The sequence below is a fragment of the Achroia grisella genome, unplaced genomic scaffold (genome assembly GCF_030625045.1).
Source record: "Achroia grisella isolate CSIRO2021 unplaced genomic scaffold, CSIRO_AGI_Agris_v1 utg729, whole genome shotgun sequence".
Lineage (NCBI taxonomy): Eukaryota > Metazoa > Arthropoda > Insecta > Lepidoptera > Pyralidae > Achroia > Achroia grisella.
Window position 1 is genome coordinate 947,453 of NW_026713004.1, and position 144,179 is coordinate 1,091,631.

Consider the following 144,179-nt stretch of genomic DNA (forward strand, 5'->3'; position numbering starts at 1 on the left):
TAAATAAAAATCGATATTAAAAATATAGGAGTTCATGCTAGAAGGGTGAAAATTTAGGGTTTTAAAAAAATGTCAAAAAATAAAAAAAAACACAAAAATAAAAGGCTGTACAATCCTTATCACTTTCTTTTTTCACTAAGGGTATGAAAAATAGTAGCCGATTCTCAGACCAACCTACTGAATATGCATATAAAATTTCATAAAAATCGGTCAAGACGTTTCGGAGGAGTATGGTAACTAACATTGTGACACGACAATTTAATATACAAGATTAAGCAAAATAAAATATTAATAATAATAACCGCCAACCCACATCACACCCACAGCATCATTTTAAACTGAACAACTGTTTAAATGTTAGTCATTTAAATACTTACATTTTTTTATATATGAAAACAGCCAAATTTTATAGTTAATTTTATATAGTGCAAAAATGTAACCTGCGACCATTGAAATTAAGGTAGTGACATAAACCGCGAGACTACCAAGGCCAGGTACTACCAGGTAAATATATAGTCCTTTGAGTTTTTTTAAGGGATGATAATAGAATGATGCATCCGCCTGGGCTAAAGTTATACGCTGGGTGGGTACCAGTGGAGGATGAGAAGATGAACATGATATCAGATTAATTAGACCATCGTGGAAATTTCACCAGGAATTTATCACGAAGGTTTCCAGGAGAAACGGCGTGGTGGTCAACTGACTACTTTAGCAATTGGGTTGGTCCACATTACTAACCCTTTCCCCGTAAGTCCTTTGTATTAGTTTTCAAAACAAATATTTACCAAATTTTTAAGACATTTATTATAACGTTTGCAAACTGCGATATACCAGTTACCACGACCGAAGTTCTTTGGAAATTGTTGTAGTGAAAGATAGCTTTGAAAAATAACTGGAGACCTCTGTTACACGGCCGCGGTGGTGTGTAACATTTTAAAGAAAGCAATTTTAACTCTGTTTATAAACATGAAAAGAAACTGCGATCTACATTAAAATTTACAATATTTTTCTAAGGCCTATGGTATATGTAGAATATTAAAGGTAAATTTATAGTTTTTCCTTAATTATAAAATAGTTAGTGCAAAACGTTCTATGTTTTATTTAATGCAAAAAAATCTTGCCATCGCGTTGTAGAATTTAAACATAAATGAGGCAGCGACATCTAGTTTTACTTTGCGGAACTATATTCTATAATTAAATATTGGCTTAAACAACCAATAAAATTAAACGTTACTGAAGTTGATATCAGTTTTTGTATTTACAATGACAACTAAGCAGTACTACGGTTATTACTTTATCATTTACCATGACAGAACTTGGTATAACAGGTACTAGATGTTGATTAATATTTATACTAACCCTTAGTTTATCTTATAAATATTAGGATTATTGATTATTATTATCTATACATCTATACATATAAATAAAATTGAAGACTGTTTGTTATATTGGAATAACCTTTTTTTACTACATATAAATACGGCACATACACCAAAATAACATTTTTTACAGTTTTTGTCTGTCTGTCTGTCTTTTGTTCCGGCTAATCTCTGAAATGGCTGGACCAATTTTGACGGGACTTTTATTAGTTCACTCAGCAGGTAGTTGATGTAATTAGGTACATTAGCTACGTCATGATGTGAACTGTATATGTGATGTAATAAGGAGTAACTTAAGCTACTTTTATTTTTGAAAAATAAAATAAAATTCCACGCGTACGAAGTCGCGGGAACAGCTAGCTAGCTACAATATAATAATACATGATTCTTTATCTAGGTGTGCATGACGAAGGCAATAGCGTTTTTGAAAAGTAAGAATATTGATTAAGAATATTACAGTTAAAACATTGTATTAAAGCTTGACAAGTTTGTATTAGTATTTATTTAAACTTGATTATTTTGGTAGAAAACACATATTAATAATAACACAATGCAATTTACAAAGTCCAAAAACTATACAAAGTCAGCCAAAAATCGTATGAACTGCCGACTGATGAGGTAAAGAACTAACTCGCTACACCACTGATTACGTGTAAATATATTCTACTTTCACTACTTAGCAACGGTAGGCAACAGAAATAAACTAAAAAAAATAAAGTTAACTACATCTATATTCAGTAGAATGGCTTACTCTGAAAATAAAGTGAGGCATTTTGTTTCGTACGAAAATCCACAAGGGGACACTTCGTCACGAGCAGGTGTCATGATAAACGTAGGCGTGCCTTTATACAATACTACCTAATATATTCGGCCCTAAAAGAATTAACGAATGTGGATACTAATAAAGTAAATTTAACGGCCTCACTGGTATAGAGGTTAACACACCGCCTTACTTGTGAAGGTCGCGGGTTCGATTCTTCGCGCGGTACAAACATTTGTATTCATAAGTATGATTGTTTGTATCGATCTGGGTCTTTTCTATGTATAATATGTATGTATTTATGAAAAAAAAACTATGTATTTGTATCACTTATGAAGAACCCATAACACAAGCTTTAACTTGGGTCTAGATTGCGCTGTGTGAATTGTCCTGAGATTATTATTAATATTAAATGATTTAGAGTTTTATGTGTGTTTTAATTTAAGTAATCCCCCCCCCCCCCCCCTCCCCCCAGGCCAATATTTATTTAACTGTTTGACACATTTTAGTAAGGCTGCTATTTTAACGTGTGTGAAAGTACTACACATATGTTCACTAAAATTTTAAAATAAACGGATTCATATATCATTACACATATATATATAGACTCGCTAACATGCCGTAAAAAGTAAACTTTATAGTCATGAAATTTTATTTATATCACGTCAATGCAGAAAATACCAAGGTAAAAGTACATATGGCGGACTTAACGCTTATAACCATTTTCTTCCAGTCAGCTACAGATATCAAATTTCCATCTTTATTTAGTTATTTGTCTTTAGAAGAATTTGTAAACGGCGTTAGTATGTCCTTCTTTTATTAAAACTAACATATCTCCTAAAGTGTTCGTTGAAATCAAATAAGGTAAAGGACAATTTCGTACAAATTTAAATACTTATAATAAATAACGTATTTATTTCGATAAGGACTAAAATTATGTTTATAAAAATACCAAAATAATACTTTATTTTAGAAGAAATTTGATTACCGTAACAAAGGTTATAGTGAGTAAACCTTAAAAGACAGACATATGTTATCGCAGACTTTTTTTAGAATATTTAAAGGAGATTGATTTCGTCATTCATATTTTTACGTAACTCTAACCGCTTACACAGCGCAGCACGTCGCGCAGCGGACGCATTGAAAATGATTATATTTGTGCCGTGAGAGGAAACGAACCCGCGACCATCGGATGTAAGGAGGTATGTTATGTAGACCGCTAGACCATCGAGTAAATTTATGTCCTTATAACTAATAATTGTACACAATTTCATCAAAATTAATATAGGTATACTTAAAACATGCAATTCTGTCAAATTTCATTACGTTGTTAATTAAGATAAACATTATGTTTTTATAAGGTTATTTCATATGACCTCACTACAGAAGAGGCGACAAAATGAGTTCCAGTCATAATTCCACGGGGACAGTAACGGTCACGTAACCTCCGGACACACGCTACCTTTTCAAGCATTATCGTTTAATGTACCTCATATTTTTAAACGAAATATTAAAAAAAAAAGCATTTTTGTCTAAAATTCTCTTTGCCTAGTGGTTATCTAAACACATTTACACACTAAACTGGTACACTTTGTGTGACAATTTATTTTTATTAACTCTCCGTTGAAATGAACGTCGATAACAACCAAAAATTTGTTGGAAGGCATGGCGATTTAAATATATCCAGCGATGTATGGACATATAACTTGTTAGATTCACTACTATGTCGACAGTTTATACTACATTTTTGACATATGACTACTACCATATAGTGTTAGTCCCAGTTTATTGGGATAACAGTCGTTATATTATATTATTCTTTATTATTGGATTGTCATGTATTATTACTTTATACTTATATGTATTATGTAGGGATATATTATTAGGGATGTAAATTTAACTAAGTTCCAATTGTACCTTACTTTCTAGGCTTTTTATTTGTAGGATGCAGTTTAGACAATAAATTTATAGATTAACAGGCATGACAACATAACCTCTGTAATGGCAACAAATGAGTACCACCACGGGTGTCACATAAAGTAGCTGTTCATATATATTAGTAACGTTTACGACTTACCATCAGGTGGGCAGTCAGCTTCTTTACTATTCCAATTTCATAATAAAAGATAACGCAGGAATGCCACAGAAAAGTAAAAATGATTTATTCCTCAGATTTCTTTATTCAGAGTAATATTCATATACCTATTATAATTAAACAATACACATATCATCGTGTTACATATAAATCATCTTATATATAAAATTCTCGTGTAACACTCCTCCGAAACGGCTTGACCGTTTCTCATGTAGCTGGTAATTAATTTTTACTTCGTATTAGAATGTAGCGCGCATGGAAATAGCGCATCTACTTAAATAATTTACTATAGCTTCCTACGACGTTACAAGGTTTAAATAACAACCACAATTGGTAGTGAAGATTGTTAAACTTTTGTATCCATACATCCGGATCCGTAATAATAACAGCTACAGCAATAAATAAATTATAATCTTATATATAAAATTCTCGTGTCACTGTTTTCGTTCCCATACTCCTCCGAAACGGCTTGACCGATTCCCATGAAATTTTGTGAGCGTATTGAGTAGGTCTGAGAATCGGCCAATATCTATTTTTCATCTCCCTAAATGTTAGGGGTAGTCCACCCCAAAATTTTTATTTTTTATTTTAAGGCAAAACAACGTTTGCCGGGACAGCTAGTATGTATATATATTTATTTACTTTTGTTCTTTCCAACGTGTAAAAATGTAAACTCTTAAATTTTCACCATTTACTCTCAATGTACTAATGGAGATACCCTAATAAATTGACCGACAAAGGGTATTGGGGAAAGCTCCAATACTCTTTGTCTTAATGTGCGCATCGCCATATATTCCAATAGTTCACCCTCTTAAATCACAGAGGACAAAAAATCCTCGTTACGTATAAGTAAGGGATCCATGACCTTTCATTCATCACCTTAATACCTTTATTATAAAAATGAATGACACAAGCTCTAAGAATATATTGTAACTGGAAATAAATATCGTCAAATATAAGTTCTCGTCCAAGTGATTGCTAATCTCGTATGTAAATAAGGCTTAAAAAATCAACGTGTAAAATAACAGAATATTTTACGCGCTGTCAAAAATATATGATCAAAAACTTTAAAAATAAATTCAAATTCAAATTAGAAAATAATTTATTCATGTAGGACACTTTAGCCGTTTATGAACGTCTAACACTTTATACTATAATTATTTTCCTACCGTCCAGTTCAGACAGATTCTATTGAGAAGAACTGGCTGGACTGAATATAAAAACTCATCAAGAAGTTCGCTACATTATGTTAATGTAAATGTTTCATCAAAGTCTGTTTAGTATTATAGTTTTTGCTATACTTCCGTACCATCCATCATCCATCCAAACATCAGTAGGATGCATTTGTGTTCATATATTTATTGTTTCTATCAACTACAAGATATTGTAACTACCCAATATATTATAACCATATGTCTATAAAAATATGTCTATAAATGTTAGAAATAGTTGATAATCATATTATTGGAATAAACTTCAATTTCAATAATAGTAATAATAATAATAATATCCCAGGACAATTCACACAACGCCATCTAGTCCCAAGCTAAGCAGAGCTTGTGTTATGGGTACTAGACAACTGATATAAATACATGGATACATGTTTTTTTTGTAAATAAATACATATTATACATAGAAAACACCCAGACCGATACCAACAATCATACTCATGAATACAAATGTTTGTACCGTGCGAGGAATCGAACCCACGACCATCGAATAGTAAAGCGGTGTGCTAAACCACTAGACCACCGAGGCTGTCAATAATCGTAATCTCCGCGAAATATTGTAAAATAATGAATGCCGACTAAAGACTGAAATGCTTCTACAAGCCTTCTTTATTCATTTTAAATTCTTATTAACATAAAGACTGACAACAGAGTAATTAAATCACAAAGAACAATAACAATCACAGGGCAAATTGTTTTTATAATAGAAAATATTATAAGCTCAAAAGGGCGAAATGACTCATCTTTAGGATAATAAGAACAAAATAAGAAAGATTAATTGACGTGAAATTAAAACAGTTGGTCTTTTATCTAAAACCGTTTTTAATGTCAACGAGAATCGCGAGTCCCCAACAAATTATCTGAATTATGTCCCGTTTGAAATATAAAGAGTCATTTGTCTGTATAAAAGAAGTTTTAAAGTGATTTCTGAAGAGCATAATTATTCATATTTTTTTGGAAAATTGTATAATTACTTTTTGGTAAGTATAAGCTTTAATATTAACATTATTGTTCTCGACAGATTGTCATTGACATCATGTAGATATTGTTGTAATTCTATTATATAATGAGAAACTAATATTAATTTATTGGATTAAAAAATCTAAAAGTAATAATATTGACATTAGTTCTTATCTTAGCTTTAACAATTGTTAAATTGCAGTAAATATGTTGACATGTTGATTATATTTTTTAAGACTTGTGACAGTAGTTCCCGTCACTCAACTCGAGTGTAAACGTTGGGCTTCCTTTCTTATGTAGGCAATACAATGCATACGTAAGAATTTACGTATTGCCTTGAAGAGCAGTGAAAGTACAAAATAAGAGGTATGCCTTCTTACTCACTCCCGAAGCGGCATGCATTGATACATGAGTCTGTATATCACGGGTGTCACATAATAACGTGATCTCTGTAGTATTGATGTATATAGACATCGGTTACCACTTACAATCAGGTGATACGTCTAGCAAGAACATTATTTAAATCTAATCCTGATTGCTGCTTAATACTCTAATCTGAGTACTCAACATTTTGTTACTATAATTATTACATAAGTTGTTTTCCTAAGAAAGGCCATGTTTGTTTTAAGAATATTAAACGGCGTACCGTCATCTCTTTAATAATTGGCTTTAAAAGGAGCATGACCAAGGAGCAAAAAAATTACCAACAACATCTCTAAAATATGCTTAAGGGACTCGATATACAATCAATTCAACATAATATTTACCACAACAAAATTTCTACCACAAATACCGAGGATATCATTTGCAATTTAACGTTATTAGTCTCACATAACACTTGGATTAATCTTAAGCTGGATCAAAGCGAATAACACCTTTGGGATATAGGAATAAAACAAAACCCAAAGGAATTTGCCTGCTTTGTATGCCCTCGACATTTGAGAGATGGCACAGGCGATACGTCTACGAAAGGGTGGTCCCTATCGGTAGATTACCATAAACGGTGTTTACAACAACGTTCTCAACGTAATGTTGGATCGAGGAGTTGAAATCTCTGCTAGGGATACCATACCGTGAGGTCCCGACGTGATCCGATTTACATAATAGGACCGGTTCGGCCTTCTCCTATGTAAATGTGGAGTTTTTCGTTCAGGAATGGTATTAACTGCAAAGGCTATATGGATGATTGATATGAAACGGATCTGTTTTGAGATGATTTATGAGTTATCCACGGAGGCAAGTGTATAATGGTTGTCGTTTCAAGAACTGCCCAATATAGAGATGGATGGAGGGAATGCCTTTATTATTTATTAGATTATTATGACGTATATTCGGGTCAATGAATAATAGATGTTCATGCACTAAAAAAAAACTATCAGGACAGCAAGCGTAATCAAACTGAAACTCGTAAACATTTAACTTTTAGTTACAGTACTAACTTTTAGAACGTTCTAAATGTTCTACCATTTTTGTTAGTTGACAGACTAAACTGTAATTATGTTTAAATTTTAATATACCTTTTTTGAATAAAAATGATTTTTTTTTTTACTTCATAATTAATGAAATACATTAATTATGAAGTAAAAAAAAAAAACTTGCAATAAAAAACAGATATGTTATGCGCCGCACCTACTATAAGTTAACAATAATATGTCAATAATGTAATAATATACCTTTCCGCGACCTATAAGTTGACACAGTTTTATCAAAATGGGATCAACAAAATAAATAAATATTTATTACTGTATTAAAAACTTTTCACATATATGTATGTATTTCCATTGTTATATTATAGATTTGCAATAAAGATCCATTATATTTTAGGATTACATTTAATGTAACAGAAATGGCGAATAACCTGCCGTCGATGGTAACTGGTAATCGCCGTTGATACACCATAAATGAACAACCCTACAGCATCACATCATCATAGGTACCACTCATGTTTCAGAGGCTATTCAATAGAAAAACATCTTACAAAGCAAGGTGTTAGAAACAGATGCTAATATATTTTACGAAGCAGATGTACCCTGCAGAGGTTTTTTTTACAAGGTAAGCCTTGGTATATTCTTACATTTTGTATCACAAGGTAATGCTCATGCTTTCGTTTATGTACTATGAACACGACGCTTCCACTGACCTATTAATGAAGCTTTACCTATACTGTTAACTCTAACAGCGATTTCTGCTTTGCATCCATTCCGTTGCAGCTAAAACAGAAGCCGCTTTATATTGGAGAAAAGGCTTATACAAAATGGCAGAAGGCCAACTTATGCCTGAAAAATGCGATTCTATCGAAAGACACTTCAGGCAGTTCCAATTTGATCTGTTGTGTTAATGCTTTTGACATTGCTTTAATATATACTTCGTACCGTATCCGTTGAAGAGTGAATAGAGAGATTTGAGTTCCATTGTATACATAAGTAGAATAAAACTTCGTATATGGCTAATTTGAAGAACTAAATTAGGATGATGACGAGCACTTTTCATAAGTTTTTAATTAATTTAGGTACCAACGTTATGATCGAGCACAAAGAGATGTAGGTATGTATCAAACAAGTTTTAATATTTGTGTATTTCCTATTATTTATTCGTCTAAGGCTAAATAAAAACATGCGATTATCACTTCAAAAAATTCAATATGTTAGCTTGATCGTAATTTGTTTTTTTATACTGCGTAGGTGGTAAACAAGTATACGGGCCATTTGATGGTAAACGGTTACCGTAGCCTATGGACACCTGAAACACTAGGAGTGTTACGTGCATGTTGCCGACCCTAAAAGCTACACATTATACAATATTATCATAGCATATACCTACTCATAAACTAGAAAAGCAGTCTATAATTATAGTGTAATTTTTACGTATAATTGTTATTAATAAATTGATAGATAAAACAAAAATATCCTATAAAAATTTTCGAAGGTAATTTCTGAAAATAAAATAAATATTAAATTTATTACAATAACAGCGTACATTTACAAAGTGGGTCGTAGTTTATAGACATTATTTTGCCAAGCATTAATTAGTAGATTGTTTGTTATAATAATTTTATATTATTACAAAACAAATTTAATTATTTTATAGACTTTGTACTTCAACTATCGACTAAAATAATTTGTTACTGGCTATTAATATAAAAACTATTCAAATTATTGTTATAAATTATTAGGTTCTACCTAAATATGTGAAGTTATCCTATTTTCTTTTCATTGTTATCATAAAGGAGAGAAGATAATTCATTTATTATTTTTCTTATTGAGTTTGAATTCTATAGTATTACAGCATAGAATTTCAAAATATAATAAATATTACAATTATTATATATCAATATTACAAAAATTCCTTCAAAACAATTATTAGTTAATTTTTATAGCCATGACCATATATTTATTTATTTAAAACTTTATTGATTTATTGTACAACAATATTTAAAACTATTATACGCGGCTAGTAGTTGTAAGATGAGATGACATACTGTAAAATATGTATAGTTGTTTTTATTACACAATTCTAGTTGTTTTTTTTTTTAATTATGAACGCTTATTAAATTATTTATATAACGTCGATCTAAACTTTATCAACGTTAAATAAATAATTTAAAATTTACAAAGGTATGGTTTAAATATCATTATGTTCAGTATAATGTTACGGGAAGCAGTATCCACTCAAAGTAAATAAATCGTCCGGTGAATTAATCTTTGGTTTGCGAACTTATTGCCAGGGGTAGTTTGTGGTTGTTGCAAAATAGAATATTACAAACACGTAAACAGGATAAGTTACCGTTAAATACCCTTTCCACTTTGATAAAACAGCTTCATTTCTAACGTAGAATGTCTTTAAAATTAAATTATTGTGATTGCTGTATGTAAGTTCATTAAATTGTACGATTTTTAAATACATTGTGTTATAGGAGTAATTATTTATTGTAAAAATTATATATCTTTATTCGAAAAAGTCATCAGTAATAGACGGTTTAGTGAATATATGAACCTAAACTAATCTTATTAATATTATAAACACGACAGTTTGTGAGTGTGGGTGGTTGTTTGTTATTCGGTCACGCAAAAACTACTGGACGGATTTTGATGACACTTTACATAACATTGTTTACATAATATCAGAATAACATATAGGCTATAAATTTCATGCGAGTGAAAACGCGGGCACAGCTAGTATAAAATAAATATACATTTTGTTCTACAAAAACTGATGATTGACAATAGGCATAGTAAACAAGAATTGAGAAATACGTGTATATTTGTGTAAAATGTCAGTTTTTGATTTCTTTTGAAATCTAAGTTTTTGATATAATGTAACCGATTTGATTTAACAATAGAAAGCTAATCGAAAAATAGCAGAGTTACCACATCATTCTGATCAAAAGCTATAGAGGTAGTTATAGATGTATGAGATTAAAATATCGGATTTTAATTAAATCACCTTTAAAATAGTTTAAAGCCTGACCTGAGTCATTTTAATTCTAAAGATGCGATATTACCTTATTTACATTGAGTAAATTTTTTAACTTATTTGAAGGGTTAATAGGGAGGTTCTAACAGTTTTTTTATAGTTCATATTTCACGAATCAATTCTTCACTTACTGTATATTAAATATTCACCATTATTGAATTCCTGTTTATTATAAATACTATGATTATTAACCGTGATAATTATGACGAACGATAACTCGAAGGTCTATGGGGGTTGTAATTAATCATGATGGTTTATCGACAGATTTTGGTATGGTTTCTATGACGGTAATCAAAATACAGTTAGTTGAATGACAGGGGTTGTATCTATGTTGACAAATTGATAAATTTTGTGTATATTGTTTTAGTATGAGAAATTAGAATTCGATAGTTTCAGGTTCAACGCGAGCGCAATATAAATTTATAGTCATGACCTTATTTTTTACAGATATCTTTATATTTATCTATTACACATGCCTACCACTTATTTCTCATTAGATAACATACTATAATATATGTCTAGTTGTTTCTTTATATAATAGTAACTAATAAGATTAAATAAAAAATACCATCAATGTTAGATAAATTCATCCCAGACATTAACAACCCACTAATGTGAAAGACAAAAAAGAATTTTCAGTGTGTGCACGTCAGTCAAATTTAGAATATTCCCTTTATTTAAAGTCTACAAATCAACCATAACGATCAAATCCTATCAAAAGATAACCTTAGATGAATATCACAGCAAAAACTCTGAAAGAACCAAAAAATAGAGCTGCGAGGAAACCGCAATATACGACAAAGCATCGACAATTTGTAGCGAGGGATGTCGTCAAAGCTTAAAAGAAAAATAAAACAAATGCCAGCGATTTTTAATCAAAACTTAAACAATACCAAAAGTATACTTGCCTGAAACTGGTTCTGAGCCGACACTTTCGCAAGTAGGCTACGGATTACAAGTGTGGCCAAAATATTGTTCTCTAAATATTTCTAATTTACTTTCAATTTAATCTATTTAATTTAAATTTTTTACATTATTTTGCATAATTAATTTAATTTGAAAAGACCTAAATAAAATAGCAATATCATACGTTACAATATATAGATGAATTACTAAATAGATCCCGATGAGTGATGTTAACTTCACTGAACTACAATAATTTTTTGAAATACGATTAATAATGATTTAGTTATGAAGGTACATCTACTGCTAATCTTATTATTCCTTTTGTATACACAGAGTTTCTTTGTAATTATAATTGTAAATAAAAAATGTATTTAAGAAAGTCACAGATTAAAATATAGAAATATTTAATAGTATTAAAATTTAGCTTTAATTTTATTAATGGTTGTATAATAATTATGCTAAATCAGTGTGTAGTTATTTAGTAATATATTATACTTTTATACTAATTTTATAAATAAAAGATTTTATGGGCACAAGTGTATCAATGACATAAGAAACAACAAGATGCATTCTCCATTTGAACAAGGATTTAACTAAAAGTCCTTATTTGTATGAAACAAAAGCTGTATGAAATTTGCAAATATTACAAATATTATATTCATTATTCTTTAAAAAATATATTTTTGAAATAGGCTACTAATGAAAAGAAAAACAAACCGAAGAATGATAGTAGGCTGGCCTGTAAACAAAAGTTCTTATTTGTATGAAGCCAAACACCATGTGAAATATCAAATATAATAAATATTATGTTCACTACACTTTAAACACAGTATTTAAAAAAAAGTCTACTAACAAAAAAAATGCTAACTAAATTAGTCTGAAGAACGATGATAGGCTCGCCTGCAACTTCAGATTTAAAGTATATATTACTAGCTACTCGACCTGGCTTCGCACGGGTGTACATGTTTTATATCTATAAACCTTCCTCTTGACTCACTTTATCTACTAAAACAAACCGCTTCAGAATCCGTTACGTAGTTTCAAAGATTTAAGCATATATGGGGACGGACAGACAGCGACAACGACTTTATTTTATTAGTATAAAATAAAGTCCATTTTTGCTGAGTATATAAGAGTATAGTTGTAATGATATACTCAGCAAAAATGGAGAGGCATATCACGTTGTCAGTTTAGGCTTTTAGTAATAAATACAATTTAATTCAAATAAATTTACTAATGAAGACAAGTAAAATATACAACGAACTGTAAACTCAAATATTTAATACTTGAAGTTACATTATATAGTAACTTGAAATATTTAATCAAATAAGTGCGCGTGCGGTGCTACAATGCGCCACCAAATGAAATTGGCCAACCTCACGGCTGGCAATAGTCCTGTTCGATAACACACGAACAATATCTCAAGTTGACAATGCTTCTGATAAATCCATCTGGAATAACAGTAACAAAAGTATAATATTAAATTATTTTTATCTATTTTACAAAAAGCTATACTAGATCCACTGATACACTTTAAAAGTGGTTTTATATTGTCAATGGAACAATACGCAAACAAATGTACACGTGCCTTAACCACAGGCTCTAATATTATTTGCTATCTGTTCACTGAACGGGTCTGCAGTTCGCCTGCATGAGTTATAAAAGAAATAAATAAGATAGAAAGCATACTGCGCCAGCCCAAATAATGGGATAAGGATGTCTGAATATAATATTATTATCCTCATACCATCTGTATAGAACTTCGCAAACAGACCGCAACAGAAACCGCGAGGGCTGTGTACAGACAAAACATTACGTTTTAATAAAGCATCTTTCATATATAATATAATTAACTGTATCCCTCGGTTTCATCTGCATTAAAAGTAACGTGTGTTGGTCTGGGATACGATTTATCTGTATATTACATTATATGTAAAAACATCTAAAGAGCCAAGCAACAAAATAAATGTATAACTTTTCATATCAATATTAACATTATAAATGCAATTGTATATTTGTCTGTTTGTTAAACCTCTGAACGCATCCTAATGAAAGACTTTAGAGAGATTATAAGGCTGTGTTATATTTAAAAAAGTGTGTAAAAACTATGCTGGGTTGATGAAATGATGAAGAAATTAAGACAGAAGAAAGCTCAAATATCTTTACAAACGTACAGACTATCACATTTACACTATTCGTAGTATCATAAGTCTGTATGACTGTATTAGGTTACAACATAATAATGTACTACAATTAAGTAAATTGTAATTAAAATATAAATTAAATTTCCCGTAACTTTATACCAAATACCCCGTTTTGAAGCGCGCCAGTGGTGCTTATATGAAAAGTTTTGATTACAGAAACACCAGTTACCGAAACGAACAACTGGACCGATGTTTTGTCCTGTAATATACGGCGAGAACTCCGATATTATATTGCTGGCTGGCGTTTATTGAAAAGCCGAACTTTGCTTGCACAGATTATGTTATTGGTAAATATGTACTCACATTTTAATTATTTCTTCCGTGACCTCTTGCACGTGTACATTCCTGAACGTTATCTATTGATGATTGTTAAATAAATAAAAAATCTCTACGCTATGAATATTTTGTTAAATAAATTAGTAGGTAGTCTATTGAAAAATTACGATAAAATTAATAATTTCATCTCTTGATGGGTATTTTTATCAATTTCCTTTACCGTGTACCTTTATATTTAATAGCATGTACTATTAAAAAATAACCTGATTTTTTTAGCAATGTTTTTATGTTAAAATCGTTCAAGAAATTAGTATATTTATAGGAATAAGGATTAAATATTATATATCTTAATTTTATTAGCATTTATTAATATTAAAACTGCTAATTAGAAGAATTAGACAAGAAGATGTTTACACAAGAAGACAGATTTTGTGTACTAATCACGAATTTGTTATGATTATAAATTTTTAGAATAAAGACTTTGTTATACTTTGTAAAATGTTTCATTTTATACAAATATAGTATATAATTTTATTCCTTATTTGAAACAGGTTTGGTAATTACACGTATGAAATTAGCATCTTTTCAAAATGGCAATTATATTATAAGTACATATTTTTTTATAAGCCCAATAAAATATTAATCCATTAAAGGTAAAATCTATTGCTTTGCAACAAGGACCAATATTGTTAAAAAACGTTCAGCCGATCTCACCGCCTACTGTAAGAGGTAGACGTTAAAAAAATTGGCTACTTTGCATTCCATACCATCACCGGGCTACTTTTACACCGCAATACATCTAGATTAATGCTCAGTCCCAACATTTTCCGCCTTCTAATATATCTCTTTGGAAGTTAACAAAATTTATTCAAGCTTAAAGGACCAACGTTTTTGTCTGCAGCTTGTTTGTAAGCTTAGAGAAGATCAGACCGCTGACATGTAACAAGAGAATGATAAGCTATAAATTGGAAATAATAAATTATTTGAATTTTCTCTGAGAACACAGTAAAGTTCCACCCTTCACGTTATCTACCCACGCAACGCTTTTGTTGTCTATACAAATAAATAAAATTGAAGTGTCTGTTTGTAGTTTCTAATTAACAGCTTTTCACTAAACGCTTTGTAAGTATTTACGGTACTTACGTCAATAAATTAATTTAATAGTTTTTATCTGTCTGTATGTTTGTTCTTGCTAATCTCTAAAACAGCTTGGCCGATTTTAATAAGACTTTCACGGACGGATAGCTAATGTTATAAGGAGTAACTTAGGCCATCACATTTTAGAAAATTTATTTACTTTAAACAAAATTAAAGTTTAATTATAATTGAATATAAAGAGTGTGTGACTTCAAAATATAGTACATATCACGTTAATTTTTAAAAAATAACATGTTAGAAATATTTTTTTAAAATAGATAATTGTAAGAATTGTTTAACAATTAAATAACTTTTCGCTAAATAAATAAAACACAAAAGAAAATATATTAACTGCTAATATAAAACAATTCAATAACATTCGATAGCTATAAATTGATGTGACTTTCACGTCTATATGTACCAAGCTATTTACAAATTTTTTTGTGAAAATGTATAAAGAATACTATTTTTTAGTTGTAAAAATTAAATCGTTCTCCGAACGCATACAGTTACTTTTAAACTTTCGAGTTTAGTGTATACGTTTCTGCCTGCTCGTGACCACGGCTTGTGCAATCTAGTTAAAACTACTGGTAAATACTTTATTTTCTATTAAATTATTCGTGTTAAAACCCCACAAACTGTATTCATTATGGTTGCTTCAACATGTTCTGTGATATTTACCTATTTCAGATTTGCAAATATTCTTTAAGTTTGTATATGGCTTCGGTGGTCTAATGGTGTAGCATTCCGCTTTACTATCCGATGGTCGGGGGTTCAATTCCTCGCACATTATAAACATTTGTATTCATGAGTATGATTGTTTGAATCGGTCTCGGTGTTTTCTATATATTACGAAAAAAAATCTATGTATTTGTATCAGTTATCTAGTGCCAATAATACAAGCTATATATATATATAATAAATCGCTAGACCACCGAAACTGTCGGTCTAAATGTAAAAACGTTTTACTATCGCGATTGTTACTTGATTATAAAACGAATAGTTGCAAACAAGGCTCTATTGCTAAATAAAAATACCTTCATAATTACATTAATCCTTTCCTGTGACACATACCTGTATCTATTTACTATTCAACACAATACATCACGTGACAGGTTTTTAGACGGGTATTTTAAAGTAAGGTAAGGTAAGCCAAGCCTACAAGTTGCTTGGGTTATTTAAATTAATAATACTAACTTCGCGCACCCCAAGAAGACTCGTGTTTATTTAACAAAGTTAGCAACAGATTTCGTTTAAAACGGGCTATTAAAGAGGTGGACTTTAAAATTTAATTCTCTTGACATTTGCCGTGAAATAATATTATTAGAAATGATCATTTTGTCGCTTTTTGTAAAATTACAATTGCTATGAATGAACGACAGTAGTATGAAATTGTAAGAACAGATACATTGACTGTTCATGTAATTAAATCATATTTAATTTATACTAAGATAATATTATGGAACAGAAATAGTAAACAAGGGAACGGTCAACCTGATGGTAAGTGATAAGTTAATATGTTTGTCATATAAATTATAAAAAAAAATACTAATTACACTGCCTTACCTTAACATTCATCCGAAACAGCTAACAAAGTAAGTTGGTTGGCGACTACGATTGAAGCAAGTGAAACAGAAGTACTTACACAAACAACTTTATACAAAGTATATGTAATTATTTTATCACCATTTGTCGTTTCTAACCTTATTAGATATATAAAATATGTCGAATTCAGGTGGCTATTCCAATTAAGGAGAACTGGAAAGACATTCGACTGCCATACAGATATATAAACATATATATGTATTTTTTTTCATACTATGCAAAGTGAATAAGAATTGACATTAATAATTTAAAAAAAATGATAAGGAAAATAAATTGTCAATCCAAGGTTTAATTTTTTTTATCATCTAATGCAATATTGGATGAAAATTGCGCTATTTCTTAATAATTATTATTTATTTATTTATGTAACTACAATGCGCAAAATACTAAGGTAAAAGTACATATAGCGGACTTAACGCCTTACGGCATTTTTTACCAGTCAACTACAGGTTGTGCAGAGAAAAACTGTAGGCGGTGCAAATATAGTCAACAAGAAAAACAATGTCATAAAAAGTATATATTTTAATATATACTTTTTATGACATTGTTTTTCTAAGTAGTAGTAGTTTTCTAATAAGTAAGTACATTTAAACACAGGCATATACATACACAAATACATTACGATAATGTAACTGCATACAATTTGTATACATCTTGTATGTTAATGAAGATGTCTACCAATCTGTTAGGGGACTCTGAATGGAATATCTCTAGATAACTTATGCAAAGGTTTGAATATTATTTCTTGCAAGTTGGAAATTTTCAAAGCATCTTGAGCGATTACAGTGAGAACAGCGAGGTTGGCTTTAGCTAGATGCTATATCAAAAGTTGGTCTTCGTATTAAATTTCCTCTTGAGTTTATTTTTATACCCAGTAACTTAAAATATGAGCTGACGCAGTCAATAATAGACGACGTTTGTAATTAATTATTTTTTTATATAGCATAGATGGTAAACAACCATGTGGCTTGTCTGGTGGTAAAGCATTACCGCCGTCCATGTGATCCAGTACTATGTGTTATAATGGATACAATAATAAGGTCGATCTGGGTCATTTATTTATATGAAATACTACCGTAATATAATATTTTTATAGTCTAAAATTAAAGTAACCTATACCTTGTCAAATATAAACAAACATCCGTATGACCATCTTGCATTGGAGGCTTTTATAATCTCAATAGTTTGAAACCGTTTTATTCTAGTACAGATACATACTGGTTCTGGTTTCCTTTACTGCCTTTCATGGAACAAATTCCATGAATGGCAGTAAAGGAAACCAAAACGATTGTTAAAAGAAACATCGAAATTGTTCAGATTTGATGAAGTTATTGCTTAGCATGAACATAGGAAATGGAGACGAAATATAATTGACATTTGTTAATTAATTGGATAGAAAGAAGTGAAGCATATTTATGGTAGATATACACAAACTCGTAACAGTGTTCAGTGGACACGACATACTACTTAGAATGTTTGTAAATGAAATCAAATAAAATTACACATCTGGTGGACACTAGAACACTTTATATTTCTAACTGATTCTTCGGTAGTGGAAAACTATCACCGGAGAGTCAATCGATGTATAGCTGAATATCGATAACAAACTAAATTGATCTAAGAAACGACTATATGGCGAGCATATATACGTTGGATTCGAATATTCCGAGTGAAATGTGGGCATGACCGTTTAGCTCGATGTTAACATGATTTGCCTCTGGATGTCCCACTGGAAAAATAGTCGTAAAGAATTTTAGTATAAACACAGATAACATAATATTACATACAGATACCCCATCCCATACAAGAAAATGGTTCTTTCCTAACTCGGGCTATTCTTCGGGCTATTTTATTTCGCCACCGTAGCCGCTAGATGTCGCTAGATCTGAAGCAGTTCGGATTACTAGTGGGTGCTTAGTAACAAAGCATGAAAATAGATGGCAGTCAATTCAGCTACATGACATCTGTTTTGCAAAGATATGTATATAATAGATATGTAGGTTACTGTATCGTGTACCTCATTAGGGACGATTCAAGATTCAATGTAAATGTGTAGGTATAATATCGTTAGCCGACACTCTGCAGATATGGCTTATGTGCCAATGTATATACCTATTATGTTATGGTTTATTTTACATTCCATGCCTATTTTTTTGATATGTTGTAACGCGTCTGCGCTATACGTATAGCCTGATTTTGATACGTTTATACTCGTACGTATCAAAATCGGGCTATACGTTTTTTTATTTCAATCGTTATATGTATGAGACTGATTTTAGCTACAATTAATTTACTGATATATACCTCATGTATTCTACGATGTACCCCTCTTTTACCTAATGAGAATTCCGCTATATCTTATATTGTTGGATCGTCATAAAAATAATTAAAATAAGTTGTAAGACTATTGCGCTGCGTGCGGTATTCAACGACCAACTGCCGCCGGCCTCCCGTTGCCCAACCGCTACCGGGGTATCCGTTGCTTAGCAACGAGCCAACAGCGCGAGGCTACCGGCGGGTGCGCCGCTATATATATATATCTACTTAGAGGTAGTGTATTACAATATATAAATTTTGTATCACAGTGTTAGTTGCCATATTTCTCCCATGATGAAAATTGATATGTATACTTGCCAGGTCTGAGGTAGGGTTGTTATCTATTTTTTATACCCCTAAGTCATAGGGGTGGCCTACCCCGAAAAAATATTTTTTTGTATTATGGACAATTTTTTTTTTATTTATAATGTTACATTGAAAATATATACACGCCTAAATTTTCACCCGTCTTTCACCAACCCCTATTTTTAATAGCGATATTCTTAAAAATATTATAAATGCTAAAGTAACTCAGTCTGTCTATTTGTCTCGCTTTCACGCCAAACATTCTGAATTACTCGTATATCTTTCAATATCTTTAGCGGTATAAACCAGGTTATGTACTACTACTAGTATTGTTAGTGAGGGATAAAGTTGATGAACAAAAGTAAAACAATATTCGTATTAAAAATATATTCATCTAATATTTTTGGCATTATTTTTAAGTTTCTTCCAAATACAAGGGGTCTGACATGGGGTGTTATGTACCTACATTAAAAGATACTTTTTGAAATGTATGAAATGTATGTACCTACTTTAAAAGATAATTTTTGACATGTATGAAATGTATGAAAGAAATGTATGTACCTACATTAAAATATAATTTTTGAAATGTATGAAATGTATGAAAGAAATGTATGTACCTACATTAAAAGATAATTTTTGACATGTATGAAATGTATGAAAGAAATGTATGTACCTACATTAAAAGATAATTTTTGACATGTATGAAATGTATGAAAGAAATGTATGTACCTACATTAAAATATAATTTTTGAAATGTATGAAAGTAATGTATGTACCTACATTAGAAGATAATTTTTGACATTTATGAAATGTATGTCCCTACTTTAAAATATAATTTTTGAAATGTATGAGATGTATGAAAAAAATGTATGTACCTACATAAAAAGTTCATTTTTGAAATGTATGAAATGTATGAAAGAAATGTATGTACCTACATTAAAAGATAATTTTTGACATGTATGAAATGTATGAAAGAAATGTATGTACCTACATTAAAAGATAATTTTTGACATGTATGAAATGTATGAAAGAAATGTATGTACCTACATTAAAATATAATTTTTGAAATGTATGAAAGTAATGTATGTACCTACATTAAAATATAATTTTTGAATTGTTGCATACATTTACATTAATAATAATTTCTGTATTAAGTAAATAAATAAATAAATAAATAAATAACAATACACGTTAAACATCATACCACAGAGTCATACGCAAGTTAAAAACAAACTGCTATGATATTAATGAGAAAGGAAAATCAACTTTATGGTATTCAAATTAGGATCGATTTCTCTCTTTTTTTTAAATACTAATTTAATCTTACCAGTTGCCAGTATTCGAAGACAACTACGATTCGTACTCGATATTTTAAATTATTATGTAATCGATTTTTCAGTACAAATGTAAATAACCAACGACACTAATAATGTACTACTATATTCCGTTCTTTGAAACGGAACACTGCTATAATACAAAATAATGAAAATTTACTGTTCACAACGACTCATTAAAAGCATCATCGAATAATGCGTAATAAAATCCTGTTATCGATTATTAAAAAAAATCGATAATACATGTATTTATTTATAATATGACAACACTTCATACATAAGTATTATTGGAAATATTATTACTTGCTTGTTCGGCTATTTTTAATTTACTTAAAAAATTTTTATATGTTTAATTTACAATAATAATATATTAAGTGCTTATTATTGGAAAATATAAAAAAGACATTTAATTAGGCCGATACAAATGACGACAATGCCATCTATGAAAGCATTTTGAAAACATTGAGCCCCATATTAGCACTGATTAAAGTGTAATTAAGTACTGGAAAATAACAAAATGAGTAAATATATGAAAATTACTTTTCTAAACGCATTATTTCATTTTAACATGTATATATAACTTTTTAAAAATTGATTAAACATTTTTGAAAACACAGTTTTGTTTTTTAAAACGTTTGCAAAACTATGAAGAATTCCATCGATACCAATCACGCCATCTATATGCAACTTTTAGCAATAATAATGGCTACTTCCTCATTGAGTGCCACTGGTATAAACAAACAAAGAATTCATTCAATATTTCAGTAGACAAGTAAAACAGACGGCCCAGTTATTATCTTCCCACCTTTAAAATCACGCTACTCAGCAATCAATAACGAATTTATCATTTAATGTCAAAACTATACAAAATATATGTTTAAAATGTTTGTAAGCGGCCGAAACTATTTATAACACTAATGTTTATAGCGTGAATGTCTAAAGATTATTGGATATTTGTTACTGTATCATAGGGATCAAAATTTTACCTTTAGTACAGTTTTCAACGTCGTAGGATACTATTTAATTGGAATTGCAGAAAAGCTGATGACTGACAGTAAACCGTTGCTAATATACATAAATAATCATGATAGATTCCCGTCCTGAGCTAAAATTTCAGGGAACTAATATATTTAACGTGGATTTCGTACCCTATAATTTGACTGACATTACACTGCCTGTAACCGAAACATAACTAAGCAAGGTGCTAGATAGATGAAATATCTGATATATATATTTCCAAGTAGACAATTGTGTATTAAATTGTTATTAAGTTAAATTTTGCATGCTAGTTTCTGGTGAAAAGTGTGATACATAAATTATATTTTTTTCAAATCTTGTAAACCACTTTTCAGGCAAAATAAAGATATTTGTATTTATATTCGTATTTAAAACTTTGTACAAACGCATAAGCAATGTTGCAGATTTAAGTAATGACAAAGTAAATTCTAACAATATTTATGCCACTTTTATCTGCCGATCACGTTTCTTGCAACACTATTACTATGAAAGAGAATACCTAGATTTACAAAGTCTAGTACATAAATTTTCTAACTATAGATTGTAATAATTGAAACATTGCGCATAAATCCTGAATTCCAATTTATTTAATTCACATGATCATCATGTACATATATCATGATCGTATGAAATAAATAACTTACAGAGCAAATATAATTTTCCTTAATTATACTCTATGTATAATAAATTAAGGAAAATTATATTTAGAATTGTATTCTATTCTAATCGTGTTTTGCGAAGATAATAACAACTTGGGAGCTGCCAAAAAATATCTCGAAATAAAAAAAAACAGTTCACTGAACCTCTCATTGCTGGCAATAGAATCCGACGCCCAAACAACCCAACGTAATCACTAAAACAATATCTGGGGAAAAATGATTACGCGCGCACAGCGCGCCCGCGTTAGTTCGACAATATGTGAAAATAAAATCCCGCATATTACGAGTATAAGGGATCCAATAACCGCCCATGGGGATGGGAACATCTGGGTAAAAAGAAATTGATTATATCCAACACTTTCGCTATAAACGTCTTAAAACGATTTTAACGTAAAAAGTCACTTAAGTTAAGTCGGCTTACCGAGATATCTCGTTTCGATATCACATTACCTCTTTCCATTGTCTTTCCCCGTTAGCGCTGTATCTTATTTTTTTTATTTCATAAAGCTGATGCTCAATTTGCTCTTTCAATCTCTGATTGAAGTATTATTCCACTTCAGAATAATTACATTAGCGTAGACATACAAATGTATATTACATTGCAACACTACTAAGGCCACACTCCTTAGAAGTAACATATTTCTAGACACACTTAATAAAATTGAGGTAAGCTTTGTAAGGAGTCGTCTGCGAGGGTACATCAGACTCACCCATTTCAGGAGTTTACCTTATATGCTGTGTTTCAGATGAAAGGTAAGGTTTTGTTGTAAGGTTTGAAAATAAGGTAGTGATATTAAAGAATATGGCGGCATGACATCTTAGTCCTCCAAAATTAATCACGGGCGACGCATGATTATGTGATGTCCGTGTTGCTATTCATACAATTTAGATTAGATAAAAGCTAAGAATAACCTGACATTAACGCAGCTGGAGTCGAGTCACAACGCGAGTTTTAAGGCGTTTGTGTCCTGGGTCCACATGCTATTGTTGCCCACCTTGAAGGAGGACTACCGGCCGAAGAGTGTGGTGTATCGGCGCTACCGTGGCAGATTTCGTCGTCAGTGCCGTGACCACACAGACTATATCAATATATTAGTTTTATAATATTAATTAATTAAACCGACGATCTGGTCAAGATCGCGGGAAGGCATTGGATGCGAGCAGCGCAGGACCGATCGTCGTGGAGATCTTTGGGCCTCCCAGGCCTATGTCCAGCAGTGGACGTCTTCCGGGCTGCGATGATGATGATGATGATGATGTATGTTAGTCTATAAGGTATTTAAAATATGGGCCTAGGTGCCTGAAATAATTAAATAAAAATATACATAGACGTCGGATTTCACTTGCCATTGTAACTACTTAAAAAAATCATTTATTATTTAATATCAACACGAATGAGCACGTATTCAACAGAACAGTGTTGTATAATATAAAATCCTACAAATGACACTTCCTTAATGCAGTTTTCAACGTGGCGTGATAAAAAGAACCGCGCTCTATCTCCGGGCCCCTGTAATATTAACACCCCAAAACGAGCACAGCGTAAGTAAAATTTTCAGACAAACACATAATGGCGACTTTGTGTGGAAAAAACCTTACAATCCAGATTATGTCGCTATATTTCCGACGGCTTGTTCTGCGTTTTCCTCAACGGTGTACATACTTATACATAAGTTCTAACAGAATGCTTGTAATAATCTGAAATTCAGTGATAGCGCTTATTTACGAAGAATAAACACCCAAGAATAGAGGAAATTTTGTAAAAAGTATATATATAAAATGATAATAATAATAACCCTGGACAATTAACACAACGCCATCTAGTCCAACAGTAAGCAGAGCTTGTGTTGTGGGTACTAGACAACTGATATAAATACTTAGATTTTTTAAAGTATATTTATATCTATATAAAATATATATAGAAAACATCCAGACCGAAACAAACGATCATACTCATGAATACAAATATTGGCACCGTACGAGGAATTGTACCAGCGACTATCGGAAGAAAAGCGGGGAGCTTAACCTCTAGACCACCAAGATCGTCAATGTAATAAGTAAAATATACCTCTCTCAGATGATTCTTGCGCCGATAAGTCGCATTGCAATGCGATTTATTGACTTGACTAATAAGCAACTTAGAATTATAAAATGTAAGTTAAAGTAAAATTTCACTATTGAATAAATATCAACATCTAAATCTTTAAAAACCATTTACTAATTCTTTACATGTAAATTTGCCTGACCTACAATTGAATGTAGGTTATTGTAACAAATGAAGTTCAAAACTTTCCGGACAGAGCAGGTGGTTGCTACAAATTTAACTAGATCCTAAAGATCATCAAAGTGTATTGTTTTCTTTAATATAAATTTTGGTTAACCATAATGGAATTCTCAGCAACGCGGGAGTATTAGGGCTTCACGTGATAACTTGATCTAGTAATGTTCATGCCTATAGATGACTTACTATTACGTTGATTTCAGTTTCATTTAGTTTAATTGAGATTCTAATTACATAAAAAATAAATAGGCATATATCTTATTATAATTTTGTATAAAAACTATAAAGTATACAAGTCAATATAAATTACTAGCTGTGCCCGCGACTTCAACTGTGTAAAATAACGATAATTTCATATAACCTTTCATCTCTATTTTCAACCACTTACAACCCTTTTTTCGCATTAAAAAGTAGCCTATGTCCTTTCTAAGACCTAGACTATCTGTCTACCAAATGTCATTTAAATCGGTTCAGTAGTTTTGGCGTGAAAGCGAGACAGACAGTCAGACAGAGTTTCACATTTATAATGTCATATACTGGCCACCAGTCGCTAGTTCGAATATTTATAATATGAAATATTTCTATTTGACATATGTCCATAATTTTCTATTCTAATAAATTAACTTATGTAAATACACGTATTTTATAAATTGGCGACGATGTCAACTATCGATATAAAAAAATTGAAGAAAACACGAGCCTCGCTACGGGGTTTACTTACAAAATTAGAAAATTATATAACCACTAACGAAACAATCCCTCAAGAAGAAATTCAGTCAAGACTTCAATCGCTTCAAGAAACATTACGAAAACTACAAGAAATTCAACATGATATCGAAACAGAATCACCAGAAGAACAACTTAATGAAGAAATAGAGAACAGATACGACTTTGAAGAGAAATGTACATTTTTAAAGACCAAACTTTTGATACTACAAAACAGAAATCACGTACCCACCGCAGCACCACAGCTATCCCCATCACCTTCGAGCACCAATTCACGTCTAGACAGAAATCCCAAAATGAATTTCCAACCATTTCAAGAAAAAGAAACTTTTAAAAATTTTACGAAAAGATTAACAGTATATTTTTTATTAAACAACATAGAAGACCCTAAAATGAAAGTATATATATTACTATCTGCCTTATCTCCTGAACTTCACGAAAAGTTACACGACCTATGCTCGCCTGAAGATCCGATTAACATGAACTTTATAGAACTTACTCGTATACTAGATGACCACATAGATCCAAAACCGAGTGTATGGGCATTACAACATAAATTTATTACCCGGGTACAAAAACAGGATGAAACAGTAGCAATGTACGCCTCCGAATTAAAGAAATTGTCCAATAACTGTGAATTTAAATGTCAAAGCTGCCATAAACCAACTTTAGAAAGCTTCATATCATTACAATTTATCCGAGGATTGAAGGACAGTGATATAAGAATAAGAATACTACAAGAGCGAGAAACACCACCTTTTACAAGATTGGTACAAATGGCTACATCCATGGAAATGGGAAAATCGGAAAACATACGAATGTCTACAGACGCACACCGATATTCTGACAGCCTCAATAGAATTACAAATATAACAAATAAAAACAATTTCCCTAATACACCACCATCTCAAATACAAAATCGAAGACTACCAATAACAATAAAAGAATTGAAAGGAAAATGCTACCGATGTGGAAAAAATGACCACCAGTCTAAAGAATGTGGTGCCTTAAAATCCGTTTGCATGAAGTGCAATAAAACAGGTCATTTAGCGCGTGTTTGCTTACAAAGAAATACAAATATGAATAAATTAGATGACACTACAAGTAATACGAGTGATGAAAACATGGGAGACATCAATCTCATGAAAAGTGAAATATCAGAAAAATACATGATCCAAATAAAAATTGAGAACAGACCAATCAGTATGGAGTTTGACACTGGAGCAACATTGTCATCAATATCCCTGAAACAATACAAGAAATTGAATATCGGAAACCGAATATTCAAAACTGATATGAAATTAAGAACATACACTGGAGAAATTATTAAACCCTCAGGAGTCACCTACGTCAAATATACATACAAAGATCAGACCTTTAATGGAAAACTATATATAATCAACCAAGATGTTGACGCAATTTTTGGGAGAAGCTGGATGAAAGAACTTACAATAAAATTATCAGATATCAATATAATACGAAATTCAGAACCATCTACGAATCTTGATCAATTATTAGAAGAATATACGAACACTGTATTTAGAACCGACTTAGGAAAAATACCAAATTACCAAGCTCATTTGAACCTCAAGGAAAACATACAACCTATATTTATTAAACCTCGTCGTATACCGTATGCTTTAAAGGAAAAAGTTGATGAAGAGATAGAGCGACTATGTTCAGAAGGAATCATTACTAAAGTGGACCATGCGGAATGGGGTACTCCAATCGTACCAATCGTAAAACCTAACGGCACTATCCGTTTGTGCGCAGACTACAAGGTAACCCTTAACAAATGTATCAAGGATGAACAATACCCAATCCCCATAATAGAAGACATATTCATAGAAATGAATGGAGGGAAATATTTCTGCACCTTAGATATCAAACAAGCCTATCTAAATTTAGAAATGGATGACGAAAGCGCACTTTTACAAACGTTAAGTACACACAAAGGCACTTATAAAGTGAATCGATTGATGTTCGGTGTTAAGGTAGCACCTAGCCTATGGCAAAAATTTATGGATCAATTACTTCAGGGACTAGATGGAGTCAAATGCTTCTTTGATGACATTATTATTCAAGGAACCTCAGAAGATCAACTCCTATCACGTCTGAAACAAGTTCTTCAGAAACTCAAAGAGAGTAACCTGCGCGTCAACAGAGAAAAATGTAACTTTTTTAAGCGAAGTATTAATTACCTAGGACATATAATAGATGAAGATGGACTACATAAAAATAAAGACAAAGTGAAAGCGATTATGAAAACAGAGAGACCGAAAAATGTAAATGAATTAAGAACCTTTCTAGGTATGGCAAAATATTATAACAAATTTATACCAAACTTGGCCTCAATAACAAATCCTCTAAATGAATTACTAAAGAAAGAAAAAGAATTTCAATGGTCCTCAAAATGTGAAACAAGCTTTAATAAAATTAAACAGGAGATATTGAGTGAAAGAGTTCTCATTCATTTCGATCCCAAAAAGCCATTGATAATAGCCACTGACGCATCTCCAACAGGATTAGGCGTTGTTCTATCTCATAAACTAAAGGATGGATCTGAAAGGCCAATCGCATTTGCTTCTAGATCACTTTCAACCAGCGAAAAGAAATATAGTCAAATCGATAAAGAAGCTACAGCCATCTTCTGGGGCATAAAGAAATTTTTTCACTACTGCTACGGTCGGAAATTCACACTGATAACCGACCACAAGCCTCTTACCTCAATCTTTCACCCACACCAAACACTACCAGCCTTAAGCACAATGAGACTATTCCATTACGCACATTTTCTATCAGGATTTGATTATGATGTAGAATACAGACCGGCATCAAAACATTCAAATGCTGATTATTTATCAAGATTTCCAGTGGAATATGTAAAAGAAAATTCTAAAGATCAACACTACACATTCCAACAACAACAAATCAATACGCTTGATGTCCGACCAGAACTTATAGCTAAAGAAACAAAGACAGATGAGGAACTTAAAATATTGTTGGAAGCACTAAAAACAGGTCACTCAGTACGCCAACACGGCTATAACGATAACGAACTTACACTTCAAGATAATTGCATTTTGAAAGGAACCCGAGTCGTAATACCGCACAGTCTACGTAGCCGTGTTCTCGACGAACTACACGCAGGACATGTTGGTATTCTTAAAATGAAATTATTAGCACGCAGTTACATATATTGGAAAAATATAAACACAGATATTGAAAACAAGGTAAAATCTTGCAGAGCATGTCGATTACAACAGAATGAACCACCGAAAGCACCGCTACACCATTGGGTGTAGCGGTGCTTTCGGTGGTACAACCTACAGAACCCTGGCAACGACTGCATATCGACTTTGCCGGACCTGTACATGGTTACCAACTTTTTGTTGTCGTAGATGCCTTCACAAAGTGGGTTGAAATCTACCCTACTAAAATTACTACAAGTTCGTGGTGTATTGCTAAACTGAAAGAACTGTTCACTACATATGGAATACCACATACATTAGCATCAGATAATGGACGACAATTTATATCTCAAGAATTTGAATATTACCTTTCGAACTGTGGTATAAAACACTCGAAATCAGCTCCCTACCATCCAGCGACTAACGGCCAAGCAGAGCGCTATATACAAACAATAAAAAGGGCGCTACGCGCAATGGAGGGGGAGAGGGGTGACCTTAACGATAAACTTCTGATCATTAAGACACGACTCAGACGTACACCAACCTCGAACGGTCGGACACCATATCAGCTTCTGTTCAATCGAGACGTCAGAACCAAGCTCCATGTTATGTTCCGCACCACACCAGCACTAGCAGTAGCTGAATCGAATAACAGACCACCTGTTAAACAAATATATACAAAAGGTGACCGGGTCCAAGCTAGAAACTACTCTGTACGCGGGCCAAAATGGGAATTTGGCAACATATTGAATAGACTGGGACGATTGCACTACGAAGTACAGACCGACCAGGGAGCTGTGTGGCGCAGGCACGTGGAGCAGCTACTACCGGCCCCAGGAATCCAGAAATAGAATAGAATACTGCAGAATAGCGGCGGAGGACTGTCATATACTGGCCACCAGTCGCTAGTTCGAATATTTATAATATGAAATATTTCTATTTGACATATGTCCATAATTTTCTATTCTAATAAATTAACTTATGTAAATACACGTATTTTATATATAATATTAGTAAGTATAAGAAAACGATATAGCGTCATCAACTTTTATTTCGTAACAGTTTTGATACTGGATATAACCATTTTAAAGGAAATTATGCTACGGTATAAATTGGTAAGATTTTTCTAGTTGTAAAGAAGTTTTTGAACAACAATTGTGGTATTATATTACTTTGAAAATGTGCCAAGCTAGGTATCACGTTGCTTCGAGTTTGAATTGTGTTGACTTCTTTTGAACAATATATATTGTTTTTGCTTATAAACTTTATCTTATGTTGCGAGTGACACTTGTATGTTTGTCTGTTTGTTGTACTTTGAAAACTTTATTTAACCCGTTACATAAATAGAAAAAATAAAAAAGACAAAATGTGTCTGCCTGAAAGAAACCTACCTGCTTACTTTGCAATACATAGTTACAGATGCATGCAGTTTTATCTTCTCACAATCTATTAAAAAAATATTAAAACAAAAAAACTCATTTTTTAATAAAAAAGGGTTTTCAGTAGCCAGCCTGCCTGATGGTAAGCGACTAACACTGCATTCAACGCTTTTATTATCAGAGATAATTATTTTCATTTATGCATTACCAACCATTTAGATAAGATTTAATTTAATGTTGTCACAAACTGTATCAAGAAGCTGTTGAATTGACTTTGTTTTACTGTTGGCGTCTGTGTCTAAGATGCTTTCCATATATGTTTACATAAATGCGACGGTTACCCTTACTACTTGATGGACTGACAGCTATTTATTTGCACTACCAGTTACTATAAAAAATAGACACAAATTACATTATACGATACTTTTGTATTAATCATACAAAAGTATCGTTATTTGAGATGTTTTGAAAATGATATAGATTACTTTTAACAAAATTTTAGATAAAAATTCGAAAATCTAACGTAAAATGATAATAATTTCATAAAACAAATTAGCTTATCACAAATTACAATAGAAATGATACGTCCAAAGTGTAATCACTAAATTGGGCTAAACCAGGATAAGTCGGCCTTATCCTTACAAATTGACGATTTTAATTAGGCTCTTGAAAGAATAGGGTGCCCATTCGCAGGCAACGTAATCTCTTTAACGGCTGTTAAAAAGATTAATAGAAAGGACGAGTAGGTCATTGGATTGTATTTAGGAGTCTCTTAGGTTACAGATCCCCCTTTATTTGTAAGGTTCGAGTGTTAAGAGTCATATAAGATTGGGTTGTGCTATTGCGAGTAATTAGTTTTTATTTTTCCATTGTAGTATCACATATAGCCATTGGCATCATAGTCAATGGACAGAGGCACTGATTGCGCTCCGAACAGTGAGAACTGAGTTGCACAGTTTCATATACAACAAAAAAGTAAATTCTATCTCTATTCAGAAAATCTACAGATGTTTGGTGTCACAATGGAATTATAAGAATTGCCATAGTATCATGTTTATGCTATGTCAAGTATTTTTAGCCAAGTTTGTCAAGTTTTTTCCGCTTGTCTGTATTTCAGTTGTATTAAAAAATTAAATAGACGTAACGTAGAATATGTATCACTCCATTAACCGATGGACTTAAATTCTTCAAATACGTTACGACAATGCACTAAAAGGAGATCAAATATGAATGCCAAAATGTATATATGATCACCATAATTCTTCAATTTCATTAAAATTCTTTTTTTTTATAGATTTAATGTATGTAATGTTATGATTAATTAAAAAAAAAATATATTAATATTCTGTACTTTCCCTCATTCTCTATATAAAAGGAAATGTGTGCGAAATTTAATACTCCATCGACCGACGGAGCAATTTTCGTAAAAAGGGGTACAAAGTTTTTGCTTCTCGTATTCAGTACACACATATACATACGCAATATCTTTGCTACTATTTTCTGATACTGATCTTGCAACAGATATATTGCACATTGCAAAATGAAATAAAAGCAAAAATATAGCTATCTCAATGACATTAAGATTAAACATGGAATTAACGTTTGATATATCGCAGATAGAAACGCTCAGAATTGATCGACGACTCGACCAGTCAATGGTGGGAGATAAATAGCCAGGGCCAGCATTGAATGCGTAACAAATGGTCCTAACGCCTCGTCTTCTCCGACGTGGGACAAACGCTTTGTGCGTTCGACCTGCATCATTTGGTACAATGCCTTCGAATATCGAGCTTCCTTGTACGCCATTATTTATCGCAATTTTTTTTCCTTTCAATTAATTTACTCCGGATTCCTTATGAACAGGTAGTTCTTCATCATAATTTTTCTAATCATAACTGTGCAGTGTTTGATGACGTTGCACATACCAAGGCGAAGTAAATGTTATATCTATGTATATATATACACACTGTTTATAACAGAAAATAGTTGGATTTGCTGTATTAGAGAAATTATAGAGCATTGGATATAACCTGTAGAATTTGCTAGTACTCCGCGTAGATTTTGCAGAAGTGAAATAAAATTGCGGAGACTGTATTTACTGCATCCACGTCTATTGTATGAAATTGAAAGATAGACTAATAGATCTTATGTGATATTTTAAAAGAAACATTGCCAGAAATGATTAAAATATTAAAACTTTATATTATTACACTAGCTCGTGACTTCGTCCGCGTGGAATTTAACAAAAAAGTAATTATAGATTTTTTCTAAAACAAAAGTAACCTAAGTTACTCCTTATTACATTAGCTACATGTCAATAAAAGTCCCGTCAAAATCGGTCTAGCCATTTCAGAGATTAGCCGGAACAAACAGACAGACAGACAAAAATTGTAAAAAATGTTATTTTGGTGTAATAATTTATTACCGTATTTATATTCATATGCATGTAGTAAAAAACTGTTATTTAAATATTATAAACAGACACTCCAATTTTATTTATATGTATAGATTAGAGAAAAATTATTTCCAGTTGAAGCAATTCAATACGTTAAAGCTAGATCTTAAGCAGATTAAATGGTTTCTCAGCAGTAATCTAGTCTTGAATAAATAATAGATTTATTTGTATATTCTGAAAATGACAACTAAGTAAAAAAATACGCTTTAGAATGATCACTAACAATAATACCTAAAGGAAAACGATTATAGTAGCTTACAGACTACCCGCAATATCTGTTAACTCTTCATGAATAAATTCCTACATTCTGCAGTCTCTTAGGAAAACTTTGTAAAGAGCTCATACAGTTTAGTGACTATCTACGAGAGGAAGCTTCTTTGAAATTTATTTATATCCGATCTCATGATATCTAGGATATAGGTAACTCTATCTTTTCAATAACTTTTTTAATTTAGGTAAAAGACCTTCCAAAAAATTATATCTATATAGTGAGGCAGAGATGAATGTATCTCTGAGTGTGAAGTTAAAAATACTTATTAATTAGTTTATATCGCTTTCCAGATTGAGCTAGTCCTCAAGGTATTAGACCTACAATAAGAATCACTGGCAGTTTTTACATATTCTTTTATCCATATTCAAAATATGATGTTCCTTATATACTTTTTGTTTTGTAACACTTCTGTCACTGCACTCTGCTATAATAAACGTCTATACAAGCACCTCTCTATTTTCATTCATTTTTACTCAAGGTTATCTCTTTTTAGACTAGACTGTTACTAGATCAATCTGAAAAGTGGTTCAAACGAAAGCAACAGTAAAGTTAGGAACAGCCCTCAGTGGTTTAAACGAAAGCACTACATATGTACATGTAGTGCTCTGTGATATCATACCGTAAAACGGAATCTTCGTGTTAGTAATATTCGTGAACGTTTTCAAAGGTATTGGGATGTATGTTTGTAACTCAATCAAGCTTAACCGGGTGAACGGATTCGAATGAAATTTCGTACACAAACGTGAACGACAAACTGGAATGGCACATGGAATACTATTTATTACATCTGCGAGTTACAGTTGTTCTAATATAACATTTTGTCATGGTGTGGACTGGAAATTAGAACACCTGATAGATTATGTTGGCGACTGCCTCGAACTCTTTTGATCATTTTATTATTTTTGTTTTAGAAATAAATAACTGTAGAGTTCATACATGTTCTTTTTATATCTCATGTTATTTGATACATTTCACGTATTGGATTTACTATAGTTCGCAGCTGCATATTAATGTATTTTACTATCAAAATCTACGCGGTTTCATCATTTATACACATACAGTCCACCGATCCGTCACAAATGTTACATTTATGTTTTCTGTTTCGTATTATTTAATTCGAATGAGACTGGTGATAAGAAATGTGACTAATGGGCGGAAGTTAGTTTATTTATTAATGTAACTTTAATGCAGACTGTACAAAAAGTATCGGTACGTTTGACGGAACTAACACCATGCGGCATTTTCTACCTATCCACCATAGGTAGCGCAGAGAAATTTTGCTATTTTTTTTTAATAGAATTAAAGTCGTTTATTCTGACTTGTAAGTACGAGTAACAATAGATAATTTGAAGTCAGCTTTAACGTTGGATCTCGTAAGGTGCTCACCACGCTTACAGATAAACCGAAGCGTGTAGTGAGCCAATAATATAACATAAAAAATAACAAACAACACTCAAGAAACTTATTAATATTGTCATGAAATATATCGATCTCTAGCCGCTCCGGAACCAGGCTATTGAGCAGTGAGATAGCTTGATAAGTAGGAGCAAACTGGGCAGTGCATGTGCGAACATGTGGTGCCGACAGTAATCGACACGTGCGTAGTCGCAGGTACCGCCGTGGGGCATATAAGGAACAACGCCTCAGGGTTGTCGGATTATCTATTCTCCCATTCAGCAGCATATAATGATGCACCATCAGATTGCAGTTTCAGACAGTTGTATACACATTGTATATATGTAGATACGGAGACACTGTATGCGTCTCCATATCTTCATATATACATCCACAACTCTAAAATGTTTGACCTTGAGAATAAAACAAATTTATTAAATTTCAATATTTTATTGAATCACATGTAATAAAAAATGATTTTTGCCTTGTTAATAATTATCTCAATTATTTATTACTTTAATAACTCCGTGCATCGTAAAGATTAAATTCATAAATAGTAATGAGCAATTGATTTAGACTCCATGCAAACAGATCGTGTACTTTCCTCTCATTCATAGAACAATCCGTGTCAAATACAATTTGCTTAGTAAATAAGCTTTTTTACATACAATCAGTATCAATCGCATATTTACAATCTTTTAAACATAATTATAATTAAGCAAGTATCTCAATACAATAAAAAAAATATAATATATCGCGATCGTACTAAACATTAAAACAAATACAGCGTACGGTTTCATATTAATCAAATAAAAAACTTGTATACACAAAAGAAAAATTTCAATGTTTATAAATTTTAAGCTAATCTATTTAATATAGAACGCGTCGTTATTTATTTTATGTAAATAAAAATAAATAACAGTAATTAAATTTATCTATTTAATTTATAAATTATTAACAATTAATAATAACTGTATAATAATATAATAAATTTCATTTTTACATTTACAATAATTATTTGTACAGGAATTATTATTCTATCGATTGTGCGATGAGATTAAAAAAAATATATTATATAAATAATAATTTAATGAATGTTAAAAACAATTTATTTATACAGTTCCTTTTTAACTTTACACTAATAGATACTCTATTCACTTAGCTTAGAGCCTGTTTTACTTATTCCCTTATTCTCTTAAAGAGTACCTACCTAGTCTTATAATATAGTTATTTGATAATTTCTAAGGAATATTTTATTTACAATTTCATCATTTATCAGTCATTGTCCTTGCACCCGTCTATATATTACGCAACTGAACGTAATAAATCAAAATTTTCGAATTAATAAATTAGAACGAGAGTTTTTATTCGCTAAACGATATTGTTATTTTAAGTCTCTAATCTGCCACGTAATATACAGATAGGCAAAATTTCTCGCTTAATTGCTTCATAAATACCTAATGGACTAAATTTTAAATGAAATAATTGTATACATTTTGCAAAAGTGAGTATCATTAATAAATAATTATTTATTAATAATTCACATATAGATTTGAAATAAATTTTAACACAAGATTATTAAATTTATGTACTTATAAATATTTATATGAATGATAGAGATTTAACTGAATTAAATCAAATGAAATAAAAATAATTCGTTTAATACGCAAAATTAATATATCTAAGTATTTAATTTTTATGGCAAAAAAGAATATTAGCAACAACTCATTTCATTTTCAAAAATTCCAACCGCAATTAACTAAGACAAGACAAATATTAGAGGTAATTTATTTTCTAAAAATAAAAATAATTTCTTTATTTTACACACAACTCTCTTGATGAGCCGCTAGCAATGGCGTTCTTGTAGTTACTACTTCGCGATGTGATCTCATCGTACCATTTACCACACTGCGACCCGAATCACTCTGAAATCAATATTAACATGAATACCTTAAAAATAATCATCAGGGACTGTAAAATGGGAAGCTTAGTCTCACCTAGCAGCTTGGTTTGAATGCTGTTTCTTTTGTAGGGTGCGCTTAGGGATGAGGGAGGGAGGAGAGGGATGACAATTTATCCTCTGGAATCAAGGTACAACTTATGTATTGCCAAAATATAAGTGGTAACGCGGGTATCATATGATAACAAGATCTCCTTAATAATGATGCTGTACTAATGCTGATGAATGCTGTTCGTACATATAGGCGACGGTTGCCACTTATCATTAGATAGGCAGTCAGTTTATGTACCATTCTAATTGCAAAAAAAATTATTTGTATATCTTAAGATTGATTTATCTTTCATAAAACAATCGGTAACTCTTTATTACTTAAGATAAGAAAACTAAATTAAATAATTCAAAACAATAAACTCCATGATATCTATAATTTTTATTAAAGTCAGATATTTTTTCCACTAAATAGGTTATGTGTTTCTTTCTCACATTGGTAGTATAAATAGAACTCTTATGATATAAATTGTAATATTTGCAACAATGATCTAAAGAAGCGATTATCCTTTCAATCAAATATATAGACAGCTCAAAGGTAACATTTATTATTATTTTACAGCCTCGGTGTTATAGTGGTTTAATACACCGCTTTACTATCCGATAGTCGTAAGTTCGATTCCTCGCACGGTACAAACATTTGTATTCATGAGTATGATTGTTTGTTTTGGTCTGGGTGTTTTCTATGTATAATATGTATTTATTAAAAAATGTATATCCATGTATTTATATCAGTTGTTTAGGACCCATAACACAAGCTCTGCTGAGCATGGGACTAGATGGCGCTGTGAGAATTGTCCAGAAATATTATTAGTATTTACCTAAATTTTAATAAAGAAATTTAATATAAGATACTAGGGAAACACTTTCTATATTATTTTTGTTCCACAGTGTCTTAAGATAATATTATACCTACTTAACTATTTAATATAATTTGGAGTAAAAACTTCTATAATATTAATAAACCTTTAATAATTTAGGTAAATAAATCTTTTATAATAATCGAATATAATTTAAGTAGCCATTAAAATAATAAATAGAAGCTATTGATTCATAATAAATATTAAACGCCTACTCCATGAACAGAAATAGATATTAAAATATGATTGAAATAACTCAAGCATTCAAATGCTATATCAATAATTGTGACTTAGAGAAGATGGAATCTGAATATTATTAAACATACCAATATTTACTTTATACCTGATGCTAAATATAGATAATATATTTCAGTATAAGAAGAAAAGTAATAATTTATCCTTCTGTTAATATTACTATCTACCCCGCACTCGATTTAGCTGTACGTATTATTTATCTGTTAAAATATAACTCATCATATAATACATATATAACATATGATCTTTCCGGAAGAAATTTTCTAAATAGTGATGAAAACCATATGAAGATCCTTTTATAATGTGGAAGGAAGAAATTCGAGTCAGAAATATTTTTTTTTAAATCGCAATGTACTATTGCCCCATAAAGGTCACTATTAAACTCAGCTAGCCCACATTAATTTCGAGGATATTAGAATCAACCGTGGCAGAAGTGACCCTACCTACGGCTTAACATTAATTAGGTTTTGTACGTAATAGTATTTGCGTCAGGGGTGACGCGGTTTGTTAGTAACAAGGCTAGCATTACTGGCGATGTACCCTGATAGGTAACTTTTACGCGGACCTTTTAGATATCATAGTATATCGTGAATTGGCAACAATGGGGTACATGATCTAACTTCACCCTCAATATTATTTTAGTCTCTACTGAGTTGCTTGAATACTAACGTTGTTAATTTCTGGCAAATTAGTTTAGAACTAGGTAACCTCATGTCACTGGGGGGGAAGGGGATTGTTAGTAATGTGGATTGATAACCCCATTGCTAGCAATGTATCATGTCAGGTCGACCTCCACGCGGTTCCCCCTGGAAACCATCGTGATAAATTCCTGGTGAATTTGTCACGATGGGCTAACTGACCTGATCTCATGCTCATCTTATCATCCTCCACTGGTGCCCTGCCAGCGTAAACCGTTAGCGCAGGCAGGTGCACCATTACATTATCATTCACAAAAAAAAAACCTCATGTCACTCTTATTGTTTCTTCTTCTTTACTGTACAAATAATACAATAATATATATATGTTTACTTAATTTTATTTTGTTTTCGATTGTACAATTAGTAATTCGTATTTTTATTTATTTTTATTCATTAGGTTTGACTTCATTTTTTTTTCACCAATTACCTACCTAAGGTAAGGTAAAATAACAAATTATACAATCTAAAGTAAAAGTAATAATATTATATATAAAAAATAATGCATTATGTGGTGAACCAGTAAGCAAGCAATAATACAATATTATCATCCTTACATCTTATCATCCTTAGGATAACTACTATCTTCATTTTCTTTCTACTTCTTTATCTTTTTATTTTAATTTCATCCTTCATTTCGTGTACCCGAAACAATGTAGCAGACATTTTTATTTTACCAGTATTATACAAATCTAGTTTAACTAATTTAAATAAAATAAAAGCTTTTAAAAATGTTCGATTGGCGTACTAAAATGAAAAAGTTTTGTACATAAAAATTACAAAATAATTTTCCAGTTCGATACTACAAAGGGAGCCGACTATCTAGGCGGTAAGCATTATTCATAGTTAAAAATAAACACTGCTATTCATAAAAATATCACTGTACATCCAGTGCTTTTATTTATGTTACGAATATTTTCATGTAGTATTGTTTAAATTAGTTTTATTTGAAATGGACAATAGTGTAACTATAAATATATTGGTAAAATTAAGCTTCTACAACTTCATCTTATATGATTAAGGAAAATGAGTTGGAAATGCACGAAGTATATTAACTTATATGTTATTAAAAATAAAACAAATGGAATGGGTGCAAATGACTGGTCTTTAAAACAGATTTGTAAAAAAGATGTCAATTGAGGTTCAACCAGGATAGGGTTATTTTTTTTTATTAGTGTTAATTGATCAATAATACCATAAAAAAGTTAAATTGATTAATAAATATTATATATATTCTCGAATTTGTAGGATTTATGTAAATGAACTCGACAACTATCTAAAATATATAATAAATTGTGATCTGTATGACTGTATAGAAATAAAAGAAAGTCGGTAACAGTGCTCGCTATTTCCTAACAATTGAAACATGAATGAGGTTCTATATTAAGTTGTATTTTTTATAGCTTTTTTAAATGAAACGACTATAAACATTCCCTTTTTGCATGTAAGCTGGTACTTTTCTTGTATAGATTTGACCAAGACGTAACTAGTAGTTTACAAGTTATTGTACGGCCTCAGTGGTCTAGCGGTTTAGCACACCGCCTTACTTCCGATGGTCGCAGGTTCAATTCCTCGCAAAACACAAAAATTTGTATTCATGAGTATGATCGTTTGTATCGGTCTGAGTGTTTTCTATGTATTTACGAAAAAAAATTATAATAATAATAATCTATAATAATCATAATTTTTCATAGCTTGTATACTATATTATTGTAACATATGTTAAATTACATTCATGCAATTCATGCAACATCTTGGTCGGTTGTCTAAAAGCTGTATGCTAAATGTTAGTTTGCCAACCTGGGAGTCAGTGTATTGAGCGTGTGGCGAAGTGGGCGTGCTCGGCGATTGCGTCCGGGGTAAGCTGTGCGCGCTGTTCGAATCTTTAGTTACATTCATGCAATAGCTTGATTATCTACAAGCTTGAAAGCTAGTATTAAATATTAGATTGCCAACCTGGGAGTCAGTGTATTGAGCGTGTGGCGAAGTGGGCGTGCTCGGCGATTGCGTGCGGGGTAAGCTGTGCGCGCTGTTCGAATCTTTAGTTACATTCATGCAATAGCTTGATTATCTACAAGCTTGAAAGCTAGTATTAAATATTAGATTGCCAACCTGGGAGTCAGTGTATTGAGCGTGTGGCGAAGTGGGCGTGCTCGGCGATTGCGTGCGGGGTAAGCTGTGCGCGCTGTTCGAATCTTTAGTTACATTCATGCAATAGCTTGGTTATCTACAGACTTGAAAGCTAGTATTAAATGTTAGTTTGCCAACCTGGGAGTCAGTGTATTGAGCGTGTGGCGAAGTGGGCGTGCTCGGCGATTGCGTGCGGGGTAAGCTGTGCGCGCTGTTCGAATCTTTAGTTACATTCATGCAATAGCTTGTTTATCTACAGACTTGAAAGCTAGTATTAAATGTTAGTTTGCCAACCTGGGAGTCAGTGTATTGAGCGTGTGGCGAAGTGGGCGTGCTCGGCGATTGCGTGCGGGGTAAGCTGTGCGCGCTGTTTGAATTCTTAGGCGCAGCGGCCACTGCTGCGTATAGCGGCGGCTCAGGTTGACAGTCCAAGATGCCTGAGCATTAAAAATATCTGAGTATGCAATAATAGAATATCACTACTATTATATTATTCGACTGTTGGTGCACTTGAGTTCTATATTTAAGATTTTATATTCCTAAATTTAATGATGATGATGAAATGATGATGATTCCTAAATTTATAAAATTATTATGTTAATTTTTTTTAAATAAAAGTAGCCCGTCATAATCGGTTCAGCCATTTCAGAGATTAGCCGGAAAAAACAGATAGACAGACAGACAGACAAAAATTGTAAAAAATGTTTTTTTGGTGTATTCATATGCATGTAGTAAAAACGGTTATTTCAATATTACAAACAGACACTTCAATTTCATTTATATATAGATGTATAGATTATTTCATATATATGTTAATCTATAAGGTACTTTTAAAATGGGTCATGTAGCGTGAATTAAATAAATAAATATAAGAAAAGTGCATATAATAATTGTTGCTTTAGTAATATAGCGGCGGCTCAGGTTAACAATACAAGATACCTAAGCAATGAAAATATTACGCCTATGGGACCACTTTGTCGACCTTCCGTTTATTAAAAAGTTAATGTGTGGAGGACGAGGGATATTATTTTCGATACTTCAGGGCCTCATAATTATATATCATGGCCGAGGCAAACACTCAAAAATTTAATTAATATTTTTCATTAATTAATTCAAAGACCGTAGTGGCTTAGTGGTTTCCTACTCCGAATTACACTCAAGAGGTCGTTAGTTCAATACTGGCTTAGATAAAAGAAAAACTTTGTGCTTTTTTATATATTTCTGATTGACTCTCTGGTAAAGGAAACATCGATATTAAATAACTGAGTGATGGTGGCAGGTTCGCTCCCTGTTGGATTCAAATATACAGAAAGAAATGTATGTATTTGTATGTAATGTAAGTATGTATTTATGTATTTGTTCCAAACTTTATTATATTAAAAATTTTCATTATGAATTAATATTGACATGATGATTTTTTAAGTCATGGGAGTTGTATTATTTTTACAATATTGGCAAATACCAAATACCAAAATCTTCTGTATTATATATATATATATATATATATATAATGCCGATATTTATCTGGAAAAGTAATTATTTTAAATGATGAAAGAATTTTTCAAATCCGTGCAGTACTTTCTTCGAAATAATTTCACAAAATTTACAAAAAAGGTTTTATATATTCGTAAATATATATTATACATAGAAAATACCCAGACCGATACTAACTATCACACTTGCGAATCGAATCGGCGACCATCTGAAATATCTAATCCGCTAGACCACCGAGGCCATCAAATAACAACCCAAAATTTTCACCGTTCTATCACCAACCCCTATTTTTTAATAGCGATTTTAACTCATATGGCATCGCAACGTATACGGGGTCGGCTAATAGTTAGTTCTAATGTATAAACTGTTTTACCTCCGACAAACCACATATTTGCAGTTATTAGTTATCACTTATGCTTCTGAGTACACATACTTTCGCATGCGTTCTCCCGTGTCCTGACCGCAATCATATTAATTAGCTTAAGTACTATATGATCACGGTTAGAAGGTTAACATGTTTCATACTCGACTAATTCCTTTGAAGCCTGATTTAACTTAGTCGTATTGTAACAAAATGAATTTTATTCAGTTCAAATATGTGTTTAATCATTTTATATTATGTTTAAAATAGAATATGAAGTTCAGAGATTTACTGTCACTCGATTGTCTGTGCAAACCTTAAGAGAGAACTTATGTGAACTTAATTATTTACTTTAAGTACTTTTAACATAAATAAAAGTATAGAAACAGATAGTCAACTGTTTCTATACTAATTTATATTCCCATATTATTTTATACACAAACACTATATCAGATTGGAGTAGTCAGAGACAATATCAACTAGCGGATTAGTTTGTTAGTTGATAAGTTGTTTCTTAGTCACCAAGATTTGAAGTAACGACCTTTCGGCGTAAACCACTGATCATGACTAACTATAATTATTTCCCTATTTTATATAATAATAATTATGGATAAAGTAACTAATAAAGACCTTTTCAATTCAAAATTAAGAGCTATAGTTGGTAAGTAGTATTATTTACATCAATTATTACTTAGTCTGACGTCATTCTTGTAGATATTTTCCATGAAGTACAACATAATTTCCATCATAATGATTACGTTACAATGGAATAATACCGAGAAAGGCAACAAGTAAAACAACAAAATCAATTCAAACTCAATTATAATAACGCCAAGTTCTAAATATGATTAATGAAGACTTAAATTCAGAGACGCTGAAACAGCCAAGCAATTTACATAGAAATTAGACAACTAACAAACTGAGAATGAATAAGTGATTGCATAAAAAGGTTGCAACCAAGAAACTTTGTTAACTGCAAGCCGTGGCCTGTTACTACACTAAACTAATTATTCGGCGCTCGCAACGAAGCAGTATTGATCTACACAAACAAATAAATAAATACGAGAAAATAAATAGAGGCAACAAACTTGACCCGCTAATCCTTACGGCTTGAGCTGAAAATTATACAAGCGTAGCTCCAACTTACTGGCTCTGTTTAATGAAATTTGCATACTCAACTCAACAAGTTTGGTTTTTAGAATTTAACACTAAAATTGTAAATGTAATTATTATTTTTATTATTACCTACCACCCCGTGACTTTCTTTCCTGTTAATGACCTTCAAACACGTAATCGTTTTCTCTACAGTTCGTCCATTTACGCGACGAATTTATTTTTCATTTTTAATTGCTTCTAATTTAGCATGCGTAGATTAATATAAGTAATATAACATTTCCAATTAATTTTATAGTAGTTTATTATTTTTATTTTTATAAAGTTTGGATGGATTGTGTAAAAGGTGATATGTATAAAAGGACAGTAAGCTCAGATGTGATGGCTGATAGAGAATAGGGGAAAAATATTACATACTGCTCCTACCTCAAATAATGGAATAAATGCAAGGCAATATAATAAAGAAAGATTTTTAAACATCAACAAAACTTAAAATAATTATAGAATACAAAATTAATGTTAGACATAGACATCTACATAAGTATACAATGTAAATAAAAGTAAAAACAGTCTATTAAAAAAAGAAATTCAGTTGAGTTTCTTGCCAGTTCTTCTCAATTGATTCTGTATAGTGATGGTAGGAAAAAATATAATACAAAAAATTTAATGTTCATAAACGACTCAAATGTCCCACATAAATAAATTGTTTTTTATTTTGATTTTGACTACAGGTACTAGTTTAATACAAAATATAGTTTAATACAATTTTTTTATGTTCAAGTCAAAATCAAAATAAATAACAATTTATTATATAAAAAACTGATTATAACAATATAATCAGTATTTTATAGTACCTATAGTAACTATAATAAATGAAAACGTACTTTTAAAAGTTTGTAAAATTTTAGTAGATAATAATATTGTCGGATGTGCCGATCCCAAATAACAAGGACTAAAAACCGATGATAGTAAAATTGATTACATTTGTGGCAAGTTATGAAATGATTGATCGTGATATAATCTTAAAATGGCTATAGAAACATGAAACCGATTAAATAAACTTAGATCAATTAAGTTATTACTTTAATAATGAACAATTAAATTGATTTAGCCCACAATTTATTAATAGCCTTTATACTGAAAATAGATTTACATGTACAGTACTACAAACCATCTAGACAGTCATTGATAATAAGAAATGGAAATACAAGAACAGTGAAAATGAACTTTATTATTATTAAGTTCCAAAGTTAATTTTCATATAAAAATGTAACGATTAAAAATTTGCTTTGCATTTGTAATATCAGAAAGCCATCCACCCTATTCGAAAAATGAACTCGGGATAAGAAATGTGAGTGATTCTACTAGGGTATACACTATATGTCTATATTTTCATACAGGGCAAGTCGCGAGCTTGATATCAGTGTTAATATTTTATATAAATTCTGTCTTGAGTTAGGTGTATAATATTTCAATTTTCTCTATCAGGAAGTTCTTGTATCTACGTATCCACCTACTTCAACGTATAGGAGTTGAATTATTAATAACCTTAAAACACGTGTATGAGGAAACATCCTATTGGAGTATCTATAGGTTGCTTTTAGTCCAAGTAATACTGTATTCATTTTATCATCATCATCTCAGCCATTATCTCTTTTCTTTTTAAGTATGAGCTTGAAGTGCCCATTTATAAACTCGAAAAGTCGTTCCAACCTAACATCTGATCGACGTTAAAAACTTTGTTTAATCTTTTATAAATAACGGAATACCCATAGCTAGTAATACCATATTAGATCTTCCTGTGGTCTAACTATAAGTTTCTTTTTAGGATGATGACGATTTTCTTTCTTAGTACGATATGCTAAGTAATCTGATTTTGTTCTAATCCTATTGTCTTCCAAATATGTTACATCTGCAAATATCGTTAGCGCAGGATCTTTTCTGTGCACCATTTAGTTATCGTCCCTAAAAAAACTGTCTAGTAATAGGAAAAGACGACTAGAAAGTAGTAGTAATATATTACATTTAATTGAAATAATATTCTAGGTAATAGAAGGCATTCGAGTTGCATACAATATAATATCTCAGATATCAGAATAATCAGAAATTTATACTAAGCAAACATGAATGAACTAGTAACTCTGCTAGTACTCTCAAGATTTCCCAAATTAAACATTTTAAAACACGACACTTTCAACAATCCTAGGCGGAACAAAACGTAAGTGCTTAAGCACTCTGGTTTCCGTTTACGAGCAACCCTAAAACGCTCGAGTAAAAGGATAGTTCTGCCTAATAAGTGAAGTTTTAAAGTAAAACGAGCCAAGTCTCCGCACGTAACAAAACAAGGGTAATTCGAGTTTTAAGTTGCCGCATTTCTGTCTGGCGACATCTGTGACACAGTTCGCTCCTCGTATGATATGACGTCGGCTTTCAGCTGGATATTCACGAGATATTTGGTTAGAAAAATATGTTTTTAATATACAGTTCTAGTGGTGAATACAGTGTTTGCAGTTGATGTACAATATACTGTATAAAGTTATAAAAAGAGTATATATAGAAAAGTAGTTTTTTTTTAATACAACAGATGGACATAACATGGACAACAATCTAATGTATTAAAAATTACCAACCATACAATTAACTATGACAAAAATATTGGAATAAAACTATGAAAATATAATATTTATAATTTTCTGAAATAGTTGAGCGATTTCAGAAAATTTTAAATATTATATTTTCTCACATATATGAGTCAGAGTCAGACTTGGATACAGAAATCTTAAATTTAACTCAATAAATATAAAAATGTTTTTTTAATATGGTACATACAATGTATGTGTTATAGAGAAATAATTAATAAAAGTGTGTTAAATTATTATGGTAGATTGAAATAATTCTATATCAAAGTTCAACAGTTCAAACACATGGAAATTTTACCATGAATTTCAGCTCTTGTTACTTTTAATTGAAAAACAATATTAATATTGTGTACCTAACCTAGTAATGTCTCGACCATTACTTCTAGAGTAACATGTCACTTTCTACCCATCAAAATTTTATTTACTTAAGTAAGTCCAAATGGCTGATGGAACGATAATACTCGAGTATAAATTAAATAGTATTTACCTTTACTTAAGGGTATTAGGTCAGGGTTCCTCTCGTCCGGTCCGTGAGGCGAGCTTCGTTTCGGCAAAGTTGTTTTTTGGTTCTTGCTCGATGGCATTGTTACTGTGAAATTTAATTACATGTAATTACAGACGAAAAGGACTTGGGTCGGACGGTTTAATGAGTTAAGTCTGGAATTTCGTTCCATGAGCTTCAAGTGGAAGTTACTCGCAAATTAATATACCTACGAGGATTTAAAAATTTAATTGTATATAGATGGTTTGCTAATTCCTGCGCTAAGTTAAGATTTCACCAGTTTTTATTTATTAGTATATTTTGATTCAGGAGCTATCAATTGATATACTAAGTTAATCAAAATTTGTTTCAATTTTGTTTAGATGCTTATTACTCATTCCAGCAAAAATTAATCTACGTATATAAATATACGGTAATCGTTTATCATGAGATGGACCTTAGGCTTGTTTGCCTCCATTGTAGTATAAAATATTAATGCAATTTGGTATATATGTATTTTTTTTCCTGACTTCACTTAAGTGGTGCTGTGGGATACAGATAGTATCATAATACTAGCTTCAGTGGAAAGATTGAGATAAGCTATAGCTAAGAAACAACATGAGACGTCAACTTTGAAACAAAATTAAGGAATTAAAATCAGCCTCACTGTTTAGAAGCTATGATGGCACTGCCAGATACATAAATAGATATAAATAGATATTATCCTTATAACATTTTTCATTAAAAAGACATCCATATTAAACTAATATTGAAATAGTCTAGTTTATAAATTACTTATACTAAAGCTTCAAAGTCACTACATGATACAAACACCTCGAACTTGTAATACTCTTTGTTTTTGTACAAAACTGAAAGGAGTGTAAGTACTTACCTTCATAATCTCTCGATCTATGCCTTATTCTCGTAGCAATAAGGGCGAGACATAAAATGATGGCCACCGTCAAAGCGGCACCTAAAACACCACCTATCGCCCAATTCACCTCCCAGGCTTCTTGAGCTTCTGTGTACAATATAACAATAATTTAATATATTTTAGGAGACACTTTGAAAATTGATGAATTAATTATGTATTCAAGACGGGAACGCGTTGGTGTCGAATTTTCATGGACAGAGAACTTTTAAATGGAGCGTTCTATACATTAACCTATTCATGAAATAAGATTGGATATTTTCAATGAAAGAGTTTAGCAACCCGTAGTTGTTCTTTATTAAAATATGCATCTATTTTTAATATACAAAATAAGATAATTTTTTTAAATGTATAGTGAGAAAATTAATAGTGATTACTAAGTTAATATATTTGTGAGAGAATCTTGCACTAGTGGTTTACTATCACGATTTAGATCACAAAGTTGAGTTCTAATTTATCAAACATCAAATATCTGACTTTATAGTCATCCTGACATAGTCCATTGGTATACAGTTATCGCAGACGAGTGTACCATTCCATTATAACACATACAAAAATTGACTCGAGCAATGGAAATACGAATAACAATCAACATTAATACGAGAAAAGGTAGTTCTACCACATCAGATTCAAAGATACACTGTTAACATTTGCGGATTGCTAGAAATGGGCAATATTTTCCCCAGTGCTGACAATATTCTATATCTACTCAAATATATCAAGGTGCCAATTTGCCATGATGCGGGTAGTGCCAACTGACCTGAATTCATCATCTTATTGTCATTCATTCGTGCCCAAGTAGTGTCCTTTGATTACCTCATTCGGGATTCTGAAATAATAATGGACATTAATGACTTAATAGTCATTAATTTCCATTATTATTTCAGAAATCCTTGATCAATAATGATTATTTAGTAATATACAACTTTTAAAAAGTGATGCCAAGAACTGATACCAACTCACAGAGTGTCTTTAATCGAAGTTTCTAACTGATCGAGTTTTACAGCAATGTTCGAAGTTTAAGTTAAATGTGCAAGAGCATCCATTTCTCTCTTTATTTTCTAAGATATTTCCAACTTTCCTTTTAATTTTATATTTAAGTATACCATTACCATATTTATTTATATATATGATGTTGATGATCCATTATAATAGGATTTGTTTATTACCTCTAGTCCTTAAACATACTATAATTACAAATGAATTGAAATGTATTGAAATAGTTATTGAATATGATATTTAATAATAGTTATATCATGGGAGCCTTTCTACAGAGTTTTCTACGTAGGCATCTATTGCTTACCTATTTCAGCTACTAAGCAACATGTTTTGTAAATTGTGATCAGGTAAAGTACGTGATGTCGAATTACAGGAATCTTAGTCATCCGGAATGGCAACATGAAGAGTACCACGAGCATCATATAATGACGTGATGTATTTTTATGTTATATTTAAATCTCATATGTTCATGTATCGAAGTCACACTAGACCTCCACAAATCAAATCTACCAAAATCTCTCGGAATAATTTGATTAATTATCAGTTTTTTCATCCTCAGAGAGTCAGTTAATAATATGAATTTAGATGTAGTTATATATTATAATTTAGATGATACAAACGTCAGCTAGATGTGAACTCACGACCTGTCTGTCTAAGTCGGCGTAGTAATATATTGGGCTACAACGTTCTCTATTTTCGTAGATTGTCGTTATTTATAATTGATAATCAAAATATTCATTAATATCCTTACAGGAATTCATTTTTTTCATACACACATTCCGTCCAAAATATTATACTAGCTGACTCATGTAACTTCATCTGCTTCACATTTCCCCTACCTTTGCTACATTTTTCAATACAGGTTCGCTCCTATTGAGCTTAGCGTGATGTTAGCTTATAGCCTTCCCCGATAAATGGGCTATCCACCAGTAAAAGAATTTTCAAAATTGGTTCAGTAGGTCCAAAGATTAATTACCCCCTACTACCTCACAGCTTTACCTCTTTATAATATAGTATAGGTACAAAAAAAAATATTTCTAATTTATTAATCGAATTATTTAATATTAAATTAAAAAGACACAACTTCATATACATACGTATTACTACATATGTATTATATGTAGTTCTGTAATTCCGTTGTACTACATGTAGTTAGGGCGTTTCTAATCGAACTTAGCCTGACTAAATTGTCTTCAAAGACATGTTAAAAGTTTTCCGTGCGATATATTAAATTCTCGGGGGAAATACTTTTGCTATTCGTTCTCTCTGAACTCTTCGAAGTTTTTGGTTTTATGGGGTATGTTAAGACTGTTTTGTTCTGTTTATATTTATTAAGGTATCCCTTTGAAAGTTAAGAGTAACAATTGAACATATGTGCCATTATTTAACCTTTCATTATTATAAAAATCAACACCTACATATTTTTTTCTTTACTGCATTATTATTATTATTAAACTTTACAAAAAGATGAGAAAACATTTAACCAGTCTAATTCCGTGTACTATGAAAGCCCGTAATACCAAAAGTGACACGTGCACATTTCCGACCCTAAAGAATTCCTTTTACGCCCTTTTTAAAGTGCCTTATGCTGTAGTCTCTAAGGAGAACCTCGGTAAGTAGTTCATTCCATAACCTATGAAAATACTCGTAACCACTTAGACCCAGAGTAAATATAAATACTTTTTATTGATAAATTATCTATAATTAAATTTAAATCTTGAACATTCAAATAATTTGACTTTTGATCAAAATTACAATTCTCAATATTTATATGCAAGTTATTGTTTATTCGGGCTTCAGAACAGTTATTATAATGAGCTTCAAAATCAATAGTCTACCAGTGTTAATGTTACTGCATGTCGACGTACGACGACGTACTGCATACTGCATGTTGACGACCTCGGTGGTCTAGCAGTCTAGCACACCGCTTTACGTCCGATGGTCGCGGGTTCGATTCCTCGCACGGCACAAACATTTGTATTCATGAGTATGATTGTTTGTATCGGTCTGGGTATTTTCTATATATAATATGTATGTATTTACGAAAAAAAAATTATCTATGTATTTGTATCAGTTGTCTAGTACCCATAACACAAGCTTTAGCTAGCTTAACTTGGGTCTAGATGGCGCTGTGTGAATTGTCCTGGGATTATATGTTATATGTTTATATGCCATATATTCTTCTTTAAAGATCTCTATGGAAGTCATATTAGGCCTCGGGTTACATTGTTGGTTGTAATAATGTCTTCTAACTTTGTTATTAACTAACTCCAAATGGGTTCAGACGAAAAAGGACACGTAAAGATGATGTTAGTCATGTGATTTAGTAACATTATATTTAAATATTGTCTACAGAAGTTAAAATAGTTACATTTGAGTTGAACATACTTAATTTTAGATACTCAAATCCTGATCATAAAGATCTAAATAACATCAAATCCAAAACATGATGATAACCAAATATTAGGAAAAAAGAAAGTAGTACTGAATTCGATATTAAAAATGTATATTCACCGTTTAGGAAAATACCTCATTCTTATGTTTAAACGTTTTATGCGAGTTGTAAGAAGAATTATGAGTATAACGTCATATTTCTTTGTTTGTACAGAATTTTTCCTCGTTTATGAATAAATGAAATGGGTCCTACTATTTCTTTATTATCCATATGGATGGACTAGCGACTAAAATACAGAAATATTCCTTAAAGATGGAAGGGGAATGGTAACCACATCAATGGTAATACTGTTGCATAAGAATGGATTTTCACTACTATGTTTCATATATCTAAAATAATGGATATTAGGTATATGACACTAAAGAAATGTTAAGTTACGAATCACAATCATGTTGAAACTAATTTGCGAAAAAAAGTAATTAATTAAACTTGCCTGTTCTAGGTGATAATCTTGGTGCAGTTTCCACTGTAAATGTTATATGCTCTGATCTTCCTCTAGCATTGGCAGCGTATATGACCAATTTCAATTGTCTCTTTGCTCCAAGTCTTCGAAGGTTCCATGTTGCCACAGCATTGCTGGCATTTACGACTAAACCTTCATTTGCCCATACCTCTGCTATGTAAACAGAATGGAGGCCACCTTCATAACCTAAAAGTAAATTACTTATTAAATAAATACGAAATAATGCGTATTACATATGCAGTACACTTATATCGAAAACTGCCGGAGAGCAGAACTTGCACTCGCCGAAAAATGAACGAGGATGCAATATCCCATTTCGATATAGTAGTTGGACAGTTTTAATTGGAATATTGTTAATTTCGTATCAAATCTGTAAAGCGCTGAACGATATTGCATAATTAAAGAACATTTTGATGGGCAACACCAATTAAGTAATCTGAAAAAAAAGTTGGTACAAATTGACTATCATATTTTAGTAAAATATTCATTAGTTTATGCTGAAAAATACTAACGGGCAAACTAGTTGTACTAATAACTAAAATAATAAAATATTTGTGAATGTAACTAAAATATTATTGTTCAACTGACTTGTACTTGACCGGATCATTGGTCCACCGTCAACTAAATAACTTGATTTAGTTGATTTTTTTTTGTAGTATACACAGACTAGAATATTATATTTCTTTATTACTGTAATTGAATATAAAAATTAAAGTATAATATTTAAAACATGCAATTTGCAATGTCGTGGACCATGTAAAAAATATTATCATGATGGCGTTTACTTTAATTTCCTTAATAGCTTTCACTTTATTTTTTTTGCGGAGAAGAAAAACCGTTGAAATAGGATAAAGTTAATTGTTATCCAGACTTGTTTACAGTTAATTAAATGAACTAAACGGTTTTTAGGGAATAGCGCTTTAGATTTTTAGATTAGACACCAGCGTTAAAATATCGATTAATTTTACTCTATCTGCGAGATTAATCCATTCATTAGGTTATAACCCTTTAGCAATTAAAGTTCTAGTGGATTTATAGATTAGTGGGTATTTTAAGAGATCGCACTCCAGGGGCGAGGGTCAAAGCGGTTGATTAGTGATTTGATGATATTAATAATTTTATTTCAGAATAGACGCTCGTTGAACTTTATACCAGCTACGAAATATTTTATTATCATGAAAACACTCTGTTAAAAGTAATCTATAGGTATGATATCCATACTGGATAGGATTGATCTTTTAATTATTACTAATAATTAAATATCAATTATATTTTGTATCTGTAGTATCTAGTTTGTATTTATTACATATAATGAACAAAACAGAAACAAAATACTCGAACCGGTCAACCCGTTTTTTAATTTTTACAAGACTAACAAACAGCGATTGATTTGCAGGTCTTGTGGTGTTCTACAATGATTTTTTTCTTAAACCTTATAGTTTACTTATATCACTTTCCTACTAATTATGTGATGTTTGGTGCTATGTTATGTGTTTGAACAAAATCATGTATTATCTTTAAATCGAGCAGAGAGGGAACTATATATTAAACTTTTAAAATGAACAAATCTGATGTGGGCATTATTCAGGTACATATATACATGCACCTTCTTAGATTGCGCTTTGTTTGTATGGCCTAATACAAACAATTTGATAAATAGATCCCTCTCAGTCAGTAATTATTGTTGAGTATTTTTAGTTTAGTTAGTTTATTTAAGACTTGTTATAATTAGTAGTTTTGATATAATGGGGTTGACATGTTTGGTAACAAAAACCCCAAAATCAATTTAGATAATAAAAAAATATTATCTTTTATACAAATATATAAAAAAGTGAAATACATAAGTAACTCTTCTTTCTTTATAGAAAAAACATGATACAAGTACATAAAATTGAAATAGAAAGGTACATAAAATATCCTTTCTATTTGAATTTAATATTTAACGTTTAATTTCTTTTATAATAGTTTTTATTAACAGAGATGAGCCAACAATTATACAATCATTATATAATATATTTTTTTTAATATATAGAATCTTATTTAATAAGCTCAATCATATATATCAAGATTCGTTTTATAATAAATACCGTAATAACTAGTAAAACAGACAGTAGAAATATAGCGATAGTTTCACTACCGTTGCAGTATTTCTTTATTAATATTCGCAACGCCAAACCATATTGAAACAATAAGAAAAGAAGTTCATTCGGTCTCTGCTGAAAGCAAAGTCTACTTTCGAACTCAAAGCAAAAGTTAATCACAAATAATACAAGAAATTGGAATCTCAGATAAGTGACTCTTCCCTATAGAAAAGTGTGAAGCAACAAACAGTTAAAGTAATGAAAAAAACGAAAGGAGAAATTCAGAGCGCCTCTAATAAAAGAGGAAGTCTAAAATAGCCATTTTCGTGATTTGTAATAGTGCCTTGAATCGATTTATATTTGTAATTAGTTAAGGGAATGGCTGGAGGACAACTCGGAAAGCGAAAAAGGCACATTTTATCTGCTTGTCTTTACTTGACCAACAAAAAAAGAAAGAATTAGTTTTTTTGTTTGTCATATATTTATCATAGTCATTAATAATAATAATCTCAGGTCAATTCACACATTGCCATCTACACTCTAGTTAGGCTAGCGTGTTACATTGTCCATATCATTAAAACGTTATATTCACAATGATATTTTTTTTTATAATACGAAGGTGGCAAACTAGCGTACGGCCTATCTGACCGTAAACGATTACCATAGTCTTTATTAGTATACCATATATCAACATATACCTATAAATGACATTGAAGAGTCTGTTTGTAATTACAAATTAACAGCTTCTTACTAAATGTATAATTTAAAAAAATCAGTTTGTTTGTTCTTGCTAATCATAGAAATGGCTTGACCGATTTTGACGGGACTTTCACTCGCAGATATATGTTATAAGGAGCTACTATTATTTTACAAGATACAATTTCTTAATTATATGTAACATATATTAAACAAAATTGTATAATGAAATATAACTGTTCTAAGAACTATTAATAATAGTGAAATCAGAAAAGAAGATATATTTTATATTCAACATTTCGCATTAAAATTTTGAATAAATAATTGAAAAGATATCGAGTTATCAATTGATGCTATTGTTATCATACCATTGTAGTTGCCTCACAATAATGAAATATTCTAGCAAAAAATACGAATTGTATTCAAATCACTTCATTTTTTTATGTTCATTATAAATTCGAATTGATGGTTAAAGAGGGCAATAGCTAGAAGTTATTTGCAGTGCTTCAGAATAAAAAAATAAGACTTATTTTTCGTATTTTTTTTTCATTATTGAAATTATATAATTGAAATAAATCTTCCGTAACTCAGAATACTCAGAATGTGGGAATAATATGTTTTAAATAAGAATTAAGGGGCTTAATGCTTATTTAAAACATATTATTCCCAGTACCTATAAATAGAAATCTTTGAATACCTCGGCTAGTTCTATATTATAACACTATATATATAACCCTTCCTCTGGAATAACTCTTATTTATTTCTAAATACTGCATTAAAATGCGTTACGTAATTTAATAAGCGAATAGACAGCGGTGACGACTCTGTTTTGTACTAAGTACATCAAGAAACTTAAGACATAAAATTTGTTCACAGGGCCTGGTATTGTCAACGACATTGGTAATATTTTTTGTTATTGCCTTGAACCGTCGAAACGAAATGGATGATGTTTGAACATTTAAATTATGCCTTCGCTTTTAGCTCTTATTTCAACAGAATAAGGTTACTTTTCACTTACCAGCAAGACAAATAAGATCCAACGAGTCGTCAGTAAGATTGTACACCGTACAATTTGATGGTGGATCTGGTCTCGTAGCTGGTAGCAGTGTGTATATACAGGGTGATGTTTGTTGTCCTGCTAAATTGGTAGCTCGACATGATAGAGTACCATAATCGACGTCCGAAACTGGAGTGTAAGACAGCACGGACCGTCCCTCGTAGGCTTCTATAGTGAAACGTAGCTGAAAATATATTATGATTAAAGTTTCTTTTCTAATTGATTCTAATAATGAATATTGCTTACTTTTCTAATATACGTTTTATTGTACTACAAAGCAAAGATGGAGAAACTGTCATCAACATATACACATTAATGTGGAAAATATATTATTATATAGTGACTGAACTAGACGGCTAATACGTCTCAAGCATTGTCAAAGCACTGCTTGGACTTGCTGCTTGGCGGCAGAAATATGAGTAGGTAATGCAGACGTTTGTACATTTTTACTTCCTTAAACTTATGATTAAACTACCGTAAACGTAAACTTATAACATATGTATATACATATATTATATTTATTTTCATACTAATATCAAGATTGTGAGACATTATCGAAATATTGAAAAAAATCTAAATAATAAATTAACTATAATTATTATAAAGACTAGTGTACTGTAATAAAGTATGAAGATATTAAAGCGAGAAATGCCTTGGCATTATTAAACATCTGGTAAGTGATAACTCATAAATTACAAATTACTTACATGTCTTTTAACATTACCATGAGATGTAATACAAATTTTAATAAAACTTATTCATTACACAAAAAACAGCGTGACAATGTATAAATAAAATTCAGTTCTAATTATAGCACTTACTGGATCAACTTTGATGGAACCAGCTGAGTTATTAAGGGTCCATTCAAATGTATCTGGAGGAGGGAAAGCGTCAACTTCACAAACCACACTTGACGGCTCTTGAAGTGCGGCGCCGATCATTCGTATTTCTCTTTTCCGACATATCGGCTTATCTGTGGACAATTTTCTTTACTATTAGAATTATTTATTAAGAAAATATTTTAAATTACGTATTAGCAACTTTAATAAATTGAATTATAATTTTTGACGACCTCGGTGGTCTAGCACACCGCTTTACGACCGATAGTCGCGGGTTCGCACGGCACAAATATTTGTATTCATGAGTATGATTGTTTGTATCGGTCTGGGTGTTTTCTATGTATAATATGTATGTATTTACAAAAAAATCTATGTATATGTATCAGTTATCTAGTACCCATAACACAAGCTTTAGCTAGCTTAACTTGGATCTAGATGTCGCTGTGTGAATTGACCTGAGATTATTATTATATTAATAATTTTGTTATTATAGATATCTGGATATCTATGAGAGATTTTATAAGTTGTTTACTAAAAAAGAGGTTTTTTTTATTTATTAATTATAGAACATCAATACATTGATGTTCTATAATTTGTTCAATAAGTTAATAATACATAAATATAAACTTATTCTTTGGCTTTACAGGTTGTAGTAAATCTATAAAACATTATCTGTTGCTTTTTTTTAACACTTTTGACAAGTCTCTGTAAAAACGAATAAATATAAAATGAAGATATAAAATAGGTCACAAATAAAATTTTCTCACGACAACGATGCATATTAATAAAATAAAAAAACCTACACCGAAGAAGTTATAAATAATATTTGTAACTCATATAACATTCTTTCCCCAATGAATTCGGTATCAACTATATTCATCCATGGTGTACAATGAATAATAAATTTCCGTATTTTTACAATCTTTTCCTGCGAACTTCCCGAAAAGTTCTTTATGCCACTTTATCTAACATCTATTTTTGTACAGCCAAATAATATAAATACATTCGATGTATTTGAGTTTTTATACCAACATCCTATTGAAAAGTAGGTTGTAAATACAGCATATCGGAAATAACTTTCAATTAAAGTTAACTGAGTATATATCTATATTATTCACTCTTCATGTATTAATCGTTCTAGACTGAAATTGATAGTTTTGAAAATGCCTAAGCTACGAGTATATAAAACATGATAATGGATTGAGCTGTTAAAGCGTGTATGAAAAAAATAAATAAACTTTCTCATTTAAAAAAATAAGTTAAAAAACTATTATATTATAGTACTCGTTTTCTTTACACCATAAGAGAATAGTAACGTAAAGTTTATGTACTTACAAACTACTTGCATATGCAACGGTGGTGATTTCCCATCGCCCTCAACATTGGAAGCTGTGCATGAGTATTTCCCTGCTTGATGCCTGGACACGTTTCTTAGTGCAAGATTAGTGTTGCCTGTTAGAATGACCCCGCCTGCTGGATTGTGTTGCAATAAGATACCCTGGTGAAAAACAATAACATAAGAAATCTATACATATAAATAAAATTGAAGTGTCTGTTTGTAATATTGAAATAACAGTTTTTTTACTACATGCATATGAATATAAACAATGGTACATATACCAAAATAATATTTTTTACAATTTTTGTCTGTCTGTCTGTCTGTTTGTTTGTTCCTGCTAATCTCTTAAATCGCTGGACCAATTTTGATGGGACTTTATTTGGCAGGTAGTCGATGTAATAAGGAGTTACTTAGGCTACTTTTATTTTAGACAAATATAGTTAAATTCCACACGGACGAAGTCGCGGGTCCAGCTGGTATTATATATAACAGGGATAAAAGACGGAAAATGTCAAATACTGATAAAGGCTAAATGGCCAAAGAACAATGAAGGTTAAATTCGCTAATGGTGTGATTTCGATTTATAAAGAGTTTTAAAGTGTTCTTGGTTTATCCGCGATCAGTATGTCTACTATAATCGGATTGGTTGGCAAATGACAATGAGAGTATGTAGTCCTTGAGTGCAAGACTTCTTATTTAATGACGCCCTCCGGTACACATTCAGGAATTAAGAACTGGAGTTTTGCTTATCCAAATCCAGTAGATACGTTCTTTACAGGCGTTTTGGGAGGTTGTCAGTAACCTCTGAGCTAGTTCATTGGGGTGGACACTCAGCCGAGTCTTGTATTTTGAGCATGTGGGTAAATTCGAAAAGTAAGGTATTTCCGCGTTGGTTATAAATCATGGTAGCCTAAGAAAGTGTATATATTTATTTTTTTAATAAAGAAGGTGCATTTATTTTTATTCAATGACTCGCAAAACTGCAGAGCAGTTGGCAAGTGCAGATATATGCAAAATGTAGGCATATGATCGAGATGTAAATAAGAACTTTAGTTAGGTTCTTCTATATATATCTTGAAAATCTTATGTCGTATTATGTATTGTCTATTTTTATGAACATGTAATTGTGTTTTATTAGTAACAAACAAATAAACAATATACATATCTATATAGTCATAGTGATAGGTCGTAATTCATGAAAACTAAGTTATAGAATATCTCAATTATTAATTTGAACTGCCAAAAACTATTGAAGTTTGTTCAACTTTTTGATTAAAATTATTTTCTCAGATTAATAGAAAGTGATAAAAGTTTCCAATATTTATAATGCATTTGTAGAAGTTTTTAGGTTTGATAAAAATATATATCAACATGTAATTAAATGTCATGATATCATATATTTTATAAACATGACTAGTGAAATAAATATGGATTTGTTGAAGAAAGAAAAACACAATTCTACTAGCAATCTATACAATATCGATATATTAAATTCCCAATAAAGGTTATTGAGAATGATCTGTTACTTTTATATATTTGTTTGAGTATTTATATAAGTAAAAGTTAAAACAATAACATGAAAATATTTGTTTGCTGGAGTAATATTGCTATCTTTATGTTGTTATGTTGAAATAAAAAATGGGTATTGTAGGATTTGTACACTGAATTTAATAGTGACGTCACGGAATGTTCGAGAAGAAGTAAAAAGAGTAAAACAAAACAATATCGATGTTCCATGTGTGACGTTCCAAATTTGAATTTTATAATTTTATTTTTAAAGGTTTATTATATGGCTATTTGCTATCGCAAACAATCTTTGTTATTTGCAATAGTGTTACACAAGCGTTATTGAACTCTGCATTAACAATACGTATAGAAAACATACGATAAACCTTTCACATATTCAACTTCACATATTTTAATTCATCCGTCAAAAGCCGGTCGTATTGAAAATATTGCGGAGCGCTTTGAATGCACACGTACCATTGACATTCTAGTTTTATGGTTTCATACAGGAAAGTTTATGGATTAATAAAAAGCTCATAAAAAGCATCGAACCACAATTAAGAATTCATCACATTTAGATCATCGAATTCATATATAAGTTATGACTTCAACTTTAATGATGTCTTTCATTTTAAAATATATAACAATAATATGCATTGTTAGTATAAAAATGTAAATAACTCTGAATAATTAATACAACGCCATCTAGTTCCATGGCAAGCAGAAAGCTTGTGTTATGGGCACTAGATAACTGACATAAATACTTAGATTTCTTTTTGTAGATATGTACATTATATACATAGAAAACACCCAGACCGATACAAACAATCATACTCATGAATACAAATATTGCACTGTGCAAGGAATCGAACAAGCATCCATCGGAAGTAAAGCGGTAAACCGCTGCAGATCCAAGGCCGTCAAATATTATTACTTTTTTAAACGTTTAAATAAATTAAAATTTTACTTTAAGCAAAGCTTACCGGTATAGCAAAGAAATAATGTGCTAATGATGTATAATAAAAAAATATTGGTAAAGGTTCTTTATTTTTTGGATTATCTTTGAAAAGTGTAAGGTCGACTTCGTATAAAAAGTTTTTAATTTTAAAATTAAGCAGCACGTCTCTTGAGAGTTAATAAATAAGTGCCTACTCAAGTTATCGTTACACTTAAAAATGTAAATGATATTGAAATAAATTTTTAATTTTATAGGTCATTGTTGGAAACTGTTTTATATATTTTATTTATTGTCTATGTTTTTATATGGGGTGGTAATGAATATACAAATAAATTAGACCCTTAACAATAATAAGTTTAAAAGCAAGATTACATAAATTGATAATAGAAAATTGTATACAATATAGCATAGAGCTGTATATGGCGAGTGACTGATGACGTGAGAATATATTATAGGCTAGCTGTTCCCGCGACTTCGTCCGCGTGGAATTTAACTTTATTTTCTAAAATAAAATACTATAATAACAGTTTTTTACTACATGCATATCAGTATAAATACGGGACATACACCAAGATAACATTTTTTACCATTTTTGTCTGTCTGCCTGTTTGTTCGCCTAATCTCTGAAATGGCGGGACCGATTTTGATGGTACTTTTTCTGCAGGTGACTGATGTAATAAGGAGTAACCTAGTCTAGGTTTTTTTTTACTTATATTTTAGAAATATAAAGTTAAATTCCACGCGGATGAAGTCGCGGGAATAGCTAGTCTATAAATATAAATATTAATAACTAATGTAAATGTACATTTCTACAAGACACTAGAATACTCACATTGTGTTCCCATATGACTTTATAAGCGGGAGGATTTGCATCTACATCGCATCCAAAATATACGTCATCACCTTCTTCTATGTCGTTTGGGTTCATTTTAGCACCTAAATGTATAGTTGCCACTGGTACATCTGTCGAAATAAATCTAATATTAAAATACACACTTTTTCGTAAACTATTTGTATAAAATCAAAAAGGGAAGATAAATTAAAATTTAAAACCGAAATATAGGGAGCGTACTTATATAGTGATTTTTATTTTAATAGATCACGTTGTTCAATTTTATTGTTAATCTGTGTTTATTAAAAAAACTTTGCCAATTATAAGGATTTATAACTTCTACTTAAAATGTATAGTAATTGCAACCTTATTATACGTATATATATGAATACTATTACATTTCTCGAGACTATAATATTTAGAAAATATAAATATAATAGTAAAAGATAGTAGACACATAAACTAGAATGCTAGAGAAAATTCAACGAACATTCGAAATAAAGTTATTCGTTTCCAATAGATTTTATTGGTATCAACCAATACGTACAGGTAAAACTCAGTAAAAGCATCTCGCAACAACTTGCTACTATAAGATAATACCTATATCATATATTGTTTTAAAATACATGCTTACATAAAACACGTGCTTGCTTTTTATGGCATGGAATTTAAAACAATATACTGTATATATTTACCTAATACTGCCGTAATTTAATTTAACACTGACTGACATTGTTTAGAAGAATTTTAATAACTTCTGTGGTATATTAGTCGAAATTTATCATAAATAAAGTATATATCTTCACTCATGATTAGATTTTCGGCAGTTTGTAATCACACAAAATATTTAACATGCCCCATTCCAACCTTTGAGAATATAGACTTGGAAACATAATTTGTAGTCACTTTAGTATCATTTTTAACGTTAAAAAAACCAGTCGTTTGCATACAAACTACTTGAAGACAACTAAATAGGTGAAACAGAGTCAACCATGCAAACGAATTTAATTTAATCGTAAATATTTAGTGCAGCAAAGACCTCTTTTACAATCCCAGAGCAGAGTACAATAAACGGTTAAACTCGCTCAAATTTAGAAATAAAAAATTAATATTTAAAAAATTGAAAACTTACAGTAAATGTTTAGTGGTAGTTTACTTTCTATAGTGGATTGGTTGAATTTAGAATGTTCGGCTCTGCAAGTAAGCACTTGACCATTATGTTCCTTAAATGGTATCCATTGCAGTAAGGACTGTGTTTCATTACCATCATCTAATTCCTGTTGAACAAAAATAATACATTACTTATCAATAATATTACATTTTCCTTAAATTTGTAATTAATTTTGATTTAAATAAGTTTATTAAATGCTAATAAAGGCGCTCCGATTTTTATAGCTTTAAAATAAGATAGAAACATTCTGAAACACATAAATCGTTTGTGAGAAAATTTATTAATTAAATAGTGGTAGATAAAAAACAAATTGTTATGACTATTCAAAAGTGCTTAAATTAAGTTTATTTGAATAAATGATTTTCTATTCTATTCTATTAAATTAAATGGAGTTACAAATTTCTCATTTTGAGAAATAATTTTATTTCGTTTCTGAGAATGCACTTAGTTGATAGCTAAGAGGTCTGTATTTGAATCAGTAGGTTAAATTTGACATGGTATTAATTATAATAAGGGTTATAGTATAAGGTGGCAAATTGTTAGAAGTATTTTTTTCAGTCATTATATTTAAAACTAGTTGACCCGAGTAACTTCGTTTGCCTGACATTTTCCCCGTTTTTGCAACATTTTTCATTAAAACTCACCTCTTATTGGATGTAGGGTGATATTATATATTATATAGCCTATAAGCTTATAAAGGTTATAACCTTCCTTGATAAATGGGCTGTCCAACATTAAAAGAATTTTCATAACTGGTCAATAGTACTGAAAATTACTATTGAGGTTATGAAAATTCTTTTAATTGACGCTCTCTGGGATATAAGGGTTTAGCATAACGCCTTACTTTCTAAGGGGTCCAATTTGTCACATTTGTATTGAATATGATTGTTTGTATTGGTTACATTTTCTATGTATATATGAAACCATGTATCAAATATCAAAATTATCAAGTAAATATTATACTCTTCTATATCTATTGTCCTTCATACAAGCCGTTATAATGATCTAGTAAGACAGTAAGTGACATGTTGTATTGAGACTTATGTAACATGTAACTTCTTGTTTAAAAATTTTTAACAGATATTATTAATATTTTAACATATATGTACATATATTTGAATGAGACTTAATTTGATAACGATTTAATTTTTTTAATTTGTTATATGTCATAAATTTATGTAGAAAATATATCTTTCTAAAGTTTGTAAAATAAATAAATATTAATATTATATTATAATTTTTACTCACTCTGTGTTTAGTAATTGAGTTCAGCTGCTTCCCATTCAACCACCAGGTGATAATGGCAGGTGGGCGTGCACCAGTCGATCTGCATAACAACTCAGTCTTCCTACCAACCGATAACGGTTGCTCCCGTGACAATATTTCCACGGTAAGTGGCCTCACTAAATAAAGAAATTATTTTTCAGTCAATATATCCGTATAGTATAATGTAAATATATTAGTATTATATAGTTTTAAAGATGAACATGCTGTATATAAATTCATTCTAAAGTGGAAACAATTGTTTAAAATGCATTCATACATATAGTGTGTATAAAATCGTACCAAATAATTAAAAGTAATTATAACGAAAATTAATCTGTATTCCCATTAAAGAATTTTATATAAATTTAAAGATATATCTACTTTTATTAAATAGTTTTTATTCAAAAGAATCATATTGCGTTTTTAAATAAAATATCTGTTTTTTTTATATAATCAATATTAGATTATTTCTCTTTTTCAAACTATTATATCAAATAGTTATTTGTAAAAGTAATCAAACATATAAAATGTAATAGTATTTTTATATTAAACAATAGTTTCTACACCTATATTCATAACTAGTGATTTATTAATATTGTATTGATATTTCTTTAGGCTGTCGTTAATACAAAGCTAAAGAAGACAAAGCTATTTAAGAACAATATAACCTGAATGACATATACCCAGGAACTATTGATACTTTATTTAATAAACTAAAACAGAGCTATTTAGAGTAATAAACTAGCTGTGCCCACGGTTTCATCTGCGTGAAAGTTATAGCCTCTGTATTATTATGATGTATAAGCTGTAAAGTTTCATTAGAATCCGTTCAGTAGTTTTTGCCTGAAAGAGTAACAAAAATCCATCTTTCTATACATCCATACTCATAAACTTTAGCGTTTATAATATTATATTAGCGTATATAATAAGATAAGGATTTTCAATGCAAAATATCTACAATATTCATAGTTATGTGATTAACAGTCCTATAATAATATGTAAAAACTATTTTCATTATTTTATATGTAAATCCAATGGAGGATAAAAGCCGAACCCATGAGAGGTTATTGTCATAAGAGATAATATTCACGTTTCATACAGAGGCTTCAGTATAATATTTTATTAAAATAACAGGAAGTATGTTGTTCTAAAGTTTCCACATCAAAGACTTAGGCGTAATCTTTAACATTTTCTACAGACTTCAATAAAAGTCAAGGTTATCTAATACATATTCTATATTCTTTTCCAAGTATACTGAGGGTAAATTATAATACATATATAATATAAAGAACGCAAAACTCAAGAAAAGTTTTTTTGTTTTTTTTTTAAATATCCTAATGCTGTTGGCTACAACTGGCTTCACTGAAAAATCGAGAGTAAGCGTAGTTTGCACTCCAAACCCGTGTAATGACTTATGGAACATCTGAAGGCCAACTCCTGCTTGACGAATACGACTTTAGTCTGAGTTTAGATTCGAATCTTATCTCAGGCCATCTCCTTTTCAATTGGAGGGGGTCGATCAAAGGCAAAAACGACTGAACCAATTTGGTTGATTTGGCTTTGAAACACGGGTTACAAATCTTTGTATTTCCCGGCTTTTCTGTATATATATTTATATATGCATGTTTTATAAATATAAACTATCCTCATGAATCAGTCTATATATTGCTGAAAAATACTAAGATCCGTTGCGTAGTTATAAAATCTATTGACAGCAGTAGCGACTTTGTTTATACTATGTAAAGGTTATCAAAACAGACATTTTTTCATGTATCTTGACATACACAGAACAGAGAAGTCTGTTTTGTGTGATATAGGCATCTTTCTAAGTTTAGATACAAAATAAATTTCTGAAAGCACTATAAATATTCGACAACAAACAAATATGTCATTCCGTTTTTTCGTGACTTTGTGAAAGTGCCGCCATTTGCTATTTTTATAGGCAGTGTATTAAGTATTTTTATTTTATGTTTTCTTTTTTGGTAAATTTATTTACTGAATTTTGGTACTATATTTAATTCAGTTAGTCTAGAGATTGTAATGAATATATATTCAACTTTTTTTTGAAGGTGAATCTAAATTGAACATATTCATATACTTATATACAGTGGCGATCGTCCAGGCTAAAATAATAATGATGATGATGTATACTATTAAATGGACTGATGGTTTTTTTTAAATATTGTTCCAACTACTGTATAAAACAAATATAAGTATAATACTTACAGTATAGATTAACTCGTACTGTGACCTTTTGAGGTGATGCCAACAGAGTGTTATCAGCAGTACAAGTGTATACTGATGACTGATGAACTCTGGTAGCATTTCTAACAACCAACGTAAGGGATCTTGTTAACCCTGATGGTTGGAGGTCCCCAGCACCTAAGGTAGACAGTATCGTGTCTCCTTGATGCCACTGTACTCTTGGTGTTGGATTACCTGATTAGATTAAAATATTGCATTAAAATGCCGGTGCTTTACCAGATAATAAAACGGGTACACGTTTCTCATTCTTAATTAAGAAACTTTAGCTACACTTGACGGCCTCGGTGGTCTAGTGGTTTAGCATACCGCTTCACATGGTTGCGATTTCCGATGGTCATGGGTTTGATTCGTCGTATGGTATAAACATTTGTCATGTCATTCATGAGTCTTCCAGACCGATGTTTTCTATGTATATTATTTACAATAAAAATATCTAAGTATTTATATCAGTTGTCTACTTCGCATAACACTAGCTCTGCTTACCTTGGGACTAAGTGATGTTATGAATTGTCCAGGGGTTTAATAATAATAAGACACTGTGTGTATGACTCATGAAATTGAAATACTCACTAATTTGCACCTTACAATCGAAACAAAGCTTACAAAGCAAGCTGCTTGGCAGCTGAAATAGGTGAAACTAAGGTACACAGGCCGACGGTATTTCAGTTTACTTGTAGTAAAGTTTCATAAACATAACTGGCGACTAACTGTATATAATAAAACATTCGTTTCTTAGATGAAATTATAAAAATTGTAGAAAAGAAAGGTACTTAATCTGATAAAATATAAAATCGGAACAACGATGCAAATTTGATTGTTGATAATCCCCTTTACGTTCAGTACAAAGAAAAACAATAAACATTGGGTAATGTGGTGAATTATTTCTTCTACACAAAATATTTTTTATATGACTGAAATGGAATAAAGTGGAACCGACATCTTCTCTTAACATATGGATATTATTACCATTAGGTTTTCTATAAAAATAAATAAGATTAAACGTCTGTTTGATGTAAGTACTGTGTATTATTATAGTATTATATGTGTGTCTGTTCCTGATATGGTTGGACCGATTTTAACGAGAGTTTCACTCGCAGATTTATTGTTATTTATTTTATATTCATAAAAAGTTAGTTTCGTTTCACACTGACGGAATAGCGTGTTATAGCTAGTACTAAATATGTCTACTATGACATCTGTGGTACCAGATCATCGTGATATAATCACTTCCTGATGGTTGTGGTTATGTTCTCGTACATGGTAATTTATTGCCATATTTAGCTGGCCTATAATACCTATGCCTTCAATTATGAATACAGACTGCAAATAAAGCTTTTTGACATAGAAATAAATACATACATAATATACATATAAAACATCTAAACCGATACAAACTATCATACTCATGACTACAAATTTTGTATAGTACGAGGAATCGAACCTTCGGAAATAAAGCGGTCTGGTAAACCGCTAGACCATTGAAGCCGTCAAATATCATACATATGTGTACGTTAAGGGCACTGATACTAATTATAATATAAAAGTGCATAATCATTTTGTATTTTTAAATTAGCTAGTACATATCTACCGAAAGGAAATTCTTTGCAACAAAAATATGGACTTACCTCCATTTACAGAACAAATAAGTTTGAAATCGCCTCCTTCGTTGTAAGGACCTGCAATCCCGGATATCTCCTTTCCGAATTCATCAAAGATCACCGGCTTACTCGGGAGCTCTGTGTGAAAAAAAACGACAGATTTATTGTTATAGTTTGTACTCTAAATCAGTCCAATCCGTGTACAGTTATACAGTACAGTGCAATTCGCAATGTTTTAAATTTACTTCGCAGTCTGTTATGTTATTGTTGGGAACTCTTATAGTCCTATAAACATTATTTTTTATAGACTTAGATTATACATATATAATTACTTATAAGATATACTTACTATCACTATTTATTGATAAATAGAATTTCTAAATTGCAAAATTTTAATATATAGACTTTTAAAAGTAGTCTGCGCTGGTACCTCAATTACACATATTTCAGCCGATTGCTTGTCGGTGCGACGCATGTTTAATAAGTTGTGTTTGGGTTGAAAGATATATAGCATTTAAGTTACAGGATAAGAGGCATGACATTTTAGTCCTTCGGAATGGCGATGCATGAGTAGTATCACGGACGTCATATGATAACTTAATATCTATAGCCATTCATGTATATAGGCGACGGTTACCACTTACTGTCAGGTGGTCCGTCAGATAGTATGCATCGAATTACATAAAAATATCGCCTGTTTACGACCACAACCCTCTTTAGCATACATAATTTAATTTATCTTATAGGAAACTGCCACTCCACTATAATAAGTTTATAAATTAGTACATTTACATGTGATAATTTAAAACTTATATAGTGGAGAGGCAGTTTCTCTAAAAATATTATTAAACTCAAAAGATAATTATTGACTGCCATTACAAACTTAAAAATACGATGTCGAAATATGGGTTATAACTGAAAAACATTTAGTTGTAAGGATATGATATATTTACGACATAACTTGAAAATTATAACAAATTTATATATTACAATAACATAAATTGTACTGTCGCTCGTCACAAACTTGGTGGAAATTACAGGCAAATATTACAAGCAAACGACAGTTACCAAGCCGTCGTATTCAAATAGATACGTTCGTTTTGGCGTGTTTATGTAAATATCAGTGTTTACCTCTGTTCTCGGCGAAAATTTATTCACAATCAAAATGAAATCAGTACGCGTAGAATCACAAAAGACATCGAACGCGCCCCAAATATCCTCAAATTGCGGATAAACAAACTACGAGCGTAGCTTGAATGTGGCCGAGGAAATGAAAATGTTTTCGTTGACTCGTAACAAAAGGTTTTGTGATATGAGTATTCAGAGGAGGATCTCGGCAATCATGCGGAGCTTTCATATTCATTCACGTCTACGTTGCTATCGCTTACTGAAATGAACAGCTGCCATCCGTTCATTGTTTCGTGCATTCCGCATAAGTGCGGCGTGGACTGCTCGAATGGGAATCTAGCTCTCGCTTTGTAACCATAAAAGGCAAAATTCTTAAAAAGTAGCACACTCCATTAAGACGAGGCACTATAATTAAGTGTGATGTATCCATTATACAATTGCTCCTGATACAGTTTTTACCATAAGACCTTGATTGTCCATATTATATCAAATATAGTAAAGCAAGTGTAGTTAACAAAAATTTATTCATAGATATTTATTATTTATTCAACATAATTATACTAACCTAATATCTAACTCGTTTTAATGATACTGCATAAAATGCCTTTAAAATCAACAAAAAATACATTCAAGGCTATTGCAGTAAAAATCCACATTATTTACATTATGTATAGTAAACTTCGAACATGAAAACTTACGGAATAAAGGTTGGTACATCACTATATAAAATATAAATCATGTACAGAGTTACGTTATATAATAATATAGATAATGTTACTCTTATTACCTAAACCATGAGCATACCAGAAAAAATATACAAACAAAACTATGTAAGAATGGATGAAGAAAATTAGACACCAAATGAAATAGTCAAATACCTGTTTAAAATATTTGTCGCATGCCTCGTCCTTGTTATTAAAATAATATTTATTGAAAAGGCTTCGTTTCACTTTCCACTCATTCGTCTTGCGATGAATCTACGTTCCGAATGAGTGGTAGAATAAAAAAAATGATTACAAAAGTGCTTGTATTAAGGTTATTTGGATAAAGTTAATTTATTTTCTATTTTATTCTATTCTAGTGTTTAGTAAAGAGGTATGATTATTTTATATTAAAATAATTAATGGAAAAAATATAGCAGTGTTTAATGGATTTATCAAAATCTCTTTTTAGAGGATGCCTACGTCATAGTAGCGTTATGCAATTGAAGTCTCAGCCGGATCGGTTTAAAATTGACAAAGTTTCATACAAACTTTCATCCCCTGTTTAGGGATGGAATTAATCAAAATCTTTTCTTAGCGGATGCCTACATCATAACATCTACCTGCATGCCAAATTTCAGCCCGATCCGTCCAGTGGCTTGGGCTGTGCATTGATAGATCACTATGTCAGTCACCTTTGAGTTATATATATATATGAACTTTTTGGCGAATAGTGTTTTAGAATAATAGTGATTTTAAATAATAACTTGCATGCCTTTATTCAATCCACTTTCATTCTCTTTATTACAACTAAACCTTCATATATAAACAGAGTAAAGATCAAAAAAGCCTGTTCCAAATAATTCTCGTAAAACATGAAGGATAATAACATTAAATAAGATTCAATATTATTATTATGTACACAAGCATTTTCGACCCTCATTTTTCGTAGATAATGTTATTAAACGTATTTTGTGTAAGCACAAAACGCGATCTTAATCCTCACCTATAATGAAAAAAATGTTTATTAGTCTAATACATATTTACGATCCCAAATCAACGGTTTTGGTAGTATTGATAGATATATTCGGAACCTAAATTAATTAATCACCTGTAATAGAGAGAATTTCATAACCAAATGAACATAACATATAGAATTGCGAGTACAATTCAACAAGAGTCGCATAGTAATAGTTAAGAATATAAAAAAACCTATACGTCATTTAAGGATATACTAATAGTGACTAATAGCAAGAGAAGAACATTTTTAAATTCAACCAAAATACCAAAACGGTATTGTATGTTTCTAAAATATAAAGTATTTTGTTGTAGTTTGTTGTAATAAAGATTACCAACATTTATTTTTAAAGAACTTAATTTCAATACACAGAAAAAATATCAGCGTGGCTCATCGAAGTTACTTGTGACCCGAGAACCGGTAGCTACTTTGCCCAGAGATTGGGTATAGCCATTCAAAGAGACAACGCTGCCGGTATCTAGGATACGCGGTCTCGATGTGCTGCGTTGGATTACAATGATTGTTTTTTGTGAATGTTTATATATGTAATTAATTGTTATTGAAATATAGGAGAAGTACCAATATGAAGAAATTATTACGCTTGATTAAAATTTATTATAATATTATTTTGCTTTAAATTATTTTAATTAAAGAATTAAAGCTGTTCTTTATATCATAATCATACAGATTAAGTGTCTCGATAATTAACATGTAAATTTTTATAAGAGTTCCAAATATTACGTCATGTATAATACAGGTTGGCAGATATAGTCGAGTAGTACGACAAACTTATACACATTTTTATAAGTAATATAGATGAATAAGAAAAAAATAGAATAGCGACAACCCGAACTCAATTGCAGCATTATAAGAAAAACATGTAGTCGTACACATTTGGAGTGGGCTTAAGGAGTCTTCGGGTGAATTTCCATTAGGCCCACGGAAGTTATGGTTAGTTTCTTTTGAAAATGTTTTCGTGTCGATTTTGCGGGGATAAAGAGTCGGAAGTTTTGCTCGGGGCGTGAGGCCTATTATCGCGATCACCTGACTCGAGTGACCTTGTCGTGAATTTTATCTAGCCCCGCATAACTTATCAGGCTCGATGTCGAAATTTTGATTAAGGCATTTACATTTTCATCAATGTCCAAGTTCTTATCAAGCGGTGTCGGATTAATTGAAATATTTCAATTATCTGTTACTAAGTTTGGGTTTAGTATGGCTACATGGAGTTTTCAATTAATTTGTTTCGGTTTTATAAAAGTATAATACATCTAATAAATTCATCGAGAAACTTGAAAATGTTTAATAATCAACTTACCAATATTAGTTTATTCATTAATTACTTACTTATTATTAATTTAGTATTATATTATATTTTAGTTATTTAATAGACCATAATATTTTTTGAAGCCTGATTAATTATTAGGACATTGAAATATGATTTTTACTTTATAATAATATTTCCTAAATATATGAGAAATATAGAATTGGAATAATTTACTTATTTGATATTTTTATTATTCTCTTTCTTTTGCCACAGAACTCATACGAGCCGAATAAATACTTGATGAAAAGTGATGAATTTATTTGATTATTATGTTTCTGTATTTTATTTGTATATATTTTAATTGTACTAGCAATATGTATCAATTAGTAGTATAAAACAAAAGACAATCGTCAATTCTCGTTTAATTTTACAAAATAACGAAATAGTAGAAGTTTACTGTTTTTTTTAATGTATTTATTTTATTATTTTGTTATTTAGTTTTAGTACTACCGAGATGATTACGATCTCCAATCAAATATGGTGAAGTTTAAATCTATTCAAATAACTAATACGACTGACTTTTTGAAGGGATCAGCCATCAATCAAAATTTGTCATTAAACATCCGTGAAATATATTTAAATGCAAACGTACGAAAAATACTCGTTCCGTATATTTTGAATATTCTAATGACGCATTACTTTAAAGAAATACTTGCGCAAAAATCGACATTATACTGAATCCCTACGCGCGAATCTAAATTAAACATAATCACTTCTTTCATGAAAAAGCCTATTATTTTTTATTAAGACCAAACTTGGTACGGAGATCCATTTTAGACGAAATAAAGAGCGCTTTATAGATTCACTGAAGCAACATTAAAGGATAAATATAGAATAAAAATTGAAGAGATACGTCCGTCCGAGTTTACATCGCCTTATCTCGCATCGACCATAAGATGCCTATAATAATAAAATTTTAATTCCCAATGTGACCTACATTTTTACTGTCACTGAACGTAAATCATTCTAAGGCTCGAGTTTCTTTAGTTTTCGTGTTGATTCTGAGAGGATAACGGAGGGTCAAGTTTACGACCGTACCGGTTTTTATCGAGATTACCCGATGGTACGACTTTTCATAGCTTTTGTTAGCCTCACTGTTTTGGGTTGAGTTATTTTATTAAAACACAAAAAAGGGGAGAAGATACAGCGCGAGATTAGGTGCGAATTTAAAGTTGCCGAGATCTTTGCGATATGTACTCGTTTAAACTTTGAGATAATCTCTAGAAATGTGTTGGCGCCATTCTTTGCTTAATTACAGACCTGTTGGAGACAAAGGGCATTTGAGATTGGATTTTTTTCTATTATAAATGAAAGAGAAACAGCTTTCACATTTAGATGAATCCAAAATAAACAAAGATTTAAGGTAAGAATAATACTAGAAATTGCGAACTTTATTCTGTTATTCATAGTTGTAATAACTTGAGTTAGATTAGTCTGGACAATTTCCTTTTTGATGTTATTAAATTTTGCTATTGTGTTATTGAATTTAGGTACGATATTAGTACACAAATATATTGTTTTTACTTCATAATTACATAGTAATAGAATATTGTATGTAAAACTTTTACTGCAATATTTTATTTATTAGTTAGTGCCAATGAATTCTATCACGCAAACGTTATCTCTACTTTCAAAAATCGTTCTTAATAGATGTATTATGTTAACTTATCAGTTGTTACCGGATTACGGTTACTTTTTCAATTTACTTAACTAAAATATATCACATGGAACCATACCATATGGAATATAATACTTCCTTGCCAATTTCGTCAATGTCTCATCATGATACTCGTACATTTAGAGTTAGGTAGTCTTGTCTATTAGTATGGGAAGATGAAGTTAAAAGACATCTACTTCAGATCTTCATGTATATGTTTTCATAAAGTTTTTATGATATCTAGATTTGTTATTAATATCAACTATTTCCATTACTTGGCTTCGATTTGGACATTTTATATCAAAATCGATTCGTAATGATTTCTTGATTGTATCCGACTACCAATGACATAAAGTTTCAACACAGATAGCAACCGTACTGCGAATACTAGAAATCAGTAAAAGATAAATTAAATATTGTATTGTGTATGTTTAAAAAAGGGCTTTAATTCTTTAAACAGTAAATATATTTTCAGGTAATTTTTTCGTAGCTTAACAAAAAGAACTATAAAGTTAGATGTTTTATTTTAATGCAAATTTAATAGCAATATTTTACTTTTAAATACCTGTTATGGGCTTTTCTTTTTTAAACACAAAATTGTCCTCGTATCATAATCCACCATTAAATGTTGTATACCTTAGGTACGAGTTGGCCTTCAGCCGCACCATAGGTCCTTCCACGAGTTTATATACTATCTGCACTGGTCCCCTATCGTTCGTTTAAGCTGCAAAAGCTAGCAGCAAAGAACAGTTTTAAATAGTTTGGAACAGCACATTAAAAAAAGGCAATTGAAAATAATCATTCAAGTAAATGGAATTACATTATACGCACGAAATATTTGTTACAATACCATTACAATACTATACGATTGTATTTTGTCCTTGAATTCACACTATATCTGTACGTCTACACTAATGGATCTTGATAAAACTTGACTATTATTCTGCTCAACTCCATTTATATGTCGCGGGCAAAAATATTTGAGGATTTCGACTTTAAAGCATTGTACATAAAGTCGTTTTTATAAAATTACTTTTGTAATATAGGCAGGGGCTAAAAATTACTTTACTAGCATCTACAGTCGGAGAACATATGATAGTCACGATGAAGATAAACGAAATAACTAACACGTTTCGTAACGTACAGCAATGTAAAAATATGGTTGGAAACGTTTAAAAGAGTTTTCCATTTAAATGGAAAGACAAATAAGCTGCCGGCCTGAAGATAAATGATAACCATTGCCTATATATATACGAGAGCAGCACTACGAATTTCAAGTAATACTGCGACTTCCTTGGTATCACTTAATCGCTATCTTCCTGAAGGATATGGCGTCATGCTGTACCTTAATTTCACTGTCACATATCGGCCTCATCACAACCTTTATAGTACCTTGATGGCAGAATAGGTGAGACGTACTCACATAGACAACTTCATATAAATATACTGTATAGTGTGCGCCTTCTCTATGTAAATAGTATCTGTCAATACCAGGTTATCTGTAAGCGATAAGACTGCCTTTTGTATAACATTTTTTTATTGTACTTTATTGTTCTATGTTTGACTGTGTGCAATAAAGAGTTATTATTATTATATAAAGTCTACATCGATAATAAGTACAGTTATACTTATATTCAAATATCTTTATTTGTGTTTTTTATTTATTCGATTATTGTATTTTTATATAATATTGAATTAACAAAAACTAATTTTAAATTTTCTTTAACATATAAAAAGCTGTGTTGACAGCGACTAAGTGTAATGGGCTCAATTAAAATAAAAATAATTTGGTCTATAGGAAAAGATAGGGTATATGGGAAACGGAAAAATCAAACCACTTACATGTTACTGAGTCTCTTAGTTCAAATCACAGATAACATAATATTAGAAAGTTCAAATAGTTAAAGATAATTGCGCAAACATCAAACTTTGGTTTAGGTATATGTCAAATGGTATACATAAATATTTAAATATATGATATAAGTACTGAATGTATTATTTATAACAGACGAGGAAACATTTTTATTCAAAGAAACTTTATTTTCAGCATATTTTAATAATATATATATACACTCGAGAGCAATGAATTCGGGTCACTTAAAAAACCTACATATCTTGGAAACTAAGAATGCTAGCTTAATGAAATAAATTGTGTTTAATAGACAATATAATACCTCTTAAAAGAAAGTAATACAAATTATAAGTCACTACATTATATTTATTAAAAATTACATAAAGAAAAAAAAACGGTTGATCACGCTGTAAAACAAAAATAGGAAACATGACGTTTATGTACAACAATATGATTTTCTCGAATTTTAATACTTTGTATTGTTTATTCTGCCACTTTCGGAAAATAGATTTCACCGCGAATAATGACTAAGAATCTCTGGTGGTGTCAAACAAAAGCATTACACGAAACAGAAAGAACGGCTGTGCATTATTAGTAGCTAAAAATTATGCATTTATTTTTGTTATAGTTATGTTCCATATAGCATTCTAATTTGTAGAGAGGTTATAAATAAATATATTTAAAAATCCGCCACCGCGCCCCGCATACTTCGCATTAACAAGAAATTTTTTATATAATAAATATAAATAAATAAATTTTAAAATTATTTATTTAACAATAATTATGGAAATAGAATGATTTTTTAAAATATTAAAATTTATACGTATTGGCCATCGATCGCCAGTGCTCGCTATCTGTATATTTTGCGAATTATCACCTTATATAAAAAAATAATTTTACTTGGATCTGTTAAATAATAGATAATTGTTGATCTTATTAAAATTTTATTGTTTTTTTTTTTCTTTTATTTCGTTCGCATTCACCGCCGAGAACGGATGCTTCAGCCGACCGAACTAGACAGAAAAATAATTTTATTTAGGATCATCTACTGGCCTAGGCTCCCCCGGGAACTTTACCTACTGTCGTAACTACATGAACACATAAATATACAAAATTACTCTTATTATTCTTTTCTGACAGCCGGATAGAAATTTTCGTAGCCTGTGACCTATCATCATAATCCACTATTTATGTGTTTATTCACAACACATCTTAATTATGTTTGAAATTTTTAGATTGACGAAAAGATCTACAAAAGGATCAAAATTAGGTCCAATATCGACATTTCACAAGGATTTACTTCATTGATTTATGTAATATGATATATAATTGAATAGACAAATCGTTATTATTATACATTTCATAATTAATACTTTTTTATTTCTCCGCTTAACTCGAAATACTGATTCGAAATAAAGGCCTTAGAAGGAATCTAGTCAGGACTATTTTGAATAATAGAATAACGTTACAAAATAATACAAGTTCATAATCATCGTATTGTTATACATGTTCAGAGAACATATTTATAACGTTTAAAAACTGAAATGAATGGTAAATTATTAAAATTGCTGATTACCTATTACATCGAGCGCGACGAGGTAATTCCTAGTGGGGGACACTTGGAAGTCTACACGACATCTGTATGTGGCGCGATCGCGAGATTGCACGTCCCGCACCCGCAGCGCCGAGTTCGGCGAGCTTTGCCATAGCGTCCGCTTGGCAAACGCATCATCTGTCCAATGCGCTGTTGGTCCTTCTACCCTCGTGTCGTAACTGTTGAAAAGACAAAAAAAATATTATTTAATTAAATAAATAATTGTCATCAGGATTCTTTTACATTTTATTACCAACTCGATCAACGAAGAGTACATCCTACAGTACTTACAAGTAATATAAATTGTAGGCAAGATTTTTCTTTTAAAAACCTTGGCATCAATATTAACTTAACAATATAAATATCTTGTCTTGATAAAAGTATGCCACTTAACGTAACATTTTAATTAGAATTTTCCAGTAATTATAAATGTTTATTTTATAATATTAAATATTTATTTATTTATTTTATACATTTATATTTTATAAATTTTATGAACATATATAACTACTCTTTAATGTAATTACTCTTTGATTAACAACTTAACAGCTGTACTAAACACCTAGACATAAATATGTAATCTTATCTTATACTTTCCCGAATATTTGTAAACGGTAGAAATGAAAACCTATTTTAAAGACATCAGTTATTTGACAATTATTTCAAATAACTGTTCCACGCATTATATTAAAAAATAAAATAAGGTACAATGTAGCAGAATTCGAAGAATTCGAATTTTTAGTTACAAGGTTATCTGAAAAAAATAAACAACTTTTGTATTATTTTTATTGTATATTTGAAGATTTATTTCTCAAGAAATACCAGGAAAAGAGTAGGACAAGTTTGTTTTTCCTCATGTCTGTATAGCCAACATCAATGAGAATTCATTATGTGTAACGAATTTCATTGATCCAGTTCAAAAAGTACTAAATCAAACAGGATTCACTGTGAGTATGAAGTTTTAATATGGTCGCCATTGTGTCGTTGATTGTGCAAACTTTTAAAGTAAAAGTGGATAGACAAAGTTAAAAGCTGATGAAATTGAAAATAAAATTGCAATTTTCATTAATTCATGCCATAGAAATATAGTTACAGATTTCTTTTTCCATTGAATGGATAATTGAAGATCCTAACCTATGGCTATATTTTGAAAACTATTGATGATCGCTAAAATTGATACTTCTAATAAATAAATAACGGTACTAACAATTTTATTATAATGGTACTAATGTGCTCCATTTGATAAAATTTTTATCATAAAGTTCTAAACATGAGAAGAAAAAATATTTCAATGTTTATTTGATCACAAATAACTTCTTATGAAACCACAAAGTTTTTAGTATGAAAGATTAATAATATTTTTATCACAAACTTCTAAACATGAAAAGAAAATTACCGAAAAACATTTAATAATAACAAATAAACATTTTATCACAAATAATTTCTATTCATTTATGAAACTTTATGGTTTTACTTAATTTAACTTGTAGATAAAATTTGACTTAAAAATTTTACTTGTAGATATTCAGAGGAATGAAGTTACGGACATAGAACATGATCCTACACTGGTAATATGGGACAAGTGACGCCATTAATTGATGATACTGAATCAACAACAATAAATAAAGTAGTACGACAACATTTTATAAATTAATGAAATATTGAAAATTATCACAAATTATTTCTCCTACTTGGCTGGTATTTTAATCAGTTTTAGCCTACATGTTGACTCATATTTATCAACATACTCCATAAAATTTTTATTAAATAATAATATATCTAGTCGTTTCCACGTAAAATCTTGATACGTAAGGAGATATACCGATTGTTTTTGTCATTTTATTAGATGTATAGAAATAAAAGATCGAGATAGAGACGACGATCATTTGACGACCTCGGTGGTCTAGCGGTCTAGCACACCGCTTTACGAGCGATGGTCACGGGTTCGATTCTTCGCACGGCACAGTCATTTGTATTCATGAATATGATTGTTTGTATCGGTCTGGGTGTTTTCTAGGTATAATATGTATGTATTTACAAAAAAAAAAAATATTGTATCAGTTTTCTAGTACCTATAATACAAGTTTTAGCTAGCTTAACTTAGATCTAGTGTGTATTGTGAATTATCCTGAGATTATTCTATTATATTATTATCTATCAAATAGGATACAATCTATCCTACCATACTCAATGTACGTTCTGTGTGTTGTTTTAATTAGTTCCAGTCTTTGAACATCTTAATTACTTAATGCTTCCGTCATCATGTCGTGAAATCATCGTTTCTCTATATACAGGTAGTATCAATAACAGAAATCCAATCCTCGTCAAAGCGGCAGGTCATACAGTAGCATATTCAGTGATATTGACTGCCACCGAACAACACCTGAATCAACCAAATGCGAACACATATCGCTCATAATAGTAGAACATCAAGTTTGGGCTGATAATCAATTCGGTTCGGAAACTGCATTATCGCTATGAGCTATGAACTGCCATTGTACAATCGCAAACAAAAGTTACTGCGGAATAATTCAGAATTGCATCGTGTATTCTAAATTTACGGCGGCGTAGTATCGATATAGAGTTGTTTAGCATTGGTATTTGTATTCTCATAGAGTAACGGTAGATTCTTCTTTATTGCCTCGTATACTTTTATAGTGCTACTGGATTGTATAAAAATTTGATTATTAAAGGTTTTACGGTTAGTAAGCGCGCTCAGCGGAGTAGATAGTTTTCATATTAAACCAACATTTATGATACTCTCAAGACTACTATGTTGCAAGTAATACATCGTGCCGAGTCCATGCCATTAATAATCATTGGTTACTCCAAATAATATTTGGCTGCTACATTTTTTCATAACTGCTTAATAAATAAAATAAAAATAAAAATTGATAAATAATAAATGTAATATGGATTTTTAAAAATATTATAAATAAATGCTAAGTAAAGCTCAAACACTACCGTTACCATAAAATACAAATATATTGTTTTTTTTTATTTATTAAAATTTGAGCGCGTTTAACCGCAATCTCACCTGATGTTAAGTGATGATGTGGTCTAATGATCTATTGTGAAATGCGCGCTACCATTTATAGGTTTATATTTTCAAGGACTAAGTCTATCTATCCTGTAATATTAACTTTTTTATTTTACTGCCACATTCTAAATGCAAATTTAAAACAGTGAAAAATAGCCAAGAAACTTTATGCGACCCAACCTTGGTAGACTTTAGAACAAGCACTAACCTCTATTTTAAATATCGAACATATGACCGAGTGGCGCCGGATTCTATCCACGATATGCATACTATATGTTGCTCAGTGTAATATAATAGAATAATATAAACATATTATTCTATTATAATATAACGCGTTTATTCCAGAAAAGATGTTTTATTATATTTAGCCAGTAACCTACAATCCATGCTCCTAAAAACTATTACTCGCGATTTCGTCTGTATTTTTGTTATAAAAAATTGCATTGCATCAACAATTCAAAATCTCTGATTGTTTAAATAATTTAAAATCAGAGAGCGCTGATGTAGTCCAGAGTTATATGTATAGTCAATATCGTCAAATACTAAACATATAGCACTATCATAAAACGTGTGTATACTTGTGAGTGTGTGTGTATAAATATATGTGTATGTGATTTTGTGTATACTTTGTAGAGGCTTGAAGTTATATGAATAGAGGTGTTTCTGAAATATGTTTCCCGCCTCTACTCTGTAACACAATTGATAGAGCAAACATAATTACATGACAACACATTTGTCTGTTACAATGTACTACTGGATCGATACAGGTACAATCTGTGCATTGTACTGCAATGTAGGTTAGTTTTGCTGCCGACCACAATACGGGGAATTTGGTTTTGGCATGATACATTCCCAGCGATTTGTACTAGCGATTTAGTAATGCCGTAAAGTCATTGAAAATTATGATAGAGATATTTGGTTGATTGTCCCAGGTAGAGGCATTATTTATTGTTAAGTTACAATAATGCAGGTACTAGCTGTACCCGCGTCTTCGTCTGAGTGGAATTCAACTTTATTTTTCTAAAATAAAAGTAGCCTATGTTACTCCTTATTACATCTGCTACCTGCAAAAGTCCCATCAAAATTGGTCCAGGTATTTCAGACATTAGCCGGAACGAACAGACAGACAGATAAACATAAATTGTAAAAAAATTAAATTTGGTATATGTACCATATTTATATTCATATGCATGTAGTAAAAACCGTTTATTTCAATATGACAAACAGACACTCTAGTTTTATTTATTGTACGGACAACTGCACATGCCTGCTTACTGTGCAGTACACAATTTCCGACATATGCAATTACACCTCATATTGCATTTCATCTCATTAAATTTCTTTAGCAATAAAATCAGTGTTCGAGTAGTATTCAGCCAAGGCAGTTCTACTTATCATCACTATCATTATCACAGAACTATGGGCCTAAACTCCCACATAAATATACATTTAACATATTTCGCTAAAAATATTTGTAACTACATATATGGTTGCCTTATTGTAACTATATAATAATATGTGTTATTTAATATAATTGTATGTGTAAAGTCGCACGAGTTTAAGTTGGCAACTAAGATCGCTGTCTATATACCAGTCGTGATGCCCAACATCTTATACTCTGCCGAAACGTGGACAGTGTATCGCTGTCATATCCGTATGCTAGACCGATTCCACCTCAAGTGCTTACGGAATATATTCCAAATCCGATGGTCTGACCGTTTACGAAATACTGAAGTGCTGCAAAGGGCCAATGTAGAGATTGAGTCGTATCTTATGCGGCGTCAACTTCGGTGGTGTGGGCATGTGACGCGTATGACGAAGGATAGAACAGCTAAGCACATCTTTTACTCAGAACTTGAGGAAGGCAAGCGGAAGCATGGCGGACAACTCCTCAGGTAAAAAGATGTGCTGAAGCGACACATGAAGCAGTGTAACAGCAATCCTTCGCTGTGGGAGCAGCAGCCGGAGTGGAGAGCGCTTGTTAAATCTAGCATCAAAGCCTTTGAAAATCGGTGGCTCCTTGAGCTGTATGCCAGACACGACGAGCTGAAAGCCCGGCCACCTGCGGCTATCAGCTATAATTATGTGAACGGTGTGCTCTCATGCCCGCAATGTGCGAGGATTTTTATAAACAAAATTGGCTACATAAGCCATATGCGAACACATCAACGGCAAAAACGGAATTCGCTGTGGCCGAAATCCGCCGGGATTACATCATCATCATCATGTCTATTTTTTACTGTATGTTACAGATAAAGTATATGTATAGATTAAGTTGCTATCATAACCCGCGAACCAGCAACAAGTAAATGTTACCAATTTCCTCCCCGTTGAGAACTTCCATAATGGTTAAGGTAGTTGTATTATGAAGTCTAGCGAACGTCAGCTGCGATTCGAGGGTGGGTTCAGGAAAAGGACTTCGCAACACGAAATATTATTTTATAATATACCTTATACACTATAACCTTAAAGTTTATATCAATTCTTATTTACAAAATTTATTATAACAGTTCAGGTATCTACTGCTTAATATAGCGTTGTACCAAATGTAGGTCATTAGAAGCAGGAATAACTTAATATCTTAACTATTTTTAGAAGTTTTTATTCCAAATGTCATGATTAACTGAATTGGCTCTGGCTCGGGGTCTATCAGTTTTTCTATAATGTTACCAGAGAAATAAAAGTACCTATATTATTATGTAATGGAATTCCAACTACTAAGAAACCAATGTTAAAAAACCAAAATTAATTTTAAAATTGGTTTATACCTGAATGGCGAAAATCTGAGTTAATCAAGAATTTGTAAAATTGATTACATATTGAGAATATTTTACTATTTTATTTTGTGTATATTTGGTATAAATTATTGTAGCAAAAATCGAGACCATGAAGTTTGAAGGTGTCATTCTTAAAATTTAACGTACAGATGTATAGTTCAACTAATTAGATCTGTAGTTACTATGCATAGACGTAATGTACATAAACCTATTCATTTATACAAATGCAAAGGAACACATGCTGACTGACTCAGACAAAGCTATAGAGATAATTGTAGTCCCTAAATAAACATTACAGTAGCTGTTTATTTGGAGAATAGCGTTAGCTCTATTAGCGTTGGTTCGAAGTTGTACTGAAATAATAGTACACTGATATTATACAATACAACCAGTAATGAACTAAATTGTATGAACAATATTCAATTCGAATATTGAATTTTCAATTACTTTTATAGAATTTGGAATTTCGTCATTTTACTACAGTAACATATTCTGGAAAGTCAAATGCAAATTCATTTATTACTCATTAATGCAGGTCATTTTAGATGGTACGGTCATGTCATGCAGTGACCATTAGATCACATGACAAAAACACCCTAGAAGACGCGGTAGACCTCGTCTCACATGGATGTCCCTTTTTGAGAGGGATTTAAAAAGCGCCGTAACACCCCAGACGACCCAGGATAGACTGGTTAATCTTGGGCGTACTGGCGAAAATTGACCGGAAGGGCCGACCCCAAATAAATGGGACAGGCCAGGCAAAAGAAGAATGTAGGACATTTTAGTGATATTTTATAATGGACTATAATAGGCACTCGACTGCGGTAATGGTTTACGGTGGCGGGGCACCCGTGGGGATAAGATGATGATAACAAATCAGTACCCAACATGACAAATTCACCAAGAATTTGTCATAATTGTTGCCAGAAGGAACCGCATGAGGGTCAACCTGGCATAGAGTACTTTATCTATTTGATATAGATGACGGCGTCAGTAATATAGCTGTTTAATTCACCGCCTTATCTCTTATGGTTATGAGTTTGATTTCCCGCACTGTACAAATATTTGTATCCTTGGGTATGATTGTTTATATCAATCTGGGTGATATTTATGTGCATTATGTATATCTTTAAAAAAAGTACCTATGTACTATAGTAGTTATTATCTAGTAACCATAACTGCTTAACTTGTGACTAGATGCCACTGTTGGATTTGTCCTGAGATAATAATATAATCAATCGAGACGTGTATAATAATTTGAAAGGTAAGACGTAATATTGATTTCTATAGGTAAATTGTAACACAATAACTGACAATGCCTCTCTGGGTATATCCCTGTCATGAATAGAGATACCTATGTAAATTGGAATTTGAAGACATATTACATGACTATGTGTCAGCTATGAGCTTACCTATACACCTACCGGAAAAATTGTATATAGCTCAGCTGTAGATTATTATATTTAGAATTTTATATTTATTATTACAAATAATAGTTGTAAATTAAAATTGAGAGTATTTTTAGCCTTAAATTGTAACATGTCGCGTATCTACCATAGGCCCTTAACTTGGTAATAAAATTACTTGAGTGTTCATTGCTCCGCTGAAAATTCAAGAAGCGTATAACTCTAGAACAAATTATGCAAACAAGCCCTCCTTTTCAACTTCAAATTTTACAACGAGGATCTGTCAAAATTTGTGGACGCAACTCGACGTGATTAAAATATATTTTATATTTAGTTAACATAAATTGTCGTTTTAAATAGCTTAATTCAATAAATCTGAGGTGAAGGATAAACTTTTTTTAGTGTCATTAGAAATTTTTTTAGGTGTCTGCTGAAACAATGCCTGCATAACCCGCCAATCACCTTTTATTCTTACGCCACGGCCTCCCAGAAAAATGTTTCAATTTATAAACCCATCTACTCTTTACTTACAAGATACGACGAGATGGTGACTTATATGTAAACACTTTTAAGACACCATCTCATCGTATCTTGTAAGTAACAATTTCATCTCAAGTGAGCAGAAATTGTTGCATGACTAACAAAATTATGAGCTTTAATTTAATTTTAAATGAAATATCGATAAACCGAAAAGAAAGTTTATATTACCTCTGAAGAATTTTAAAAAGAGCTTCTAGCAAGTAATTTATAATCTTCTGAATAAATACTTGAGATGTAATTAAACAAAATTATGAATAATATGAACAATGATATAAAAGCAACTACGGGCACATTAAATGTTGAAAATCAAAATACTAACAAATTGATATTCTTAACGAAGGTTTTATCATACTATAAGGGTCGATTTATTAAGGAAAGATTTATATTAATTCTCACGAAAGTGGAAGAATAAGACCTACAAGAAATGCAATAAAAATCAGTACGCATTAAAATTTTACGTAAAAGTCATAAAATAACAACAAATATTTATTTTCAGTGAACAATGAGAAAATGCAATAAGTTTACATGAAAAGAAGATAAAGAAATAGCAAAGAAACATAATGAAAGAAACGTTACAGTTTACAGACGGTCTAAATTAGCAAATAGGAAGTTGCTTATCCCAGCTTTCACTAGCAGTAGAACAGTCCATAATTTTATATTTTCATCCTGCCGTAACTTTTCAGATTAAAACTTCGAAGGTATACATCCCAAGTTCCATTTTAATTGCTTCCGAAGTTAGCATGTTTAGTTAAGTTACGAACTGAGGAAGTTACAATTGGGGTTCGTCTGCAACTCAAATATTCGAGGCTACTAAAAGGTCGGACCCAATATTTGCATGGGCATACCAACATTAAACATGTAAGTACTGATTCAGGAGTTCTGGTGTTTCTTTGTCCTTTTCAATAGCCTCAGCAAAGGCCCGTGGTTTGCAGGAAAGGACTGGATTGCTTGCGCTGCGACGTGTACTTCATTTCGTTATATACGAGTACAATACACTAAGAACATATTAACGGTGAAGTAATATATCAAATTTATACATTAAAAATGAAAGCACATTTCATATTATACAACCTACTATAAATTCATTGATAAACTTTTATAAGTAACTCTTATATATTTTTTACCTATATAGATCAAATAAATATATACTATGTAAATTAAATTCAGCTCTTTATATGAAAAAGTAATTTCAATTAAATAAATAGCGTATTGTTAATAATTTAATTAATTTATTAACAATCTCACGCCATCTATTATTTTTAAACGACTCTTATGCGATAATAAATAATCCGCAATTAGCATAATTTTTTGTCTCTTTGATACTAAAATTATAATTTTACGTAGCAACACGTCAATATATATGCATTATTTATTATTAAATGAACAAGAATATATTAGTCATTCTTTATTAATCTTTCTTTATTTTTTATACAAATATCCTCATTTATAAAAAATGGAATATTCAGTAACTAGATGTTCTTTAATTATTTTGCTTGCGGAAAACAAAACCAACATTACTTAGCTTAAAGGCAAGCCTATTAGAGCCCTAAATACAGGGAAATATAAACGAATAGGTCCGTATACAAGATCATTAGTACACGAACATAACATTAGACATATACAGGGAACATAAAGATAATTAATGTTGTTTTATATGTAGGTTCCAGTTACTAGTTTATCTTAGCATATTAGACAAAATATTAATCTTACTAATTGTGCAGATGTGGGAGTATATTTTCTTGCTTCTTCCAAATTGAACCTTAATTATTCGTCCCCTTTTATGAAGTACATCGTAAAGTGCACGACTTACATGTAAGGGCTCAATAGCTGACGCAGGCAAAGATTAAAGAAAGTGTTAAAAGGCTCTTTTGAACACTTCTACGCGTTCATGGTATTTTCTGTTTATCCAGGTTTTAACTCTATCGTATTTAATATGTTTTTATTATATATACATCCTTTCTATATAAATAAATAAAATGGTGTCTGTTTGTAATTTCAAATTATTAGCAATACACTAAACGTATAGGAAATTAAATGATAATTACATAAAATGAAAGTATACTATAGTTATTATATCTTTTATTTTTAATCAGTCTATTTGTATTTGCTCATCGCTAAAACAGGTCGATAAAGTTTGGCGGAAATTTCACTACATTATTTCGCAGATAGTTATTGATATAAGAAGTAAGAAGAACTTAGGCTACATTTAATTTAGAATTTTTATACATATTTTATCATTTTAATAATTAAAAAGATGTTCCACGAGGACGTAACTGCCAGTAACAGCTATTTTATATATATTTTTCATATATCTCCCTTATTATTTTTTTATATTTCAATAAGGTTTTCCTCAGACTGCATTCGTATGACCATGGTATCGATGATTATTGGATATAAAAAGTAGCCCTATTCCACGCCATATATATCTTAATAATATTATAAACGCGAAAGTTTGTAAGCAAGGATGTTTGTTACTCTTTCATGCAAAAACTTCTAAACGGATTTTGATTAAACTTTTAATATAATTTATGCATCAGAATAAAACATAGGCTATGTTTTATTGAAATTTAACGCGGGTAAAACCGCAGGAAACTTGTTTAAAATTGTTCGCACTTCAAATCCAAATTGGTCGCACTGTTAAAGTACCAAGAGGTAACAAACTTACTTTCATATTCATCGCGGCAATAACAATAAATTGTGTATGTACGAACCCATTTCGCTGTAATAGCCCAACTGCCCATATCACGTCGTATTACCACTCAACTCATGTGTATGCATTATATTTGAAAGCCGATGACCAGTCGACAATCGTAAGCAAATTGCTCATTCAGCAATCGACCATTTGTCACCTAGACGTATTCGTAGTAATTACAAGTTCACCAGTTGCCTATATTCTGCATTTATGTACTCTGAATATACTATTAAAGTCATTTGTTCCATTTCCCTAAACAATAGTAATAATTCACATCGCCTCACCTTAGGTGAGGCTATGTGAATTATTCCAAATTTGGGATTAGCCCAAGCTAAGCAAAACTTGTGTTATTAATACTAGACTAGTGATATAAAGACATAGATACTTTTCGTAAATATATACATAATGTACACACAAAATACCCAGACCGATATAAACAGATACTCATGAATACAAATAGTCATACCGTATGTGAAATCGAACCCGCGATCATAGGAAGTGAAGCGCTGTACTAAATCGCTAGACCACCGAAGCCATCATTGTAACTTCCTTTTCTCGCTGTATCCCCTAAAATCACTTACTTCCTAAAAACCCTTTTGAATCGGTTTTTTAATATTGGTAGCGTCATGGAACGTTGTGATCTACGTGAACAGATTTGCTTTGACCATCTTGTGGGCTACGCCCTCAAGAATGCTTGCCATCCACCCTTTCGGTCACCATCGGCTATTCTCGATTATGACCTACTTTCCAACAACATGGTAAAATATCTATATTAATCTACAACGACACAGACATACGTCGACAAATGGGCCTCTTATACCTACACCTGGAACACAAGTCCCGTACTGCTTGGAGATTTCCTATCTGCAACACGATAGACCCGGCACCCGCACGATAAATCCATGGATTGTTAAGAAGTTCATCTCTGGATACTATAGTTATGATTTATAATTCCTGTCGAATATACTTGTTTGTGTGGAAAGCAACCCATGGGTTCTCCGGCCTAATTCACAATATCTCAGGCGTTTGGTCATCTATTTAAAAAACAGTGAACAAGATGCCGACTAAACAAAATGATGGGTCATTAAAAAAATACAACATTACTATTTCTAAACTTGCATGTTTTACACAGTGTACATTACTAACACACTAAATACACATTGTACACTATGTATTTAGTTCTAAAGGATATTAAAATCATCAAATAAGCATTTATGAATGTTGTAATACTGATTTCTTAATATTAATTTAGGCGAAATTCAGTCACTTTATAAGCCTAAATTAATTAGAGCTCTTTATTAAACTGCAAACGATTATGTCAAATTTGTGTTGCGTGAATTTTACAGATAGAGGTATTTCAATTAATATTTTAATTATCAAGTACTACGGTAAATTTCAAATACGGCTTACTAATATATTTTATACATTACGTAGATAAATTTAATTATTAACAGACATATACATAAATAAACATTGACATAAATACATATAAGATATTATTTTATTACTGAATCAATAAATGAAACAATCTTACTAATATTGTATATATTATAAAGCGAAGGTTTCTATAGATGGATGATATATATGTTTCTATAGATTGTTTGTTAATGTTTCACGAAAAAACTACTGGATCAATTTTGATGAAACTTCACAGTAACAGCTTATACATCAAAATAATACGTGGGTCATACATTTCATGCGGATGAAATCGCGGGCACAGGTAATACAATATAAAGCTGATAATAAAGTGCATAAAATCTCATAAAAGTGTCAGATATTGCACATATACATATAATCACTTAATGGTTTAGAGCTCAGTTGATGTCCGTATCTATATGTTTACTTTGAAAGGACGTAATGGTATCTTATTAATATTATAAACGCGAGGGTTTGTGAGTATGGATGGATGTTTATTACTCTTTTACGAAAAAATCTACTGAGTGGATTTTGATGAAACTTTACAGTAATATAGCTTATACATCAGAATTTCAGGCTGGTTCATTTCAAAGTTAATTTAATACGTAATATTTTCTTTTATATATTCATCAATTAATTGTTGGTAAGTAGATTGAATAAGAATAAGAAAAAACACATCATTGTCGCTGTATCTTACTGATAACGTCGACAAAACATTACATTGTGTTTGTCTAATCTTCACATAGTATAAAAGAAAGTCGTTGTTTGATGTTCGTTTATATCTTTTAAATTACGCAACGGATTCACGTGTGAAACCGGAACGGGTCGTTAAGTTATATATAAATCGAATTTCTATTCCTGAAAAAATATATCGACAAATTCATTTACTATGTAGGTACCTATTTAGGCTCGTAGACAATGAAAACCAACGTTGCCTCAGGTGAAGCCAAATACCACTTATATACTACTACGTAGAGCATTACATACTACTCGTATGACTACATATAATAAATGAACATAAAAATGTAAAAATATATTTGTTATTTAAATATAAGTCTAGAGTATACATATACTTTCCCTATTTAAATACTGAATGTATTTATTTAAAAGCATAAATTATAGTCGGCCCACTGTGAAACATAATAATATAGGAACATAAAAGTTCTCGTCTTTTACGTTCTCATATGTTTCACATTTCTAAACTTAAACAATGGGACTTGAACGATATACGTTTCTAGAAATTCTAGTAGTAAATATACAGGTGAGACGGGTATCTCACACTCATATACGGCCTCGGTGGTCTAGCGCTCAACCGCCTTAGTTTTGATGATCGCCGGTTCGATTCCTTGAACGTTACAAACATTTGTATTCGTATGATGATGATGTAGTATGATTGTTTGTATCAATTCGGGTATTTTCTATATTATGTATCTATTAAAAATAAAAAATTATTTATAACAATTGGCCCGTCACATAAACTCTGGTTATCTTGGGACGATATGGAACTGTGTGAATTGTCTCGCGATTAAAAAGAATGTAAAGTATTATAAATTCGTGATGAGGCGAAAACATCTATCAATTTGTAATTGTCTTATTATGTTTTAAGATGTAGACTATAGAAACTTCAGAAAAATGTCGTGTTAATTACATAAAGAAAACCAATTTTTTCATTAATTATTATAGTTTATCAATATTGTAGATTTCATTATTGTTATACTTATGTTCACACAACATGAAATTCAGGACAGAACTAATATATAATATTATAATTTTTACAAGTACAAGTTAATAAAATATATCGTGTCACAAAAACACACCGTAAACCACGGCTTAATCACAAGCCTCGTTGCATAACTAAACAACAGTCCCGCGCGGTAAAACTGTGGAAAAAACTCAGCCACCTTCGCTGTTTGCACTCAAGAACGAGAATTCCGCGTGGATAACTTTCTGCGAATTGTTGAAGTTCGCCCCCTTATGCATGAAAAGTTTTAAATATAATGCCCAATTTCGAATACTGGAGCGCTTCTGTCACAATATTTGCGGGCGGGTGCCGCAATGCGCCGCCGCGGCGCGGCGTCAGAGGCGAAATTTTTCGAGGCTGTATGTAAAATTTAGATAGGACCCGCATGGGTGAAGTAGGTCGGAGCTGCGGCAATAGTGCAAATATTCCCCAACTCGAATATTGCATAAAATTTTGCAGCTGTCCAACGGCGGCAGTATTTCCGAATTTCAGCAGAGTGATGCCTTATTTGATGAACTCTCATATAACAAATTACTAGGCAACGACTTTAGTAGTACTGTATTTGAATATTACCTTGTATTTATTTTAGAATTGTATACATAATAATATTAGTTACGATTTACTTCATACAATAATTAACATTGATTTATATAGATTAGTATTTTGTAAGTTAGTCTTAAGGAAGTTTCTTTAGGACTAACTATGGTTTGGTGAAACTAATAAATTTAGTAGTGGACTTTAAGTCCACTATCTGAATCTGTAATTAACACTAATTACTTTAATGCAGTTGGGTTCGCAGAGTCTAGCCGTAAAGAAATTGGATCAACGCCAATGCAAAGGGAAAGAACCAACTCCGAGCATATTTTAGGAGGAATAGAGAAAATATTTTTCACAAACATAATAATCCGAGGCAAAGAACAATAGAGCAAGTTAACAATAGAGTATGCTTGCTGGTTATAACGTCATTTGATGAATTTATGACAATTAATAATAGAAATTTACGAACATTTCTAGAATAGTTGTAATCGCCTACAAATACATGAAAAGATTCTAATTAATTGACAAATATTTTATAAAGAATATTAGATTAATTAAGTGAATAGAAAACTCATAAGTATCAATTACTTACTGGTCCTAAGAAGGATTGTAGACTGAAATTCATCGTTCTGTACTTTTAAAATTCAAGCAATAGTATATTTTATGCCTATTCACATACGGGTCTTATATCGAAGTCTAATAAGTACTACAGCTTTCGATGAGTTTTAACATATAAATAAACACATGTAAACCACATAAGTTTAATCAAATAATTAGAATACTGTTTTGACTTATTCTAGTTATTGTTTTATTATTATTATAGTTATCTATTTGATTATTCTAGTATATTTTTCAAAGCATAAAGCTATGAATGTCCAGGAAACGTTATATTTTACGCATTATTCTATATCGGAACTTATATTTAAATGATTACTATAACTTACTCGTTATAACTTTCAAATGGTACAATAAGTAGGTATTGTACCAGTATTTTACAATTATATATTACTATTTTACACACTATTGAATATGTATGTTATATTCTTCTGTGTATACACAAATTAACATGACGTAACCATACCAATATTGCTGGACCACTCCAATTATTGGATATTATCGTGGAAAATCCAAACCGTAGGGATTACTAGTCGTCAAAATATAGCATGTCGGAATATTCCATTTGTATCTCCCAAGGTAACGGACCCTTATAATGTTGAAAGTGATTGTATTGGTAGTGATGGTACGTATATCAAAGCATACAGTGCACATTACGCTATTTTATCGTTACCGTTGTCGATAAATACTAGCAGGAGTGAAATACGTTTATGTATCATTTAAATCACAGGCTACGAGTATTAATGGTATTGATACAATATAGTACAACTATAGTACAGAATAAGTGTTAGTGAATTGATTTAGTTGGAGTTATTAATTTTACATTACTATACGTATATACGTATATTCGTTGCTTTTTTTGCGCAGTGTGTAACATCTGTCCTTGTACACGAGTATTACAGTAGAAACCATCTTGGAATATACTAATACAAGAGTCAAGGACGAAACGGTATGAACGATATTTAAGGAAGAGAATGGAATAGAAAATAATTTATTCGAATAAACTTACATTGAAGCACTTTTGAATAGTCATCACATTTTTTTTTCAATCTACCGCGGATTCATAAAACTTTCTCATCAAAAAAATGAATAAAAATCTTGCATGTTGTTCTTTTACATAGTTTTGTTGTTACTTTACATTTTTATTTTGAAGTGTGTGAATATACATTACCAATTAGCACTAATTCAATGAAATAGAGAAAATAGAGAGATTTGAGTTTACTGTTAAAGTATCATGAATTAATATACGACAAAATTTAGGGATTTTTGTACAATTTATAAGTACTTATCAGTTCCATTGTACCCTAAAACTAATTACTCCATTACCTCACCAGTGAACAAATTGTTTTAACCGCACTGCCTGAAGGATCGACTGAAACAGTTTGTATGGCACCAACATCCAATATATTTATCCTATGGTCTGACGTTATTTTATGTCATAGAATCTCGTACCTGACACACTCCATCAGCAAATGACATACGTCCTCTATTGTACCACATACTTCACAATTTTGTGAATTGCTTTTTTTCATCAGGTATGCAAACTTTGGCGATGGCGATAGATGTCCAGAACGAAGTTTATGCATTTTACAATGAATTTTTTTTTTATTGGGTTGTTTGGGCTATTGCCAGATGTTTGTAGCACCTGTAGCATTGCGACCTACATAGATCTATTGTGCTCGCCCTTTTTCAAAGTTCGCTACCTAGACCCATCAGGGACAAGAATTGAAGGATATTCTTAGGAGCGATGGTTTTTATCTCCTTGGGAAAGAGTGTAAACTTTCCAAAGGAGATATTTCGTTTATGCATGAGTGGGCTATAACCACATAGTATGTGAAGCGGCGTTTCCTCTTCAGTTTGGCAGAATCTGCAGATTCTTGTCGTGCATAGGCCTAATTTAGCCATATGCTTGTTTAATTTGCAGTGACCTGTAAGGGCCCTAGTCATCATATGCATATGTTGTTTTTACTCAATAGCAGTAGTCTATTGGAGTATTTGTTCGAGTAGCCCGATATTAGGGCTTTTGAATGTTTTAATCCTGGCATTTCTTGCCAGTGATTCAGTGTTTTACAATGTAAGAACATGTAAAATAGTAGGTGATAAAACTGATAGAACTGTACGGGGGCATAATATCTTAATACTCCGGAAAGACAACGCATGAGGTACTAAGGATGTCATATGATAAAGTGGTTATATCTGGTGGTATTACCACCAGATGGGCTATCATCGTACATATCATTCCAGTTGGATAAAAAAAAGCTTCCGCGGTATGTACATTTTTACTACATTTGACGGCCCCGGTGGTCTAGCAGTGTAGCAGACCGCCTTACTTCCAATAGTCACGAGTTCGAATGTTCTCACGGCACAAACTTTTATATTCATTAATATGATTGTTCGTATCAGTATACATGTTTAATATGTATGTATTTACGAAAAAATATATATGTATTAGTATCAGTTATCTAGTACACATAACACTAACTTTAGCTAGTTTAACTTGTGTCTGGATGGCGCTGTGTGAATTGTCCTGAGATTATTATCATTATATGTTTGAATCTGATCTGATCACAGCACTCGTATCTACAAACTACTCTCAAGAATATAGAGACGCCTGTAATAGAATTTTGTGGAACTGTGAGTTGCCGAAACCTGCTTCATGTTATATAACTAACAAATATAAAATAAAATCCACGAAAGAGTACGGCATGTACTCATTTACATACATGAATTCCAAATACGACTAAGTGGCACTTAGCCGAATTCACCAGCGTCAACATAATTATAATTTCAACATATAAATTATATGGTTTCCCAAATATTTGTCAGTGACTAAAAATAATTATTTAATTCATTAAAACTACTTTTTTAGTAATGAAAATAAAAGATTTTAAATTGGCACTACTTTGTAGGGTTTTTTATATTTATTGACTTTAATTACTACACTGGTAACACTGAAATACCCCTATGAGGGTGGTATTAAAACTACATATAGAAAATCAGAAAACTAAGTAAATTCTAACAAAAGAATGAATGCAATTTTTCTCTATTTGAATTTAACAATATTATAAACGTTTTTGTTTAAAGAAATGAGATAGCTGTCTTTCTTGTTTTTGATTGATAAAGTACAGTACTTTATTTATATATTAAATAAAGCACTGTATTTTTATGAATATTTGTCAATTCTGAAAAACCTGCAGTATAAACCAAAAGTGACTATATAGTATTCACTTAAACTATGATTATATATATATGTATATACCAGCATTGGTTCCCGTTAGTTAATTACTTTTTGATATATTTGCCTTGTACAAATACGTGCTCTTTGATTTGTATTTGTTTGTTTGATTTACAGGAATTAAACAAAAGGTAGGTCTCATTATTCAATGCCAATAATTGGATGATTCAATATTTATTATCATTATCAATGTGGTTATTGTATTAAATGATTAAGAGGTCATTTTGTTCATTGTGGGCAGCGCATTCAATAATAATAATAATATTAATACAAATAATCTCATGAGAAATCACCCAAGTCAATCTAACTAAAGCTTATGTAATAGGTACTAGATAACTGCTACAAATACATAGATTTTTTTTTAAATAAATTTATACATAGAAATATTATACATAGAAAACACCCAGACCGATACAAACAATCATACTCATTAATACAAACGTTTGTGTTTGTTAGGAATCGAACCCCCGACTATCGGAAGGAAGGCGGTATGCTGAACCACATAGACCACCGAGCCCCTCAATAATAATATTCTAAAATCGAAATAATATACAATTAAATTTATAATATAGAATTTAAAAACTTAAACCAACGATTTAATGTCCAAAGCACTGAACCATGCATTTTACATATTACTAGTATAGAGAAGGGAAAAAACACCACGGTCGAGTGACAGGGATATAAATATAAAATTATTCAAAAATATATTTGGGTTATATTGACGCCAAAAATAACTGACCTAAGGCCCTTTACATGCTTCTGACGTCAATTGGAATACCGTTCGTTATATATGTGGCATTTTATATTTAAAACAATACATGGGAATTAAATATTATACACTATATATATATATATAAACTATGCCAGCGGTTTCATCCGTGTGTAATTTACAGCCTATATGTTATCCTGATTTATAAACTATATTACAGTAAAGTTTCATTAAAATCCGGTCAGTAGTTTTTGCTTGAAAGAGGAACAAACAGCCATCCATATTCATAAACTTTCGCGTTTATACTCGTATTATTAATAAGATCATAATGAGCCTGTGTTATGGACAATTAATAGAAATAGTGACATATATTAATATACATAAAAAATAATCACAAATACAATCAATCATACTCATGAATACAAATGTTTGTACCGTAGGAGGAGTCGAACACGCAACCATAGGAAGAAATGCGATGTAAATAAACCGCTGGACAACCAAGGCCGAGAAAAAAACTTGATATTTTTAATATAACGATAGCTTTTTCCCTAAGAAGATACTCGATATGGCATATATTTTTATCTCAAGAATGTTTTAGTGTAACAAAAACGTATATTTTTATATGAGCTTCTAAATTTTAATCACAAGTTCAAGTATTTAATTCATCCGTTACATAATAGAAAGGTTTTATTTACTGTATAGGGTAATTTAACGAATATTGTGAACATATTATATTATATTTATATAATATATAGTATTTTATCGTCATTGTTATTTACTTTCAAGAAGATACGAATTTTTAAGAATACATTTTCTGTTAGACTACATGTGCATCATGTATAAAACAAAGTCACTGTCGCTGTCTATCCCTATCTACCCTATATATGCTTAAATCTTTAAAAGGATTTTAAAGCGGTTTTTTTTAATAGATAGAGTGATTTAAGAGGAATGTTTATATGTATAACATATACGTGTTAAAATATAGAACAAGCAGAGAAATTCAAATCCGTGCATAGCCGGGCGTCACTTTTTAAATATTTTGTATTTGCTATACGATTTCATGAAGATTAAAATAAAACTGTAATAATACAGTAACGATATGTTTCATATTATTTCATATTATTTTAATCACAAATGTAACAAATCTCATTACACAATAGCACGTCAATAGTAATTACATTTTTAACATAATTATGTCACAATTACAATTTTAAATATTCAAAATAATAAATTAAATAATATATAACATACTAATAAAAGTCACTTAATGGAAAATGTCATAATTTTACATTGGTATTCAGATATTCCGTCATATTATAAAAAGGATGTTGCTTGAAATATGATTTTATTTTGTTCTTAAATTCTATAATTTGCTAGATATTCTTAATATCTTAAGTTCTTAAATATGCTAACTACAGTATGCTTATGCATACTATAATTTATCGTTACTGATTGCATATCATTATACTCATATGAAGACATATGCAATAAACAATGATAACCAGAAGCATTCATTCTTTTTTGTACATAATTAAATTGACAAAATGTGTAAGAATAAATTCAGCTTTGACAAAAGCTTTGACCTCTAGTTCAACCTCTATCACATCGTGTCATGCATATACATAAATTATAACTCAGATTAACATATTATAATCAGTCAATTATATTTGTTAAGCTTTAAAACGAGCAGTAACTACCACGCAACTCATTAAGCCCTTGTCCCATCTGTCTGAACCTTTCACACATAAATCTCGACTTAACGCGAATTTGTAATGGTATTATTAGGGCATATATTACATCTGTGGTATTATAAAAAAATTGTACATAAATTAAACGCGTTTATTGAAGTGCAATAACAATAATAATAATAATATCTCAGGACAATTCACACAGCGCCATATAGCCCCAAGCTAAGCAGAGCTTGTGTTATGGGAACTAGACAACTGATATAAATACATGGATACATTTTTTTTGTAATAAATTGTAAATAAATACATATGTATTATACGTAGAGAACACCCAGACCGATACAAACAATCATACTCATGATTACAAATATTTATATCGTGCGAGGAATCGAACCCGCGACCATCGGATAATTTACTATCCGATGGTCGCGGGTGCGGTGTGGTAAACCATTAGACCACCGAGGCTGTCAAAAAAAGAGTAATACTTAAACTTTCACGTATATGTATGTAAGTATTTATTTAATTATAGGACCCAACAGAATATCAGCGCTGCAGACTTATCTGTGCTTTATGCTGAGTTGGTCGCCTCTTCATCATTGCGACACATAAAGCCACCTCCATTTTTTAATTTGTAATATTTATATTCCTGCACTTTTAATTTGTAAACTTTATTTCAATTTATAAAATTTATCGCATTCTTTATTCAACAATTACAAACTCATAGCATTGTTTGTAATTGTTGAATAAATAATTTACTACCTATCTATCTATAGGAGTTATTTACTTGAAGTAATCTGAGATTGCTGGCCTAATGTGGATATATACTTACACATACAGTGTATGTGTATGACATGTGTACTAGTGATCGCCCAGTGGTCTAATTTTCGACCATAATCTATACATATAAATAAAATTGGAGTGTCTATTTGTAATATTGAAATAACCGTTTTTTTACTACATGCATATGAATATAATTATTTAACCAGTTGTTGTGTAAGCAATATTTTTTCTATCTGATTATTTAATTGAATTAGTGCTAATCGGTAGCGCAAGTACAACACGGTAGTAAAGAGCAACACACAAGTTTCTTGCTCGTTCTTCTTGTGATGAGACAGCTTTCAGAATGAGCAGTAGATTAAAAAAAATGTTATGACTATTCAAAAGTGCTTCAATGTAAGTTTATTTGAATAAATGATTTTCTATTCTACAAATACGATACATACACCAAAATCACTTTTTTTAGAATTTTTGTCTGACTGTTTGTTCCGGCTAATCCGATTTTGACGGGAATTTTTTTGGCAGGTAGCTGATGTAATAAGGAGTAACTGAAAAATAAAGTTAAATTCCACGCGGACGAAGTCCCATGCGCAGTTAGTTAATATATATAATTAATGTAACAATCAGCAAGACTATAGACAAACAATAATAATCTATTTTCAATTTGTATTTCTTGCGTCTTTTGTGATTCCATGGTCTCCACAACTTCTTCGTAAAGTAAAGTAGTGCAGATGATATGGTAGTGGAATTATACGAAACAGGAATCAAATAGGTTGTACGTCCGGAATCCGTATGAATGCGTCATACGGATTCCGGAATTCACATGATGACGTCATCATTCTTCGTTATGTCCATGTATATAGGCGACTGTTACCACTTACTACTTAGGTTGCCACTTACGTCAGCCTACCTAAGTGAGGTAGGCTGATACCTTGTCTACAGTTGCAATTACACAAACCAAAAATAGTACTCATTTTATTTAGTCCATTCCATCATTTTCATTACGGTATGACCTAACAAAATCATTATTCATTGTCACTTTATTACTATTGACCCTTAAATAACGTAATGTAAAAAGACAACTTTAATACCGTACTAGAAATATATTTATTGTACAAACATACTCAACTTATTCAATTGTAATTTTATTATGATATTAATGTTGAATTCTAATAACATTAGTTTTCAATATCTCTGAAATCGATAACCAATATGAGTGAAAATGGAACGTTCACTCTTATGATATTTTTATTACATTAAGTAAGTATGGGTTAGAATAATATAAGAAATATGTTGTGGAAGGTTTATAGGGTGTTTATTTGACATAAACTGGACCATGAAAGACTAGGTTCATCCATCAAAAATGTCGCGTCCACAGCTGTCGCCACGGGTGGTTAGACAGAGCAAAAATATGCCATATATATAATAAGTATTACTAACACGTCCGCGCGAACTTATGTTATTAGATTTGCAATATCATATAATATCCCTAGATAATTCACACAGCGCCATCTAGTGCCACGCTAAGCAGAGCTTGTGTTATAGGTACAAGACAAATTATGTGAATATATAGATATGTTTTTGTAAATTCATCTACAATACTCTGTATATTATACAGAGAAAACACCCCGACCGATACTAACAATCATTCTCATGATAAATCATATAAATGTTTATACTATACGAGGATTCGAGCCCGCGACCATCGGAAGTAAGGTGGTATGCTAAACCGTTAGACCACCAAGGCAATAAAAAATAAATCATTACCATTCAGTATTATCACTTTCGGTTTTACTATACCTATATAATAGTTCTCACTTTAATTTTTATTTTTTAATTAGATCTACTGTGTGTGAAGGATGGAGACCAAGATGACGAGCAAAAAGTAAAACGGCACCGTTGTAGTTGTAGAATATTTGTGCATTAAATAGACTTTTGTCATATAAAAACAATATAACATTATAAAAAATGTAATAAAAAAGGTATAAAAATAGTTTGCAACACTGTGTACACCACATTTATAACAAATAAATAAATTAATAATAATTGTGACGCCCCTGATGTTTCAGGCGTCTATAGGCTACGTTAATCATTTAGGGGCACCACAGGCCGTATGCTTGTTTGCCACCATCGTAGTTTTAAAAATATATATATATTACTGGCATGAAGATGAACACAGAAATCAATAGAGAGTACAAATATTTTACGTTTATAATAAACTAGCTACTCGCCCCGGCTTCTTCCGGATGTACATGTATTAAACATATAAACCTTCCGCTAGAATCACTCTATCTATTAAAAAAAGCCGCTATAAAATCCGTTGCGTACTTTTAAAGATTTAAGCATACATAGGGACGGACAGACAGCGACAGCGACTTTATTTTATACAATGTAATAATGATGACATTTCTACGCCTGCAAATCCCCGGAAAACTATCGGTGTACTTAAGTTACTAAAACACTGAATCCAATATCAATATTAGCCAAATTAAACTGTCAACCGTAATTTAAGTCGTTTGAGGCTAACTTGCGGTGAATAGAGGTCACATTTAAATCTCTAGAGGGCGACAGCTGTTAATTTACCGCGACCCGGTTAGTGCATCGTTAAGTTAAATAAATTTTAACAATTCCACCTTAAACAGAACATGATGAAATGGGCTAACGCGCAATTTAAACCACTAAAAAAGTCTCACGATGTTTTAATCTAAGTCGTTGAGTAAACGTTGCTCTCAATAGTATACTGGGTACTAAACATTACAAAAGTAAGATAAGTGCAATACGCATGTTTATAAGGATTTATTGAGCACCAAGGTAAATATAAAAATTAAAATATGAACTATTAGTGATATATGTATTGAAAATACAAATATCGTAAACTATAATTAGCTTTCTTTTATCGTATATATATATGTATTTTTATATAGGTATAAAAATGACATCACAGGTAATTGGTTAAGAATAGCAACATCTTATTTTACTATTCAAATATGCATATAATATGTTTATTTGAATAACAATTATTTCTATTTAACTCAGTTTTTACAAATTGCCACGCAATTCCGTCGAATTGAAAACCCACGTTTAGGCAGTCTATCGAAAATAATGTATATAAAGAACGTTTATTATTTTGAATTTACGAGGTAAACAAGAATATTATGTTGTCTTCCAAATACTAACACATTGTTATTAGACTTTCCAAGAATTGTGTCTAGTTACGAATTCAGTTGTATAGAAACAAATTACATCTGTAAAGCCATCAGGGCCGGGCTAGGGACGTGGACGGATCGTGCTCTGTCAGGGGCTGGAAAAATATTAGCGTGTGCATTTTACATGAAGTCCTTTATACAAGTGTAAGTGCGTATCCGTGTCTGAAATGGAGAATATAGAGATGACGTGTGCTTAAAGAAGTTGATATTGTAATTGCACGTTATTGAATTTTAATAAAAATTAAGAATTAAAAGTCATTAATTAAGGCGGTACTTATGTACCTAACCAGCTGTACCCAAGATTTCGTCCACGTGGAATTTAATTTAATTTTTCTAAAATAAAAGAATTTCTCTAAAATAAAAGTAGCCTAAGTTACACCTTATTACATTAGCTACCTGCCAATAAAAGTCCCATCAAAATTGGTCCAGCCATTTCAGAGATTAGCCGGAACAAACAGCCAGACAGACAGATAAAAATTGTAAAAAATGTTATTTTGATGTATGTACTGTATTTATATTCATATGCATGTAGCAAAAAACTGTTATTTCAATATTACAAGCAGACACTCCAATTTATATATATAGATTATAGCATTTGATACAACCTATGTGGTTTAAAAGATATTGGATTTCATTCCAATTCTAAGCATCAAAATTAGTTTTAATCTTTATCCACCACATAGTAACGATTACCTCGGCATCCTACTAGCCTACTAGCATCAGCCTAGCGTATGAATAGATAAAAACATATCTTTCTAAATCTCATATAGTATTTAGAGTAAAAATTTTTCTCTTTCTTATGACAGCAAAACAAACTCAATATTGCATATTAAACATGAGTAAAAAATATTATTTATTAATTGAGAATACGATCTATATGTGTAACAAATTTAATTTCAATTTATTATGTAGTTTTTGCAGTAGTAGCTAATATCCATCCCGAGCACGGCCCTGATATCTGTAGGTTTACTTTAACCTGATATTGTTAAGCCAAAGCAGACTCTACGAGCAAGAATATAGTATTCAACGTTAATCATTAACTATACACAAACACACACTTTGTTTTATTTATGTACTAGGTGATATATACCTGCGACTTTGTGTATACAAACTTATATACCTTATTGCATCTTTTATCTGAATATTTTTTTAATTAAAGAGAAGAAGAGGGTATGTTCGTACTTATGATAGAACATATCTTCATGTTAAAGTTTATCAGGACTCATTTGGTTGTATTGTCATAAATAAGTATTAGAACAGACAGATAAAACATACATTGCGTTTATAATAATAGTATGGTATATATCATATGTTATTTATATATATATACTCTGTACAGCTTAGAGAGAGCGGAATGAAAGGAAAACTCAATGAATTTTATGCTACACGAATTTTGGGATCGAAGCAAAAAGGGGTCGTCCCTTTCTGACGAGATTCATAATAACCAGGCAAATCTTTTTTGGTTTTCGTTATCTGTCACAAGTAAGTAGCTTCCGTCTTATCTGTATTATTTACGGTAATCTCCTATCTAAATATTTAAGGATAAGCGAATCCTTACCCATACTAACTGCTATGATCCGTTGTTTTTATGAAAAATCTTTCTTCAAATTACTCGACCAAATATTGTTGAGGGGAAATTAGAAGCTTGTAACTTTTTTTCTTATCAGAGTAATGTCACAGAAAATAAACAACTTTGTATTTAATAATTAGAGATGACAATGTCTTTAGACTGTGTGAGTAAAGAAAATAAAATACGACAACATTATTAAACCAACCGTAAAATTCTATGTATTTTTTTATGTTATTACTGTAGCTTCTAGTTTTGGATCTAATTTTGCAAATAGATGCTTACGTTAATATTTTTATATAGATACCTATGTCTTTCTAAACAAGTTTCAAGTCTTTTCTGTACAAGTATTATATATATTGAACATAAAACAGAAATTAAAAAATAAGGTAGATACCTAAGTACTTTTAAAATGCGTGACTTGTACACAAATTTTGAAATCTTGATTTAAACAGTGTATATAGCAGCGAGATTACGGAGTACAGGAACATGGCATCTTAGTGCTCAAATCAATAGAGGTATCACTGGCGTCTCAATTTACTTTATGTTATCCATGATGTTATAAAAAAGTGACGTTTATCAATTTCTTCAAATCATATTTTGCATTCTAGTCACAAAAAAAAACAGAATACACTACAATATGTTGTATAAAAAATAGACCAAAATATGTACATGTGACGTTTTGTGTTTACATAACGCCGACGATATATCCCACTGTCTACTCATATTACTATAACAATCATGTAGATATATCTTAATAATATTATAAATCTAAATAATAAGCGAAAGGTTGTCAGTATAGATGTTTATTACTCCTTCACGCAAAAACTACTGAACGGATTTTCATCCAACTTTGCTTTTGCATCAAAATAAAACAGAAGCTATATTTTTATTGGAATTTAACGCGTGTGAAACCGCGGGCACATCTAGTTATTATTGTAAAATTAAAATATAGGGACAATAGAAAGTTTACCGACCTGTACACAGGGTTGTCATCTCGAACACAGGGTTGTCATCTCGATCAACCGCGGGCACAGCTAGTTATTATTGTAAAATTAAAATATAGGGACAATAGAAAGTTTACCGACCTGTACACAGGGTTGTCATCTCGATCAACCGCGGGCACAGCTAGTTATTATTGTAAAATAAAAATATAGGAACAATAGAAAGTTTACCGACCTGTACACAGGGTTGTCATCTCGATCAACCGCGGGCACAGCTAGTTATTATTGTAAAATTAAAATATAGGAACAATAGAAAGTTTACCGACCTGTACACAGGGTTGTCATCTCGATCACAGGGTTGTCATCTCGATCAACCGCGGGCACAGCTAGTTATTATTGTAAAATTAAAATATAGGAACAATAGAAAGTTTACCGACCTGTACACAGGGTTGCCATCTCGATCACAGGGTTGTCATCTCGATCAACCGCGGGCACAGTTAGTTATTATTGTAAAATTAAAATATAGGAACAATAGAAAATTTACCGACCTGTACACAGGGTTGTCATCTCGATACCAAACAACAAGCAGTAAGCTGTCGTTTCGTTGCGGCGGCCGCGAGTCGCAAGGCAAGTCCGCCTCGCCGCCCACCACCGCTGACACGCGAGTGACTGTCCCGGTTACAGACGACAGCGGACTTCCTGTGGACACAAAGCGATTTATGTGATACTCAGGTTTCATTTATTTACGCGTAGAAAAACGTTAATCTCGTTTGGAGTCGGACTTTGGTGTTAGGTGTGAGATTTATTGTGCGGGAACTTAATGTCGCCTTAGAAGCCATACTTTTTCTTAAACTTACTAGGTGTGAACATGTCTTTATTATCTTTAGAATGGTAGTTGATATTCGATTTAATTCTAAATACAATATATATAAAGCTATAAATGTTGGCTAAATTTTATAATGACCTACATATATTGACATACTGACCAATAAACATGTACTTATAATAAAATATCGACAGTTATACCTACACACGTAAATAAAATTAAGTTATCTGTTTGTAATTTAAGATTAACAACTTTTCACTAAATGAAATTACATCAATAGATTACTTTAAAAAAATTCTCAGTCGTTCTGTTTGTGTGTCTTATTTATTTGCTAATCTTAGTAACGGCTGGACCGATATTAACGGGTCTTCCTCTCGCAGAAAACTATTGTTACGAGTAACTTAGAATATTTTTATTTTAGAAATTATAATCATTTTTATAAAAAAAAAGTTGAGTTTCGCTGGTACGAAGTCACATGTTATAGCTAGTTCTTAATAAATCCAATAAATGCAAACATTGAGAAATAATCTAATAATTTCCACAAGTAAAGACAGTAGCTTCTGAGTGGACGCCGCATGGAACCGTATAATATATCATGAGAAACATTCTTGTCCAAAACTTCTCATCCCATTAGAGTTTCATATATCTATAATCTCGAGATAGCGTCTACTCGTTTAAAGTCCTTTGAGTAATACAAGACAACACTCTTGCTAATCCATTAGTGTTTTGGGTTAGATAATACGAATAAGATCTCACATTTTTTGTTTTGTATGAACAAATTTAATTAGGATTTCTTTTAAGTAAGGTATATAAAAAATTTTCGACTCTATTTTCATTTTGTAATCCTACAAGTATAACTTCTTAAAATACAGATACAATACAAAAAGAATTCAAATAGACATTCAGTTACATTGCAGGTGTCAATACCTGCAATTCCTCTTGTGATAGTCAGATAACGATATTTTATTTCCTCTTTAAATTTAGTCGTTTTTCTCGTTCCCCTTGTTCTAGTTATTTGGATTCAGCATTACCATATTTTTGCTGTCTATTTTATTTTAAACCAGTTATCTGAATAATCCCTATCACCAGCATATATAACTTTATCACACATACAACACAGAAAAGATAAAGACTAAGAAATAATGAGACTAAAAATAAAAGAAGGTCCAAATTGGATTCATTACTTTTTGGGTCTACTTCCCCTTTACTTTTGGAATTTATATTTTTTGGAGTCTTTACCATTTCTCATAACCCTTACTTTTAAGTTATATCTTTAATGAATACTTATATTTCGTCAAGATTTCAAATTTAATTTTTGAACCATAAACTACAAGGGATCTTTCACAGTCCCATTTCGACGGATATTAACGTAATTCACTTGCATGTTTGTACACAAAAAATAAACCTAAAACACTTTAATTTTAAAACCATTAAATAACTAGCGTGACAGTGAACGTACCTTGTTAGCGACCTCATTCATTTATTCAAGTAATACTATAATGTACTTAGGAACTTACCGACTACTACCCTATGACCGACCGGTCGGTGACCCCCGAGGTGTAATGAGGCCTAACTACCTCCAACACCTGAGACGTAACATGTTGACCAAGATGGATTAGATCGTTTTATTCAGCTGTAAAAGGAAGTTTGAAGTACTGCAGTATGTTTTTTTTGTAATTTCCTTGTATCTTTAAAGAAAGGTATATAGATAAGGTAGATAATGTAGGTAGATAAGGTATACTGTATAATATAAGCAATAAGACTATATAGTATTATATGCCTCGGTTGTCTAGCAGTTAAGCACACCGCTTTACTTCCGATGGTCGCGGGTTCGATTCCTCTCACACTATAAACAATTGTATTAATGAGTATGATTGATTGATAGGTCTGTGTGTATTGTATATACATTATGAATGTATTTGCAAAAAAAAATTAAGAAAGTGTAATTATTTGTTGTATAGTACTAATAACACATGTTTGCTTAGCTTGACACTGTGTATAGTCTAGATATATTAAATTATATAGGCATTTATTCCTGGCATTACAATTTTTATGTCTATATATTTATGTTTATGTATATTCGCATGTATTATTTATATTAGTTGTGTTATTATTTGCACCACCTACACTTTTCACCGTCTTGAACAGGTTGCCTGTAAGAGATTGCTTAGCGATAAGACCGCCTTTGTACCTATGATTGTATATATATATATTTACTAGCCGACCCGGCAAACGTTGTTTTGCCATATAAATTTAAATACTAATATCGCTATAAAAATTAGGGGTTGGTGGTAGAAGGGTGAAAATTTAGGGTTGTATGCATTTTTAATGACACATTACAAAAAAATGTTCAAAAAATAAAAAATAAATGTTAAGGTTGGACTTATTATGTAATATAGATAATAGCCGATTCTCAGACCTACTGAATATGCATATAAAATTTAATAATTATCGGTCAAGCCGTTTCAGAGGAGTATGGTAACTAACATTGTGACACGAGAATTTTATATATAAAATATTAATTAATATTTTTCTGTTCTGGTTTCAATAAAGTGTATAAATAACATAAATAAAAAAAATTACGCATTTTACGTCCAACGGTATGAGAATCTCTTTCTTCAGAAATAATATATAATGTCTAGTGTAAGCTACCTAAGTTTACTCACTATTTAATATTATACTTTCTATTATCTTATCAGTAAGATATTGCTTTTAGCGATTAGACTACTTTTTGCAATGTACTTTTCACATTTTCTAATATACTTTTATATTTACTGTTTCTGCGTAATAGACAGTATTTTTATCGTTAATTAATACCTATATTGGCCATAAAATTATTCGTGTTAAGACCTGGTTAATAATATAAATAATGTATATCCCATCAACACCATAAAGATTATAGCCAAGTTCAATATTATGATATATGCCTTGATTGTTGACTTCAACGACAAAAGAAATGAGATCTAAATAGGTGCCAAGTTCAATGGTCTTTCCTGAAATGTATTTATAATAATATAAAATATAATTTCTTCTTATAACTTAGGATAATATATTGTAGCCTAAGGTCTGACTGAACTGAACCTAATTTTGATCTATAGTTGAGTCAGTAATAAAAATGACGATTTTTGGACGTTAATATCTAAATAACGTTTGAGATGTGTTTATGAAATTTGGAAATAACTATAGACAATATTACTGATTATCAATTTACACACTTTTTTAATGTCCAGTATTTTTTACATGTAATATTAAAGAATAATGGATCTTACCGGATTTTATTTGTATTATTGAGTTCCGGTTTTTTGACAGTGTTGTAATGGCTTTTATCATGGGTAAACTAATGGGCCACGGGTAGATAGTAAATTATGAGCAAACAAAAGCTTCACAGGTTTTCGTTTGTTGTTATTGAAACACGTTCGATACCCATCTGAATACACTACACTCACTGTATCTGCATGTACGCATAAGATACTTTCTGATTACGATTTTTGTTTGATAATCAAATAATCCTAATCATTGGATTCCAGGAATTAAATAATCTTTTTTCTATAATCTCTTACACTATGCTAGGTATATGATATCGCTCTGTTGACAATATCTTGGATGGTTGATTGAGTCTAGTTATTGGGCACCAATTCTAACGAGTTTTCCACTACAGATATTTTCCACAGATTATAGTTGTTAACAGCTTTAATGTGTTCATTCTACGCGCTATTTTTTTATTTGTATGATGTATGAGTCTCCACAACTATATTCCAGTTGCTTTAGGATTACGTACTTACTTGAATATAATCTCAAGATTAATAACTGAATCTTTTACCATTTTTAAGCATTAATGTGGGATACATTAATGCTTAAAAATGGTAAAAGATTCGCACATTTATTTTTACTGGCATATCACTCCCTGTATATATATACTTATATATCACACATCTCATACAAAAACATGCTACTAGAGTGACACATCAGTATCTGTACAAACCAGTGAAATATAAGAAAATGTTATTCAGCGGCTTGTCTGAAAACCCGACATGTCACTGTCAGTTGACGTACGAGAGACATTCTTGTACCTGGATTACTAATAAAGGCTTTTTAGGTATTCCTACAAAAGATACCAGACAGCAAAACAAAGTCCTGTATGTATTCTAAAATGTCTAACATTTATGTGGGACCTTTACTGAATTAATCTCGGTGTTATGAGTCGAAAATTTTCTATATTTGTTAAATGTTGGGCTTGTATTATAATTGTGTATGGTTCTAAATATGATTGTGTATATGGTTGTAATTGTACTTGAGTTAGTATTGACTTCCAATCTGATTATCTTTAATAATGTAAAAATCTAATGGTGCTGCTGTATATACACATATATATATAACTATATATAGTTTAATACTTAAATAATTGTACGCATCATATAAGCAGATTTTACAAGGGCATGGCCTTTCGTAACATCTTGTAAAGTACCAAAATCATTCACAACTAAATACTAATGATTATTATATGTTTATATAATTTAATAGGTACAAGACTTAACAATATTATTACAACTACTAAACTATATTATCTTTTACCATAAAAGGTACTATATAATTAAAATGGGTTATAACGACTTTAATTTTTATAAATATATTTCTACCACCGTTAAATGGCAAATATTATAATCAGATTAGTAAAACAGATAAACTTCAGCTTAACATATCTTACTTTTACTCTTATCAACTGATTAATTCCAATCGATGAATCTTATATTGCTCTCCACTGGGATAGAAAAATAAGTTTCTTAAGCACTTTTTACCCAAACTTATCAAGGTCAGTTAGGACCGTTTTATAGCACGAAATGCCGGTATTTATCGTAATTAAAGTTTTCGTACATAATACATATATTTTCGTCTACATTATAATTTAAATACCTAGTTATTATTTCTATATAACATAAGGCTTTTATACCAAAGGTACCACTAAAATAAGCCATCAATTTAAAATATAACCCTACGCTAGTGTTTACGACTAGGTAATATAAAAGATTTAATTAAGATTACGTATACAATAATAAAATGTATTTCCTGTTTGGAAAGAGGCCTAATTTATTTATATTTTGAGTTGTTCAACTCGATTATATATTATAAAATTTACCTATAGAAAGACGATATTAAAACATACAGTCGTGTTTGTGTATATATTGAATTTGCTGAGAAGTTTGCTACATATTTTTGTGTTTATTATTTCGTTTCTTGTAGAAAAATAATAGTATACAATTTGAGCTAAATCACTGGAAACATGCCCGCCCGGATCTTCATATTGTTCAGAGGATGGATTATCTTAGGCCTCTTTAAAGAGAAGTCTTAATACCACCATTCAACTTTACTTCTTCGTGTTCAATTATGTATATCATATCCATGGTTTTACTTATATATCGTCTGATAAGGATATGCTGTGCGACTGCCTCTCAGCGATTTTATGAGTCCAGTATCTGTCAATTCTTTTGTAATCTGTTATCTGCATTTTAAACTGGATACTATCACGACTATAACCTAAAGGTTAGGTTGCTGTTGAATAGTAGATTAATAGAATAACTTTAATAAAGAATAAGTCAGTTTCTTGCCGATTCTTTTAAAAAAAAAACTAAACTAAAATGAACGGTAAAACTAAAAAAATATATATTAAAACCCACTCGTATGAGTGAAAAAAATATCTCCATTTCCACTGTCATTACTGTTTTTAAAAAAGAAATGCTCCTTTAAGTCGTATTTGGAAGTTGAAAATATATCAACAATTTTTCATTCTTTATCTGTAGCGCCGTTTAAGTCACGACGGTTACTAAAATCCACACATTACATCATTTCCCATCCATTTGCGTCTCGCGCTACGCTGTTTTATCGGTTATTCGACTCATTAAGGGATGCGAACATGAAACGCCATCAGAAAAACTCTTTGCAAGCTTTGATTTTACATAAATGAGACATGCTTCGCTTTATGTCACGTACCCGTTAATCTTTAGAATGTCACATAATTTTATGCACATATTCAGAGCCATATCCCGATCGACGATACTCGACAAATTACAAAATAACCTGAAACGAGCTCCTCTCTAAGTTTAGTAATAGTTTATGAAGAAACTTTGAACATTACTGTTAATCTCTATGTCGATAGCGAAGGAAATGTACGTTAATCTACCGTTTATATATGAGGTTCCTGAAACTTACTACTCGAATACCTATTCTGTTATGTATAGTACATACGTATGTGTAATGTAGTTGTGATGTGGTCGAGTATCTTGAATAAGTCATGCTCTCTAAATTCTCCACACAAATGGCAAGTGGTGGTTTGGGTTAGCTCGCTCGTCTATCATATTCATGTAATAGGGGACTTTTTATGTTACTTTAAACGGCCTTCTTCTCTGCTTATCATTCTATATGCAATAAATAGAAGATTAGTCTACATCTTAAAAAAAAATTAGTTCGAAAAAAATAAAAAAGGGACAAATCTTTTAAAGACGTTGCGGAATTCTGAGTATAGAATATTAAACCACTAAAAACCAGAAAGTATTAATTAATTTTTATATCATTCTATACAACTATGTAAAGGGAGGGGACGCCCTAAGAAAAGATGGATGGATTGTGTGAAAGGTGATATGAATAAAAGAAAAGTATGTTTAGATATGGGGACCGATAGAGAGCAGTGGACGAGAATGACATACTGCGCCGACCCCAAATAATGGGATAAAGGCAAGGCAATGATGATGACAACTAATAATTTATAAAAACTATTTGTAAATTATTTTACAGAGAGTTAATAACAAATCATAATACATAATGTTACTTGTATACAATATACATCGCACAAAGATATTATTAGATTCACTTTGTTAACATACCTTTGTACGCTAAAACCATATAGCTTTAAATTTTGATACTGTATTAATTAAAAATATTCACGTGTATTATGAACGTTCTTGCATCAAAGGGAATGTTCAAATATGTATCGCAAATAATTTAAAGTCTCACGTTATTACGAATTCATAACCTATTATTTAACGATCTTGAACGAAAACGTTAAAGCCGTAATTCAATGTTTAACAGTTTAAATCTTCATCACAATATTACGTATTCTATTTACGTATAATGAAACTGTATCCACGTAAGTTTGTATCAGCTTTACCTAAAGTCATGTATCGCATGACAGTCTAATATTAATGAGAAGCAGTTTATACGTAGTCAAAACACACCCTCACTCTATTTACAAGTATTATTGATGACATAAGGTGGAGTTCGACCAAAGACTTTAACAAAAATGGAAATGTATGGCAATTCTTATAATAAGTATGAGGCCGGAAATACTTCTAATGTATTGGTATAATGAAATCAAATTTCACACTTAAGTAGTATTACTTTTAGGTTTGCCAACAATATTAGTATACGTACTACTTGTAATAAATGACGAAATAAATCCACTTTTACACGTTATAAATACTTTCCTTTTATTTTATTTTTAAATACTAATATTTACGTACATATATGGCACTTATATGTATAAGTAGGAAATATATTATTGGATGAACCTTCTATTATATCTTTTGGTATACGGTTACTTATTACTACATATTTATATATAAATATATCACAATTTAAATTTTATTTAAGCATACCTATTATATTACATAAATATATAATAAATAAATTTGCTCATTTCGTACATGAGTTTAAAGGATTATAGAATCTGGGGGTGGTGTAATAAAATATAATTTCCTGTGCCTGCAAATTTTAAAACTACAACAATGGTGGTGTTAACTGTGAGTACAGAGCAAACGGTTGAAAAGATAAAACAAGTAGAGTTACGTACATGAATTTAATCTCCCCACTACCGTCTCGGTGCCTCTCGTTTTGTTATCCTTTCATCACGTATTCATTGTTAACTTGGATTTATACGCTTTTGCACTTAGTTTTCACTAGTCGCAAGGATTAAAGTATAATATTTTACTTTTATTACAAAGCCAATTTATGCGGCTATATAATTATATTTATAATTAGACTAGACCGCGTGGATTAGTGATTTTGGTCAGCAAGTTCAATACAGACAGAGTTATTTTTGCGGTTATAATATTAGTACATTTATTGATATCTCATCAAAAGCCAAAGAAAAAAGTTTAACTTTATTATATAAACTTTCATCCTCTATTTTTAGTTTACCTCCTTAAGGTAAAAGTTAGAAAACTAATATACGTATTTAAAAATCTTAGAGAGGTTGCACATAAAACTCTTATAATCCAGGTTTATAAAGCACTCTGTGAGTCTATAATTAACTACTGTATTTGCTCATGGGCTCATGGGGCTCACGTGCTAGTAAAACCTATCTCATTATAGCAGAACGTGCACAACGAATAGTATTGAAAGTTATGCTTCGTCAATCATTCCAATTTTCTACCTACAAACTGTACCAGGATGCCAAAGTTCTAAGCGTTAGAAAGTTGTATATCGTTAATTTAAATGAAGTACCACAGGAAAACTATACCAAACTTAACTATAGTAGAAAACAAAAGAATTGATAGCTGCCCAGTACCTTTTGCCAAAACAAGCTTTGCCCAGAGACACTATAATTGTACCTTACTTATATAATTAAACAAATTATATAGCATAAAAAAGATGAAAAAAACTGTGCTAAAAAACATACTAAAAACCTGGTTAGAAAGTCTAGACTATGACCAAACAGAAAATGTATTAAAAATTTAACTCAGGTAATTGCATACATATATAGTTAAAGAATGACTATATAAACTATATAAATAACACACACATACATATATACACACACACACATACATATACACACACACACACATACATATACACACACTTACCCACATACCCATACTCCTAATGAAACACATGGACACCATAATTTTTATTCTTTTTTTGTTTTCCTCATTTTTCTTGTATAAGTACTTATTGCTTTGATTTTTTTTTTTTTTTCTCAGTACACTGTATTAAATAAAAGTCCAGTACAATCTAGTATGTCAAAAAGAATAGCGTCTCTTTATACATTTTTTTTTTTTTTTTTTTTTTTGTATTCCTTTATGTACACAACTGCAGATGTACCAAAAAATGTTTACAGAATGTTGGAGGGAACTGGCTTTCGTGACACAGGTTTCACCTAAATCGAAAGCCAGGGCTAACTATATTTAATTGTACCGTGCATTTATGAATAAAGTTTATTATTATTATTATTATTATTAAGGGTAAAAGTTTTATAAACTTTAAATGGTTTATTTCATTATATCAAACTCGTAGCTTAAAAAATGATGGCACTTCCAGACAACAATTGATCTCCACTTTCAACTCCTTACAACCCTTCTTTCTCATTTAAAAATAACCTATGTCCTTTCACAGATTCTAGACTATAGCTGTACCAAATTTATAATATGAGTATGATTGCTTTCGCATTTATAATATTAATCGGTCTATGACGTATTTTCTAATGATAGTGAATTATGTATATATAATAACAATAACTAAAAAGGAATGATATAGCTACCTACTATGTTGTACGAGTATTGCATGTTGGTGCTAATTAAGAGGCAGCCAGTCACTCGAAATGTGTTAATTGTACAAAAATGTACATAAATCGCAGACACATTTTTGTTCATTAAGCCATAACGTAAATCATTGTAATACTGCTTTAAAACTGACGGCTTATAGCCGTCAGTTTTAAGAATAATATTATACTTACTAATATTATAAATATGAAATTGTGTCTGTCTATTTCTTTATGTAAGATGGCCTGTAGATGAATTCATAGAAGACAACATATCAAGTAAATAATTAGTTTATTAGCATACAACGTTATAATTTGTTTATCTCATTATTATTATTTTATAGCTACCTACATTCTTATGAAATGTGAATACTATAAACATCAGATGGCAATTGTGATTGATGTTGGTGCTAATTATGTCCAGACTTGTGGCGGCGTGGTGGGCCGGGTCATTGGGCTCCCTAAAATATGGTCGAGCGCAGTGATGGCTGGCTCAGTCATACTCGTGAACGGGTGCTGTTAGGGACTGGTCTGCTCTAATCACACTGATTTCCTCTTATTAATGTACATGGTTATGTATTCAATATTTTTTTCTTTTTGAGTATTTAATTTTTGCTAATCGGTGGTTTGTATTCACACACTTAAACTTAAATTGTAAACGAATAAATTATTTAAAAGAGCAACACACAAGTTTCTTGCTTGTTCTTCTTGTGATGAGACAGCATTCCGAATGAGCGGTAGATTAAAAAAAAAAAAAAATGTTATGACTATTCAAAAGTGCTTCAATGTAAGTTTATTTGAATAAATGATTTTCTATTCTATTCTATTCTATTCTATTCTATTCTAATCTATTTTATTCTATTCTATTCTATTCTATTCTTAACTTTTCAAGGACGCTTGAACAAATATTAATTAAATTTTATTTATTTCTTTACTTCTTGCAACTTTATGGCTCAACACATACCTGAACTAACATACATAAAATAATAATTGTTTTTGTCATTACGATACTGTTAGCTTTGGTAGCATCGATAAATCAGTCCCTTGGGCCTATAGTCATCCTTCATAAATAGACTTAAAACTTGCGTTGTAACTCGACTCCGGCTGCAAAACCCTCAATGTTAAGTTACTTTCTGTCCTAATGTAGTCGACAATGTCCTGCTTCTCCTTATAAATAGTCGAGATCGCACATAGATTATCTTTTATTAAAAAAATAATTTAGACCGGGTTTAATAGATGCTGAAATGTAGAAACGAGGTAGCAGATATTCGCTAGTTCTATATAACGTGGTTATTAACGATACTAAATTACTTTCTATTTAATACAATGCAACTAAGTCAGAATTAGTCTAAGTTTTAATTATGTACTTTTTTATTTATCACTACCACAGATAACATAATATTAATTACCACTACCGTTACCTATGGTAGGTACTATTTACTTTCAGTGTTATTATTTCATAGTGCCATTGTATATTTCAAATATGTGGATATAATTTAAAAGTTACATTAAATTAATAGAATTTAATTAAATACAAATTGTTATATAATTAAAGTAAATAAATTACAAAGAGTATGTATAGAAATAGATCATTTTCTTGAAAACAAATAGCAATTTTGAGCGACTCAACGAAAATAACGTTTTCTGATTTGATCAACATTTCAAGATTATGTTGATATAAATAAACGAAGAAAATACTGGAATAATATTAGTACAATGATACCCTAGTAATTACAATTAATAATGGATATACAAGTGATTAATAACGACTTTGTTTGCGTGGTAGTTATCTGGAAATCTATATAGATAACTTATAAGAAATTATATCCTCATGGTACCTTTAGAGACTTACTTTTGGAAATAAGGGATTTATGCAATATTAAAATATACTAAAATTATTGGTTTATACGTAGACACTAGAATGTACAAAAGATTTATTCTTTGAAGGTCAGCATTATACTTTCAACACTTACAAATAGATATATTATAGATCAGAGAATAAATATGTTAGGAATGTTACTTGTAGACATAGTACTTGCACTATATATATATATATATACTCTATATATATATATATATGTATATATATAATTATTCAAAAATTCTAAATTAGGATCATACGCATTTTTTAAAGTAGGTACAAGTGACCTCATTGCTATCCAGTTTGACCTTTATGTGTTTGCCCTTAGAAACCATCGTGGTTAATTACTAGGAAATCCCTCACGATCGTTTATCAGAACTGAATTCAATATTATTATTGAATTGACTTATTTGACGCACAATCAACTTACGTTATTAGCTTATATCAACCACTAAAATTTACACTGAGACTTCATATTTTGTTGATTTCTATACTTATGTAATAACTACCTATTCGCTCCGGATTCGCACGAATGTACATAAACTATATATATAAACCTTCCTATAAAATCACTCTATCTATTAAAAAAACCTCTTCAAAATCCGTTGCGTAGTTTTAAAGATTTAAGCATACATAGGGACAGACAGGGACAGCGACTTTATTCTATGTAATGATGATGAAGTTGTTTATTTATTAGTATAAATGTATAGTTTAAGCTCTGAGACGATATTAAGTTAGACAGTTGTGTCTTATCTCTTCATAATACTAGTATATATATTATTATATAGATTGTATAATTGATGAAACTCCAGTGGAGATTGTCCAGTCTATAGTAAAGTTCTGAAGAGATTCGGCCTATTTAGTCAACTTTATTGGAAACTTATCGGAGCTGTGTCTACCAAGTTTGTCACTTCTTTGGTTATTCGAAGTATTATAACTATCATTTACTTATAAAATACTTAATGCTCTTGGCGATAATTCATTATAAAAAATATACAACAAATACTGTTTACATTAGTAATCAAAAACACGTATTAACTCAGTATTTGAGCATAGAAATTATAGGCTTTCTACGTGCTGGTAAATTGATATATACGCCTACATAAGTATTGATATTGCCTACATAATAATACATAGGTATTGAACCTATGTATTATTATGTAGGCGTGTAATAATAATAATAATACACTTCATACAGCGCTATACTGTCCCAAGGTAAGCAGAGCTTGTTCTAATGTTTACTAAACATGTGACAGAAATACCTAAATACATTTTTTTAGTAAATACACACATTATAAATATATACATATATGTACATAGAAAACACACCGATACAATCAAACATACTCATAGCTATAATTGTTAAAGTTGTGTTCTTGTGCATAAAGATAGGAATTGAAGCTACGACTATAGGAAGCAACGCAATGTGCTAAACCGTTAGTTCACAGATAACACTACATATTTAGGCTAGTTGTCTTAAGAAATTTTAATTAAATATACATTAATTAATTTATTAAATTAATTAAATATAAATAAATAAATATTTAATACATTAAATATTTATTTATTTATATGTATATAAATATAAATTCGCCGCTTACCTTTTACTCTATAAGTACGTACCAGTAAATATTTTCTAGCAGATAAGGTCATTATTTCTAATATATATACTTAACAGAAAACTGTAACGTTTGTAATTGTTCGTTAGACTCAAAATAAAAGTTATGTATAATACATTATCCACTATGAACATATTATGCTCCAGGAACTACATTATTATTTAATTATAACATGTGTAGTTACTTCATTATTGTTTTCCTATAAAGTATCAAATAAAAAATATTTATTCATGTATGACATTTTAGCTACTTATGAAGGTCAACTTTATTGTATTAATGTTTATCTCTACCACCCAGTTCAGTTATAGATTAAACTGAGAAGAATTGACAAGATACTAAAGAAAATTTTTTGAAAGCCTGTTTATTTACATTATATACTTACATTAAATAAAAATCCCATTCTAGTTTTGGTACCATACAGATACATTTATATTATCATTTGAAATGAAAAGTCATATCATAGAATAGAAAAGTGACGTAAAACTAAAATCACATTATTTTTAATAGTCTAACATGAAGAATGGACATATAAATTACAACCTCATTTCGTGTTCGTCTGTCGATTTTTTTTCATAAATCAAATCGTCGACATCTAATTTACTTTCCCTTCTAACTCAGATATGACAAAAAGGAAAGTAGAAAAAGTCTCAAATAAACCCTCCTACAAAATAATGTGGTCCCTTTTCACGAAGGGCTTGCGAAATATCCTTACAGGTAGATATCCAAATGACAAATACATAAGTTTTCTGGGCAATATTCCGGGAAGTGTACGCATTCTAGGTGTACATTCTTCTGAATTCGCCTGGTGATGGTGATTTTTTTGATTGAAAGTTGATAGATTTCTGTCGATAAAATTTAATTCAAATCTTTTAGGCCTGTATGTAGAAATAGCTTGAATACATTATATTTTTAGCATCTTCTTTCTTGATTATGGTTAATCTAAATATGTTTAGACCAGAACATAGCAACTTCAATAGTACAATCTGTTGCCTTGTTCAGGTCTTCTTCTTCATGCAAGATGTTGGTCACACCAGGACATTGAATATGGTTTGAGAGCCACGAAGTCGCACGCGTCCTGGTCAGAGGTACCTCATTTCAGTTGGTTGTACCTGCAGAGACCCAGGCGGCGATCAGCGACCCCATTTTTGTATCATCAATTGAATAGATCTCGTCGTGATTTGTTGTTATTCAGCTGCATTCAAATACAACATTTTGTATGAGTTTAATTGGACTTACTATTATTATTTTGGTAATCATTATACGTTTGACGTTCTCGGTGGTCTAGCAGTTTAGTATACCGCTTTAGGTTCCATGGTCACTGGTTCGATTTCTCGAACGGTTCTAACATATTTATTCATGAATTTGATTCTTTGTATTGGTGTCTCCTATGTATATTATATATGTATTGAAGTATTTGTATCAATTGTCGAGTACTCATAACATAAGCATTATTGAGATATTGTCCTTAGACTTGAATTGTCCAAGGTTATTAATATTAACAATATATGATTTATTTATCAAGTTAATCACCTCAATAGGACCTTTTAACATTAATATAACTCAATATGAATAGTATATGTGTCAATGGATTCCCTGTCTCTCAAGTTATGAGTAAAATTCTTTTTTACCAATCCAACAGCACTTAGTTCTGCTCACCCCGTAAAAACTTTGTTTGAGAAACTATTATGTAATATAAAAACTAGTTTTCAACTCCATTTTTTACATATAATCGACACATTCAAGAAACTATTCAGATATCTTAATTAAATCCAGAGGTAAAATACTTGTATTTTATGTAGTAAGTACAATAAAAAAGATAACAACAAAAAAATATTATGTAACACAAGTCGAAACCTTTCATTTTCATTATTTATGACTACATTCACTCTTACATATTAGGCCTTTATACGTAGCATTTCTTTCACCTTTGTACATATGTCCATACAAATAGCAGGCCCCCACTCGACGCCCCCATTTAACATTAGTTCTGAGTACCAACCACTTGACCTTCACCTAGAAAGCCATTTATTTGATCTCAAATCGCCAAGAGCGTCTTCTTTACTATACAACTTTTCTGTCATAACATTCAATTAATCTTATTAATATTATAAACGCTAAAGTTTGTGAGTATGGATGGATGTTTGTTACTCTTTCACACAAAAACTACTGAACGGATTTTGATGGAACTTTGTAGTAATATAGCTAATATACATCAGTAACACATAGGTTAGGTATTTCATGCGGTACAGCGAGTGTTAAATATTCTTATAGTAAAAGTAACTTTTTATCAATTTCGCAATATAGTATGATCTGAAATGTCTGTGTTTTTTGTTTTGCTCAATACGCCGATTTGATTCCGTATAATAAATATATTTATTTACAAAATTCAAGTCAATTCAAGACAGCAAACATGAGTAATTTAATAATAAAAATGTAAACGAAACCGTAAAAGCACATTCACGCGAATCTCAAAATTTAAATGCATATACATAATATAAAACAAAGTATCCTGCCGCGTCTCACTGTATGCTCGCAACCTTAAAAACACTTAACGGATTTTTATGAAAATTCTTTTCATATATCAATTTAGTGAATTCTGGGGCAGGTGTAATAAAACTCAATAATTACATACTAGTGCATAATATAAAATATATAACATATATTGTTACTGGCAGCTTGCCTATCATTATTTTTATGAATCATTATGCATCCTATTATGATGCCCTTCTTTATATGTTATTTTTAACTGAAGTTCAATAATTTTCTAACCTTTCCCTGACCTTTTCTAAGATAAATAATTATTTCTTGGTTTTCCTAAATAATATTTGCGTAACAATCTCGCTCTATTCAGAACGACAATTTATTGAAATTAATAAATTGTCAAAAATTGTCCCTATTTAAAAAAAGTTTTTGCTTATAATAATATAATTTGCAAGATACGCTATTATATAAGAAAAACTCTGACTATTGCATTTCCTTTTGAGACTCTTTATTAGCATTCGACCTCTTTGATATGGCTCCCCGTGCTCAGGTGTTACACGACAAGTTTTCGCTTGGGCGACCATAGAACCCATCCTTTTTATGGGGTCACTGCATTTTTTCATTCTTTGTCTAGAGTTTGAGGTAATAGAGATTTTTACGATCGCTTTGCTATTACGTTCGAGTACGGTACGACCCGAATGTATATACATTTAAATCTGTCTATATGTTGAGCAACGTAATTTTACTTTATACGTATATTTATTTCTTATATAATACATACTTGCAATGTAATATAACTAATATAGCATATAGTTATGTATTAATAATATAGTTATAACAACTTAAGACAATTCACTCAGCGCCATCTTGTTGTGCTTATGTTATGGGTACTACACAACTGGTATAAATACTTAGATATATTTTTGTAAATACATACATAATATTTATAGAAAATACTCAGACCAATACAATCACTCAGGAATACAAATGTTTGCATCGTACGAGGAATCGAATCTGCGACTATCGAAAGTAAAGCGAAGTGCTAAACTACTAAACCACCATCAATATAGTCTTATAATCAAATAGAGCATCATGTAAAAAAGACAGTTTTTTTTTAACAGTAAGATAAACTTTAGTTTACAGTTATTTGAGATACAACTGCAAAGGGAAACGAGCTCCCGATCAATGCAATGAAACAATATAAATGTACTATGACTACAATTCTGTGTGAATTCATAAAATGAACATTGTACGTTATAAGTTACATTACCGAACATGTAGTAAAATATAGTACTAGATACACTATTGTATTGTTTTTTAATGTTATATAAAAAAACTGTTCAGACCATGTCATACTAGTGCTATTTTAGTTATTATATTTTTAGGGCTGTTGAGAATTAAACTAGCGTTAAATTTTTTTTTAGCATTTATTTGTTACTAGCTACTGGATCCGGCTTTGCACGGCTATATATATATTATATATATAAACCTTCCTCTAGAATCACTCTATGTATTAAAAAAACCGCTTCATTTGTTGCGTAGTTTTAAAGATTTAAGCATACATAGGGATGGATAGACAGCGATAGCGACTTTGTTTTATACTATGTAATGATTGGAATATGTCAAAATATAAAAGTAATAAAATATATATATAAAGAGTATGGTATCAGCAACAAGGGTTTATTTATTCTATTATTCCAATGATATGGAATATAAATAAAAACATATACATATTGCTATTGACAATAACAGAAAAATAGAAACGTTCTAGGGCCACTTACAGTTCAAAATTTCATTGGTTTCTATATTGTCGAATACCAATGTGTTGGAATATACGTATATATCTATACATATAAATAAAATTGGAGTGTCTGTAATATTGAAATAACCGTTTTTTACTACATGCATATGAATATATATAAGGTACATATACTAAAATAACAATTTTTATAATTTTTGTCTGTCTGTCTGTCGGTCTGTTTGTTCCGGCTAATCCCTGAAATAGTTGGACCGATTTTGACGGGACCTTTTTGCGGGTAGCTGATGTTATAAGGAGTAGCTTAGGCTACTTTTATTTTAGAAAAATAAAATAAAATTCCACACGGATGAAGTCGCGGGTGCAGCTAGTATACAATATAGTAACACACAATATAATACAATGCCCCTGTATTGTATGTTTGCAGGGAATTTCCATTGAATATCAAATATGTAAAAACTTTCAATATATACGGTGTTTTGTAAATAATAAAATTAACACCACTGTGTGCATCTCGCGGAGATGCCCGCGTGAATATAACTGAAAAGCATCCCTCTCATTTAGGACATAATCCATCATTTGAACAAATCTCATACAAATACGTCCAACAATTATTGAGTGTGAGAGTAACAAACATCGATCTATACATACTCACAAACTTTATAATATCAATATAACTGAGCGTGATTACGGCTATTAAAAAAAATACACGTGAACTACCTCGGTGGTACAGCGGTTTACCACACCGCTTTACTTCCGATGGCTACGGGTTCGATTTCTCGCAAGGTATAAACACTTGTATTCATGAGTATGATTGTTTGTGTCGGTTTGGGTGTTTTCTAAGTATGTATGTATTTACAAAAAGAATCAAAGTATTCATCAGTTGTCTAGTATTAATAATACAAGCTCTGCTTACCTTGAGACTAGATAGCATTGTGTGAATTGTCCAGGTGTGATATTATTATTATTATTAGTAGCAAAGAATATCCTATATGAATAAATAATTTTAACTGTATTCTCATAAACAGTATAGAAACATATCTATCCAACAATATAAATATAATCCCATCTACATGGAACCAACAACAGAGCTGATGCGGCATGTGAAGCGGCTGAAAAAGCCAAAATATGTAAATACAGGGGTCTAGGCTCCGAATATGAATTTGTTCCATTCGGTGTCGAGACCCTTGGTCGGTGGGGTCCTAGCGCTATAAGACTTTTCAAAGAAATAACGAAAAGGTTAGTCGACATCACAGAAGACCGAAGAGCTGGCAGCTACCTTGGACAAAGAATTAGTCTAGCTATTCAAAGAGGGAACGCTGCCAGTATCTTCGGAACGTTGCCTAAAGGGACCACTTTTAATAATATATTTTAGTCATCATATTATATTTTTTTTTTTAAGCTTTTTATTTTAGTTCTTAGTTGTACAATTAGGTTATGTAAATACTAGTTATATAATAATATGTATATTAATAATCATTATGTCTGAAATATTAAATCCTTAACTACATTGACAATTTCATCATCTGAGAATTAGGCAGCATTTTAATATGACTACCTATTTTTTGATATTAAAGACTTCAACTCTCGACCTTAGATATCTAAGAAGAAGTACTGAATCATTAGGTAAGGACATTCTCATATTGTTACACAATATTACCAGAGAATAGTCCTAATTCGGGGCACACTAACGGCAACAAAGGGATGAAAGGGAAACAGGAAACAATCGTTAACCATCGACACACATTTGCTTCCTTTACTTGCCGAAGTTCGTTCCCATGTACCTCTTATGAATTATAGAATCCACAGTTTATACTTCACTGTATGGTGCTATCTCTCGCTCTACTTGTCAAGATTTTTTTACTTGTGAAAATGTTTAACAAATTTTTTGTTAATATATTTATAAACATACTAGCTACCCACCCGGCTATGCACGGGTGTATATGTATTATACATATAAACCTTCATCTTGAATCACTCTATCTATTAAAAAAAAACGCACTCATATTAGTTTTCATATGAGTTGGCATATCCCATACAGGAATTGAATCATGGAAACAAATACTTCCAAATACATTTTTTTTAATTAGATGTTTATTATAATAATATATAAAACTATTAAGTAAGCTTCTAAATATGCAGTTTTGAAAAAAAAATACACAGATTACAAATAATTTGATGTAATGTCTGTCTTCTACAGAGGAATAATATTAGTATAAAATTGTTATCAGCGAATAGGATAATTTATATTTTTTAAATTCTCCAATTTTCAAATTTCGAAGTACGAAACTGAAGAATTTTTAAATTATGCTTACAAAATGCAGGCCACTTACAAACAAAGGGCAGATTCACGTAGCATATAACACTTCTCCAACAAATCATGTAGCATTATGTGAAAATCCTCATTTTCGAGAGCTAAATAAACATAAACCACAAACGAGAACCTGTTTACTCACTGTGAGAATTGGATTTGCTTTTTCTTATATGAATTTTATTAGACACTAAAAGCATGTTTTACAGTATCATATAATATGTATCAAGTTTATTACGGGAAAAACGGATTATTAAGAGCACATCATGTATATGTATGTTATATTCGCCTCCGTCTACCGGAAACGTGACAAATTCACGTCAAAACAGAACACGTAAAGATCATGAAGGATAACGGAAAACGATACTAGGTAAATTGTATTCGAGCACGCGTCGAGTGCAACTGTTCTAATTTGTAGGTCCAACTTAGATATTCAATGAAATTATAGCATATGATATATATAGAGGTATGGAGACCGTATCCTAGTCCTTAGGAAAGTGTTATGTCTCCAAATATATAAAAAAAACATAATTTCTTTATTAAAATCTGTATTATATTTAAGTATCCCTATAAGTTGTTTTATTACATCTAGTATAAGAACTATTTTTACACATGTAATAGGAATGTGCAAATAAGTGAGCTTGTTTGCACACTTAATATAGTAACTGTATCCTCTTTATTAGAACAGCACTACGGACATCACGTTATGTTGCCATTCCAGAGACTTAAAATATCATGCCTTTCATCTTATGTTCCTGCTTAATCTGACCCTACAACGGTAACACGCCTTACCAAGCAAACTGCTTAGTGGCTGGAAAAGGTGAGACTGAGTTACTGTCAATAGTAAAAATAAAATCAAAAATAATTTATTCATGTAGAACATTTTAGCCGCTTATGTACGTAATTTTTTTGTTTTCTTCTTCTTTTTTTTCTCTGATAAAATAGTTTTGGGACGAGATGGGGATTTGGGAATTATCTTGAATTAGTATTATTCCTCTTTTATGGATGCTGTGGATGAAAAGCACTGGTAACACATTGTATTTCTACACCATCGTTTAGCAAATACAGACCTTTTTTACATACAAACATTTTTTTGTAAACGGCGCAGTTCACTAACCGTACTCTACCCATAAAACATGATGCTCGTATGTCATATGCAATAAAAGTCGGCCCGTACCGTTCATCGTAAATATTCATCGTAAAATCGTATTGCACAAAATGGGAACTATCGAATGGTAGTTTCATTGCAATATTGCTTATTCAATTTGAATGTTATGATAAAAACAAGATGAAATAAATTTAACACCTTTTATAAATGAATCAGAGTATCGTGACGCAGTGTAAACTCTGTGTCTGTCAAAAAAGAGGTAAGGTTTAGCAATTTTATATTATGTAGCGTCGTATTGTAGAGCGTTCAAGGTAAGCATGTAATCCATGAACATTTATAACATTAATACTATTATTGTTGGATCGTCATAAAATAATTACAAAATAACTTTTAGGGTGTTGCGTTCCGTGCGGTATTCAACGACCAACTGCCGCCGGCCTCCGTTGCCAAACCACGCTACCAAAGGTATCAATTAGCAACGAGCCAACAGCGCAAGACTACCGGCGGGTGCGCCGCTACATATATACCTACTTAGGTAGTGTATTACATCCGACCCGTCCAGTTATCGTCCTATCAGCCTCCTCAAGGCTATAGGCAAGCTGTACGAGCAACTCCTCCTCGCTCACTAAAGGAGTTTATATACCCCAAAGGCCTGCTCATCAATGAGCAGTTTGGCTCTCGAGCAAACAGTCATGCGTCCATCAAGTGCACCGCATCACGGAGCACATTCCACAAGCTGCCCTGTACTTCGCCACCCAGTCCCCAAAGGCGGTACAGGCGTTCTATTTTTCGATGTGGCTAAGGCTTTCGATGAAGTCTGGCACAACGGCGATTTACAAGCCCCAACTGTCGGGGACACCTAACTGTCATCAGTTAGGTGTCCCCGACAGGCTAGTACTCATTGTACGAGATTTTCTGTCGAATCGCTCTTATCGCTACCGTATAAACGGAGCATTATCCGACCCGCACCCCATACGATGCTCTACTCGTTGTACACCAACGACATCCCTAAATTCTCCCACTTAAAAGTCGAAATATCGCTGTTTGCCGATGACACGGCTCTCTTTACATCCGCCAAGTCCCGTGCGACAATAGCCAGACGGCTTCAGAAAGCCGTAACCATACTGGGCGAATGGTTCCATCGGTGGCGCATAGAAGTCAATCGAAAAAGTGCGTAGCAGTGTATTTTAACAGGGAATTCGATCCTATGAATCACCCGATCGAACTATTCGGCCAAAACATCCCGTGGGTTTCGAAAACGAAATATCTCGGCGTCACCCTAGATAGGAAACTAACGTTGCGTCCTCACATCAAGCGTGTCCGCGACCGAGCCGCCTTTATACTAGGGTGACTCTATCCTTTTATTAACAAGCATAGTAAACTGTCGCTTCGCAACAAGCTGACATTATACAAGGCTTGCATCCGTCCCATAATGACTTACGCTAGTCCCGTATTCGCCCACATACCCTACTGTTTAATCAACAGACTACAGATCATACAAAATAGGTTTCTGGCGCACGAGCGCACAGTGGCTCGGCGCAGAAGCGCCCCGTGGTTCGTTCGCAGCGTAGATCTTCACCACGACCTTAATCTGCCCTCCATCAAGCAGTTTATGAAGGAAGCGTCTCGACGCTTCGACTCTGCCCAATCCCCCCCCCTAACCCGCTTATAGTCAGTGCGGTCGACTACGCACCGAGGAGTAATATCCGACATACGCGACAACGTCGCCCGAGGCACGTTCTCATTGACCCCGACGACCCCATAACGGCAGGTAACCTCCCTACGGGCCCACCCGTTCCACCCCGACCACACTTTTGCACACACACACGACACTGTCCTCGCCGGCGAAGACGACGACCTCAAACACACATTATCGCGCACTCAACCGGGCGCCTGCGCGTGCCCCATAATGTCCGGTGAAGCTGTAAAGGCCAGCTACGGCCAACAGCATTAGAGTAGTCCGAAAAAAAAGTGTATCATATTATTTTATTTATATCTTTATAGATATAAAGATAAATTTGTTGTTTCTAGGTAAAGTTTAGAAAAAGTCAATGGGTCTTTTATGGAAATGGGTATAAAACTTTACAATAAGAATATGAAAAAATATACTGTTATAAATTCAAAACATCTGTTAAATCATATTTACTGGGCAAAACCTAAACGATTACTTGACGAACCTGCATATCAATAATTGTTCATGCACGCGGTTTTCATTTAATGTTAGACATAGATACCTATACAACCAGTTCTTCTCAAATGAATCTATGTACTGAACTGGATGGTAGGGAAAACATTATAATATAAAAAATTTGGCGTTCACAAGCAGCTGAATGTACATAAAAAAATATTTTTGAATTAACTGTTCAAATCAAGGAACAGCTAAAATTTCTAGTCCTCAAAAATTATACATTAATAGAAAACAATATATTATCATACTTTTCATATATACATGTTTATTACGTTTTTTACGTTTTTATAATTGACATATTTGTTTAGAAACAACTTATTTCGATAAAACACTGAACGTAGGTCTCATTCCCAACAATTATGTTTTCTATAAATGTTTCTGTTTAAGTGATATACAAAGCGAATCTATTGTTCGACTCTGAACTAATTTTTTTTATTAATGAGTTTAGTTTTGTGTAATGTATGTATATGATAATTGGCACCAATACATCTATTCATATAGAACAATAATAATATATCCCAAAATATATATGACACCTATATTACCTCTTATACATCATACGTAATTTTACTGTCCTTCAACCGAAACGCTAAACTAAACATAAGCAAGCTGGTTGGCTAATGATGATGATGAATAAGAATTAGATATTCGTTTCGAAGAGTTCAGAGCATAGACTAAGATTTATTATCTCTAATGCAAAATAATGCAAGAAAAATTAAATGAAAGCTTGTAAAAAAATCATAACAAGTGAGCGTGTTGGATATCGTTAGTGCAAACGAGCACGATAATGAGAGTAATAAAATATCGCGTTACACCGTAGTGAATCGATACTTTATTTTTATGCTTCCACAACATAATAAATATTCGCGTAATACAATGTCACAGATAATTAATAATATATTATACTCTACTGCTGCGTTTGCATACAAAACACCCTTTACTTTTGTGATTGTTTACACTACGCCATATTTTACAGGTATTAAAGGATATTTTTCAACCTTAGCTGCTACGATTGATACGCTCTACGACGTATCATGAATATTACTCATACTAGGTTAAATTATTAAAGAATAAGATTATTTATTATTTCAATTTCGTAGCCTTAGCTGTTGTGATTTATATATTTTGTGAACTGTCATGCACATACTGCACTTAATATTCTTTTATGGTTTTAGTAGAGAGCATATTTACAAGCCGATACCAAGTAAATCTACTATATGTATGTATGTACTGTGTGTACGAGTTTTTAATATTATTTTAATTTACTGGTTTAAAAAAATTAGATAAATATTAATTTCTGTTGTCACAAAGATTTAATTATATTTGGAACAGTTATAAGTATAAATTATTACTTATAACAGTAATTAAGTTGTACTTTTTACACTATTAACTATCTTCAATAAACATCAGCTGACTTCAAAAAATTGGAATAAAATTGTATTTTTACTTTGTTTTATCTAATACGGTGTAATTTTTTTATCAAATTCAATTCAATTGCAGAAACACTGCACTTCAAAATAGTTACAAGTGGTTCATAAATTTCATGCAATAAAGAGAACATTGACCATTTTTAATGAATGAATTCGGAATTAAAATTAAGAACATACGTGACTGTGTATTGTAATAAGATAACAGAATAATAAGATATGACTTACAAATAAAAAACTAGGCAAGTATGCGAAAACTAAACATTATCTACCTGACCTACAGGTTCATAATAATGAATCTATATACATGAACATCAATTCTCCTTTCTAAGAATTCTAAATTCAAATTACGTACGTTCTGAGTGTATTGTATTCATAAGTACAGAGTAACGAGATACGATTTACACTAAAAATACATCAGTTTACTTGGTCATTAAATTCTACGTGTACCTACCTGAATTCCAAATTCAAATTAGAAGCATACGTTCGTACTTGACGAGTGACGTGTATTATATAAGACAACAGAGTAACAAGATACGACTTATAAACAAAACCTTGCTAAATACGCCAAAACTGAACACTATCTACTTGGCCTACAGGTTCACAATTAAGAATCTATTTACATGAGCATCAATTCTCATTTCTAAGAATTCGAAATTTAAATTATGAATGTTCTGAAAGTATTGGTCTTCTAAATACAGAGCAGCAAGATACGATGTACACTAAAAATAAATCAGTTTACTTGGTCATTAAATTCTACGTGTACCTACCTGAATTCAAATTCAAATTACGAACATACGTTCGTACGTGAGTGTATTATATAAGACTACAGAGTAACAAGATACGACTTACACACTAAACCTTGCTAAGTACGCCAAAACTAAACACTATCTACTTGGCCTACTGATTTATCGTCGTCGGTTGGCAGGTGGCGTGCCTATCGTTCTCTCGCACAATTAATGGCCGCAAGACTGAAAACAAATACCTGTCTAACGCATACGAATACATTTGTCTAGAGCTTTTGGGGAGATAGTATCTCTTGATGTAATGGTTGTGCTGACAGTGGTTGGTGTAGTGAAATAATTATGTCATTTGTTGTTGTGGACTGTCTTACCTCACATCTTTATTTTGATATTTAGGGTTTGTATATCTCAATAGAATAGAAAATCATTTATTCAAATAAACTTAATTTAAGCACTTTTGAATAGTCATAACAATTTGTTTTTTATCTACCACTCGTTCGGAAAGCTGTCTCATCACAAGAAGAACGAGCAAGAAACTTGTGTGTTGCTCTTTTAAATAATCCTTGTAAGTTTACATTTACAAGTCGAAACGTGTGAATACAAACTACCAACAAGCACTAATTTTTTGGGTCAAATATAATCATGCAATAAGATTAAATCAGTCGTAGTGATAAGAGCAGACCAGTCCCTACAAGCAGCACTCGTTCACGAGTATGACGGATGAGCCAGATGAGCCATTACAGTATTCGCACTTTACATAAGGATGCATGCGGCAATCAATACAAAAGCCGCTACGCTATCATATATCAAGAAAGCAGTATGAAAATTAAAATTATAACGTTGTCCGCAGATAAACTTATTCTTGCTATATATTGCTATCATCTATAAATTCATCTATCTTATAATAGGCTTTTTTACATAACATTTGTTTAATATAAGATTTGAATTGCCTCTCTGTAAGATTTAGCGTAGACTCTGGCAGTTTATTATATACAATTCAATACAATTCAAATCCAAAATATCTTTATTCCTGTAGATCTATTACAGACTCTTAATACACGAGGTAAATTTGACATATCATTTGTCAAATTTACCGTCAGTTCGGAATGATTTCGAGATGAGAAGAACTGACAGGAAACTCAGCTCGTATTATTTTTAAATAAATGTTGTACATGTTTACAATAATACAAATTCATTTTGAAATTCAAATTTGGGAGAATAGAGTGTATCTGTAATATAAATGTCTACTTTGTGTATATTTATGTACCTAGCCAACAAATTTATATATACTATATAAATATATTCCACTTTCATGAAGGACTACTAGGCCGAAGGAGGTGGTGTATCGGCGTTACCTTACTTTACATTGCCATCGTCAGTGCCGTGACTACAGAGACGATTTATATACATATGTATGTAAGTTGGTCTATAAGATATCTGTAATATGCGCCATAGTAGCCTGAAATTAATAAATAAAATGAATATATATTCATTTACATTTATGCATATGTGTGTGTAGAACTTACAAAGGTAGAACTAACTTTTTTTTAAGGTTAAAACCCACTATCTATCATCGTTTAGTCATTTTGAAGTTTCACTACAATTCTTTAAGAAAATATTTGCTTAGGTCCGGTTACCTAAAAGACATGTTAAATATTGACCAATATGTAAAACTAAGTGTCTAAAACGACATAGTCTGACCTTACCATTAGCCTAATTTTATCTCGTAACAAAAGGGAACATAGTCTGTTATTTGAATCTAGTATAGGCGTTGTTTAAAAACAAAAAATAATTATTTTTATTGTATATTCTCATCATATTGTCACTTATCATTAGGGTTGAAGATTATATACCATTCTACTTTAAAAAAAAAAGTGATTGAGCAATTTTTTAGTTGTAGTATAAAAAAATACCTTACGCAAACACCAAATAAGGTTGTATATTAAAATAATTTTATGTACAGGCATAAAATTAATACCCAGGTTAGTAATGAGTGCAATTCGTTGTAAATGTACGAAAGCTTTTTATTTTATTACACTAACTAACTTGAAAGCTGCAATAGGTAATAATTTAGATAAAAGGAAGGAATACTAACAGATGTTCATAAAGTTTTAGACATTTTATATATCTATGTATCTGTTTATCTATATGTTATCGGCCTCGATGGTCTAGCGGTCTATCAAATTGCTATACTTTCGATTGTCGGGATTCGATTCCTTACACAGTACCAACATTTCTATTTATGAGTATGATTGTTTCTATTGGTCTGGGTGTTTTTTATTTATATATTATGTATGTATGTAGAAAAGAAAATCATAATTATTTATATCACTTGTCTATTACCCATAAGTTCTGCCTATCTTGGGACTACACGGCGTTGTATAAATTACCCTGGGTTATTATTACTATTATATTTTATCAATTTTAAGTCATATTGTGTTGGGTTAAGAAAGAGTAAAATATATCGAATGAAGCATTGACGTACACTTGTAGATAAAGGCAAGGGTAGACAGATTGTGCATCTGCTGGAGCGTCTAGAGTCTCTGGAATCAACGTGTATGAATAAGACGTGTTATGGGTTTCTATGAAAGACTAGTTGTGAAATGGTTATCCAAATGCCATTCTTTACTCTCTGCTTATAACGTAGTATTTTTAATTACACTTTATGCATACTTCTAGAGACAGCCTCGGTAGTTTAGCGAATAACACACAGATTTTCTTTCGATGGTCGCGGATTCAATTCCTCACACGGTACAAAAATTTGTATTCATGATTGTTTGCATCAGTCTAAGTGTTATGTATTTACAAAATAAAATCTGTGTATTTATATCAATTGTCTATTAGTCATAAAATAAGCTCTGCTTAACCTATAACTAGAGGGCGTTGTGTGAATTGTCTTGGCGTATAAAGGAACTGTCTATCTGAAATAACCTTTTTACATGAATTATAATAGGATTTGCTTTGTGTAACCCATCGATGAAAATGTACCAGTCTATTAATATGAGGCTTTCAACGCGAGTGGTCTATTGAATTTGACGGCTCATACATGGCAACATTATAATAGTATTTGTTTACAGTTAGTTATTTATTAGATTCCCCTGGTCTAGGAAAACTTGGGTAATAGTATATATGTAATAATGTATTATATATAATGTATAACCATTATGCTTTGCTATTCCTGATGATACGACGTTAATATATCTAAGTCCCTTGTATTTAGATTGTGTAATAGAGTATGTATATGTACGATACGATATTGTCAAAGTTATTTAAGATCAACATTTTATCATTAATACAATTTTAGTTACAGTTTAATAATTAAATTTCAAAGTTTGAGTGAATTATTAATAAGAATCCGATTGCATGTTTAATGTCTTAATTCGCAATTAGGTCCCTATTTTAATACAATTACCACTCAGAGATAATTGGAGAAAATAATTTAATTCCGTTAAATTTTGACAGGTAATCAGTAGAGTACTTAACATTTGTTATATTTGTTTTAAGAACAAATAGAATGCATTACTAGATTAAAAATAATAATCTATAGTATTGTATATATAGTAGTACATATATAAGTCTTTACAAAACTAATAAGTGTATTTTATATAAGTGCTTGATTTTAAAGAACTGGTCAAGTAATAATAAAAATAAAATAACAAAATGAATAGCTGGCAAGCTGCCAGTTATTCATTTTGTTACTTTATTATTTTCTTATCTATCTATTCTCTTCTCTATCTATTATTTTCTTATCTATCTATTTTCTTATTCTATCTTTATTATTTTATTATTCACCATTTTTTTTTATAAATATTGTAATATTTTGATATCTGTTTTTTATATATCCCTTTTAACTATTTCTGTATGAGGCCTATTAGGAATTGTACGTATATAATTATTAGGTTTTTTTTTATAAATAGAGACAACAAATGACACCAATTGAGTTTCTTGCTAGTTCTTCTGAACTGAGGTAGTTAGCCAAACTGGTCTATAAAAATAGGGATAAATATTAAAATTATTTCTATCGTAAATGCCCAAAACTGTCCCATATGAGTAAATAAATGTTACTTTAAATAACTTTACTTAACATGCTGTAAATTTGTTTAAGACAGTAAGTTACAAAACCGTGAACAATATCTATTCTAATAGAAATGTGGATCCATTTAAATCAAAGTCGCAAATTAGTTTTGATAATCTGCTATTGACCTCAACCCTAACTAATGGAAAGTGATAATAATGTTCTCGAAACTGTATAACTTTCCTGAAGGTAAACAGGGCTGAAATACTGAATCAATGTTATGATCTAAAAACCACTCTGTTTCTTTGTTATCTGTAGGTATCATAATGGGCAATATATTTTTACTTTTTCTATTATCTTATTAATATTATAAACGCGAAAGTTTGTGAGTATACATGAATGTTTGTTACTTTTTCGCGCAAAAACTACTGAGCGGATTTTAATGAAACTGTACATTAATACAGATTATTCGTTAAAATAACGTATAGCCTATAAATTTCACGCAGGTAAAACCGCTGGCACAGGTAATATTATATAAACAACAATTATAATCAGGGTCAGCATCAGAATCCGTAAGATATCCAATCAAACCAGATATATTCGTAACAGTAGTAAACATTTATTTTAGTTTATAACAGAACACATTTGGCGTCCGCCATTTTACATGTACATGTTCGGAGCAAGAGAAATGTAGGTTTCGTTTAATAAATACAGTTTTATGTAAAATATTGTGGTAATACTGACAATGAAATGTAAGGTGTAACACTGACAAGTATATTGATGGATGGATTGACATTGAACTGACTTAACAGAAATAGAAATTTCGAGTCATTATTATCAAATAAAGATACGGGAATAGGTAATTGTATGTATGGCACCAGTGGTGAAGAGGTGAGTGTTGATATGGTAAAGGGGCCCCTTAAACCTACAACCGTGTCACAAATCTCTCTTACAACCACACAATAACCCGACACCTGTACAATTATTTCATGGAAGGCTAGGAAGGTCGACACTTACCTAATAGAAAGGCAATTACAACAAGTAAAGAGTTGTCTAGTAGAGTTTTACTACAGAAGGAATAGACAAATGTCATAGACTAGACTTCCAATAGTTTGTAATCAAAAAAATATCTTGTAAAAATAAGTTACTATTTGTGAAAGAAAATTGACTTTTAATTAAAACATTACACAGGAGTGTAATGTTTTAATTAAAAGTCAATTTTATATAATGATTCCTATCTGCTACACATTATATAATATAAGGATCTCGTACAAAACTTTGTATTCATACCTTTTATTCCATTTTCACAAAACTACACCCGGCACACATATTTCGTAATTAAATTTTAAAATAATTTACAGCATCCTCCATAATTCAATACTGTAGTGAAATCATTAATGTTTTCATAAAACTCGGTGTACCTCGGTTGAAAACAGTTATACCTGATCCCATTAAATATCCTTCTTACGTTTAAATTCGCTGAGAGTGCGAGATAAATTTTGATTTCCCTCGAGGTTGTAAAAGCTCAACAACAGTTTAGTCTTTCGTGTCAGTTACACGAGTTGCAATCATGGAATATATGAGAGAATAATTTCGCAACAGAAAAGTACGGTTTTGTTTTATAAAAACAAACTTTTAATTTGAAAACTTCTAATTGTACGTTAAAATCGTTCCTTAGATATTATTAATTTTGTATATTAATAATATTTGCATATTTTCATATATAGTATCCTCTGCGGTATATTATTCAAATCGTTGGAATCCATGTTGAAACCTAAATATAATTATTATACTCTTGTTGGTACCTTAAATTTTAATTTAGCTATTAGAAAAAAAAAACATAACATCTGATAAAACTACTTAGTTTCCTGGAGTAAACATCCTTGATGAGCATTAATTAATATTGATTCTTTTCTTCTCCTCATAAGTACAAGAGTACATTGTGTTATCAGTACCCTTTATAATAATTAGAAAGAAACATTCAATATAGCAACTATCATAAATATTCTATATCGTATGTAATATACGAAGTGTTCTGAAGAATTGTTCGGATTAAGAAGAAGAGGTTGTGCGAAGATGAAATTCAGATCTTTCATCTGAATTTCATCTTCGCAGAACCTATTACAAATTAAAATTTTATCACGATCGTCTGGATCAATTCTCAGGATCAGGATCGAGAATATTTGAGAATTCATACGATGTTCAAACTTTCAAGAAAGTGCATTTACGATATTAAAAGCTGGTAACATATCTGTCATTTTTCTATGTTATCATTCAGTTTCGGCAGTTCACTTAACATGAACCGTTTACCTAATGCTATAAAAAATGAAATGGTAAATTCCAATTTGATGATTACAATTCTTTACTAAATATATATCGTATTACAAAAGAATAAAATACAAAATCGTTTGTGCTTAGTTCTGGTTGACCGAGCTATCACGATGACAATTACACCACTCATTGTCATTAGCCGACGTAATGTGATCACGTATTTTCCAGAAATAGCGAACAACTTTTATATTGCACTTCCAATTTTGTTTTGGTTCTATCTGAAATCTTCTAATTCTTCTAGTTGGTCATTTGATGTCGACAGCGGTGTCGGTCGTGATTCGTTTACTTCTTTGTTGGTACTTAGAAGTGAAAAGTTCTATGTATTTTGTTCAACAAACTTTTCAGAATGAAGGAAGTTACTTTTATATAGCTGATGTTACATATAAGTTTAAAACATATTACGGAATAAGCGAGTTGTAGGGATATATTTTTTTACAGCGATTTATAAAATTTACACTTTTATTACATAGTATAAAACAAAATAGCTGTCGCTGTCTGTCCATCACTATGTATGCTTCAATTTTTAAAACTACGCAATGGATTTTGATGCAGTTATATTTTAATACATAGAATGATTCAAGAGGAAGGTTAATATATATAATACATGTACATTCATGCAAAGTCGGGATGGGTAGCTAGTATCCAATATATTATATAAATGTTATAATTATAACACCATTTTTACACCAGTAAATAAAAACACATTTATAATATATAATATTTATACACACCTATGTAATACGCAACAATATAATTCTAACTATATAATATTCTTTTATCTCCATTTTAATATGGCGTTTTGATGTAAATGTTTGTTTCATTTATAAATTACATTTTATTTTATTACAAGGCCTCATCCGCATTCTATATTTCAGATGTCAGGATCTGATCTAACGTAAGCTTTATTCTTTTGTTTCTCTGCATCCTGTACGGATTGTTGAATTTCGTGTAAAAAGAACAAAAGCACTCTGACACACAATGCAATTTATGTGCAACGCGAGGCAAGCAGCTGGCGGCTGCCAAAATGTACACTGTGGTGAATGTTATATTTTATACTGTATTATGTAAGTTATATTTCATACATATATAAACTCATACTGTCTCTTAAAATTGATCTAAGTTTTGTGTAATATATTAAATTATATTACACAAAACTTAGGAATAGGTACTCAATTCGTTTATATTTCGCGTATATTGATTTTCTTCTATTTTCAGGCTCATAAACTGAGAGTCAGTCATTTTTGAAGACAAGCATTGTTATAAATTTTCAATAGAAAAACAGGCAAATTTCTAATTCGTTCTTACCGGCTAAAACTACATTACGATCTAACGGGGCATTCGACTTGTAAGTGTTTGTAATTACTTACATAAATTAAGACATACAAGATAAATAATATAATCGATTTAATGTAAGCTCCTACTATATTTTCAGTTTTACATATCACAGGCAGTTAAGAGTAGACAAGTTCAGACTATATTCTTTCTAGATCTCGATTACCCTGTTCTGGAATATTCTAACCTAGATTATTGTATTCCAGAACAGAATAATCGAGATCTAGAACGAGCAAACGCAAAGATATATTTCTTAGGAAACATATTGAAACTATTAATCAATCTGCTGTCTATTTGAGAAGTCAAGAATCTACGGATCCAGCATTCGTGCATCGTGTACTAGGAAAGAATTATGAAAATATACACATATATTGCACAAAAAGGCAAGTCGTATCGAAAATCGCTTTTCGTTCTCATGTTACGTTTTTTTTTAATTTAATTGGAATTGCATCATGCAACATGACATCATATTTGATAGTAAGTATCAACCATCGCAAATATACCGGTGCATGAACATAACCAGGGCTCATTATTATTCCATGTGACGACCGTACGGTGACCCCTCAATCTCTACAATATTGAAGGACTAAGATTTTATGCCTCCGTACACAGTAATATTATTGTCTGAATACACCGCCACAACGAAGAATAGTTTACAAATCAAGCTCATCACCAATAGGCTAGTGAAATACTACAGAGGTACCAACTCAAACTACGGGGTTTACCTCGTAGAAATATAGATACATGTTAACATATACATAAAGTAATCAATACATTTTAAATTAAAACGAAACACCAGGTAATTGTATTAATTATTGATATTCTCAACAATTTCCAATATAGATAAAATCTACTGCAATTCTCATTACTGCGGTAATTGCCGTAAGGGCTTATTATTACTACCACTGTACTGTTATAAATTTATAGAAATGCTATTAAATTATGCAATTTAATGTATTCCAGTAAATTATAGTATGCATTGCTATATTTAATCTAGAATTTTTGTTGCTATATAAAACGCTAACCTGTGACTTCGTTTGCTTAGTTTGAGTACCATATAACCTATGTTCATTATTGTGAAATAATCTAAATTCACAACAAATTGTATTAAGATCTGTTCAACTGTTTAGTCATAAAAAGGCAATATATGTGTACAGACAGATAGACAAGCTTACACATTTAAAATACTTGTTTTAACATGGATAATATAGTTTGTAATCATGTAATTTAATATAAAAAAAAAGTATGAAGTCATACTTCTAGCGTGGTGTTTTCACTCTGCCAAACAGATTGATCTGGCCGACTGAGCCAGAAATTATTGGCAAGCAGTCCGTGAAAAGGACAACCAATATATTACTGGACGGATTTTTATTTCTACCTCAGGCTATTTATTCGGTATGTGAACGTACATGAATTATGGTCGTACATATACTCGTATAATGTACAATGTTCGGAATAAACATCAAAATACCTCTTTTGTATGAGACTCATAGCTGGTAATACTAATAATAATATTCTCTACGAAAAGTAAACTATTATAAACTATAACATACTATGGTCGATTTTAGATATCAATGTAAAATGAATTTTTTTTTTAAACTTTACATAAGTTAAAATTATGATAATGTAAAACATTCGAATCGAAATGTCAAAATTATTTACATAGTGTTCCGTTATAAATAACACCTAGTCAAAATGTTCCATAACAAATTAAAAAAAATTATATATCTCAGATTCTGGGTATTTGTAAATGTTTATAGAAACAGTGAATGCTTACTCCCAAAGATTTTTAAGTAGTTTTATTTCTTTAATACAACTGACTTACATATACAAATTATTTAAATAAAAAAATTGTCGATCGAAGATCTACTTTATCTAATAAATAGTATTCTAGGCCTAACATTTACAGATAAATAATTATAGAATTAGCTCTAAGGTACAATACATAGCGTTCCAAATTAACACAGAATTGGTGCAAAATTATTCCCATTATAAAAAGCGACTCTCGACGAAATCTCAATACCTCTGATAAAGACATAAAGCCCGCCTAAGATTAAGATAAAACGTGGTAACGCCTCGGTTATAAATCTTTCAGGGGATAGATAAAGGACTGGTCACGTGGGCCGGTATTCCGTTGATTATTTAACAGGAAATCGGCCCTGCTACAATCTTGGTCGTTTGTAATAATGGCTCTGAAAATGTTCTTCTAATTATAATTAATGGGAAATGTTGTACAAGCCTACCAAATTATACATATAGAGTAATTATCTTAATGAACTATATCAATATCTCAAAATATTAATTTGTATAAAATATTACCTGGAATAATACTCAAGGGATGTAAGTGTTAATAGTTATGGTTTATTAGTATCAAAACAATACATTAAGAGAATCACAACATTATTTGGCAATTGATCTGTAGGGCTGATTTGTCGGGTCCTGAATAATTGTACGTGAATAGCTAGTTGGGTGAGTTGTGCTAACATACAGTATAAAATAACAGCACTAAATAACTCTAAAATTACCAACCCTATATCAAGGGCCGAACTTAATAATAATAATATTTTCACAAGACTTGAAGTTACCGATTCGTTAGCCGTCAAATACATATGGGAAGATTGCACGATCCTATCCTATCAGGTCACAAACGAAAAAGAAAAAAGGAGTGTAACTTCTGCTTACTTGACATATTCTGCTTATTTGTGTTCTTACAATTAACCACAAGTATTTTCGTCACAACATGTAGATACTATAAATGCGTAAATACAAACATTGTTATATTTGGAATGTTTTCTAAGAAAACGATCTTTGACTTTCAAATAAATCTATATTTCACGATTTGGTGGCATTAAAATGTAGTCCAACAAAAGGCACCCTCCGTTTTTATTTTACGAGCATAAAGGGGAAACATGTAAGTTTTCCGATAAGCCCCTCAGATCCGTTTTGTTCATAGGTATCCAAATCTGGATTTCGTTAAAAGATTACTCAAGAGCTTTTATGTTTTCGAATAAGTAGTTTTTTTCCAGCCGAAATCCAGTGCAACCCACTGTCCGCAACATCTGACGGAGGCCGAGGGCAAGATTTATTTTCCCATAATGCTCACTAGACAATACGCCCAGTGTATTTTTCGTTGCCTTCTTCAACACATCGGGCTTTTATTTGAAAAGGTATTTGTTACGATGGAAAATTTTTATTGTAAAATTTTAAGTGCTTTTTCATGCGAGGTGAAAATTAAAACATTTATTTATCATTTTAAACATTGTTTTTGTGTTATATTAATTATAAATAAAATCATTTCATTTCATACGGATGCTAAATAAACTGACATGTCATGTAAGATTTAACCGTGGACAATCAGTTAGCAATTAAATGAAGTATGATATTAAATTTGATATAAATAACTAACCCTGAATAATTAACACAGTGCCATCTAGTCCCATGGTAAGCAGAGCTTTTGTTATGGATACTAGACAACTGATATAAATACTTAGATATTTTTTTATTAATACATACATAATATATATATACAGAATACACTGAGATCGATACAAACATTCAGATTCATGAATACACATGTTTGCACCGTGCGAGGAATCGAGTCCGCGACTCTCGTAAAAAAAGCGGTGAGCCAAATCGCTAGACCACCAAGTCCGTCAAAAATAGGATGTTACCAGTAGGCATCTACAAATAAATCAAATAAACAGTCATACACATTAATACAAATGTTTGTACTGTGCAATGAATCGAACCCGTGACCTTCGCATACACCATATGATATGATCGTTACTAACTGTAAAAAGCGATTTTTATGGTATTGTTTTGAATATTTAATTTGTTGACCTTCAGTATATGCCTGTAAGATTATTAAGATTAAAATTAATAAGACCTAATAAAACTGATCCTGTTTTTTCTGATCCACTTGTTAAATACAATAAAAAAATATATTTTATTTTACACAAAGCGATGTTGCTTAATAGATTAAATTTTAAAGGGCTTCAAAAGATATAATAATCGTTTTACTAAACAATAGAAAATAAATTATTAATTATTCACGAGATGGCGTTACGATCCATTCTACGAATACTGTAACAAACCGATGATACTTATTTGGGCAATTTCAAAATATTGTAAAGGAATCTTTTGCAGCTTTTATTGTATTTTTAGCTACATAAACTCGCTTTTAAATTAACGAGGACATCCTTCAACCAGTCGGCGATGAAGCCTTGGGCGCTGTGATTATCAACTAAAGAAAAAAAAAACAATTAAGTACGTTTCGTTTCCACGACTCAAGCCTTCCATTTTAATTAAAATGGTAACTGTTTTTTTTTACATTGTTTTTATTTTTGATCTAAAATAGAAATAAATTTTTGTGAATTTTTTGAAATTTTATTTAATAATGAATAAAATTCAGGTATTGATATTCTCATTGAAATGTTCAGTAGTAACCGAATGAATAACCATGAATAAACAATTTTCTATAAAGTTTTCTTCTTGTGTATTATAATAATCTTCTAAATATTATAATATTTGTTAATTAACAAATTACCACTTATTACAAATATCGTAACAGCGCCATCTAGGTCCATATTAAACGATGCTTATACTATAGACCTATTGTAATATAAATATTGGAAAATTATATTATTACATGTTCTTGTATTGTAATTACAATACTACAACAATACCATTGGAAAACACTCCAGATCGATACGAACATATAAACTGAATCGAATACAAATATTTTCAATGATCGTTAATTGAACTTGTGCCTATCAAAAGGCGAGACACTGTCTGAAATAGCTGCACTAAAGTGATAATGTATTATGTAAGATACTGTAATAACTATTCTAAATCCATGTCACTTGATATTTAAAGTACTTTAGATAATCGCGTAGGCTTACAACAGTCGTATGTACGTATTAGATCAGTAAGCGTAATAATTCCTTAATCCTTCAGCACATTAACCCATTTTGTATAAGATATTTTGTGCGGCTTAAGAGTATTTAAGAGCCCACAAAATATATTATTTTGAGTTTAAGCTCAACCAACAATACGCTATGAAAATTTCAAAAGAGCACTTAATAAATTTAAGGTCTAGTGGTTTAGCTAGCACACCACTTCACTTCCCATCCAGATCTAATACCTGTCTGACCGTTTTCTATGTATATATATATATAATATTAGATATGCATTTAAAAAAAATCTATTTAAAAATCAGTTGACTGTACGGTACGTAATACAAGTTTTCTTTATGTATATATATATATAATAACCTTGTATAATACTCTTCATGTACATACCCATATTTCACGACCAAAATTAGTCGTAATTTTGTGTAATACATTATATATATATTATACATAATTTTAATTTAAATAGGTAGATACAACCCGTGGGTTACAATCCATCGACCTATTTCATTACATTACTTCATGAAATAGGTATATACATATAAATGCTACAATTTAGTTAATACCTAGAAAGCGAATCAATAACACATGGATTAAATAGCAAACATTCACTCACAGTGTTATTTGCTACGTACATAACTCGCCTAAACAAACATACAGACAATACATTTATTGTTATTTATCGATCAAGACGCCCAAGTTAATATAGATAAAACATAAAGCAACATAATATGGAGTTATGTTTTATTGATTTCTTTAATCAATTATATATATATGTTGTTTGAGTGGAGATTAGATTAGAATTAAAACATTTTATTTTATATTTAACACTTTTCTTTTATTTATTTATACATACATTGGCGACCGCGGACCGACAGACGCAGCGTGGGAAGACCTCCAGCAAGGTGGACCGACGATCTGGTCAAGATCGCTGGAAGGCATTGGATGCGAGCAGCGCAGGACCGATCGTCGTGGAGATCTTTGGGGGAGGCCTTTGTTCAGCAGTGGACGTCTTCCGGGCTGAGATAATCATGATGACTGTACATTTAGTTATAACTTTTTCTTAAACATACCATTGCTAAAGAGTTGTTTGTTGGCAAGACTTTGTGCTCAATTATTTAATAAACTGCATTTAAAGTTCTTTTGTTATTCGTAATCGCATGAGTTAATATTTGAAAATACTTTTCGAGATCATAATGAAAATCTGTGTGAATAGAGGAAAGCACACTGAGGGTTGCAAGTTTTTTTGCAACTTCAGTGAATACTAAAAAACTCTTTCAGTTACAATTTGTATTCTTTGTCCTATATATTTCTCTTATATACTCCCCCTGCCCCTCCGATCGATCCGCCGTCCAAATCAAATGGGGATAGAAATTACGATAGCCTGAGCCGAGGTTTGAACCCCTAGCGGTGCCCTTAGACTAGTGGTATCGTCAGGCGGGAGTTGGCCTTCAGCCGCTCTATAAGTTCCGCGATTTTGGAGTGGCATCTGCACTTGTCCCCTATCGTCTGGTGAAGCTGTAAAGACCAACAGCGACCAATAGCAATAGGGTATTCCCAAAAAAAAAAACTCTCCCACTGTAAATTCTCTCAGTTAGTAACCAATATATACAGTCATGATTGGCCAATTAAAAAAAAGGAAAATAAGTCTCTCGATATTAGAAATGGGAGCGAGCATTAAAAAGACATTAAACATTTTATTTTTATCAATGAATTAAAATGGCGAAAAGGTTCTATACATTGAAAATGAAAGTGAAAGATGGACAAAGCAGATAAACAAAAAAACACGTGTAAAGTGAAACTGGGGCAGATTGTAACGATAAAGCCTGTGTGACAGGCGAAGTAATAACCTTAGAAAGGTGATATTGTTTCACCGAATTTATAGGTTCGTTATAATTTTGTTTTATTAAGCCTAGTATTGACCATGCATTGAGTTCGACGAAATTCGTAACAATATACACGCAACTTTTTATTTAATAGTCCGATTTTATTGAATCTTTTATTACATGGTTGGAGTTGGGGCCATGTGACTTATATAGTATATCTACTAGCTATATTATTTACTAGCTATCCGCTCCCCGAGTACACCTATATGTACATACATAAACCTTCCTCTTAAATCACTCTATTGCTAGTAAACTTCATTAAAAACGTTGCGTAGTTTAAAATATTTAAACGAACATACAACAGAAGCGACATCATTTTTATACTATGTGAAGATATATTATTCGTAATTTCCTCTTCTTTATTTGAGACAAAAGATAGATTATTAGGTATTTTTATTTCTTATCTGAAGTATGTCATTGATCGTTTTTCTATACATAATTATAATGTGTATAATAATTTCATAGTCTTAGAACAACTTTCTCTATTTGAATTCGTAATCAATCTAAATTATTACTTCAATGACATTTATATCACTTGACATTTTAGTGAGGTCAACAAATGTATATTATCATTATGACTACCAACAATGCGGAGCGGCCCGCATTAAATGAATCATTGGTTCTCGAAAATGAAGTTCATGCGGGAAGGTCATTCCGACTAAATTCTATGTAACAAATACTTTTATGTGGCCGACTGGTAATGAATTTAAAGTTTTATGATTGTTGTGGAACAACCTATGTAACTTTCAATTTCTGAATTATCAAATTAAATAAGTATTATCAATGTGTTAGTAATACTAATAAATTAATTAATTATAATAATATATGAATGTTAGCTGAGAA

At 31.1% G+C, this 144,179-nt stretch overlaps 2 protein-coding genes across 2 annotated transcripts; one reads left to right on the top strand and one right to left on the bottom strand.

The window, feature by feature from the left end:
• The first annotated feature begins 25,596 nt into the window (after positions 1-25,596).
• LOC131850317 (uncharacterized protein K02A2.6-like) lies at positions 25,597-29,705 on the top strand. The gene is made up of 2 exons (XM_059200516.1): positions 25,597-28,822; positions 29,065-29,705. Exons 1-2 carry the CDS (start codon positions 25,597-25,599, stop codon positions 29,703-29,705), a joined length of 3,867 nt encoding a protein of 1,288 aa, XP_059056499.1.
• A 6,278-nt stretch (positions 29,706-35,983) lies between these two features.
• Positions 35,984-103,752, bottom strand: LOC131850318 (nephrin-like). Its single transcript, XM_059200518.1, has 15 exons — positions 103,562-103,752; positions 76,106-76,302; positions 66,874-66,984; positions 65,210-65,422; positions 62,966-63,120; positions 61,679-61,823; positions 60,547-60,677; positions 57,247-57,409; positions 55,894-56,045; positions 55,034-55,256; positions 51,209-51,424; positions 47,283-47,411; positions 46,397-46,498; positions 40,597-40,739; positions 35,984-36,279 (listed from the first exon to the last, which is right to left on the bottom strand). The coding sequence occupies exons 1-15, from the start codon at positions 103,750-103,752 to the stop codon at positions 36,175-36,177; spliced, it is 2,376 nt and encodes a 791-aa protein (XP_059056501.1). The 3' UTR covers positions 35,984-36,174.
• Between the last annotated feature and the right edge of the window lie 40,427 nt (positions 103,753-144,179).

Coding starts and splice junctions, on each gene's coding strand:
- LOC131850318 (XM_059200518.1), bottom strand. CDS start 103,752: ATGAAACCTGAGTATCACATAAATCGCTTTGTGTCCACAGGAAGTCCG. Junction 76,303..103,561: donor GATGACAACCCTGTGTACAG/GTCGGTAAATTT, acceptor TCTTTTCAACAG/TTACGACACGAGGGTAGAAG. Junction 65,423..66,873: donor TATTTGTTCTGTAAATGGAG/GTAAGTCCATAT, acceptor TAATCTAATCAG/GTAATCCAACACCAAGAGTA.
- LOC131850317 (XM_059200516.1), top strand. CDS start 25,597: ATGTCAACTATCGATATAAAAAAATTGAAGAAAACACGAGCCTCGCTA. Junction 28,823..29,064: donor ACTACACGCAGGACATGTTG/GTATTCTTAAAA, acceptor TTGTTGTCGTAG/ATGCCTTCACAAAGTGGGTT.